We start from the raw sequence: 144,179 nt of genomic DNA on the forward strand, positions 1-144,179 counted from the left end.
TCTTCTCCAGTGCTGAAATGGATCTCAGGGTTCCCATGGAGTTTCAACAGGGGAATCAGTCTTTGACATGTTCAGAGAGATGGAAAGCCGCTTGCCTCTTGACCTGTCAAAATAGTATCAGGCTTCCTGTCGAGTTAACATATGGATCTGTGGCTTTCTCTCAAACTGCCACAGGGCTGTCACAACTCCCATCGTGTTTTGAGTTGATATTCGGGGTGACAGTGGAGTCAGCGCAGGGGAATCAGGTTTATCTGGAGTGGATTGGGACATCTGTGTCTTTTTGAATTGTGGCACCATCCCTGGAGTTCCTCTCGAGTTTCAAGTTGAGACCGCCTCCTCTTGAGGTGCGACGGGAACGCTGGGATTCATTTCCTGAGGAAGCAGGGAAATGGGCCCTCATTTTGAGATGAGGAGGGAAAAATGGGGCTCTTCTTGGGTTGTGGCTGGACCCTTGGTGTTCCTCTCTCATGGGAACGTGTATATCGGGGAATTTCTTGAGTTGCTTCATGGGTGTCAAGGACCATTTCAAGGCTCAAGTGGGAATGTGGGATTTCTCTAGAAACACTTCAGCAGAAAAGAGCCTCATCTCGTGTTGAGTGCAGAATCTCCTGGTTTTTCTCGAGTTGTGGCAGGAAACTTGGGATTCCTCTCGAGTTCTAAAGGGGACCTCAGGGACACGCTTGTGTTGCCTCAAGAAATTCAAGTCTCCATGAGATTTGCGAGGGGCCTCTCGAGATACCTCTCCAGGCGATGCAGGGGCCTATGTCCTCATCTCAAGTTGAGGCTGGAACCTCAGGGTTCCTCTCCAGGGCTGACATGGATCTCGGGCTTCCTATGGAGTTTCAACATGGGTGTCAGGCCTTGTCTCTTTCAGAGTCATGGAAGTCCGCTCTCCTTTCAAGCTTTAAAATTAGTGTCAGGCTTCCTGTCGAGTTGACATAGGGATCTGTGGCTTCATATCGAGGTGCCACAGGGCTGTCACAACTCCCATCTTGTTTTGAGTCGATACTTTGGGTTACAGTGGAGATAGTGAAGAGGAATCATTTTGATCTGGAGTAGATTGGGACATTTGGGTCTTTTTGAATTGTGGCAGACTCCTGGAGTCCCTCTCGAGTTTCAATTTGAGACAGCCTCCTCTTGAGGGGCGATGGGAATGCTGGGATACATTTCCAAACCAAGAAGGGAAATTGACCTTCATCTCGAGATGAGGAGGGAAAACGGGGCTCTTCTTTAGTTGTGGCGGGATACTCAGTTTTCCTCTCTAGTGGAGACGGGTTTGTTGTGGAACTTCTTGAGTTGCATCAAGGGTGTCAAGCATCCTTTCGAGGCTCAAGAGGGAGGGTGGGATTTCTCTAGAGACACTGCATTGAAAAAGGGCCTCATCTCGTGTTGAGGGGAGAATTTCCTGTTTTTTCTCGAGTTGAAGCAGGAAACTGGGGGTTCCTCTCGAGTTACAATGGTTCACTGAGGAGTGAACCGCTCATTTGCCTCAGGAAAGTTTGGTCTCCATGCGAGCTCGAGAGGTCTCTCGGGATTCCTCTGCAGTTGGTGCAGGGGCCTAGGTCCTCATCTCGAGTTGAGGCGGGAACTTCAGTGTTCCTAACCAGCACTGCAATGGATCTTGTGGTTCCTATGGATTTTCAACAGGAAAGTCATGCCTCGTGTCTCATGGAGAGAAGGAAGCTGGCTTTCCTCTGGAGCTGCAAAAGTAGTCTCAGACTTCCTGACAATTTCCGTGACATTTTCCTAGGTCCCAGATCCCATCCAGGCCTGTTTCTGCCCCATTCTGTGCTAGGTCAGCCATGTATTGAATCTTGCCTTTGGGAAGTCCCAGGGAACAGGCTCCTTGTGATACCAGCCCCAGGTTGAAAGGCATGTAGGTGCTGTAGGCTGACAGACCAAGGCATTAGATGAGAGGTTGAACCCACTCTGCAGATGGAGAGACTATGGAAACCCTGAGGGGCATATGGCTTGTCAAGGGCCACATCACAGATGAGAAGAAGGAGCCTGCTGAAAGAGCTGTGTTCTCAGAGCTCATGCCCTGGTTGCACCCAGGCCTTCCAAAGCTGTGGGGTGAGCGGTGTGCATGTCACTGTGCCTGCACATGGCCTAAGGGGGTGGGTGAACAGATAGAAACCCAGAGGTTTGCTTGGGGAGCTTTGTGTAAGGGACCTCAGCAAAGAACTTAGGAAATGATGTCACTTCCTGGCAACAGAACCCAACAGAACACGGAAACCGGATTTCCAGGCCTTACAGAGGAGAAGAGTCCTCAGCAAGTTCGCAGGCAGCCAGGATGTTTTGCTGTTTGCCCCTTCCTAGAGGCTGGGGACTCGGGAGAGCTCACCGGCTGGGTGTGTGGGAACAGTCAGTGTTGCCTCAGGAACCCCCCGAGAGGCCTCTGGCCCTTTCCCAAAGGAACCGAAATGTAACAGGGGAGCTCCATCCTGGGCCAGGTCCCCTCTCCGATCCCACTCGGGTAACCCTGAGTCCTTTCCTTCTGTGTGTGCATGGGGATTTCCTGGTTTATCTCTGCCTCAAGCAAGCCCCTGCGGATGTGGCTCACAAATCTGTGGGCTCGGTGTGTCCACACCCCAGGGGAGACAAGGCTGGGCAGGATGGGGAGAATCAAGGCAGCACCGGCTGCCCAGTAAGACCCCACTCCCTCAGGGGTGTCTCCTTTGTCCAGGGTAGGTACCTAAGCTGACACATGTTTCTGCTGGCAGCAGAAATTCAGTAGACTCCAGGCAGGGCGAGCTGATGGTCAGAGTCATTTCAGAGCTTCCCAGTCAATGTGGCCAAGGAGGGGGGCACCCCGTTCACCTCCCCGAGGGAGGCGTTGGATCACCACCCCACTGCTCGTGAGGCCCAGTGAAGGCTCCAGGTGAGCATGCCCACGGAGGGATCAGCCCATCTGGGAATGAAGAGGAAGAAGGGAAGGCCTGCTCCACACACATCACCCAGGACACAACCCAAGGCCCAGTCTCAGGCTGCCATGGAGCTCAGCACACCCGGCTCTAACCCTGGGCCCCAAGAAACCCTGCCTCTGAGGCAGCAGGAGGACCTGGAGCCCAGCATGGCAAAGCACAGAGGGGAGGAGGCTGGAGCTGTGCATGTGAGTGTGTGTGGAGGGGGTGTTGAGCTACACAGGGAGAAGTCCCCCAGAGCTGGGTCTGGACCTGGAACAAAGGCTGGCCTCACACCACCCATCTTTCACAATGCAGTCAGAGTGCATCCTATGCTGGGTATTCTTTGCGATTCTCTGGGAAGCTTTCTGTCCCCGTATACACACATCAAAATGCTAGCGATGGGTAAGCTCTTCTCTCACAGCTCTAGAACTGGCCTCTCATTACAACCAGACTCCACTTCCAAGTCCTGTCCCTACAGCTGTGGGTTCTACAGGTGCAGGACCCAGGGATCCACTGAGGGGACATCGAGACCTGAGACTTCCCTTCCCAGACACCGGGCCAGCTGGGTACTGGCCACACACTGGGAATATCGGACTTCTGTGCCTGCAGGACCCCCAGCCACAGGCACTGATGTCCCACCCCCTCAATGAGAACATCCACCTCCACCTGCAACTGTACCTCCTCGGGCTTTGGCAGGGGAACCCGAGTCAGGGCATGAGTTACCACCTCTGCAGGGAGAGCCTGCCCTGGCTCCTGCCCAAGACCCAGATGCCCACGATGACTGATGCACCCCTGCAGGGAGCCGGGCCCCCACTCTGGACAGAGACCTGGAGCCCTTTCTGGAAACATCTTGTCCAGGGGAGTGCTTGGCTCTGCAGCCTCCTTCCCTGCCTGGTTTCTGTGGATGCCATCGACTCACGCTCCACCTAGGGCAGCTTGAGTGCCCATCCCCTGAGCTTATTTGCATCTGGTGTGTGTGTAGCTTTCTTGTGATGTTTTATTTCTTTTGGCTTTATGTATTTTTTCCTGTTAAGATTCTCTTAGTAAGTTTTACTTTAATTGATGCTATTTGGGCATATTAAGGCCTTCACAGTGCTGTGTAACCATCACCAATGTCTACATTCGCACCTTCTCATTCTATCCCTCCACTTCCCAGCGAATTCATGTCAAGCACTCCCCATTCATGTCAAGCACTCCCCATTCCTCCTTCCCCCAACTGACATTTAGTCTTCTTCTTTCTCCACTTCTTCCCATTCTTTGGGTGTCCACAATCAATGCCAATCACTGAAATGATAGAAAAATAGATTTTTTTTTTCTGACAGAGAGGGAAATTTATAGGTGCTTAGTCTTATTAGACTCTTTGCAGTCCAATGGTTCTTACAGTCCATGGAGTTATCTAGGCCAGAAAACTGGAATGGGTAACTTTCCCATTCTTCATGGGATTTTTCTGACTCTCTACATATTGTAAAATTAAACTTGAGAATTCTCTTTTTTATTTCATTTGAAGTAGCCTTTGGGTAACTGAAAGGACAGTGTAGGTACTTTCAGGATGTCATCTGCAAAACCAAGCCCTTTCGGCAAATCTGGTCAGAACGTTCCAGGCAGGCATTGCTGTTGTAAATGTGACATCTCAGCCAGAAGGGAGATTCGGAGCTCTTTCTGTTCCACAAACAAATTCACAGAAGAAGCCAAAAGAGAGAGCTGGAAAATGAACAACACCAAGACCAAAAAGCTTTCCTCATTGGAAAAAGCTAGAGAAAACCCAACATCCTATGGCCCAAAAGCCCTCTTGGAAATGAATGTTCAGTAAGGAAGAGAAGAAACATGTGAAGTTGGACAGGCCATACCCATGGCCAGTGTAGTTTCGAGATGGCCTGACCTCTCAGATGAAGACACATGCCAGTGTAAACCCTTTGCAGACAGCAGTGATGGTCGTCACCATGTAAGAGTTTAGTCTGGTGTCAACATGCCCCGGGTACCACACAAGGGAGGAGACCTGGGTCCCTTCCTCTGCCCCACATCCTACCCTCAGGAAGGCAGCTGGCTCAGCCATGAGCTGTGACCACTTCCAGGTTAGACTCCACCTTGTTTCCTCTATGCATCATGAGCCTGCACAGAGTGGTCCTTCAGAACCTCAATAAACGCACCCCATCCCCTCTAGAGCCAGAAGCCTCCCCTGGTGTCCAAACGCCTGCTGAGTCACTTTGGCCTAAGCCCTAGTTCTGGACCACTGAAGCCTACTTCAGCCTTTCAGTTCAGTTCAGTTCAGTTCAGTCGCTCAGTTGTGTTCGACTCTTTGCGACCCCATGAATCGCAGCACACCAGGCCTCCCTGTCCATCACTAACTCCCAGAGTTCACTCAGACTTGCATCCATCTAGTCAGTGATGCCATCCAGCCATCTCATCCTCATTCGTCGCCTTCTTCTTCTGCCCCCAATCCCTCCCAGCATCAAAGTATTTTCCAATGAGTCAACTCTTTTCATGAGGTGGCCAAAGTACTGAAGTTTCAGCTTTGGCATCATTCCTTCCAAAGCAATCAAAGGGTTGATCTCCTTCAGAATGGACTGGTTGGATCTCCTTGCATTCCAAGGGACTCCCAAGAGTCTTCTCCATCACCACAGTTCAAGAGCATCAATTCTTCGGCGCTCAGCCTTCTTCACTGTCCAACTCTCACATCCATACATGACTACTGGAAAAACCATAGCCTTGACTAGACGGACCTTAGTCGGCAAAGTAATGTCTCTGCTTTTGAATATGCTATCTTGGTTGGTCATAACTTTTCTTCCAAGGAGGAAGCATCTTTTAATTTCATGGCTGCAATCACTTTCTGCAGAGATTTTGGAACCCCAAAAGTAAAGTCTGGCACTGTTTCCACTGTTTCTCCATCTATTTCCCATGGAGTGATGGGACCAGATGCCATGATCTTCGTTTTCTGAATGTTGAGCTTTAAGCCAACTTTTCACTCTCCTCTTTCACTTTCATCAAGAGGCTTTTTAGTTCCTCTTCCCTTTCTGCCATAAAGGTGGTGTCATCTGCATATCTGAGTTTATTGATATTTCTCCTGGCAATCTTGATTCCAGCTTGTGTTTCTTCCAGTCCAGCGTTTCTCATGATGTACTCTGCAGTGTGAATAATCAGGTCATTTATACACAGATACTCAGCTGTCATATCTGAGATTTTGATTCACAGTCATGTCTGTCCTTCACATGGCAGCCAGGTGGGCCACCATACAGGCAAGGGAGCACATGAACTGAGTTTTAAGGAAGGCAGTGAAAGGACAGCAGTGGATACAACTTGTTGCAAACTGAAGGAGGGTCCCTGCACGTCTCAAAAAAATGGCTCTCGAGTGCAATTTTGGAGAAGGGCCTCGATGGTGCAAAAGAAAGAGAGATACTCAGGGCCAAAGAGTCTTGGCCTCTCGTTTAGCAGCTCCAGTGGTAGCCTGTGAGCACAGGACAGCCAATGTGGACAGGACAGCCACATGAGCATTACTCTAATTTCCTCAGAAAACAGGAGGAAGGGAGCAGGGTGTGGGGGGACCCGCAGGTTGTGGTGAGGTGGATAAGGGAGCTTCCATTCCTTTCTTCAGTGCAAACTGATTTTGAGAGTCTCTGAGCTGCCAGACGGCAGTTAGCAAGTCAGGTCCCCGCAGCATGCAGTGTGGGCTGGGTACATTAGCCCCTGTAACATGGACAAGCTTCACCATGTGGCTTCCCTGAGTTCTAACAGCAGGAACTTCGGGGTTTGTCTGAGTACACACTTCCTTGCTATAGCTGAGTTACCCCCTTCTTAGAGCCCCAGTTTTGTCCTCTAGAATAAAGACATTGATTGCTACATTAGCAGGTTGCTACCTTAAACCTGTGATGACTCTGTAGGGTAATTCTACAATTAGTAGCTGGTCTTAAGAGATACTGGGCTTCCCTGATACCTCAGCTGGTGAAGTATCCTTCTGCACTGCAGGAGAGCCCAGTTTGATTCCTGGGTCAGGAAATTCTGATCAGCTGCAGAAAAGCCAGGCTACCCAGTCCAATAGATTTTGGCCTCTCTTTGGCTCAGCTGGTAAAGAATCTGCCTGCATGCAGAGACCTGGGTTTGACCCCTGGGTTTGGAAGATTCCTTGGAGAAGCGAAAGGCTGCCCACTTCAGTATTCTTGCCTGCAGAATTCCATGGATCCTATAGTCTATGGGTTTACAAGCACTTGGAAATGACAGAAGGACTTGTCCCTTCACTTTCATGAGATATCCCCTGAATCCAGATTAGACTGGAGTCTCCCAGTGCTATCTGGTGTTTCTTTCCTGAAGCCAGCCAAAACCCACACACTTGCTTTTGCAGGGTCTCCACTTATCCTGCTGGACAGAAAAACCAGCATTTTTACACAAGCTCACAGATAAGCAGGAGGACTCCCAGGCAGATGGCTTTCCTCCGGTTTCACGTGGAGCTTCAGGACCAGAGCAGGTGTCAGCACTCTCAACACCTAAGCTCAGCAGGGCCCTCATTCTCAGAGGCCCGCCAGAGCCTCTGCCCTGATGGGAGCAGAAAGGTCACCAATTGCCCCAGGCTGAACTCCTGCTCCTCCCACTGCTGTAGACTGACCTCAGAAGCCCTGACTCTCGCAGCAGAACCAGAGCTCCTCTTCCCCTTGATTGTTGCCTGAGTCCCAGCCCTGGGCCCCGATTGGTCACTGCCCAAATCCTGAGCCCATCACGGTAGCCAGGGAGGATGGAACACACAGATTGGACAGATTCAGGTCGTGTGCCCATACTCTCCAGAACACCTGTGAAGGCCTCACCATATGTCAGGGGTGGAGACAGTTCGATGCCCCAAGAGCTGGGCTGAGAATCAGGTCACTGTGTCCTTGTGCTCCGTATCCTGGGATGAGCTTGTGCAACGTCTCTACACAGCACTTTGTTCTCTGCAGACAAAATATTCATGACACACCTCTTCTCTTCCCAAGTGTAGTTTCACCCAACACTATTCAAGGGAGAAAGGCCTCCTGTTTGAAGATAAGTTTAGAGATCCCCCTCCTAGCATCTAGGCTTCTTCTGTGTATCATAGTAGAATAATTGATTCAGTGAAAAAAATACCCACCAGCAGCACCACATGCTGCTCTGTGTTTTCAGGATTCTTGCCTGTTTTGAGTAGAGGACATGGTCCAGGGCCCCTCAAATGGAGTGAATTTTGTCCAAGGAAGCCCCTGAGACACAGAATCCCTCAATCACGTTGCTGTCCCCCTTAAACTAGCAAATTTTTTAAAATGCATGATGCTTCAATTATAAAGTAAGATATTCACTCATCAGAAATTGTTATAAAATTTGTCAAGTTTTCCTTTCAATTGTTAGTTCTTAGTATGTGTCTTAATTGCTATGGTGGTGTTTTGTGAGGCAGGGATCCAACTTACTTTCCCAGTGGGTGCAAAATAGCCCCAAGGGGCCGCCTCTCTTCCTTTACATATTCAGTTCAGTTCAGTTCAGTCGCTCAGTTGTGTCCAACTCTCTGCGACCCCATGAATAGCAGCACACCAGGCCTCCCAGTCCATCACCATCTCCCGAAGTCCACTTAGACTCATGTCCATTGAGTCAGTGATGCCATCCAGCCATCTCATCCTCTGTCGTCCCCTTCTCCTCCTGCCCCCAATCCCTCTCAGCATCAGAGTCTTTTCCAACGAGTTAACTCTTCGCATGAGGTGACCAAAGTACAGGAGTTTCAGCTTTAGCATCATTCCTTCCAAAATAACCCCAGGGCTGCCCTCCTTCAGAATGGACTGGTTGGATCTCCTTGCAGTCCAAGGGACTCTCAAGAGTTTTCTCCAACACCACAATTTCTGACACTGTTTCCACAATTCCCCATCTATTTGCTATGACGTGATGGGATAGAGACCATGATCTTCGTTTTCTGAATGTTGAGCTTGAAGCCAACGTTTTCACTCTCCTCTTTCACTTTCATCAAGAGGCGCTTTAATTCCTCTTCACTTTCTGCCAGAAGGGTGTTGTCATCTGCATATATGAGGTTATTGATAGTTCTCCCGGCAATCTTGATTCCAGCTTGTGCTTCTTCCAGCCCAGCCTTTCTCATGATGTTCTCTGCATATAAGTTATAGAAGCAGGGGGACAATATACAGCCTTGACGTACTCCTTTCCCTAGTTGTTACCAATCTGTTGTTCCATGTCAAGTTCTAACATTTGGTTTGTGACCTGTATATAGGTTTCTCAAGAGGCAGGTCAGGTGGTCTGGTATTCCCACCTCTTGAAAATTTTCCAACACTTTATTGTGATCCACATAGTCAAAGGCTTTGGCATAGTCAATAAAGCAGAAATAGATGTTTTTCTAGAACTCTCTTGCTTTTTCGAGGATGCAGCAGATGTTGGCAATTTGATCTCTGGTTCCTCTGCCTTTTCTAAAACTAGCTTGAATATCTGGAAGTTCACGGTTCATGTATTGCTGAAGACTCACTTGGAGAATTTTGAGAGTTACTTTACTAGCGTGTGAGATGAGTGCAACTGTGAGGTAATTTGAATATTCTTTGGCCTTGGAATGAAAACTGACCTTTTCCAGTCCTTTGGCCACTGCTGAGTTTTCCAAATTTGCTGTCATATCGAGTGCAGCACTTTCACAGCATCATCTTTCAGGATTTGAAAGAGCTCAACTTGAAATCCATCACCTCACTAGTTTCTTCATAGTGATGCTTAGGCCCACTTAACTTCATATTCCAGGATGTCTGATACTAGGTGAGTGATCACACCATCGTGATTATCTGGGTCAGGAAGATCTTTCTGGTACAGTTCTTCTGCAAATTCTTGCCACATCTTCTTAATATCCTCTGCTTCTTTTAGGTCCATACCATTTCTATCTTTATCGAGCCCATCTTTGCATGAAATGATCCCTCGTCATTTTCTTGATGGGATCTCTAGTCTTTTCCACTCTGTTGTTTTCCTCCATTTCTTTGCATTGTTCGCTCCTGAAGGCTTTCTTATCTCTCCTTGCTATTCTTTGGAATGATGCATTCAGAGGCTAACATCTTTCCTTTTCTCCTTTGCTTTTCTCTCCTCTTCACAGCTATTTGTAAGGCCTCCTCAGACAGCTATTTTGCTCTTTCGCCTTTCTTTTTCTTGTTGACTCTCTTGATCCCTGTTCCTGTACAATGTCACGAACCTCTGTCCATAGTTCATCAGGCACTCTATCAGATCTGATTCATTAAATCTATTTATCACAATCATTAGGGATTTGATTTAGTCATACCTGAATTGTCCAGTGGTTTTTCCTACTTTCTTCAATTTAAGTCTAAATTTAGCAATAAGAACTTCATGGTCTGAGCCGGTCAGCTCCCCGTCTTGTTTCTGCACAATCTATGGATAGTGTGTGGCTGCACCTTTGGCTGCACAGAATGTTATCTGTCTGATTTCAGTGTTGACCATCTGATGATGTCCATGTGTAGAGTCTTCTCTTGTGTTGTGGGAAGAGGCTGTTTGCTATGACCAGTGCATTCTCTTGGCAAATTTCTATTATTTGCCCTGCTTCATTCTGTACTCCAAGGCCAAATTTGCCTATTACTCAAGGTGTTTCTTGACTTCCTACGTTTGCATTCCAGTCCCCTAGAATGAAAAGGACAACGTTATTGGGTGTTAGTTCGTAAAGGTCTTGAAAGTCTTCATAGAACCATTCAACGTCAACTTATTCAGCATTACTGGTTGGGGGCATAGGCTTGGATTACCTGATATTGAGTGGTTTGCCTTGGAAAGGAACAGAGATCATTCTGTCGTTTTTGAGAGGGCATTCAAGTACCGCATTTCAGATTCTTTTGTTGACCATGATGGCTACTCCATTTCTTCTAAGGGATTCCTGCCCACAGTAGGAGATATCATGGTCATCTGAGTTAAGTTTACCCATCTCAGTCCATTTTAGTTCGCTGATTCCTAGAATGTCAATGTTCACTCTTGCTATCCCCTGTTTGACCACTTCCACTTTGCCTTGATTCCTGAACCTAGCATTCCAGATTCCTATGCAGTATTGCTCATTACAGCATTTGACATTGCTTGTCTCACCAGTCACAACCACAGCTGGGTATTGTGTTTGCTTTGGCTCCACCCCTTCAGTCTTTCTGGAGGTATTTCTCCACTGATCTCCAGTAGCATATTGGGCACTTACCGACCTGGCAGTTCCTCTTTCAGTATCCTCTCATTTTGTCTTTTCATACTGTTCATGGGGTTCTCAAGGCAAGTATACTGAAGTGGTTTGCCATTCCCTTCTCCAGTGGACTACATTCTGTCAGCCCTCTCCATCATGACCTAGCCGCCTTGGGTAGCCCCTCACAGCATGGCCTAGTTTCATTGAGTTAGACAAGGCTGTGGTCCATGTGATCAGATTGGCTAGTTGTCTGTGATTATGGTCTCAGTGTGTCTGCCCTCTGATGCCGTCTCACAACACCTACTGTTTTACTTGGGTTTCTCTTTCCTTGGTCATGGGGTATCTATTCACAGCTGCTCCAGGAAAGCGCTGCCACTGCCCCTTACCTTGGACGAGGGGTATCTCATCAGGGCTGCCCCTCCTGACCTTGAACGTGGAGTAGCTCCTCTTGGCCCTCCTGCACCAGCACACAACCTTTAGTGGTGTTGAAACTACAAATCTGTGTGCCAATCACAAGTAAAGTGAAGTGGCTCAGTCATGTCCGACTCTTTGCGACTCCATGGACTGTAGCCCATGAGGCTCCTCCATCTATGCAATTTTCTTAGCAATGGTACTGGAATGATTGGTCATTTCCTTCTCCAGAGGATCTTCCCATCCCAGGGATCAAACCAGGGTCCCACATTGTGGGCAGACGCTTTACCAACTGAGCCACCAGAGAATCAAGCTTTCACAAATCAAGAAGATGGTAAACTGAACATAAGAGACGACTTGCAAGTGATGTATCTGATAAGGGGATCCTATGTAAAATAGACTAAGAACAAACAGCACTCAGGTCTCCAAGAAAAATCAAGCCACCCTTGTCCCATCCCCCAACATCAATTCCAACCTAAACACTTGATCTCACTCTAACCTATCCCTAAAATCTAACCCTAAGCTAACAGTATCCATGTGCATTCAAAGGCATCCATCCATTCACAGGAGAGATAGAAAGAGAAAAAGGAAGACAGAGACAGAATTTCGAAAGGAAAAGAATGATATGTCTAGAGAGAGACACTGAACAAGAGAGAGGAAATGAGTAGATTTTACAGACCTCTTCATAAATCTATCTGGAAGTTTGAAGCAATGACACTGCCCATCCACTACAAAAGTGGGCAAATGACCCAAGCTTAAGAGAGTAAAGGAATAGAGTACAGGGAGCCATTATAGGCTCAGCCACCCACAGAAGCCGAGATGGGGCACTTGAACCAGAATCTCAATGGAAAAAAAGAGGACCAGAAAGTTGGGAACTCTTTCAAATAAGAGAAGGTGATCTTCCTGTCTCCCTTTCAGTTCTCTATTGGGGGGAAGGCGGATTCCCAAAATAGGTAGCAAAGGGAGTGCTGTTGAGTTGCCATAGGGATGTGTAGCTTTCTCTTTAGGTGCCACAGGGCTGTAACACCGGCCATTGTGTTCTGAGTCGATACTCGGCGTGATAGTTGAGTCAGTGCAAGGGAATCAGGTTTATCTGGAGTGTATTGGGATATCTTGATCTCTTGGAATTGTGGCCTGACACCTGGAGTTCCTCACGAGTTTCAGATGAGATTAACTCCTCTTGAGGTCCGACGGGAACACCGGTATTCCTTTCCCGACGAAGCAGGGAAATGGACCCTCATCTCGAGATGAGGAGGGAAAAACGGGGCTCTTTTTGAGTTGTGGCAGGACACTCGGTGTTCCTCTCAAGTAGAGACAGGTATATCGGGGAACTTCTTGAGTTTCATCAAGGGTGTCAAGGACCCTTTCGAGGCTCAAGAAGAAAGGTTCGATTTCCCTCGAGATGCCACAGTGGAAAGGGGCCTTGTCTCACATTGAGGGAGAATCTCCTGGTTTTTCTCGAGTTTCAGCAGGAAACTTGTGGTTCCTCTTGAGTTACAATGGGGACATGAGGGACCCGCTTGTGTTGCCTTAGGAAAGTCAAGCCTCCATGTGAGTTGAGAGGGGCCTCTCGAGATTCCTCTCCAGTCGGTGCAGGGTACTCAGTCCTCATCTCAAGTTAAGGCCGGAAGCTCAGTGTTCACCTCCGGTGCTGACATGGAACTCAGGGTTCCTATGGTGTTTCAGCAGGGGAATCAGGCCTCGTCTCGTGTGGAGACATGCAAGTCCACTTTCCTCTTGAGGTGTCTAAGAAGTGTCAGTCTTCCTGTCGAGTTGACATAGGTATCTGTGGCTTTCAGTCGAGGTGCCACAGGGCTGTTACACCTGCCATCGTGTTTTGACACGATATTCGGGGTGACAGTCGAGTCAGTGAGGGGAATCAGGTTTAACTGGAGTGGAATGAGACATGAGGTCTTTTTGAATTGTGGCACGACCCCTTGAGTTCCTCTGGAGTTTCAAATTGAGACCGCCTCCTCGTGAGGTGCCACTGGAACACCAGGATTCCTTTCCCGATGAAGCAAGGAAAGGGACCCTCATCTTAAGATGAAGTGGGAAAAACGGGGCTCTTCTTGAGTTTTGTCAGGACCCTCGTTGTTTCTCTTGAGTGGAGGCGGGTATGTCGGGCAACTTCTTAAGTGGCATCAAGGGTGTCAAGGACCCTTTCGAGGCTCGCGAGGGACAGTGGGAATTCTTGAGACGCCACAGAGGAAAAGGGCCTCATCTCGCGTTGATGGGAGAATCTCCTGATTTTTCTCGAGTTGCAGCAGGAAACTTGGGGTTCCTCTAGAGTTATGACAGGGTCCTCAGGGACCCAATCGTGTTGCCTCAGGAAAGTCAAGTTTCCATGTGAATTGCGAGGGACCTCTCGAGATTGCTCTCCAGTTTGTACCCAGTTCTATGTCCTCAATTGGTATTGAGGCAGGAACCTCAGGCTTCCACTCCAGTGCTGACATAGATCTCAGGGTTCCTATGGAGTTTTAACAGGGGAATCAGGCCTCGTCTCATGTGGAGTCATGGAAGTCCACTTTCCTCTCGAGCTGTAAAAATAGTGTCAGGCTTCCTATCGAGTTGGCATAGGCATCTGTGGCTTTCTCTCGAGGTGTCACCAGGCTGTCACAGCTGCCATCGTGTTTTGAGTCGATACTTGGGGTGACAGTCGACTCAGTGCAGGGAAATCAAGATTATCTGGAGTGGATTGGTGCATCAGGTTATTTTGGAATTGTGGCACGACCCCTGGAATAACTCCCGAGTTTCAATTTGAGACCGCCTTATCTTGAGTTGCGACGGGAACTCCAGGATTCTTTTCCAGACGAAACAGGGAAATGGACCTTTACCGGAGTCCAGCCCCCATTGGATCCAGGGTGTCTGAAGTGTGGATGGCGAGGTGAGAGAGATATATAGATATAGAGAGAGATATGGAAAGGTTTTGCAGTTAAGAGAATAAAGGAGAGAAAAGAGGCTGATATTGCTTGGATTACACAGAAAGCCAATAAAGTCGCAAGACAAGGGACTTACACCATTCCCGTAGGACACAGGCGCTCGCTTGAATAGCAGAGGGTGTCCTGTGTTAGGCTCCCTCTCACGTGTGTCTCAGAAGCCCTGGCAGGGAAGTGAACACGGAGGATCCCTGCATCCCAAGAGATCAGCCTGAAAAAGAAGTAAAGAGAGAAAGAAAGTACGACAAGGGAGGTCAAGCTTGTGTAAGACCCGTAACTTTATTTTCAAAAGGAGCGTATATACCCTAAGTTTTACATAATGGAAGATGCAGAGTAATTCAGGAGCAGCAGTCCTGACCCATATTGATACCAGGCTTTCTTTCTGTATACTTTTCCGTATTCAAAAGGTCTCAGGTGATTTACATTATCTTCTGGCCAAGAGGTCTGTTAATATTTTATGTCTCTTTTCCTTGATGAATGTCAATCAACCAAAAAATCTCATTTTCCCTTGAAGTATTTTTTTTCTTTAATCTGCATCACCCTCAAAGTACTAAATAAAGTTACATTCCTATAGGACAAAGGTGCAGTGGGTTACAACGAAGTACTTAACTCAAAGATCTAACATTGCTGATGTCAGTGCTACTACCTGTTTTTTCTATATACCAACTATATCAACAAATAAAAGATATGAAAACCTGGAAGTAAGCATTGGCTCAACAATGAAACCCTTAACCAGTTCTATTCTAATGATTTTTAACTCCCCAAAAGGCTCTACACTCCTACAATGTTTTAAGCTTCCTGTGCCTCTTGCAGTTTGGAGGCTGTAAACAATCACATGCTTAGACGAAAAAAAGTATGGATAAACCTGTCAGGCAAGGTAGAAAGCTATCAGAGGGGTTTGAATGAAAACACTTCAATTAAATGCCCAGGAGACTTATAAACTAGAGCTATAACTTAATTTTCTTCAGAGAAAGAAGGTCGGGGTAGCCCCGCGTTTGGTAAGAGAGGAGTTGGTGAAAAATAGCAGGACAAACAGATTCTTGTTTTTGGGTAGAAGCTCAAGCAGGTCTAGAGGATCCCTCAAGCCCTGAATCTTCTTTGCCTGTAAGGCCTCGTCCTCATGACCTTTGTCATGGCCGGGATCTCCCGTGCTGGCTCCGGGTAGACCCACATCTCGGGATGAGGAGGGAAAAAAGGGGTTCTTCCTGAGTTGTGGCGGGACACTCAGTGTTTCTCTCGAGGGGAGATGGGTATGTTGGGGAACTTCTTGAATTGCATCAAGGGTGCCAAAGACCCTTTCAAGGTTCAAGGGGGAAGGTGGGATTTCTTGTGAGATGCTGCAGCATAAAAGGGCCTCATCTCACGTTGAGGGGAGGATCTCCTGGTTTCTCTCAAGTTGTGCCGAGAAACTTGGGGTTCCTCTCGAGTTACGACTGGGATCTCAGGGACCGGATCGTTTTGCCTCACGAAATTTAGGTCTCTATGCGAGTTGCAATGGGCCTCTCAGGATTCCTCTCCAGTCAGTCCCTGAGCCTAGTACCTCATCTGCAGTTGAGGCGGGAACCTCAGTATTCATCACCAGAGCTGACATGGATCTCGGGGTTCCTATGGAGTTTCAACAGGGGAGTCAGTCCTCATTTCGTATTCAGACATGGAAGTCAGCTTTCCTCTCGAGCTGTCAAAGTAGTGTCAGGCTTCCTGTCGAGTTGATATAGGGATCTGCGGCTTTCTCTTAAGGTGCCACAGGGCTTTCATACCTGCCATCGTGTTTTGAGTCAAAACTCGTGGTGACAGTCGAGTCAATTCAGAAGGAATCAGGTATATCTGGAGTGGATTGGGACATGAGAGTCTTTTGGAATTGTGGCACGACTCCTGGAGTTCCTCTCGACTTTCAAGTTGAGACCACCTCCTCTTGAGGTGCGACAGGAACGTCGGGATTCCTTTCCCTACAAAGCAGGGAAATGGACCGTCATCTCGAGATTAGGGGCAAAAACTCGACTCTTCTTGAGTTGTGGCCAGATGCTTGGTGTTTCTCTCTAGTGAAGACGGGCATGACGGGGAAATTCTTGAGTTGCATCAAGGGTGTCAAGGACCCTTTCAAGGCTCAAGAGGGAAGGTGCGATTTCTCTCGAGATGCTGCAGTGGAAAAGGGCCTCATCTCGCCTTGAGGGGAGAATTTCCTGATTTTTCTCGAGTTGCAGCAGAAATCTTGGGGTTCCTCTAAAGTTACGACTGGGACCTCAGGGACCCGATTATGTGGCTTCAGGAAAGTCCAGTCTCCATGCGAGTTGCGAGGGGCCCCTCAGGATTCCTCTCCAGTTGGTGCTGTGGGCTAGGTCCTCATCTGGAGTTGGGACTGGAACCTCAAGTTTCCCCTCCAGGGCTGACATGGATCTCGGGGTTCCTATGGAGTTTCAACAGGAGAGTCAAGCCTCATATCGTGTGGAGACATACAAGTCCGCTTTCCTCTCGAGTTGTCAAAGTAGTGTCAGGCTTCCTTTCGAGTTGACATAGGGATATGTGGCTTTCTCTCGAGGTGCCACAGCACTGTCACACCTTCCATTGTGTTTTGAGTTGATCCTCAGGGTGACAGTCGAGTCAGTGGAGGGGAATACGGTGTATCTGGAGTAGATTGGGACATCGGGGTCTTTGTGAATGGTAGCACGACACCTGGAGTTCCTCTCGACTATCAAGTTGAGACCGCCTCCTTTTGAAGTGCGACGGGAATGCCGGGATTCCTTTCCAAGTGAAGCAGGGAAAGGGACCGTCATCTCGAGATGAGGAAGGAAAAACGAGGCTCTTCTTGAGTTTTGGTGGGACTCTCAATGTTCCTCTCGAGTGGAGACGGGCATGTCAGGGAACTTCTTGAGTTGCATAAAGGGTGTCAAGGACCCTTTCAAGGCTCAAGAGGGAAGGTGCGATTTCTCTAGAGACGCCACAATGGAAAAGGGCCTCATCTCGCGTTGAGGGGAGTATTTCCTGGTTTTTCTCGAGTTGCGGCAGGAATCTTGGGGTTCCTCTAGAATTACGACTGGGACCTCAGGGACCTGCTCGTGTGGCTTCAGGAAAGTCCAGTCTCCATGCGAGTTGCGAGGGGCCTCTCGGTATTCCTCTCCAGTCTTTGCCAAGGCCTATGTCCTCAATGGAGATGAGGCTGGAACGTCAGGGCTCCTCTCAAAGGCTGACACGTATTTCAGGGTACCTATGGAGTTTCAACAGGGTATTCAGGCATCGTCTCGTGTGGAGACATGCTAGTCCGCTTTCCTATCAAGTTGTCAAAATAGTGTCAGGCTTCCTATCGAGTTGACATAGGTATCTGTGTCTTTCTCTCGAAGTGCCACAGGTCTGTCACACCGGCCATGGTGTTTTGAATCTATCCTCCGGGTGACAGTTGAGTCAGTGCAGTGGAATCAGTTTTAACAGGGGTGGACTGGGACATGGGGTTCTTTTGGAATGGTGAAACGACCCTTGGAGTTCCTCTCGACTTTCAAGTGGAGACTGCTTCCTCTTGAGTTGCCACAAAAACGTCGGGATTCTTTTCCCAACGCAGCAGGGAATAGGACCCTCATTGCGAGATGAGGAGGGTGAAATTGGGCTCTTTTTGAGTTGTGGCGGGACCCTCAGTGTTCCCCTCGAGTGGAGATGGGTATGTCGGGGAACTTCTTGAGTTGCCTCAAGTGTGTCAAGGACCCTTTCGAGGTTCAAGAGTAAGATGGGATTTCTCTCTAGATGCTGCAGCAGAAAAGGGACTCATCTCACATTGAGGGGAGAATCTCCTGGTTTTTCACAAGTTGTGGCAGGAAATATTGGGTTCCTATCGAGTTACTTTGGGGATCTAAGGGACCTGCTCGTGTAGCCTCAGGAGAGTCCAGTCTCCATGATATTTGTGAGGGGCCTCTCAGGATTCCTCTCCAGTCGGTGCTGGGTCCTATGTCCTCATCTGGGCTGAGGTCAGAACCTGAGAGTTCCTATCCAGTGCTAGCATGGATCTCAGGGTTCCTATGGAGTTTCAACAGGGGAGTCAAGCCTCGTCTCATGTGGAGACATGCAAGGCCGCTTTCATCTCGAGCTGTAACACTAGTGTCAGGCATCCTGTTGAGTTGACATAGGGATCTGTGGCTTTCTCTCGAGGTGCCACTGGGATATCACATGTGCCATCGTGTTGTGAGTTGATACACGGGGTGACTGTTCCGTCATTGCAGGGGAATCAGGTGTACCTGAAGTGGATTGGGACATCGGGGACTTTTGGAATGGTGGCACGACCCCTGGATTTCCTCTCAAGATTGAAGTTGAGATGGCCTTCTCTTGAGGTGCGACGGGAACGCCTAGAATCCTTTCCCGACTAATCAGGGAAAAGGACCCTAATTTCGAAATGAGGAGGAAAAAGCGAGTTCTTCTTGAGTTGCTGTGGGACACTCCGTGTTCCTCTTGAGTGTAGACGAGTATGTAGGGGACCTTCTTGAGGTGCTTCAAGGGTGTCAAGGACACTTTCGAGGCTCAAGAGGGAATGTGGGATTTTTCTCGAGACCCCGAAGCAGAAAAGAGCCTCATCTCGCATTGAAGGGAGAATCTCCTAGTTTTTCTCAAGTTGCATCAGGAAAGTTGGGCTCCTCTCGAGTTATGATAGTGAACTCAGGGAACCACTCGTTTTGCCTCAGGAAAGTCAAGTTTCCATGCGAGTTGCGAGGGGCCTCTCGGGATTCCTCTCCAGTCGGTGCCGGGCCCTAAGTCCTCATCTGCAGCTGAGGAAGCAAACCTCAGGGTTCCTCTCCATGCTAGCATGGATCTTGGGTTCCTATGAAGTTTCAGGAGGGGAGTTAGCCTTCATCTCGTGTGGAGACATGCAAATCCTCTTTCCTCTCGAGCTCTAACAGTAGTGTCAGGCTTCTTGTCGAGTTGACATAGGGATCTGTGGTTTTCTCTCGAGGTGCCACAAGGCTGTCCCAAGTGCCATCTTGTTTTGTGTTGATATGCTGACAGTCGAGTCAGTGCTAGGGAATCAGATTTATCTGGAGTGGATTTGGACATTGGGGTAGATTTTGTCCCAGTTTGGGTGGTGGCAGGACCCCTGGTGTTCGTCTCAACTTTCCAGTTGAGACCGCCTCCTCTTGAGGTGCAACAGGAACGCTGGTATTTGCTGGGAGCCAGCATGGGAATACCATCCGTGGCAAAGGTCTTGAGGATATGGGGCCCCACAGGCAAATGTGAGTCGGGCCTTAAGGGAGCCTCGCTGAATTTCCTTGAACATCTACCCCAAAACCAGTGTCTGCCTGCCTTACTTCATTATGCTTTCCACCTATTCTTCTGACATTACAGGGTGGCTATCCCCGACCACCTTTCTCTGGAAAAAGTTAACTTAGAGCTCTAGTTAACAGTCTCCTGCATATAAAAGGTGTGTTTCAGCTCAAACTCTCTGATGGCTCTCTAACTTGCCTTACCCAGACATTTACAACTATGCATGTGATTGTTTACAGCCCCGTCTATGAGAGGCACAGGAAGCCTAAAACATAGAGCCTTTCAAAGAGTTAAAAGTTATTAGAGTAGTGCAAGTGTAGGATTTCATTATTGGGCCAATGATTGTTGCTAAGTTCCCATATATCTTAGACACTGCACACCTAGAAGTACATTTGCTAACATAGTTAGAATGTAAGAAAAAACAAATGTAGCCTTGAAACTAACCACATCAGACCTTTGAGCTAATTGGTTCTTTCTTTGTTGTAACTCGCTGGATCATTGCTTTGTGAAAATGGAACTTTGTTTGATACTTTCTGAGGCTGACATAGATTAGAAATATAAAGAAAAAACACTTCAAGGGAAAATAAGTTTTCTCGTTGAGCAGTCTTTATCAAAAGAGGGTCTTAAAATGTTCACAGGCCCCCAAGGCCAGAAGATAATGTGCACAACATCATTTGTGGAAAACGTATAAAAGTCCTTTTGAAAATAAAGTTATTGGGCCTCGCTCACCAAAACAGCTTGGTCTCCCAGTGTCAATCATTCTCTCTTTCTCCCTCCCACTCTCTTTTTCAGGCTGATACCTTGGAGCATAGGGGCTCCCTGCGTTCACTTACCTGCCCGGGTTTCTAAGAACTGAATGGGAAGACGTTCTGTATCTTCACTACCTGGGGAGACTGGGAAGGCATCTGTGGCTTCTGTGGACAGGGGAAATTTCTAGTCTCAAGTTTTTATTGGTTCTCTATGTAAATCAAGGAATATCAGCCTCTTTCGCGTCTCTATTTTCTTATCTACAACATTCTTTCCTTATCTCTGTCTAAATAAATCGCCTAATCCATCCCCACTTCGAATTACCCTGGGTGGACCCAGGCAGGGATTCCTTTCCCGAGGGTGCAGGGAAAGGACCCTCAGCTCGAGATGAGGAGGCAAAAATGGGGCTCTTTTTGAGTTGTGGTGGGACCCTCGGTGTTCCTCTCGAGTGCAGACGGGGATGTCAGGGAACTTCTTGAGTTGCATCAAGGGTGTCAAGGACCATATCGAGGCTCAAAAGGGAAGGTGGGATTTCTCTCGAGATGCCACAGCGGAAAAGGGCCTCATCTCGCATTGAGTGGAGAATCTCATGGTTTTTCTCGAGTTGCGGCAGGGAACTTGAGGTTCCTCTCGAGTTACGACGGGGGCCTAAGGGACCCACTCGTGTGGCCTCAGGAAAGTCCAGTCTCCATGCGAGTTGCGAGGGCCCTCTCAGGATTCCTTTCCAGTTGGTGCCGGGTCCTAGGTCCTCATCTGGAGCTGAGTCTGGATCCTCAGGGTTTCTCTTTAGTGCTGACATGGCTTTCGGGGTTCCTATGGAGTTTCCACAGGAGACTCAGACCTCATCTCGTGTGGAGACATGCAAGTCTGCTTTCCTCTTGAACTGTAACAGTAGTGCCGGGCTTCCTGTCGAGTTGATATAGGTATCTGTGGCTTTCTCTCAAGGGGCCACAGAGCTGTCACACGTGCCATCGTGTTCTGAGTCGATACTAAGGGTGACAATCGAGTCAGTACAGGGGAATCTGGTGTTTCTGGAGAGGACTGGGACATTTTGGTCTTTTGGAATGGTGGCACGACCCCTGGAGTTCCTCTCGTCATTCAAGTTGAGACCCCCCCTTACTGAGGTGCAACGGGAATTCCGGGATTCCTTTCCCAACGAAGCAGAAAAATAGACCTTCACCTCGAGATGAGGAGGCAAAAACGGGACTCTTCTTGAGTTGTGTCGAGACCCTCAGCTTTCCTCTCGAGTGGAGACGGGTATGTTGAGGAACTTCTTGAGTTGCCTCAAGGGTGTCAAGGACCCTTTTGAGGCTCAGGAGGGAAGGTGGTATTTCTCTCGTGACGCCGCAGTGGAAAAATGCCTCATCTCGCATTGAGGGGAGAATCTCCTGGTTTTTCTCGAGTTGCAACAGGAATATTGGGGTCCTCTCAAGTTATGATGTGGACTTCAGGGAGCCACTTGTGTTGCCTAGGGAAATTCCAGTCTCCATGCAAATTGTGAGGTGCTTCTCGGGACTCCACTCCATTTGGTGCTGGGTCCTAGGTCCTCATCTGGAGGTGAGACCAGAACACAGGGTTCCTCTCCAGTGCTTTCATGGATCTTGGGGTTCCTATGGAGTTTCCACAAGGGAGTCAGGCCATGTCTCGTGTGGAGACATGAGAGTCCGCTTTCCTCTTTAGCTGTAATAGTAGTGTCAGGCTTTCTGTCGAGTTGACATAGGGATCTGTGGCTTTCTCATGAGGTGCCACAGGGTTTGTGGCCGGGGTCCAGTGCCAGTGGATCCAGGGACTTCAAAGCGGGGATGGAGTTGATGTCTGGGAAAGGACTATTTAATCAGAAATATAAGAGAGATTAGAAAAAATAGTGTAGTAGGAAAATTTAATGGAGAAATGAGACTGAATAATTTGGTTTGTGCAGAAAACTAATAAAACCTCGAGACAAGAGGTTTCCACCATTTTTTTTGGCCACCAGTGCCTGCTTGAATAGCAGAGGGTTCCCTGCCTTGGGCTCCCTCTCACGTGGGTCTTAGAAGACACTGAAAATAAGTAGACGTGATGAGCCACCATGCTCCAGATGGGAATTGAGCCTGAGAAGGACAGTGAGGGAGAGGGAGAAAGAGAGAGAGAGGAAGTCGATACGGGGGGAGCCAGATTTCCAAGAAGCCAGTTTGAGAAGCCGCTCTGAGAAACTGGTCCATCCATTATTTTCTGGAGAATCTTTTTAAACCTTTGTTTGTACATAGAGATCAATGGATATTACAAAATTATGCAGCGTCAGCAGCCCTGACTCTTATCGAGACCAGGCTTTCTGTCTGCATACTTAGCTGTATGCACAAGTCTTAGGTGATTTACATCATCTTTTGGCAAGAGGGCCAATTGAAATTTTATGGCCATTTTCTGATAAGGGTCTGTCAACAAGAAAACCTTATAAGTGTTGTTCTTCCCACAGCCTGGTGCCACTCTCAGAAAGCACTAAATAAAGTTACATTCTTACAGAGAAAGGACACAACAATTTATAACAAAGAAAGAAGAGTACAATGATTTATAGCAAAGAGATAATTAATTAACTCAAAACTCTAGTATTGCTAACATCAAAACTACTATATTCCTTTTTCTATATCCCAATTACATTGATTAATACACTTCAGGTGCCTAAAAGATAAAAAATATGGATGCCTGGCAGCAGTCATGGACTCAAGAGTGAAACCCATCACCAATATAATTTTTAGCTTTTTGGAAAAGGCTCTGTATCTTTAAGATGCTTAAGGTTCGTGCCTCTCGCGGTTGGACGTCTGTAAACAATCACAAGTTGTAAAAGTCCGGTGGAACCTGTCAATCAAGTTAGAGAACGATCAGAGGGATTTGAACTGAAACATTCCTTTCATATGCAGGAGACCGGTTGGAGCTCTAAGTTAACATTTTCCAGAGAAAGGTGGTGGGGGGACAGCCCCTGTTAATATCAGAAGAGCGTAAAGCAGAGTACAATAAGGCAGGCATACTATGGTTTTTGGAGGTAGATGCTCAGGAAAATCCAAGGGGAACCCCTGAAGCCAGATCACGTCTTTAGGTATGTCAGACTTCCTTTCTCATGACCTTTGTCACAGGCGGAATTCCTCACGCTGGCTCCTGGAAGGCTTTCACACGTGCAGTCGTGTTGTGAGTCGATTCTCAGGCTGACCATTGAGTCAGTGCAGAGGAATCAGGTGTATCTCAGTGGACTGGGACATCGGGGTCTTTTGCAATGGTGGCAGGACCCCTGGAGTTCCTCTCAACTTTCAAGTTGAGACCATCTGCTCTTGAGATGTGATGGGAAAGCCATCATTCCTTTCCCAACGAAGCAGGGAAATGGACCCTCAACTCAAGATGAGAAGGCAAAAACAGGACTCTTCTTGAATTGTGGCAGGACCCTCGATGTTCCTCTCGAGTAGAGACGTTAATGTCGGGGAACTTCTTGAGTTGCATCAAGGATGTCAAGGACCCTTTCAAGCCGCAAGAGGGAAGGTGGGATTTCTCTTGAGACGCTGCAGCAGAAAAGGGCCTCATCTTGCGTTGAGGGGAGAATCTCCTGGTTTTTCTCGAGTTGCCACAGGAAACTCAGGGTTACACTTGAGTTAAGATGGGGACCTCAGGGACCCGCTTGTGTTGCCTAAGGAAAGTCCACTCTCCATGCCAATTCTGCGGGGCCTATCGGGGCACCTCTCCAGTCGGTGCCAGGTCCTAGGTCCTCATCTGGATCTCAGGCCGTAACATAAGTGTTCCTCTCCAGTGCTGACATGGATCTCATGGTTCTTAGAGAGTTTCCACAGGGGAGTCAGGCCTGGTCTTCTGTGGAGACATGCAAGTCCTCTTTCCTCTCAAGCTATAACAGTAGTGTCAGGCTTCCTGTCGAGTTGACATAGAAGTCTGTGGCTGTCTCTCAAGGGGCCACAGGGCTGTCACACGTGCCATCGTGTTTTGAGTCATATCTCGGGGTGAAAGTCGAGTCTGTGCAGGGGAATCAGGTATATCTGGAGTGGACTGGGACATCGGGGTCTTTTGGAATTGTGGCACAACCCTTGGTGTTCTGCTCGACTTTCTATTGGAGATCGCCTAATCTTGAGGTGGGACGGGAATGCCGGGATTCCTTTCCCAATGAAGCAGGGAAATGGACCCTCCTCTCGAGATGAGGAGGGAAAACCGGGGCTCTTCTTGAGTTGTGGTGGGACCCTCGGTGTTCCTCTCGAGTGCAGACTGTTATGTTGGAGACTTCTTGACTTACATCAAGGGTTTCAAGGACCCTTTCAAGGCTTAAGAGAGAAGGTGGATTTCTCTCGAGATGCTGCAGCCGAAAAGGGCCTCATCTCGCATTGAGGGAACAATCGCCTCGTTTTTCTCGAGTTGTGGCAGGAAACTTAGGGTTTTTCTCGAGTTACAACAGGGACTTCAGGGACCCACTCATGTTGCTTCAGAAAAGTCCAGTTTCCGTGTGAGTTGCGAGGGGCCTCTCTGGATTCCTCTCCAGTCAGTATGGGTTCTAGGTCCTCACCTGGAGTTGAGGCCAGAACCTCAGGATTCCTGTCCTGTACTGACAGGGATCTTGGTGTTCCTATGGAGTTTCAACAAGGGACTCAGTCCTCGTATTGTGTGGAGACATGCAAGTCCGCTTTCCTCTCGAGTTGTAATAGTAGTGTCAGGCTTCTTGACGAGTTGATATATGGATCTGTGGCATTCTTTCTAGGTGCCACAGGGTGGTCACACCTGCCATCGTGTTCTGAGTCAATCCTCGGGATGACCGTTGAGTCAGTGCAGGGGAGTCAGGTGTATCTGGAGTGGATTGGGACATCGGGGTCTTTTGGAATTGTGGCACGACCCCTGGATGCCTCACAAGGTTCAAGTTGAGACCGCCTCCTCTTGAGTTGCAACAGGAACGCCGGGATTCCTTTTCCGACGAAGCAGGGAAATGGACCAGCATCTCAAGATGAGGAGGGAAAACCGGAGCTCTTCTTGAGTTGTGGCGGGACCTTTGGTGTTCCTCTCGAGTGGAGACGGGTATGTTGGGGAACTTCTTGTGTTGCCTCAAGGGTGTCAAGAACCCTTTCAAGGCTCAAGAGGGAAGGTGGGATTTCTCTCAAGACACCGCAGGGGAAAGAGGCCTCCTCTCGCATTGAGGGGAGAATCTCCTGGTTTTACTCAAGTTGGGGCAAGGAAATAGGGGTCCCACTCGAGTTACAACGGGGACCTCTTGGGACCCGCTCGTGTTGCCTCAGAAAGGCCAGTCTCCATGTGAACTGTGAGGGTCTTCATACCGAGCTCTCTGGAATCAACGTACAGTAAAGGCACGGCCCCTCTGCAGAAGCCACTGCTCCGGCCCCGCAGCCATCCAAGCTCGACGAGCCTCCTAGATGAGCTCTTGGTGGCCACGGGCCGATGCCAGGGGCCAATGCCGTCCAAGGGGTGGACCCTGCCCTCCCAGGCACACCCAGCCTCCTAGACGAGCTCTTGGCTGCTTCAGGCATCCCGGACATGAAGGTGCCTTCCCCGGGAGCCGCTGCCAACCAAGGGGTGAACCCTACCTTCCCAAGCACACCCAGCCTCCCAGAAGAGCTCTTGGCAGCCACGGGTGTCCCAGACACGAGGCGCTTTCCCAGGAGCCGCTGCCATCCAAGGCGTGGACCCTGCCCTCCCAGGTGCACCCAGCCTCCTAGACGAGCTCATGGCTGACACGGGCATCACGGACATGAAGGTGCCTTCCCCGGGAGCCGCTGCCGACCAAGGGGTGGACCCTGCCCTCCCAAGCACATCCAGCCTCCTACATGAACTCTTGGCAGCCATGGGCATGCCAGCCTCTCCAGAGCTTTCCCTGGGGGCCTCAGCAGTTGCAGCGCAACAACCAGCTCTCGCTAGCACACCCAGACTCTTAGAGGAAATCTTGGCTGCCACTGGCATCCGCGCCACCCTGGGGCCTTCCCTGGGGCCCTGTGCTGATGAATGGGCACACCTCACCCTCCCAGGCTCACCAAGACTCCAAGACGAGCTCCTGGCTGCCCCGGGCATCCCGGGCTCACCAGATCCTTTTCCGGGGTCCTCTCCTGTCGTCACAGGGGCCCACCCAGCCTCCTAGAGGAAATCCCGGACACGCCCTGGTCTTCTCTGTTGGCCCCTGAGGGGGACGAGGGAGTTGAGGCCATCCTGGAAGCACCTCTCAGTGAGGAGGACTACTAGGCCCTCCTCGACATGCTGCCAGGCTCCCCAGGTCCTTGGGCTTAGAGGGAGAGGAAGGGAGGGGCACCTTCTCCCCCATCCACGTTCAGGTCTCCTTGCCTGGGATGCTCGGGGAAGGGGAGGGGGGCGGTTTTGTGTGTGGGAAGAAGAGAGAATACCGACGGGATGTCTACCAACAACTCTGGGGACAAACCCGAGAGCTGGACCTTTGGGAAGCTGGGCCCCACCCCCAAACAGGAACACCCTACTTGAAGCCTCAAGTAATTCCTGCATGGCAGTGACCAAGAGGTTGCCTCAGAGGGAACATTCCATGGACACAAGAGAGAAACCTCATGCCCCACACAGGTGCTTTGGGTCTGGCTCTTCTGTCTTCTGGTCCCATCCTTCCAGCAGTCCACCCAGGAGAACTCTTCCCTATGCCAGGGGCAGCAGAGGGAGGGGAAGTGGGAGAGAGGGGAGTGAAAAGGTGGAAAGGTTGGAAGATGCAAGGTGGGAGTGGGTGGGGGCGAAGGGAGAGAGTGGGGGTGAAGGGAGAGAGGGAGAGAGAGGGTGGGAGGCAGGGAGAGTTGGGTACAGTGGCGGGGGGAGGGGAAGGGGGCGGAGCCCACGCCTGGGACTCAGTGTCAAGCACCAGGCAAACCCTGCAGGTATCCCTAAAATGCTGTGTCAGAGACACGTTGTCCTCGGTTTCAAGGTGCCTGCTCTGGCCTGGTGTTTGGAAGTCAGAGCCTCTGAGCCACCAGTAGGGACCTACTACCCACACAACTGCTGTCTCGACCAGACTCAACCATGTCCATGTGTACACCGATGCCTGGTATATCAGGAATGGCCAGTCATCTCCGTGTCTCTCTCTGACCCTCCCAGTATGGGGTGACTGAGGAGTCCTGCCACCAGCATCCTCCCGTCACCCGCAGACATACAGACGGTCTTTACTTGCAAACCAGTTCCTGAATTCATGGACCCAATGGTTTTGAAGTCTGTACGAACCCCTGCCTGTTCCCATGTGAACCCCCATGGTAGGTTTAGAAACCTGGGTGTCCAAAGAATACACTGCTCAAGACGGTTGGGGTGTGTGCTGTTGTGTTTGTCCATTTCTCTTCAACTCACTCTTTTCACCTTGTTCACAGCGAAAAGAGAAGTGCCTCTCATCGTCCATCCCCCATGTTGTTTCACCCAGCCTTCTTCCTTCTTTGTCTGCTCTGGCCTCTTGATTCCTTCCTCATCCTCCTCCTTGTCCTCCTCCTCCTGCTCGCTGTGCTCTATCTCTCTGAGAAAGCACACTCTCTTTCACGTCCCATTGTTGGCACAGGTCAGGGCTTTGCTCTGTCCAGAATGTCCATGCTTCCTTCCTTGGCTTAGGGGAACATCCCTCGAAACAGTAGGGGGTACACTGTCCCCTTTGGCAGGGATCTCCAGGGTACTTATGCTGGGGGGTTGCCTGGGGAGGCGTGGGCCTCAGGCTCCACATGAAAAAAGCCCCAAATGGCGACAGCTGCCGTTCCAGACGCTGGCCCTTCAGGTCTCTGGCCAGGGCCTTGAGTTCCAGGCAACTCAAAGCCTTCGGGGGTGGTGGTCTGGGACTGCTGTAGGGAAAGGACACCAAGAGGGCAAGGAGAAGTTTGGGAGGGGCATGGGAAACAGAGGCAAGGACAGCGAGGGATCTAGGTGGAGGCGCTGGAGAGAGCGTCCAGTGTCCCAGAATGCCTCCGAGGAGCCGGCGGGGGGCAATTGAGGCCAAGGGACTTGTGGAATGTGAAAAGGCGGGAAACCCCAGAGCAGTTCGGAAGGCAAGGCAGGCTGGGAAAGGGGGCGTGGGCTGCCACTTCACAGGGACCTAGGGGCGTTCCCGGGCAGTTAGCTCTCTTGGCACTGTTGAGGGTCCCTGAGACCGGGGTTGATCCCACTCCCTGCTGCACGGGAGGGCCACAAACCAAAACCCCCGAACTGCCCGCCCACCCCAACGGGGACCTTGGCGGTCTGGGGCACGGATCGTGCCCGCCCAGGAAAGCCCACTCTCTCCACCAGACTCGGTCCAGGGTCTCTGCTTGGAAAGAGGCCAGGGGCGTCCCCTTCATTTATGCACCGGAACCCTATTTACGTAAATGGGGGCGGAGCCTCCTCCCGCTCTCCAAAGTCCTGAGCTGCTGGGTCCTGGCCCACTAGGCCAGCAGTCTTCAGCGTCTGTGTGGCTCTCCCACCATGGCTTCCTGCAGGTCCTCCATCACCTCAAGCGGTACGTTTGCCCTCGGTCCCTGGGGTAGGATCACATCTCAAGGGACTTGCGGATCGCCTGGCCAAGGGTTCTTGGCAAACTTGTCCACCCACCACCAAGAATGGCGGGGACCGATCGGCCGGGCCCATGTTTCCCAGGGGTCAGGTGTGCCCAAAGAGGGCATTGTTCGTTCATCTTACTGCTTTGGCACACATATGGCTTTTCCGTTCTCTTTTCTGGGAGGATGGTGTTGTGTCAGTGGGTGGGGTGCAGGGTGCAGGATGTGGGGCCTGGAGGGGTTCGGGAGGGGATGCTGTGCTGGGATGAGGCCCTTTATCCTCACATCCTCCATTGGGAATGGGTTTCCTGGAGCTCTGTGGCTTTGTTGCCTTCAGTGGCTTCCTTTCCCCAGTGGCCTAGTGCCTTCTGCCTTCCCTCAGGCATTGGGCTTTGCTTCAGCTTCCTTCCCTTTCCTTTTCCACTAGTGACGGCAAACATGGCCCTTGCTCATGTCAGCCCCGGAAGGCCAGGTTCCCTCCCACTAGCAACGTGATGGAGGGAAATCTGGGAGCAGCCCCATTGAGACATCTCCCCGGCATCTCCCCCAGTCACGTGGAAACATGCGGCGGAATACTGTGGTGGTCTTCGGTGAGTGGGATTTCTTGCTGCCTTTGTTTTGGGGCTGGGTTTGGTTTCCTTCCTGCCTGCTGGTGTTTCTTGCATTCTGGCATGGGGTGGGGGTGGGGAATGTCCCCACCGTCCTTGCCTCTCAGCCTGGCATAGGGGTGTAGCCAAGTGACTTCCAAATGCACACCCGTCCGCAGGCTCCCAGCTTTGCTCAGGCACAGGGGCAAGTCCCCTGGGCGGGGAGCACGCTTGGGCTCCTCCGTCCAGTCCTCCCCCATGTGCTCTGAGACTTTGCCCTTTCTGCTCTTCTTCCACTGGGCCCATCACCACAGGATCTCCAAGGAGGAGGCTCGTTCTGAAGCTGAGCCAGAAGGACACCCTGCAAGCGCTCTTTCAAGAGAAACCCTACCCTGGGATAGCGACCAGAGAACGGCTGGCCCAGGAGCTTGGCATTGCCCAAAGCAGAGTTCAGGTAGGCCCCCGTCACTGCCCCCGTTCTCCCTTTCAGGCTCTCCATGCTGATCCGAGTCAGCTGAAAGCACCTGGCAGCCTTTCTCCTGAGAAGGAATTCTCTCTGTTTGCCCCTAGGTCTGGTTTCAAAACCAACGTACAAGACAGTTAAAGCAGAGCCGATCGCCATCTGAATATGTGCACCAAGAAGGGGAAGCGGGGCCAACGTCCACGCCCACGCCACTGACACCCTCTCCTCGACCTCAGTCTTCCCCTCCAGGTAACTTAGCTAGAGTTCTCCAAAAGCAAGTCCCCTAGAGGGGGTCCCGAACAATCCCCATCTTGCCAGAGAGTTCTCTCTGCTGATGGATGGCCATGGGAGGCCCAGGAAAACCAAGGGGGTGGGGGGTGGCGGGGGGTGTCATGGGTAAGAGGAGGAAACAGGGCTATCTGGTTGCTGCCGCCCCCATCACTGTCCCAGATAGGGGGCACAATGCCCCCAGTTGGCGAGGGCGGGCAGCACTGTGTCCCCCTTTGCACACCCTCCTCAGCCCCCGTCGGGAACTTTAGGCTCCCGCTGCCCAAGCAACCTTGGCCGAGGGGCATGCTTCAGGGCACTCGGCAGCAAGGGCGGAGGAGGAAAGAGACACACAGGGACACGCACGTGTGTGGAGTGTGTGTGCGCGCACACACACACACGCACGCACGCATCCACGATGGATGCAGGCACCCGATCCATCTGTGGCTGTATTCCTTAGAGACCTGCCCTGGCTGCAGAGCCACCTGTGGTGACTCAGGTGTGCGGGACTCTCCCTCCCCTGCACACTGTCTAGGGTGTCTGTGCTGTGACCGTTCCATCGGCCGTAACGTCCTCTCCTCTCGGTGTGTTCTTTCTTTGGTACGAGACTCGGCCAGAGAGGCCCGGAGAAAGAGGGCAGTAATCTCTCTTTCTCAAACAAGGATCCATGTGCAAGCCTTCACAAGAGATCGCTTCCCGGGGATTGCCGCCAGGGAAGAACTGGCTCGTCAGACGGGAATCCCAGAACCTCGAATCCAGGTAAGTTCTCCAGCCAGCGCATGGGCCCAGGAGTCAGGAGTGTTCAGCCCGGCCGAGCGTTTGGAGCTGGATACAAGTAGGCTTGGGCTGGGGATGGGGCTGGGGTTTGAGGGGAGGGGGCTGAAAGTCGGTGGGCTGAGTGAAGGGTTTGGGGACACTTGTGACCGTGCAGGCACCCCCTCGTTTCCCAGGGCCAAGGGATTCTTTTGCAGAAAACGGCCCTGCAGGAGCTGCCCTGGGCCTGACAGACAAGAGACCGGGCGGCCAGGCGGGCTTTCAAATGGGCGCCGCAGAGGCGCCAGCACGGTGATCTGGCCAGTCACGACTTCTGATGTGCCTGTCTGCCTTTTGCTCCCCTAGATATGGTTTCAAAACCGAAGAGCTCAACACCACCAGCAGGGCCCAGCAGGGGCCAGGCAGCGCAGCAGCCACAACTACTTCTGCTCCAGAGGACCGAAGGGCCCCACCCACTGCCCAGAGCACCTCTCCTCCCTTTCGCCCCTACCCGCCACAGGAGAGCATGCCACCCTCGGCGGCTGCAGCTGCTCCTTTTGGGGCCCCCACATTCTGTGTGTCCGGGACTGCCTCTGGGGTCTGTGTGGGCCAGCTGTTGATGATCTTCATGGTCCAGCCCAGCCCGGTGGCTCTCCCGCCATATGAGAAGCCACCACCTCTTCACCAGGTAGCAGTTCCCTGGGCTGCAGGCTTCCCTGCCATCTTGGCCTCCCGGCAGCCTGGGCAAGGGGCCATCCTGCCGCCTGGACAGCCAGAGGCACACATCCCGCGATGGCCGGAATCATCCTACGGTAAAGGCACGGCCCCTCCGCTAGAGCCACAGACCCAGCCCCGCAGCCTTCCAAGCCCGACAAGCCTCCTAGATGAGCTCATGGCCGACATGAGCGTTCTGTCTTTGCCAGGGCCTTTCCCGAGGGCCGCTGCCGACCAAGGGGTGGACCCTGCCCTCCCAGGCGCACCCAGCCTCCTAGACAAGCTCTTGGGGGCAACGAGCATCCCCGAATCACTGGGGCCTTCCCCGGGGGCTTCTGCAGTCGCAGGGCAACAACCAGCTTTTGCTGGTGCACCCAGCCTCTTAGAGGAAATCTTGGCTGCCACCAGAATCCGCGCCACCCCGGGGCCTTCTCTCGGGCCCTGTGCTGATAAATGGGCACACCTCGCCCTCCAAGGCTCACCGAGACTTCAAGACGAGTTCCTGGCTTCCCTGGGCATCCCGGGCTCCCTGGGTGCTGTTCTGGGGTCCTCTTCTGTCATCGCAGGGGCCCAACCAGCCTTCCCCGGATCACCCAGCTTCCTAGAGGAAATCTTGGCTGCCACAGCCACGTGGGACACTCCCTGGTCTCCTCCGGGGGCCCCTGCGGGGGACGAGGGAGTTGAGGCCATCCTAGAAGCATGCCTTAGTCACGAGGATTACCGGGCCCTCCTCGACATTCTGTCAGGCTCCCCAGGTCCTCGGGCTTAGAGGGAGAGGAAGGGAGGGGCACCTTCTCCCCATATCCACGTTCAGGTCTCCTTGCCTGGGATGCTCGGGGAAGGGGAGGGGGGCAGTTTTGTGTGTGGGAAGAGGAGAGAATACCGACAGGATGTCTACCAAAAACTCGGGACAAACCCAAGAGCTGGATCTTTGGGAAGCTGGGCCCCACCCCCAAACAGGAGCACCCTACTTGAAGCCTCAAGTAATTCCTGCATGGCAGTGACTGAGAGGCTGCCTCAGAGGGAACATTCCGTGGACACAAGAGAGAAACCCCATGCCCGCACAGGTGCTTTGGGTCTGGCTCTTCTGTCTTCTGGCCCCGTCCTTCCAGCAGTCCACTCAGGAGAACTCCTTCCCTATGCCAGGAGCAGCAGAGGGAGGGAGAGCGGGAAAGAGGGGAGTGAAAAGGTGGAAAGGTTGGGAGATGCAAGGTAGGAGGGGCCGAGTGGGTGGCGGGAGTGGGTGGGGGTGAAGGGAGAGAGTGGGGGTGAAGGGAGAGAGGGAGAGAGAGGGAGGGTAGGAGGCAGGGAGAGTTGGGTACAGTGGGAGGGAGAGGGGGTCGGGGGAGGGGAGGGGGGCAGAGCCCGCACCTGGGACTCAGCGTCAAGCCCCCAGGAAACCCTGCAGGTATCCTTAAAATGCTGGATCAGAGACACGTTGCCCTCGGTTTCAAGGTGCCTGCTCTGGGCGGGTGTCCGGAGGTCAGAGCCTCTGAGCCAGCAAGAGGGACCTAGCCACACAACCGCTTTCTTGACCAGACTCGACCATGTCCACGTGTACATACATGCCCGGCATACCAGCAAAGGCCAGTCCCCTCCATGTCTCTCTCTGACCCCTCCTCCCAGTATGGGGTGACTGAGCTCGCCCTGCCACCAGCATCCTCCCGTCACCCGCAGACATACAGACGTTGTTTACCTGCAAACCCGTTCCTGAATTCACCGACCCAATGGTTTTGAAGTCCATACGAACCCCTGCCTGTTCCCATGTGAACCCCCGTGGTGGGTTTAGAAACCTGAGTGTCCAAAGAATACACTGCCCAAGACGGTTGGGGTGTGTGCTGTTGCAGTTTGTCCATTTCTCTTCAACTCACTCTTTTCACCTTGTTCACAGCGAAAAGAGTAGTGTCTCTCATGGTCCATCCCCCATGTTGCTTCCTTGGATTAGTGGAACCTACTTCCCAACAGTAGGGGGTACACTGTCCCTTTTGGCAGGTATCTCCAGGACACTTGGGCTGGGGGATTGCCTGGGGAGGTGCGGGCCTCAGGCTCCACATGAGAAAAGCCCCAAATGTCGTGAACTGCCAGTCCAGACATTGGCCCTTCAGGTCTCTGGTCGGAGCCTTGGGCTCCAAGTAACTCAAAGCCCTCGGGGGTGGTGCTCTGGGATTGATGTAGGGAAAGGACACCAAGAGGGCATAGAGGAGTTGGGGAGGGGCGGTGGGAAATGGAGGTGAGGACAGGGAGGCATCTAGGTGGAGGCACTGGAGAGAGCTTCCAGTGTCCCGGAATGCCTCAGAGGAGCCAGCGGGGGGCAATTGAGGCCCAGGGACCTGTGGAATGTGAAAAGGTGGGAAACCCCAGAGCGGTTTGGAAGGCAAGGCAGGCTAGGAAAGGGGGCGTGGGCGGCCACTTCGCAGGGACCTAGGGCCGTTCCCGGGCCGTGAGCTCCCTTGGCACTGCTGAGGGCCCCTGATTGATCCACCCGGGGTTGATCCCACCCCCCGCTGCCTGGGAGGGCCACAAACCAAAGCCCCCGAACTGCCTGTTCACCCCGACGGGGACCTTGGTGGTCTGGGGCACGGAAGCCCACTCGCTCCACAGGACTCTGTCCAGGGTATCTGCTTGCAAAGAGGCCAGGGGCATCTCCTCCGTCTGTGCACCCAAACCCTATTTACTTAAATAGGGGCAGAGCCGCCTACTGCTCTCCAAAGTCCTGAGCTGCTGTGTCCCGGCCCAGTAGGCCAGCAGTCTGCAGCGTCCATGTGGCTCTCCCACCATGGCTTCGTGCGGCTCCTCCAGCACCTCAAGCGGTACGTTTGTGCTCAGCCCCTGGGATCGGATCACATCTCTGGGGATTTGCAGATGACACAGCCAAGGGTGCTCGGAAAACGTGTCCACCCACCACCAAGAATGGCGGGGACCAATCGGCCGGGCCCACGGTTCCCAGGCGTCAGGTGTGCCCACAGCGGGGGGGGGTGGGGGGGGTGGGGGGGAGGCATCGTTCGTTTGTCTTGCTCCTTTGGCACACACATGGCTTCTCCATTCTCTTTTCTGGGAAGATGGTATTGTGTCAGTGGGCAGGGTGCTGGGTGCGGGGGGCTGGGGTAGGGGGTCGGGAGTGGGTGCTGTGCTGGGATGAGGCCCTTTATCCTCACATCTTCCATTGGGAATGGAAGTCAGGGAGTGCTGTGGCTTTGCCGCCTTCAGTGGCTTCCTCTCCCCAATGGCCTAGTGCTTTCTGCCTTCCATCAGGCATTGCGGGTTTAGGCTTCACTGTGGCTTCCTTCCCTTTCGTTTCCTTTTCCACTAGTGACGGCAAACATGGCCCTTGCTCATGTCAACCCCGGAAGGCCAGGTTCCCTCCCACTGGCATCATCATGGAGGGAAATCTGGGAGCAGCCCCATTGAGATGTCTCCCCGGCATCTCCCCCAGATGGGTGGAAACATGTGGTGGGATAGTGTTGTCGTCTTCGGTCGGTGGGATTTCTTGTTGCCTTTGTTTTGAGGCTGGGTTTGGTTTCCTTTCTGCCTGCTGGTGTTTCTTGCATTCCGGCATGGGGTGGGGGTGGGGAATGTCCCCACCGCCCTTGCCTGTCAGCCTGGCTGTAGGGGTGTAGCCAAGTGACTTCCAAATGCACACCCATCCCCAGGCTCCCAGTTTTGCTCAAGCACAGTGGCAAGTCCCCTGGGCGGGGAGCACGCTTGGGCTCCTCCATCCAGTCCTCCACGATATGCTCTGAGAATTTTCCCTTCCTGTTCTTCTTCCACAGGCCCTGTCACCACAGGATCTCCAAGGAGGAGGCTCGTTCTGAAGCTGAGCCAGAAGGACACCCTGCAAGCGATCTTTCAACAGAACCTCTACTCTGGGATAGCGACCAGAGAATGGGTGGCCTGAGACCTTGGAATTGCCAAAAGCAGAATTCAGGTAGGCCCCCATCTCTACCTCCATTCTCCCTTTCAGGCTCTCCATGCTGATCCGAGTAAGCTGAAAGCACCTGGTGGCCTTTCTCCTGAGAAGGAATTCTCTCTGTTTGCCTCAGGTCTGGTTTCAAAACCAACGTAGAAGACAGTTAAAGAAGAGCCGATCGCCGTTTGAATATGTGAACCAAGAAGGGGAAGGGGGGCCAACGTCCACAACCATGCCACCGACGGCCCCTCCTCGACCTCAGTCTTCCTCTCCAGGTAACTTAGCCAGCGTTCTCGAAAGCAAGTCCGCCAGAGGGGGTGCCAAACACTCCCACTCTTACCAGAGAATTATCTCTGCTGGTGGATGGCCACAGGAAGCCCAGAAAAATCAAAGGGTTAGGGGGGGTTGGGGGTGGTCGGTGTGGGGAAGAGGAGGAAACAGGGCTAACTGGTGCTGCCTCCCCCATCAGTGTCCCAGTCGGGGCATGACGACCCCAGTTGGCATAGGCGGGCAGCACTGGGTCCCCCTTTGCAGACCCTCCCCAGCCCCCATCAGGAGCTTTAGGCTCCGGCTGCCCAGGAAACCTTGGCCGAGGGGCATGCTTCAGGGCACTTGGGGGCAAGACTGGAGGAGGAAAGAGACACACAGGGACATGCACGTGTGCGGAGTGTGTGCGTTTGCTTGCACACGCAAGCATTGATGATGGATCCAGGGACCCAATCCCTCTGTGGCTATATTCCTTAGAGCCCTGCCCTGGCTGCAGAGCCACCTGTGGTGTTTCAGTTGTGTGGGACTCTCCCTTCCCTCCACACCATCTAGGGTATCTGTGTTGTGACTGTTCCAAGGGCCATAACGTCCTCTCCTCTCGGTGTGTTCTTTCTTCTTTAGGAAACTCGGCCAGAGATGCCCGGAGAAAGAGGACAGTCATACTCTCCTTCTAAAACAAGGCACCTTGTGCAAACCTTCACGAGGGATCCCTTCCAGGGGATTACCACCAGGAAAGAACTGGCTCGTCATATGGGAATCCCAGAAACTCGAATCCAGGTAAGTTCTCCAGTCAGCCCATGGGCACAGGACGTGGCCCAGGAGTCAGGAGGGTTCAGCCCAGCCGAGTGTTTGGAGCTGGATACACGTAGGCTTGGGCTCAGGCTGGAGATGGCGCTTGGGGTGAGGGGCCGAAAGTCGCTGGGCTGAGTGGAGCGTTTGAGGCCGCTTGTGGCCATGCAGGCACCCCTCTTTTCCCAGGGTCAAGGGATTCATTTGCAGAAAACAGCCCTGCAGGAGCCACACTGGGCCTGACAGACGAGAGGCTGGGTGGCCAGGCGGACTTTCGAATGGGCACCACAGAGGTGCCAGCACAGTGAACTGGACAATCACGACTTTTAATGTGCCTGTCTGCCTTTTGCTCCCCAGATATTGTTTCAAAACTGAAGAGCTCGGAACCCACACCAGAGACAAAGAGAGCCCTGCAATGGCTGGGCCCAAGAGCCAGGCGGCACAGCAGCCACGACTACTCCTACTCCAGAGGACCGAAGGGCCCCTCCCGCTGTTCAGAGCTCCTCTCCCCGCTATTAACCCTCCCCGCCACAGGAGAGCATTCGACAATTGGACGAGGCCAAATTGAGACCCAGGGACCCAGGGGTGAGGTATTAAATAACTTGGTCATGGTGGGAGGGAGATGCAGTGAGCGGTGGGCGGGGATTGAGAGGCAAAAGAGGTGGCGCCTAGGCCCATGCCTCCGCCCAAGCCTGAACCAATGCACTCTTCCGGCCACTGACCAATGGAGAAGGCACAAATTGTCCGCCGCCGGATGCAGGGGAATTCCAGAAAACCAGGATGGTTAATAGCCTAGGATGCCTGCAATGACCTTTTCCCCAGTGCGTGTGGGCAGGAGCAGTCCTCCAAGAGAAAGGCTACTCCAGTTTGCCTGAGGATATATAGCAAGCACTTCCTTCAAACTTCAACCGAACCATGCCCTACCAAGCCCCCCTCCTCATCCTGCTTACTAAGCAGGGTAAAAGCGCCTTAGGGCCAAGGGCATCGTTTTTGAAAAGGAAAACCTCGTCTCCCCTTCTCACCCCTCCCCACCACACCCCACCATGCACCCAGGAGGTGCAGCGTTTTGGGTCAGGAGGGCTGGGTTGAGGAGGGCGGCTGGAGCCAAGGAGAGCCTGGCTGTGAGTGGTGGTCCTGCCAGGCGCAGTTGGTGATGCCGCCCTGGACCTGCAGCTGCAGCAGTGTAGTGGAAGGCCCTGCCAGGGGATCAAGCAGCTCGGGTCAGGCTCAATGCACTTCCCCTCCCGCCCTAAGCGAGAAGAAGTGAAATGAGGTAAGGCCCCTGGCAGAGATGGGAGCTGCGCCCTGGTCATCGGCACCAGGCTTCCTCAGCATGAAGACATTTGTCAAGCACCCAAACTGTCCAGTGAAAAAGAAAGGTGTGTGGACTGGCAACGAGCTGCTGTGTCCGCCCCAAGGCGTTCTCTCCTCACATCCCCCCTCTCGAGTAGAAGACACTTTCCAACACGGGGCAAACCAGTCGGCTGATCCTGGAGGACAGTGAGGCCAGGGGAAAGAAGCCAGTCCCCGGAGGACTGTGCCTACCTTGGGGCTCTTTCCACTGATGTATGCCTCCTCATTCAGGCTGGGACGGGCAATTTGCTGGGACGTGGGACAGGGGAGAGGGGGCGGCTGGCGGGTGGCAGAAGGATGAGGCTGAGTCCAGCCAGCCTGGCGTCTCCTGGGGGCATGGCCTTGCACTTGGTCTGGCGGTGCTCGGGGCTTCCCTGATAGCTCAGTTGGTAAAGGATCCGCCTGCAATTCAGGAGACCACGGTTCGATGCCTGCATTGGGAAGATCCACTGACCAAGGGAGTAAGCTATGATCTGGCCTGCAGAACTGGTCCACGGGGTCACAAAAGGTCGGACAGCACTGTGTGTGTATGTGTGCATGCCTGCATGCGTGCCTGGCCAGGCGTGTGCGAAGCGGAGCAGGGAATAGAACTTTTGCCCTGGCAGGATCAGTGGGGCGGGATGCAGTGTCACGAGGGCGGGTGGCTCGAATGCTGCCTTTCCTCCATTTGGGATCAGCTACCAGCCCAATGGAGGGGCAGGGGCGGCAGGCGGGGAGGGGGTGGAAAAGAATCCCGTGGAGTGAGGGGGCTTTCACGGGCACAGCATGTGCCACAGAACCCTGAGGTCCAAGTTGGGCTGGGTGGGCCGCTCGCGGCTTTGGTTTGAGGCCCTGCCACACAGCAGAGAGGATCAGCCCCGGGCTCCGGGCCATCAGCCATGCACAGAGGCCTCACTGACGGGAATTCCCCTAGGCCCCTTTGAAGTAGCCGCCCACACCCCCTTTCCCAGCCTGCCTTGCCTCCAGAAACTCTCTGGGCTTTCCCGCCTTTCCACATTCCACACATACCTTGGCCTCACTTGCCTCTGCCAGCTCCTCCCAGGCATTCCCGGGCACTGGAGGCTCTCTCTAGTGCCTCTGGCTGGATCCCTCGCTTCCCTCGCCTGCGTTTCCCACGTCCCTCCTCAACTCCTCTGGGCCCTCGTGGCGTCCTTTCCCTACAGCAGTCCCAGTCCACCACCCCCAGGCCTTTGAGTTGCTGGGAGCGCAAGTCTACTGCCAGAGACCTGACGGGCCAGCGTCTCCAATGGCAGCTCACACCATTTAGGGCTTTTCCAGGTGGGGCCAGATGCCCACACGGCCCCAGCCCAGCCCGCACCCCAAGTGCCCTGGAGAGCCCCGGGAAAGGAGACAGTGTACGCCCTCCTCTCAGGAAGGAGGGTCCATTAAACCAAGGAAGGCAGCAAGCACGTTCTGGACAGAACGAAGCCCTGACCTGTGCCAGCAACGGGACATGGAAAGAGTGTGTGCTTTCCTAAAGAGACGGAGGGCAGAGAGGAGAAGGTGGAGGAAATCAGGAGGCAGGAGCAGACAAAGAAGGAAGAGGCTGTGCGAAGCAATGTGGGGGACGGACGATGAGAGGCACTTGTCCTTTCACTCTGAACAGGTCCCAGGGAATGGCAAAGAAACCAAGGATCCACAGCGCCACCCACACAGCCATCGGTAGCAATGGATTCTTTGGCCAGCCAGGTTTCTAACCCCAACCACGGGGTTTCACGGGAGAACAGTCAGGGGTCTGTATGTACTTCAAAACTGCCGGGTCGACGAATTCCGGATTGGGTTTGCAAGTCGATAATGTCTATATTCTTAGCTCTTGGTGGACGCCTAGATGTCTCCCGGTTGGTTGGTGTCCCCGCGCCACCCACCAGGAGCACCGTGGTCATTCTGCGGCGCCCCAAGGGTCGGTGAGTGAGTGGGTGCCCCCGCTAGGCTGTACCCATGCGCCCTCCTTCTCTTTCTGTTAAGACACATGGTTCCTTTGAGCTCGACCAGGCTAGCTTGAGATGCTGACAGGCGACGTGAGTGAGGAAGGGCCGGACTGCTGGCTGAGGGCTTCAGCGGGGAGGGGGTGCTGGCAACAAAGAGCCCTCCTCTCCCTGCCCCCGCTGGAGGTGCGCGAGAATCTAGGGGGCTGACCCGAGGCCAGCAGCGATGTGGAGCCCGTGCGCCTGGAGCTGGGAGGCGGCAGGCAGCGGGAGGGGGCCGGGGAGGTCGGCATCCTCTGCAGCGGTGCCGGCGAGCCCGCCCGGGGCTCCTTCTTCCTGGGGCCCGGGTGCGCGAGGACCCCTTGGTCTGGCAGAATGGCGCAGGGCTGCTGAGATCCGGTGAGACAGGGTTCCCCTCCTGTGCGCCAGGGCGCGACAGTAGCAAGCGGAAGGGCAAGGGTGTGAGCGGCCAGGCCGCATCGCGGGAGGGCCGCTGTGGCCGGGAGGTGTTCCACACTGACCGGCACCCTGGCGAGACTGGCAAGACCCAGGCTCCGGTGGGCCGGACCCTTTGCCAGGGCGTGGCGGGAAGAAACCTTCAGCGGGAGGGGCGGGCAAACCCTGGCTACATCCCAGTGGGAAGTTAAATGAGCATGGCAGCACGGGACAAGAGGCCAGAGTCCTTGCTGGGGAAAGAGCAAAGGGAAGGGAGTCAAGCCATGAGGTCTGTGCCAGAACGGGCCTTTCCAGCCTGGACCCGGGCCACTGTGGTGGATGTGTGGGGGTGGTGGGAGACGAGCCGGGAGCCATGACGGGAGAGCCCCAGCCCGCTGCTGCAGGAGAGCCCAGAGGAGACTCCCCGCAAGAGGCGCGGGAGGTCCGCCAGGGCCCGGGTGGCGGGCAGGGCTCTGCCTCCAGCTGGCGCCACGGAGGAGTGCAGGGGGCCCCGTGGGTCTCCCAGGTGCCTGCGCCCCAGCTCTGGGGAGACCCTGCCAAAGAGATGGAGAAGGTCTGCCAGAGCCCCAGCAAAATCGACGGAGGTTTTGGAGGTGGCGGCTTGACCCCTCCTCCCACCCGCCTTTCGGAGGGGGGCAGTTAGGCCAGGAGCTGGTGGGTCGCAAGGTTCACGGCCCCAGTCCAGGGAACATTCTGACAAATAGACGGAGTATGTCTCCCAGGGCCACGGAGCACCGGGCCTTCTGCCCTCTGTGTCCCGCCCTCCCCTCGTAGGGCTGGGTGGCAACCAGAAGTTGGCGGTCTTGGGGGGCTCCACAGGGTCAGGGCCCCAGCTCAAAGGAGATTCCGCTGACGAGATGGGGGTGGTCTTCCAAGGATCCGGGAGCTGCCATCTGTGACCCGCCATGGTCTCTGCTGGATGCACGGCGGCCAGGAGCCTGGGCCCTCGGTGGGCTCACTAGGTTCAGGGCCCCAGTCCAGGAAACATTGTGCCGAAGAGAGGAGGTTTCTGAGGTCTTGCTCACCCAGTTGGCTGCCCTCTGCTCCCCAGCTCAGGGGAGACCCAAGGAAGACATGGGAGATGTCTCCCTGGTCCCCATTGGGCCCGGTCGTCTTCCCTCTGCATTGGTATTGCCTTTCTGAATAATGCAGGGCTGCTGGGAGCTGGCGGCCTACAGGGTCTCACCTGGTTTGAGGCCCCATCTCAAGGGAGACCCCCATCAAAGAGACCGGTGTTGTCTGCTAGTAACCCGTGGAGCTGCTGTCTGAAAACTGTCAACAGCTTGATGGGCTGCTGGCTAGCAGGACATGGAGGCATTGGTGGACTCTCCAGAATCTGTGTCCCAGCCCATGGAAAACTCCACTGAAGAATCCAGGGACATCTGCCAGGGACCTGACAGGCTAGACCCTGCCTCCCCCCGGCACCTCTGGCGGCTTTGGGGTTCCCCAAGAGGCTCCCAGAGCTCTGCACCCCTGCTCAGGGGGGACTCTGCCAAGGACACGGGGGAGGTCTGCCAGAGCCCCTCAGTGTCAAAGGGGCTGGCCTCTGCCTCCCGCTGGCTTTTCGGTGTGGTGCAGGGTGGCCAGGATTCGAGGGCCACAAGTGAACCCAGGGAAGACCCTGGACCAATACTATGGCAGGCTTGGTTCTCGGGCAAGCACCGAGAGACCCACAAGTCTGGGAACATTGGGAGAATAGCAGGGGTCCTTGGGAAAGTCTGAGGGGGCTACCGCTGATGCCAGGGACAACCCTGTGCAAGACATGCGTGAACTCTGCCAGGGACTGCTGGTGTCCCAAGGACTGGGTTCTAATTCCCACTGGGTTCTGGGAGTTGTGCTTGGCGACAAGAAGATGGGGCTCAAGGACGACCCAATGAGGGGAGGATTTGAAGGAATAGGCTAAGATAAGATGAACAAATGTTACTTCACACAGAGGCCTAACTGCCCAGGAATTCCCCTAGGTCCCTTTGAAGTGGCCACCCAGGCCACCTTTCCCAGCCTGCCTTGCCTTCTGAAAAGGTCTGAGTTTTCCTGTCTTTTCATATTCCACACGTCCATTGGCCTCAATTGCCTTCTTTAGCCCCTCCTAGGCATTCCTGAACACCAGAGGCTCTTCAGTGCCTCCACCTAGTTCCCTTGCTTTCCTTGCCTCCGTTTCCCATGTTCCTCCCCAACTCTTCCATGTCCTCCTGACACACTTTCCCTATTGTGATCCCAGACCATTGCCCCCAAGCCTTTAAGTTGCCTGGAGCTCAAGTATACTGCCAGAGCCCTGATGGGCCAGTGACTCGAATGACAGTTCACGCCATTTGGTGCTTTTTCAGGTGGAGCCTGAGGTCTGCATGTCCCCAGCCCATCCCTCAGCCCAAATGACCTAGAGATATCTGTGAAATGGTACAGTATACCCCCTACTTTTAGGAAGGAGGTTCCACTAAGCCAAGGAAGAAAGCATGGACCTTCTGGACAGAATGAAGCCCTGGCCTGTGCCTACAAATGGGACATGGAAAGCGTGTGTGCTTTCTTAAAGAGATGGAGGGTGGTGAGGAGAAGGAGGAAGAAATCAGGAGGCAAGAGCAAAGAAGGAAGTAGGCTGCATGAAGCCACGTGTGGAATGCATGATGAGAGGCACTTCTATTTTTGCTGTGAATATGCCCCAATGAACTGAAAAGAAATCAACGAACCACAATACCACACTACAACTGTCTTTAACAATTTATTATTTGGCCACCCACGTTTCTAAACCCAACCATGGCTCTTCACATGAAAACAGTCAGGGGTTCATATGTACTTCGAAACCATTGGGTCTATGAATTAAGGAGTGGGTTTGCAAGTAAATAATGTCTGTATGTCTGTGGGTGACAGGAAGATGCTGGTGGCAGGGCGAGCTCAGTCACTACATTTTGAGGGTTGAAAGAGACACAGAGATGATTGGCCTTTGCAGATATACCAGGTATGTGTGTTCACATGGAGTCTGGTTATGAAAGCGGTTGTGTGGGTAGGTCCCTACTACTTGCTCAAAGGATCTGATCTCGGGAAAACCTCCCAGAGCAGGCATCTCCATATTGAGGGAAGCGTGTCCTGGATGCTACATTTTAGGGAATACCTGCAGGGTTTGCTGGGGGCTTGAAGCCGAGTCCCAGAGGTGGGCTCCACACCCCTCCTGTGACACCCCTCTCCCTCCATTTGTCCCCAGATCTCCCTGTCTCCCTTCCCTCTCTCCCTCCCTCCCTCTCAAACTCAGCCTTAGCCAGCTCTCTTCCTTCACACGCACTCTCTCCCTTTGCCCCCACCCTCTCCCTCCACCCACTCACCCCTTCCAACCTTGCATCTCCCAACCTTCCACCTTCCCACTCCCCTCTCTCCCACTGCTCCTTCCTCTGCTGCCCCTGGAATAGGGAAGTTCTCCTGTGTGGAATGCTGGAAAAAACGGAACCAGAACACAGAAGAGCCAGATCAAAAGAACCTGTGTGGGGCACGGGGTTTCTTTATTGGTTTCATGGCATGTCCCCTTTTAGGCACCCTCTTAGTCACTGTGATACTGGAATTCCTTGATGCTTCAGCTGGTGTGTCCCTCTTGGGGGGAAGGGCTTGCTTCCCAAAGGTCCAGCTCTCAGGTTTGTCCCTAATGTTGTTGGTAGACATCCCGTCTGTATTCTCTCCTCCCCTCACCTGAAACCACCCCACTCCCTGAGCTCCATAGCTCCACATCCCAGGCAAGGAGACCTGAAAGAGGCTCGGGGGAGAAGGTGCTCTTTCTTTCCTCTCCCTCTAAACCTGAGTGCCTGGGAAACCTGGCAGCATGTCGAGGAGGCCCTCATAATTGTCCTCACTGAGGGGTGTTCCAGGATTACCTCAACTACTTCCTCCACCACAGCCCCCGGGGAAGACCAAGGCATGTCCTGGATGGCCGTGGAGGCTAAAATTTCCTCTAGGAGGCTAGGTGACCCGGGGAGGGCTGGGTGGTCCCCTGCGAGAACAGTAGAGGATCCCGGGGAAGGATCCAGTGAGCCCAGGATGCACATGGCAGCCAGGAGCTTATCTTGGAGGCTGCGTGTGCCTGGGAGTGCAGGGTGCACTCCTGCATTGGCAGCAGCCCCCAAGGAAGGCGCCTGCCAGTCCAGGACTCCTGTGGCCACCAAGAGCTCATCTAAGAGGCTTTTCAAGCTTGGAAGGCTGGGGGGCTGTGGCTGTGGCTCTAGCAGAGTGGCCATGTGTTCACCATTGGGTGACTCTGGGCACCGTGGTGTGTGTGTCTCAGGCTGTACAGGTGGCAGGATTGCCCCTTGCCCACGCTGCCAAGGGGCAAAGACCACAGGGGAGCATGCAGCAGAGGGGACTGCCACCTGGGGAGGAGATGGTGGCTTCCCACTTGGCTGGAGAGCCACTGGGCTGGGCTGGACAATGAAGATCATCAACAGCTGGCCCTCACAGACTCCAGAGGCAGTCCCAGGCATCCAGAAAGTGGAGGCCCAAAATGGAGTGGCTGCTTCAAGGATGATATGCTCTCCTGTGGCTGAGATGGGGGAAGGGGAGGAGTGGTTCTCTGGACAGTAGCTGGGCCCTTCGGTCCTCTGGAACAGGAGTAGTCATGACCTATGCACCTCCTGCCCCATGGGCTCGGCCATTGCTGGGCCTTCTTGAGCTCTACTGGGGGTGCTAAGCTCTTTGATTTTGAAACCATATCTAGGGGAGCAGAATGCAGACAGGCACATCAGAAGTTGTGACCATCCAGATCACTGTACTGGCGCCTCCGCAGTGCAAATTCAACAGCCCGCCTTCCTGCCTGTCCTCTGGTCTGTCAGGCCCAGGGCAACTTCTGTGGGGCCATTTTCTACAAATGAATCCCTTGGCCCTGGGAAATGAGGGGTGCCTGCACGGCCACAAGCAGCCCAAAACCCACCACTGAGCCCACCAACTTTTGGCCCCCTCCTCCCAAGCCCAAGCCAAAGCCCAAGCCCCAAACGAAGCCTATGTGTATCCAGCTCCAACGCTTCGAAGGCTGAATGCTCCTTTCTCCTGGGTCACGTCCTGGGCCCATGCACTGGGTGGAGAACTTACCTGCATTCAAAGATCTGGGATTCCTGTCTCATGAGCCAGTTCTTCCCCAGCAGGCTATCCCTCGTGAAGGGTTGTGCAAAGATCCTTGTTTGAGAATGAGACATAACTGTCTTTCTCCAGGCCCCTCTGGCCGAATGTTCTACCAAAGAAAGAACACACCAAGAGGAGAGAACGTTAAGGCCCATAGAACGTTCACAGCACAGATAACCTAGACGGTGTGGAGAGGATGGAGAGTCCCGCACACTTGAATCACTTCAGGTGGCTCTGCAGCTGGGGCAGAGGTCTAAGGAATCCACACACAGATAGATCCTGTGCCTGGATCCATTGTGGATGTATGCATGCACACAGGAACACACACACACTCCACACACGTGCATGTCCATGTATGTCTCTTTCCTCCTCCAGTCTTGCCACAGAGTGCCCTGAAGCATGCTCCTTGGCCAAGTTTGCCTGGGCAGCCGGAGGCTAAAGTTCTCGACGGGTGCTGGGGAGGGAGTGCAAAGGGGGAACAGTGCTGCCCACCCATGCCTACTGGGGGGCGTGTTGCCATGATCTGGGACACTGATGGGGAGAGCAACCTGAAGGATCTGTTTCCTCTACCCTTGGTATTTCTGGGCCTCCTGTGATCCATCTGCCAGCAGAGAGAATTCTCTGGAAAGAAGGGGAGGGTACGGGACCACCTCTGCAGGACTTGCTTTTGGAGAAGGCTGGATAAATGACCTTGAGAGGAAGACTGAGGTCAAGGAGGTGGCGACGGTGGCATGGGTGTGGACCTTGGCCCCCCTTCCCTGTCTTGGTGCAAATATTAAGATGGCAATTGGCTCTGCTTTAACCATCTTCTTCGTTGCTTTTGAAACCAGACCTAGGGGCAAACAGAAAGAATTCCTTCTCAGGAGAAAGGCCGCCAGGTGCTTTCAGCTGACTTGAATTGGCATGGAGAGCCTGAAAGAGAGAATGGATGGAGAGACGGGGGCCTACCTGAACTCTGCTTTCGGCAATGCCAAGCTCCTGGGCCAGCCGTTCTCTGGTCGCTATCCCAGGGTAGGGGTTCTGTTGAAAGAGTGCTTGCAGGGCACCCTTCTGGGTCAGCTTCAGAAAGAGCCTCCTCCTTTGAGATCCTGTGGCCATGGGGCCTGTGGAAGAAGAGCAGGAAGGGAAAAGTCTCAGAGCACATGGGGGAGGACTGGACGGAGGAGCCCAAGCATGCTTCCCGCCCAGGGGATTTGCCCCTGTGCCTGAGCAAAGTCGGGAGCTTGGGGACAGGTGTGCATTTGGAAGTCACTTGGCTACACCCTGACAGCCAGGCTGAGAGGCAAGGGCGGTGGGGAAATCCCCTACCCCCACCCCCACCCACGCCAGAATCCAAGAAACAGAGCAAGCATAAAGGAAACCAAACCCAGCCCCTAAACAAAGGCAGTAAGAAATCCCACCCACCAAAGACCACAACACTATCCCACCACATTTTTCCACCCATCTGAGGAGGTGCCTGGGTAATGTCTTGATGGAATTTCTCCCAGATTTCTCTCCATCACGATGCCAACAGGAAGGAACCTGGCTTCTTGGGGCTAACAACAGCACAGGCCATATTAGCAGTCACTAGTGGAAAAGGGAAGGAAGCCGAAATGAAGCTCAACTTGCAACGCATGATGGAAGATAGAAGGCATTAGGCCATTGTGAAGAGAAAGTCACTGAAGGAGGCAAAGCCACAGAGGTCCCTGACTTCCATTTCCACAGGAAGATGAGGAAAAAGGGCCCCATCACAGTTCCCCCTCTCCCCGCCCCCTCAACCAACACCATCATCCCAGGAAAGAGAAAGTAGAAGCCATGTGTGTGCCAAGGGAGCAAAACTACCAAGCAGTGCCTCTTGGGCACACCTGATGCCTGGGAAACATGGGTCCAGCCTATCGGTCCCTGCCATTCTTGGTGGGCAGTCGACACGTTTGCCTTGAGCCCTTGGCCTGGTGATCCACAAACCCCCTGAGATGTGATCCAACTCCAGGGAGTGAGGGCAAACATACCGCTTGAGGTACTGGAGGAGCTGGACCAAGCAATGGTGGGAGAGCCACACTGATGCTGCAGATTGGTGGCCTAGTGGCACCGGACCCAGAAGCTCAGGACTTTGGATAGGGTGAGGCAGGTCCACCCCTATTTATGTAAGTAGTGGTGGGTACTTAGATGGAGGGGACACCCCTGGCTTCTTCCCAAGCAGAGAACCTGGACATAATCCTGAGGAGCGAGTGGGCTTTCATAGGCATGGCCCGTGCCACAGACCCTCAATGTCCTTGTTGGGCTGGGCAGGCCATTCAGAACTTTGGTTTTTGGCCCTGGCACACAGCAGGTGTGATCAATCCCAGGCTCGGGGGCCATCAGCAGTGCACAGAGTCCTAACTTCCCAGGAATTTCCCTAGGTCCCTTTCAAGTTGCCCCCCATGGCCCCTTTCCCAGCCTGCCTTGCCTTCCAATATGCTCTGGGTCTTCCTGTCTTTTCACATTCCACACGTTTGTTGGCCTCAATTTCCTCCACTGGCTCCTCTGAGGCATTCCCGGACACTGAACTCTTTCTCCAGTGCCTCCAACTAGATCCCTCGCTTTCCTTGCCTCCATTTCCCACATCCCTCCCCAGCTCCTCCATGCCCGCTGGAGTCCTTTCCCTACAGCAGTCCCTGTCCAGCACCCTCCCCACACCCACCTACCCTCTCATGTCTTTGGGTGGTCAGAAACTCAAGTCTACTGCCAGAGACGTGATGGGCCAACATCTCAAATGGCAGCTCAAACCATTTGGGGCTGTTTCAGGTGGAGACTGATGCCCGCCCATCCCCAGCCCACCTGCCAGCCCAAGCGCCCTGGAGAGACCCGTGTAAGGGGACAGTGTACCCCCGGCTCTTAGGAAGGAGGCTCCACTAAGCCAAGGAAGGAAGCATGGAGGTTCTGGACAGAACGAAGCCCTGACCTGTGCCAAAAATGGGACATGGAAAAGCTGTGTGCTTTCTTAAAGAAACGGAGGGCACAGAGGAGCAGGAGGAGGCAATCAGGAGGCAGGAGCAGACAAAGAAGGAAGAAGGCCGAAGGCAAAGAAGGAAGCAGTCCCTGTCCACTGCCCTGCCCTCCCCAGCACAACCCCCACTCCCACTCCTGAAGCTTTGATTTGTTGGGAACTCAAGTCTACTGCCAGAGTCGTGATGGGCCAATGTCTCACATGGCGGCTCATGCTATTCTGGTCTTTTTCAGCTGCAGGCTGAAAGTTGTACCAAACACCCTCACCCACCCCTCATCCACCCCAAGTGCCCTGGAGAGACCTGAGAAAGGGGACAGTGTACCCCCTACTGTTATGAAGGAGGTTCCTCTAAGCCAAGGAAGGAAGCAAGGGTTTACTTGGCTTCTTGACTACAGGACCGAAAATAAGGATACTAGACCATTCTCAATTATAAAAGGTTAGATTGTGCCTTAGTGCAACCCAGGTACAGCCCCCTAGGTGGCATAAAAAGAGGACTAAAGCACCAGATTATTATACCAATACCAGCTTCCTCTCATTCTCACCTAGTTAGTGTTATAGATTAGTATGGCCACTGTGGCTGTTCAAAACCAGTAACTACAGCCAAACTCACACTGACACTCAAGTTTGCCTTACAAGAGTGGGGCAAGGCAGAGTAGGAAATCGACCCTCATGTGCTGCCAACACTCTATAAATAGCAAAAGGACACTGAAGCCAAGATGATTTTGGGGAGTGAGATGTATCAGGGCATAGCACTGGGATCAGCAACCAGAATGGACAGGCACAAACGTGACTAAGTCTAGTATATAGACTAGGCACTGGAAAAGGAGTCAGTGTGGGGGCATCTACTCTGTCACATCGGGGCCTGAAGATATCAGAAATAATCCAGATGCTAATCAGCTGCCAAAGAAAGACACCTGGTCTTACTGCCCAATACCTCCGGCAGAAAAATTGTGCTTTTTCCCTCAAGGGACTTTGAGTGGCACCTTTGCTTGTCTCATAGGTGTTGAGATCATCATCAACAGCAGGGAATAACAAATAGTCTATGAAACTTCCTCCAACACACACCCAACAAACTCTTTTCCCCCATCACTATATACCAGCCCCCATGGGGTCCAGGTGCACTTCATCTGAGAAGACTTCCAGCCAAGTAAGCCAGGGATGACACTCACAAGCAGCCATCTGAGCAAGAAGACTGACAGCAATAATGATAGGCAGCATACATGCAAGTTGAAAGCCACGGTGCAGGGGCACAGGAATTGTCCAGGTAAGGAAGAGCTCAGATAAGATTGGGCCCCTAGGAAATCAACCAGGGCAGCACCTCCACAGACCCAAGGGTGGCCCTATACCTTGGAGGTCAGGCAGCCTTAGCCATATCTACATTTTCTGACTCAACCCCACCACTAAGCCCACTTGAGGATCCATTCCCATGGAAAAGCTGCCCACATGCTCATCATCCCATCTGTATCTACCCTAATCTTCTTCACCATGGGTTCCACATCCAAAGGAAATGTTTTCAGAGAGCAACCACATCCATGCCTGTGTACTACCACAGGCTTTGACACAGGATGGGAGCAAGCAAGGCAGCTCCTCATAGTGAGACAACAGATAAGTTGAAAATGAGCATTCCCCCTTAGCACACAACCTGGAAACCACACATATATCCATACCCGTGCCAGACATCAGGCTGGGGGGGGGGGACCCACATTGACTCAGAGTAGGAAAGCACAGACTGTAGTAATCAAAGGGAAGTGGTGGTCAGCTGCACCATGTTGTCACCACAGGGGAAGTTAGCAAGCTTCGCTCATTGGCAGTGGCACCTCACCAATGGGTACTACACATTTTGAAAGTGCAGCACCTTAAGGCTTCAGTACTTGCCCAACTAGCTCTCAGGTCACTAGAGAGGGCTTTTTCCACCAAAGCACACACTCTCCAATTATTACCATTTCCCAGTGAGACCCTCAGAGGCACTTCAACAAGTTCCAGGGCTTAGTTGGGTCTGGAGTAATTCATAGCAGAAGTAATCAATGGACCAACCTGAGACCTCACAGTAAAGGCTAGGAAGCACTGCCTCTGACTCATCTGGGTCTCACTTGAAGTCTTAGCCCTCTTTGCATTTCCTTCCCTGCACCATTGTTCACGTGTCCATATATAACCCTGGCAAAGGGGGACTCACAGCACCCATCCAGCCAAGTCCATTGCCCTTGCCGCACAGTAGGGATGACCATAATGAAGCACCTGCCCCACAAGTGGGGAAGGTGTGTCCCCATTATCTTGGTCTTTAAGAAAAAAACTCAAAGAATGCCCCACTATAGTCCAAACAAGAGAGGTTCAATGAGAAGAGAAAATTATACCACCATCCAGTCTCAAGCATCTGAGGGAAAACCTGGAACCCTTCAGGAAAATCACAAGCAAGTCAATAAAACACACTTGTGGACTGATGGGGAACACAACAATGGGGCCCAGCCCTCTTCATGATAGGAAGAACCACTCAAGAAACACAAACCAAGAAAGTGAAGGGTGAGGCATCAGAGGACCTCAGCCTTGTTAATGCCATTAGACAGATATTGGAAGGCTGAAATCGCACCACATTCCACACTCTTGCTTTCTACACACCAGGAGGTAAAAAGACAAGGTGAGAAACCATGGATAAGAAGAAGAAGAAGAAGAAAAAAAAAAAAACCTTGCTAACATAAGTTCATCCATCATCTAGAATGGCTTAGACACATCCTCAGAGAGCCCATCATCAGTATAGCACATAATCATGGTATATAAAACCTCCCATAAGGAGGTCTAATGAGAACAAACAATGACAGAGTCTGTTTCAGCCTTACCAGCCACCTTTTCTCAGGTGAGCATGCCCAACAACCCCAGGAAGATTACATCTAATGCATGGCATGGAATCTCTGTGATAGAGCTGTCTCTATCACTACCAGGTGCCTCTGGTAGGGAGCAAACAGGATAGAAAACCCACCATGCATGGCTTTACTTCTCTTGCATTGCCACCAACTTCACTGCAAGTTGTCAGATACACCCTCAAGAACCAGCACTCAGCTCAGGGGGAGTCAAGAAAGTGAAAATAGAGTTGGTATAAACTGATAGTTAAGTCTAGAGCCCAGTGCATGCCCAGAAATCAAAGTTGCTTGCCAACAGACACCAAAAAACACCAAGCCAACACCTACCTGGCAGCAAAAAATGCTCACTTTGGGTGAAAAAATTACTGTGCGCAGAAATCCAGACTATCTACAAATTGCAAGGGGCCCCTCAGACCTCACTCTGGCAACAGGTTCCAAGTACTACCCCCTTACCACCAGCCCCAGAGCTCTCAGGGCCATATGGTGGACCCAGGTATTGTGGTGGTGAGAGGGTAACAGGCAGGAAGGCCAGGGATCTCCGAAGGGAGGAAATAGGCTGCAAGTGTCAGACATTTTTTAATCTCTCCCTTAAGTGGCAGGAGGAAACAAATGCTCTATGGAAATGTTTTTCTTAAGCTATGTTAATAAAACTTATGTATTTCCTTTGGAATTTCCTTTCTTCAAAATGGTTCCACCTAAGACTAACGTTTTTTCTTTTTGCAAACCCTGGGCTGATAATAGCTCAACAAACCAGAATTCATATCAATTGTTTCATGGCTGAGGGATGACACACCTTGTGCCAACCTATGTAAAAAATGCATATTGTGGGATAAGGGACTGGTGAAACTCCATCAGCCTTGAGATGTTTCTCTTATCTGATTAATAGCTTTCTAACAGACATAAAACAGCTTGCTAACACTAGCAAGGGGGGTACTTTCTGTCCCCTTCTGATGTTTATGTCAGAAGTTTTGTCTGTCCCTTTTCATTTTAATAAAACTCTGCTATACAAAAGCTCTTGAGTTATCAAGCCTGGTCCCCAGTCCTAAAGTTAAATCTTCTTCAGAGATCACAAATCTGACATTGTTCACCATAAGCTATCAGTGGCTAAGCACTAAGAACATAGGGTGAGTGAACCAGGCAAATCCCCTCTCAGTTCATCCAAAGAAGAACTGTTCTATCCAAGTCTCTGAATGGGGACTTGGTGAAAAACACAGGGAGCTCTGAGGCTGGGCCCCACAAGAGACTGGGCCCATGCCATGCTATCCATTTCACTTTTCACAGCCCATGCTGGTCCGCACCTCCAGAGTGGAAGTTTGAAAACTCAAAGTCAATGACCAGGACTCAAGCCCACATGCCACTCATGCCCTCCACAGGCCTGACCTCACACCTGTCCTTATCTCTGGAATGGGAAGCAGAGAGGAAATGGGGAAATTAATAAGGTACAAAATGATCAAGTCATGTGCATGGAAGCGGGGACACTCTTTCCCTTTCCCCTTTCAGCAGCCTGACCAGAATCAGGTCAGGTCACAGCTGGAGGAGTACTGTGAATTCTGGTTAGACCAGGCCAGGCAACCTCACCCCTGGGCTCTGGAGCATAGTGCTGATCACCCTCCCAATGCTCCCCCCAACCCCGAAAAAAAAAAAAACCTACATCCCCCATCTTCAGCGAGAGCATGAGATGCCCATGCTCCCCATACAACCACAATAGTCGCCAGTGGAGCCACTGGTCTCTCCAAACTGCCTCAGGCCCAGAGATGAAGTCCCATCCCTTGAGAAAGTTGCCAGTCGCCAGAGGAAGAGATAGCATAAAAGCGGCCGCCAGATGGCGCCAGACAACAGGCGCCAACGTCCGCGGGTTTTCTACAGATCGCTTATTCTTGTCTGAGGACAGAGGATCCTGGCGGGTTACAGTACATTGGATTGCAGAGTGGTGCGGGGGGCGCTCCGCAGAAAGAGAGAGGCAGTGAAACTTCCCTCAGCAGAGCTCAGGGGTCCCGAGGAAAAGCAAGCCTGCTGACCGCCAACCCAGCCCCTCGGCGAGAGAGACAATCAGATGCGACAGGGGTTCTGTCTAAGCAGTTAAGCTTTATTGTCGTAAGCTCCTGGTTTATATAGGCAAGCAGGGGGGTTTTGCGAGGGACTTTCCATAGTTCTACCAATCAAGTTAAAGGTCAGATTACCACGTGCTTACATCATGACAGGGGTCTATGGTGATCACGTGTTGTCCACGTGCACGGAAATCAAGAGAGCCAATCAAAAATTTTGACAAACAACTTAAGCCACGGCCTCATCTCTTCCGCCAGGCTCCATCTTAGCTCTAAACCGCAAAGCTAGCCCTTCTTTTTAAGGTTTCCCAATTAGGGCCCCACAGAGTGGGACCCAACAGAGCACGCCTGCATGCAGCCTGAGGGCGTGTACTTGCTGCACAGAGGCAGGAACTCTTCCTGGACAGCTGAAGGCTCCAGTTTCAGACTAGAAGCATGCCCTTGGAGCTGGCTCCTGGCTAGGCACCACTTGACTCTGGATGAATCCATTTCATTCCCCAGATTGGGGGTGTAGAGAGAACTAGGAAAATACTGGCAGGAGGATTCCTAAAGAAGAAACAATCCCCAAGCGATCCCTGGGTGGAGAAAAGTCTGGGGAGACTCCGGGGAATGGGACAGCAGGCACCGGCTGCCCAGGGCTGCATGAGCAAGACCCTGGGTTTCTCTTGGGATCTTGAGAGGGAGGTAGCAAGGAAGTGAGGCAGGGAAGTGGGGAGCGAGGAGGGGAGGCAGAGAGGGAGCGATGGAAGATGGGAGGCTGAAGGCAGTGAGGGAAGGAGAGAAGGAAGATCTGCTGCTGCTCAGACACTCAGTAGTGTCCCACTCTTTGCTGTCCCTTGGGCTGTAGCCCACCAGGCTCCGCTGTCCATGGAATTCTTCTAGCAAGAATACTGGAGTAGGGTCAAATTTCCTCTGCCAGGAGATATTCCCGATCCAGGGATCAAACCTGTGTCTTTTGGATTTGCAGGCAAATTCTCTACTACTGGCTGCTGCTGCTGCTGCCCACCAGGCTCCCCCGTCCCTGGGATTCTCCAGGCAAGAACAGTGGAGTAGGTTGCCATTTCCTTCTCCATTGTTACTGGCACCACCTGGCAACCCAGGAAGGAAGATGAGGTCTGACAAATGAAAATCAGGCAAGCGCTCAGAGAACAATGCAGGGACTGCTGTTATTGAATGGAGGTCTTTTGAAAGCAGACTGGAAAAGTCCATAAGTTAGAAAAGATGATACACTTGAACCTATACAAGTGGAAACAAGAATCCATCTCTTCATAAATCACGACAAAATCTAAAGACAACAAGTGAGTGTGTGCGGGACACTGGGGAAAATGTGTTTGTGGTCAAGAGAACATGGATTTCAGCATGACTTCTGACAATAACAGGAAAAAAGTTTCCTGTGAAAGTCAATAGCTAGCCATTAAATAAATCAAGTTCTGAGGCAATCTATGTAATGCTACACTATAAATGTGCTTTTGAAATATGTTAAATGTTGATCCATTGTAGTCCATTTAAAATAGAAAAACAAAAACACCACCAAAACTCAGTTTGTAGAACTTCCTCCTTCTGATTTTGTTTAAAAATAAATAAGAAAAGAGAACAAAACACTCGTCTGATAAGGGATTCTATCCAAGAAAACCAAGAACATACTGAAATCAACCTCTGAAAAACAAGCAGTCTACTGAAAACACTGGGCAGAAGACTTGAACAGACTTACACCTCACAGTGCAAACAGGAACCCCAGATGAATCACACATTCCACTTCATGATGATTCCTCATTCATCACGCCATCCATAAAAATAAACTCAACAGGGATCAAAGACTTCAACCTGATACTGCAACTGTAAATCTCGTGGAAGAAAACACAAGCAGTATGTGCACTCTTTGACATCAATCTTAGCAAGATTTTCTTTGGATCTTCAAAAAAATAAAAAAGGAACAACCTGGAAAAAATGGGCAGGAGATCCAAATGGATTTTTTTTTTTTTCACAAAAAAAAAATATACAGATGGCAAACAGGCACATGGAAAGATGTTCAACATCACTCCTTACTGGGGAGATGTGCATCAAAACTACACTGAGATATCACCTCACATCTGACAGAATGACTATCCTACAAAGTACTATAGACAGCAGGTGAAGATGTGGAGAAAAGGGAACATCCATTGGTACAACTGCTATGGAAAATGATACAGAGGTCCTCAAACAAAATACTATCTATACCTCAAAAGAAAAAAAAAATACTACAAAACAAAATACTATCCTATGATCCACTGCTGAACATTTTTTCCAAGGAAAACAAAAACATGAAAAAGATATATGCACCCCTGTGTTCATGTTACTCTTATTGACAAGAGCAAAGATACAGAGACCACCTAAATGCCCATGAATAGATGAATGGATTAGAAAGAAAGAAAAGCTAATCTTTATAGAGGCTCTGCCTGTAAGCAGAACCTTCACCCTAAAACCCAGTTATGCCTCACACTCTAAGCCTTTACACAAGACAAAACACACTAGTTTAGTCACTAAACAGAGCCAAGGACCTTTAGTTACTCCTCAGGAATCATAGATAATATTCTGAGCCATATCCTGTGAGCTGATTTTCAGATACTGAAGTCCCCTTACCAGGCAGAAGAAGCTGACTATGTGATGAGAGGATGACTGCATGATGACCAGACAGACGCTATGAATGTGGAGGGGCTTCCATGGTGGTCCAGTGGTTAAGAATCTGCCTTGCTAAGCAAGGGTCATAGGTTCAATCCCTGTTTCAGGAAGTTCCCACCCGCCTTGAAACAACTAAGCCTGTGTGCCACAACTACTGAGCCTATGAGCTGCGACTACTGAATCCACGTTCTGCAACAAGAGAAGCCCAAGTGCTGCAACAAAGAGTAGACATCACTTGGCAGAACTAGAAAAGTGCAAGTACAGCAACGAAGACCCATCACAGCCAGAATATAAATTAATATTTTTATTTCACAAAATGTAGAATTTTTTCTTTGAAAATGTATTTGACACAATGATCTATATGCTAAGTCTTCCAATGTCATGACAGTGTAGTATGTAAACAATAAAGTTGTGAATATCATGATATAATCATGCCCCAACTTTCTAAGTCAGCACAATTTTACTTTGACCTAATTTCACACAGTCCTCACCTTGCAGGGTAGTTCAAGGATCATAAAATGATCATGAAAGCTGAACCTGAATAAAGAATAGATACATGTCTTTGTACAACTGAGTCATTTTGTTCTACAACTGAAACTAACACAACATTGTGAATCAATTATACTCTAATTGAAAATAAAAAGTAAAACAATAATTGCCATCTTGCTAATCAATGGGGAAAATACAATTGTTCAAGGACATTAAAAATTTTTGTCAAAGCATTCAAAACTATCTTATTAACAATTTTAAAAATATATAACATAAGAAGGCTGCCCTAAGATGGCAGAGGAATAGAACAGGGAGACAACTTTCTCCTCCACAAATTCATCAAAAGAACATTTGAACGCTAAGTAATATCCACAAAACAACTTCTGAATGCCATGAGAGGACATCAGACACCCAGAAAAGCAGCCCACTGTCTTCGAAAGGAGGTAGGAAAAAATACAAAAGATAAAAAGAGAGACAAAAGATGTAGGGATGGAGATCCATCCTAGGAAGGGAGTCTTAAAAGAGAGAAGTTTCCAAACACCAGGAAACACTCACTTTTGAGTCTGTGGTGAGTCTTGGGACCTCAGAGGGCAACATAAGCAGGAGGAAAAATAAATATTTAAACCCCAAAGATTATGTGTCCAACGGTAATTCCCAATGGAGAAGCAGTGCAGACACATGCACCCACCACTAGCAAGGAGGGGCTAGGCAGGGAGATGCGGACTGCATTGCTTAGAGTAAAGATGGGGCCTGAATGCCCCGAGGCCAATCTGAGGGAACTAAATTGAGATAGCAAACCAGACTATGGGATAGCTACCCTGTGAAAAGCCCTAACCTAAGACACTGCCAGGTCCGCTCACAGAACAAAGGACTGACTAGAGCTAGCCAGCTGCAGACCAGCCCATCCCGTGCTGGAGACAGGCAGGCTAGGGCAGCCAGAGCCAGAAGGAGGTAATCGTGGCCCCAGAGCAGCAGCATCTACCAAACTGCAAGCAGGCTTCGTTGCTAACCAAGACTTCTTGGGATTCTGGATGATGGACATTTGCCTGAGAAGGTACACCAGTTGTACACCCAGAAAACTGAGTGGCAGGGATGGAAGAAGCAATAAGTCACAGTGACTGCATTCACCAAACACCTGGTCACCTGAGCTGCTCGGACCTGGGAAGGGCACAAAATGCAGGCCTAACCGGGTCTGCACCATTGAGGAATACCCAAGTACCTGAACCTGAGCGGCTTAGACCTGGGAAGTGCATACAACCCAGGGCTGGCCTCAGACAGTTCCTGGCAGAACAACCTAGAGCCTGAGCAGTGTGGGCAGGGAGGGCACATTCGCCCTGAGTGGGGGCAACCCCAGTGTGGCCGAATCACTGCAAGCAGTCCCCACACACGCCAGAGTTATTTGTTTGCAGTGTTCCTCCCTCCCCACTGCATGACTGAACAAGTGAGCCTTAAAAAGCGTCCACAACAGCCCCCTTATGTCAGGGAGGAAATTAGACACTGAAGAGACCAGTAAACAGAAGAAGCTAAAACATAGGGAACCGCCTTGGAAGTGACAGGTGCAATAGATTAAAACCCTGTAGTTAGCACTGACTACATAGGGAAACAGTGGAAACAGTGCCAAACTTTATTTTGCGGGGGCTCCAAAATGGCAGATGGTGACTGCAGCCATGAAATTAAAAGACACTTACTCCTTTGAAGAAAAGTAATGACCAACCTAAAGAGCCTATTGAAGAGCATAGACATTACTTTGCCAACAAAGGTCCGTCTAGTCAAGGCTATGATTTTTCTAGTAGTCATGTATGGATGTGAGAGATGGACTGTGAAGAAAGCTGAGCGCCAAAGAATTGATGCTTTTGAACTGTGGTGTTGGAGAAGACTGTTGAAAGTCCCTTGGACTGCAAGGAGATCCAACCAGTCCATTCTGAAGGAGATCATCCCTGGGATTTCTTTGGAAGGAATGATACTAAAGCTGAAACTCCAGTACTTTGGCCACCTCATGCAAAGAGTTGACTCATTGGAAAAGACTCTGATGCTGGGAGGGGTTGGGGGCAGGAGGAGAAGGGGACGACTGAGGATGAGATGGCTGGATGGCATCACGGACTCAATGGACGTGAGTCTGAGTGAACTCCAGGAGTTGATGATGAACAGGGAGGCCTGGCATGTTGCGATTCATGGGGTCACAAAGAGTCGGACACGACTGAACGACTGAACTGAACTGAACTGAACTGAATTGAACATAGGATGGGGCCTTTAGATCTTGAGAAGTATAAGCTGGATAAAGGAACTATCTGAAAATGAACTGATCCTACACTGTCCACAACAACACCAGAGAAAGTCCTAGATATATTTTTACTATTGTCATCCTTTAATTTTTTTTTAATTTAAGTCCTTTATTACTTCTTTAATTTTCATTTTTATAACCTACTATTACTTTGCAAAAAAAAGACCCTTTTTTAAAGCAAACGTCATATATACATATTTTATAATTTTTGTGACTTTTTTTCCCCTTTAATATTGTATTTTTGAGAATCCAACGTCTACTCTAGATTTTTCAGCTCTGCTTTTTGGTATTTGTTATCAATTATGTACCTTTAAGAACTGAATCTTCAGTACCCATTTTGACATGGGAGAGAGATTACTGGCTTGACTGCTCTCTCCCCCCTTTGGACTTTCCTTTTCCTCCACCGGGTCGCCTCTATTTCCTCCCTCCCCCTTCTCTTCTCTACCTAACTCTGTGAATCTCTTTGTGTATTCTGGGATATGGAGAGCACTTAAGGAACTGATTACTGGCTAGATCTGTCTCGCTCCTTTTGATTCCCCCCTTTATCCTCCGGGCCACCTCTGTCTCCTTCCTCCCTCTTTTCTTCTCTTCTCTGTGTAACTCCATGAACATCTGAGGGATCCAGACTATGGAGAGCACATATGGAAGTGATTACTGGCTAGGTTTCTCTCTCCTCTTTTGATCCCCCCCTCTTCTCCTCCTGGTCACCTCTATCTCCCTCCTCCTTCTTCTCTTCTCCATATAACTCTGTGAACCTCTCTGGGTTTCCCTCACTGTGGAGAAACTTTTCATCTTTAACCTAAAGGTTTTATCATTGATGCTGTGTAAATGGGGAAGTCTTGAGCCTACTGTAAGAATAAGACTGAAAACCAGAGGCAGGAGGCTTAAATCCAAATCCTGAGAACAACAGAGAACTCCTGACTCCATGGAACATTAATCGATAGGAGCTCATCAAACACCTCCATACCTACACTGAAACCAAGCACCACCCATGGGCCAACAAGGGCCAGAGGAAGACATACCACACAATTTCTCTGGCAACACAGGAACATAGCCCTGAGCTTCAATATACAGGCTGCCCAAAGTGACTCCAAACCCATTGACATCTCATAACTCATTACTGGACACTTTACTGCACTCACAACAGAAGAAATCTGCTCCACCCACCAGAATAATGACCCAAGCTTCCCTAACCAGGAAACCTTGACAAGGCACCCATTCAACCCCACCCACAGTGAGAAAACTCCACAATAAAGAGAACTCCACAAACTGCCAGAATATGGAAAGGCCACTCCAAACACGGCAATATAAAAAAGATGAAGAGGCAGAGAAATACCCAGCAGGTAAAAGAACAGGATAAAAGAACCCCAAGCCAAACAAAAGAGGAGGAGATAGGGAATCTACCTGATAAAGAATTCCAAATAATGATAGTGAAAATAATCCAAAATCTTGAAAACAAAATAGATAAATAGCCTGGAGACAAGGATTGAGAAGATGCAAGAAAGGTTTAACAAGGACCTAGGGGAAAAAAAAAAGAGTCAATATATAATGAATAATGCAATAAATGAAATCAAAAACACTCTGGAGGGAAACAACAGTAGAATAATGGAGGCAGAAGATAGGATAAGTGAAGTAGAAGATAGAATAATAGAAATAAATGAAATAGAGAGGAAAAAAGAAAAATGAATTAAAAGAAATAAGGACAATCTCAGAGACCTCTGGGAAAATGTTAAACACCTCAATATTCAAATCATAGGAGTCCCAGAAGAAGAAGACAAAAAGGAAGACCATGAGAAAACACTTGAGGAGATAATAGTTGAAAACTCCCTAAAATGGAGAAGGAAATAATCACCTAAGTCCAAGAAACCCAGAGAGTCAAAAACAGGAAAAACCCAAGGCAAAACACCCAAAGACACATATTAATCAAATTAACAAAGATCAAGCACAAAGAACAAATATCAAAAGCAGCAAGGGAAAAGCAACAAATAACACACAAGGGGATTTCCATAAGGATAACAGCTGATCTTTCCATAGAAACTCTTCAAGCCAGGAGGGAATGGCAGGACATACTTAAAGTGATTCAAGAAAATAACCTACAGCCCAGATTACTGTACCCAGCAAGGGTCTCATTCAAATATGAAGGAGAAATCAAAAGCTTTACAGACAAGCAAAAGCTGAGAGAATTCAGCACCACCAAGCCAACTCTCCAACAAATGTGAAAGGATCTTCTCTAGACAGGAAACACAGAATAAACTCGAACCCAAAACAATGAAGTAAATGGCAATGGGATAATACTTATCAATAATTACCTTAAATGTAAATGGGTGGAATGCACCAACCAAAAGACAAAGATTGGCTGAAAGGATTAAAAAAAAAAAAAACCTGTAACAGGAGACCCACCTTGAAACAAGGGACAGATACAGACTGAAAGTGAAGGGTTGGAAAAAGATATTCCACACAAATAGAGACCAAAGGAAAGCAGGAGTAGCAATACTCGTATCATATAAAATAGGCTTTAAAACAAAGGCTGTGAAAAGAGACAAAGAAGGACACTACATAATGATCAAAGGAACAATCCAAGAAGAAGATATAACAATTATAAATACATATGCAGCCAATATAGGAGCACTGCAATATGTAAGACAAATGCTAACAAGTATGAAAGGGGAAATTAACAATAAGACAATAATAGTGGGAAACCTTAATACTGCACTCACACCTATGGATAGACCAACTAAACAGAAAATTAACAAGGAAACACAAACTTTAAATGATACAATAGACCAGTTAGATCTAATTGATATCTACAGGACATTTCATCCCAAAACAATGAAATTTCACCTTTTTCTCAAATGCACACGGAACCTTCTCCAGGATAGATCACATCCTGGGTCATAAATCTAGCCTTGGCAAATTCAATAAAACTGAAATCATTCCAACCATCTTTTCTGACCATAATACAGTAAGATTAGATCTCAGTTACAGGAGCAAAACTTAAAAATTCCAACTTATGGAGGCTGAACAACACCTTGCTGATTAACTAACAAGTCACAGAAAAAAAAACAAATAAAAATATGCATAGAAACTAATGAAAATGAAAACACAACAACTGAAAACCTGTGGGACACTGTAAAAGCAGTGCTAAGAGGAAGGTTCATAGCAATACAGGCATACCTCAAGAAACAAGAAAAAAGTTAAATAAACAACCTAACTCTACACCTAAAGTACCTAGAAAAGGAAGAAATTAAGAACCCCAGGCTCAGTAGAATGAAATACATCTTTAAAATTAGGGCAGAAATAATTGCAAAAGAAACAAAAGAGACCATTGAAAAAATCAACAAAGCTAAAAGCTGGTTTATTGAGATGATAAATAAAATTGACAAACCACTAGCCAGATTCATCAAAAAACAAAGGGAGAAAAATCAAATCAATAAAATTAGAAATGAAATTGGAGAGATCACAACAGACAACACAGAAATACAAAGGATCATAAGAGACTACTATCAGCAATTATATGCCAATAAAATGGACAACGTGGAAGAAATGGACAAATTCTTAGAAAAGTACAATTTTCCCAAACTGAACCAGGAAGAAATAGAAAATCTTAACAGACCCATCACAAGCATGGAAATTGAAACTGTAATCAGAAATTTTCCAGCAAACAAAAGCCCAGGTCCAGACAGCTTCACAGCTGAATTCTACCAAAAATTTAGAGAAGAGCTAACACCTATCTTACTCAAACTCTTCCAGAAAATTGCAGAGGAAGGTAAACTTCCAAACTCATTCTATGAGTCCACCATCACCTTAATACCAAAACCTGAAAATGATGCCACAACAAAAGAAAACTACAGGCCAATATCACTGATGAACATAGATGCAAAAATCCATAACAAAATTCTAGCAAACAGAATCCAACAACACATTAAAAAGATTATACATCATGACCAAGTTGGCATTATCCCAGGGATGCCAGGATTCTTCAATAACCACAAATCAATCAATGCAATACACCACATTAACAAATTGAAAAATAAAAGCGATATGATTATCTCAATAGATGCAGAGAAAGTCTTTGACAAAATTCAACATCCATTTATGATGAAAAAAACCTCCAGAAAGCAGAAATAGAAGGAATATACCTCAACATAATAGAAGCTATATATGACAAACCCATAGAAACACAGCAAATATTATCTTCAATGGTGAAAACTGAAAGCATTTCCCCTAAAGTCAGGAATAAGACAAGGGTGCCCACTCTCATCACTACTATTCAAGATAGTCTTGGAAGTTTTGACCACAGCAATCAGAGCAGAAAAAGAAATAAAAGGAATCCAAATTGCAAAAGAAGTAAAACACTCAGTGTTTGCAGATGACATGATTCTCTACATCAGTTCAGTTCAGTTCAGTCACTCAGTTGCATCCAACTCTTTGCGATCCCATGAATCACAGCACACCAGGCCTCCTTGTCCATCACCAACTCCCGGAGTTCACTCAAACTCACGTTCATCGAGTCGATGATGCCATCCAGACATCTCATCCTCTGTCATCCCCTTTTCTTCCTTCCCCCAATCCCTCCCAGCATCAGTCTTATCCAATGAGTCAACTCTTTGCATGAGGTGGCCAAACTACTAGAGTTTCAGCTTTAGCATCATCCCTTCCAAAGAACACTCAGGGCTGATCTTCTTTAGAATGGACTTGTTGGATCCCCTTGCAGTCCAAGGGACTCTCAAGAGTCTTCTCCAACACCACATTTCAAAAGCATAAATTCTTCGGTGCTCAGCCTTCTTCACAGTCCAACTCTCACATCCATACATGACCACTGGAAAAACCATAGCCTTGACTAGATGGACCTTTGTTGGCAAAGTAATGTCTCTGCTTTTCAATATGCTATCTACGTAGAAAACCCTGAAGACTCCACCAGAAAATTATTAGAGCCAATCAATGCATATAGTAAAGTTGCAGGATATAAAATCAACACACAGAAATCCTTTTCATCCCTATACACTAATAACGGGAAAATAGAAAGAGAAATTAAGGAAACAATTCTGTTCACCATTGCAATGAAAAGAGTAAAATGCTTAGGGATATATTTACCTAAGGAAACAAAAGGCATATATATAGAAAACTATAAAACACTGGTAAAAGAAATCAAAGAGGACACTAACAGATGGAGAAATATACCATGCTCATGGATCAGAAGAATCAATATACTGAAACTGAGTATACTACCCAAAGCAATCTATAGATTCAATGCAATCCCTATCAAACTACCAACGGTATTTTTCATAGAGCTAGAACTAATAATTTCACAATTTGTATGGAAATACAAAAAAAACCTCAAACAGCCAAAACAGTCTTGAGAAAGGAGAATGGAACTGGAGGAATCAACCTGCCTGACTTCAGGCTCTGCTACAAAGCCACAGTCATCAACACAATATGGTACTGGCACAAAGACAGAAATATAGATCAATAGAACAAAATAGAAAACCGAGAGATAAATTCGTGCACCTATGGACACCTTATCTTTAACAAAAGAGGCAAGAATATACAATGGAGAAAAGACAATCTCTTTATCAAGTGGTGCTGGGAAAACTGGTCAACCACTTGTAAAAGAATGAAACCAGAACACTTTCTAACACCATACACAAAAATAAACTCAAAATGTATTAAAGATCTAAATGTAAGGCCAGAAACTATAAAACTCCTAAAGGAGAACGTAGGCAAAACACTCTCTGACATAAATCACAGCAGGATCCCCTATGGCCCACCTCCCAGAATATTGGACATTAAAGCAAAAGTAAACAAATGGGACCTAATTAAAATTAAAAGCTTCTGCACAACGAAGGAAACTCTAAGCAAGATGAAAAGACAGCCTTCAGAATGGGAGAAAATAATAGCAATCAAAGCAACTGACAAAGAATCTCAAAAATATACAAGCAAATCCTGCAGCTCAATCCCAGAAAATTAAACTACCCGATCAAAAAAAAAAAAGGGCCAAAGAACTAAACAGACATTTCTCCAAAGAAGACATATAGATGGCTAACAAACACATGAAAAGATGCTCAACATCATGCATTATCAGAGAAACACAAATCAAAACCATAATGAGGTACCATTTCATGCCAGTCAGAATGTCTTCTATCCAAAGTCTACAAGCAATAAATGCAGGAGAGGGTGTGGAGTAAAGGGAACTGTTTTACACTGTTTATGGGAATGCAAACTAGTACAGTCACTATGGAGAACTGTGTAGAGATTCCTTAAAAAACTGGAAATAGAACTGCCATACAGCCGAGCAATCCCACTTCTGGGCATACACACTGAGGAAACCATAACTGAAAGAGACATGTGTACCCCAATGTTCAACGCAGCACTGTCTATAATAGCCAGGACATGGAAGCAACCTAGATGTACATCAGGAGACTAATGGATAAGAAAGCTGTGGTACATATACACAATGGATATTACTCAGCCATTAAAAAGAATACATTTGAATCAGTTCTAATGAGGTGGATGAAACTGGAGCCTTTTATACAGAATGAAGTAATCCAGAAAGAAAAACACCAATACAGTATACTAATGCATATGTATGGAATTTAGAAAGATGGGTAATAATAACCCTATATGCTAGACAGCAAAAGAGACAGAGATGTATAGAACAATCTTGAGAGGGTAACAGGCAAGAATGCCAGGGGTCTGCAAAAGGAGGAAATAGCAGCAGAAGCAGCCTGCAAGTGTCAGACATTTTTCTCTCTCTTAAGCGGCAGGAGAAAACAAACTAGCGATATTTTTTTTTTCCTTCTCTACAAATTTAAAAGGAGGTTTCTCTTAAAATACTGTGTTGCCATAATGACACCTGGTTTCATCTGAAGTTACTATTCTCAAACCTTGAGATAACCAATACATTTTTTCATGGAAATGTTTGTCTCAAGCTATACTAATGTTCTATGCATTTACCCCAAACTTTGTCTTCAAGTCAGTCCTGCCTAATGGCTCAGAACCTACTTGAAAAACCAGTATATTATACTCAGACACCGTTGCCTTAATCTATGTAAATGAAACCATTTGTATGGTAGTCTGTCCTACAAGCTTCAAGTTAATCATTTTATGGCCCAGGACGAACCATTTGGTGCCAAGATTATCCCAAAATGCATCTTATGGGTGAGGGGCCTGGTGCCATTCTGAGTTTTATGACATTCCTTTCTTTTATTAACAGACTGCTGCTGCTGCTGCTGCTGCTGCTGCTAAGTCGCTTCAGTCGTGTCCAACTCTGTGTGACCCCATAGACAGAAGCCCACCAGGCTCCCCCGTCCCTGGAATTCTCCAGGCAAGAATACTGGAGTGGGTTGCCATTTCCCTCTCCAATGCATGAAAGTGACAATTGAAAGTGAAGTCACTCAGTTGTGTCCGACTCTTAGTGACCCCATGGACTGCGGCCTACCGGGCTCCTCCATCCATGGGATTTTCCAGGCAAGACTACTGGAGTGGGGTGCCATTGCCTTTTCCGTGACTATATAACGTCCAGCTGAAGACTAGCAGGGGGGTACTCTTCCTGTCTCTTCTGATGCCTATGTCAGAAGCTTTCCCTATCTCCTTTATACTTTAATAAAACTTTATTACAGGAAAGCTCTGAGCAATCAAGCCTCATCTCTGGCCTTGGATAAAATTCTTCTCCTCCAGGGGCCAAGAATCCCAGCTTCTTTGTGTGATTCAGCAAACCCTTTCAGTCTTTTGGACTCTGTGGGAGAGGGCGAGGGTGGGATGATTAGTGAAAATGGCATTGAAACATGTATATTATCATATGTGAAACGAATCACTAGTCCAGGCTCAATGTATGATACAGGATGCTCGGGGATGGTGCACTGGGATGACCCAGAGGGATGGTATGGGGAGGGAGGTGGGAAGGCGGTTCAGGATGGGGAACATATGTACACCCATGGTGGATTCATGTCAATGTATAGCAAAACCAATATAATATGGTAAAGTAATTAGCCTCCAATTAAAGTAAATAAATTATATTTTAAAATAATATATATATATATATAACATAAAACATCAGAGCTATTATTTATTTATTATTCTATAATTGAAAACATTAAAATTAATTTATTAAGTATTATATTAATGGTCATTTGAATGGTGTTTGCCTCCTTTGCATGTTATCTTTTCTGTAACTTGATGAAGTCATATTGCTTTCTAAGTTAAGATCATCTTCCAACATTTTACCCTTAGTGCTTTAAATAACCTGCAATATGTCTCAGAGTCCCTTGAATGGAAAAGTTCTCACCAACATCACTTCCCTGAAACATCTTCATCTTGTCCTTCTTTACAGTGTGGAACTCTCTTGCATTCAGTCCTTTTGCTGGCACATCCACAGCCTCACATATAATGGCACTGTTGTCATATGCATGTTCAGCTGTCTCCTAAACACATCCAGTGTCACAATTTTGTTTGTTTGTTTCTTTGTCGTGCTTTCATCTTTCTTGGATGATTCTTCTTATTTTCCACTTATGGGGGGACAAGGTGGCAACACAATTATCCCTGGAAAACAGATGCACATCTAGCAATCACCAACAGGCTCTGAAGGAGAACTGGTTGCAGATCATGATGCACTGGTGTTATTTATATATTGATTGCAGACTTAAGAGGCAGCAACAAACTCTGTACTTCATACAGTTACAGTTGAAAATTTGTGGAAACTGAAATTTGAATCACATTGTTAGGGTATCGGTGTTACTTAACTAAACCATAGTCATTGAAATTTGTGCATACTGGGACTATACAAGGTGAGATCTCTCGCTCCTTGCAGTCCAAAGGGCTCTTTTCCAGCATCACAGTTTGAAAACATCAGTTCTTCAGTGCTCAGCCTTCTTAAGAAGGCAGAGGTGGGTGGCTCACAGCAGGAGAAAGAACACTGACACCTGCAACCCACGAAAAACATTTATTATTATTTTTTTATTTTGATTCATTCTATAGTTGCTTCTGGATTTATTAAATCTTCTTTTTCCCCCTCTGTTGCTGTTTTTGTTGCTTTTATTATTATTATTATCTGTGTTTAAGCTTTTAAGAACTTTTTTAAAGGTAACTTTTTTTAAACACACTTTTTTCCCTTTATATACTTTCACCTCTATGTTGGCTTTTTACAATTCTGTGGATTTTCCCCCTTATTTTCCCCTTTATTTTTGTTTTTCTCTTGTAATTTTTCTTTAATATACATTTTGCCTATTTTTTCTTTTTCTTTTTCTCCAAGTGTGTTAATCTGTTTTGTTTTCTTTGCTTTCTTTATTATGTTATTATTTGCCATTCTGCTTTGGTCTTGTCTTTTGTGTTTTAGTTAGCTTTGTTTATTTAATTATTTTATTTTTGAAATTATGAAAATATGATAACATTTACAAGAGACTTGGGAAATACAGAATAAAATTATGTATAGTTCTATTATTAAAAAAAAGTGAAGTGTTAGTTGCTCAGTCATGTCTGACTCTTTGCAACCTCATGGACTGTAGGCCACCAGGCTCCTACAATTCCTTCCATGGAATTCTCCAGGCAAGAATACTGGAGTGGGTAGCCATTCCCTTCTCCTGGGGATCTTCCCAACCCAGGGATAGAACATGGGTTTCCTGCATTGCAGATTCTTTTCCATCTAAGCCACCAGGGAAGCCCCATGGGTATTTTTTTAAGTAGATAAATTAAGATTTTTAGTTGGAGTTTCAATATCAAACTCTCAAAAATTATTAGACATAAAAGTATAAGTATAAAGTATACCTGACAACCACTATGAACCAATTCAACATAATTAAGATTTATACAATTTTCACACAATATAGGCACACAGATTCTATTCAAGTTCCCATAGACTATAAACTAGAAGACACTGGAACATATCCAGGACATAAAACAAGGTAAAAAATATTTCGTAGTCTTAAACTATTGAAATTATGCAGAGCCTGTTCTCTTACCAGTGTGAAATTATGTTAGAAATAAATATCAAAAATAATTGAAAATAACTCACATGGTTTCAAGTGCAAATAACATTTATGAAGAGCAAAAAGGTTATATACATAACCTTTATAAACAGGCACATATAATAGATATGTACACAAAACTTTTCTACTACACTTGATAAAGGCTTGAGAAAGAACAACAAAAAGAGAGAGAAACTGGAAAACATACACTAAATGAAATGAGACTACTGAATATGAAGCAAAAAAGGTGAAAGAAGATAAATAAAGATAAAAGGTCATCATTTAGTCCAGTTGTTTTTAAATAGAGCTACTCATTAGAATCACTTCTGGAGCACTGAAGGAAAAAAAATACTTGGGCATTTGTATTAACAATTTTTTTTTTCAAGAAAATTCCAAATGTGCATCTATATTTTAAAAAGAGATAACAAGCTTTTCTTTAAATGGTAGTTTTAGTGATATAGAATTCTATTGTTTTCTGTAGGCCAGTCATGATACGGTTTTATTAAAACAAATACTAGTTACATAATCACAACAATAAAAGATGTTTTATCAGTTTACACAATTAATGTCCAGACAAAAAATAAAAGATAACTACAATTGCAAGCCATGATGTAAACATGATTATACTAACAGTATAAAATAATTACATACAAATTTGGGGAGTTAGATAGAGTGATGTGGTAAGTGTAATGCATACATGTATATGTTTTCATCCACTCAGCCAGTGGATGGAATGTAATTACCAGACAGCGGATGTAATTACCTCATATTTAAGATAATTATTGATATGTATGATCATATTACCCCTTTCTTAATTGTTTTGGGTTTATTCTTTGTAGGTATCTTTCTTCTCTGTGTTTCCTGCCTAAAGAAGTTTCTTTAGTGTTTGTTGTAAAGCTGGTTTGATGATGCTGAATTCTCTTAATTTTTGCTTGTCTGTAAGGCTTTTGATTTCTCTGTAATACTTGAAAAAGCATCTTGATGGTTAGAGTACTCTTGGTTGTAGGATATTCCTCTTCATCAGTTTAAATATATCACACAATTTCTCTTCTGGCTTGCAGAATTTTTATTTAGAAATCAACTGATAAACTTATGGGAGTTCCCATTTATGTTATTTGTCATTTTTTCCTTGTTGCTCTCAATATTTTACCTTTGTTTTTATTTTTTGTCAGTTTGATTACTATGTGCCTTGGTGTGTTCCTCCTTGGGTTTATCCTGCCTAGGACTCTCTGCAGTTACGTGGCATGGTTGATTATTTCTTTTCCCATTTTGGGGAAGTTTTAAGTTATTATCTCTTCAAATATTTTCTCGGGTCCTTTCTCTCTTCTCTATAATGCAAACGTTGATATGTTTAATATTGTCATAGAGGACCCTTACACTGTCTTCATTTTTTTTTATTCTTTTGTCTATATTAGGTTCTGTGGCAGTGATTTCCATCATTCTGTCTTCCATTCTTCTGTCTATTATTTTGCTATTGATTCTTTCTAATGTATTGTTGGAGAAGACTCTTGACTACAAGGAGATCCAACCAAACCATCCTAAAGATCAGTCCTGATCAGTGTTCATTGGGAAGACTGATGCTGAAGCTGAAACTCCAATACTTTGTCCACCTCATATGAAGTTGACTCATTGGAAAAGACCCTGATGCTGGTAGGGATTGGAGGCAGGAGGAGAAGGGGGCGACAAAGTTTGAGATGGCTGGATGGCATCACTGACTCGAGGGACATGAGCTTGAGTAAACTCTGGGAGTTGGTGATGGACAGGGAGGCCTGGCGTGCTATGATTCATGGGGTCACAAAGAGTCGGACATGACTGAGTGACTGAACTGAATGTATTGTTCATCTCTGTTTGTTCCTTTGTTATTCTAGGTCTTTGGTAAACATTTCTTGCATCTTCCCTGTTCTTTTTTTTTAAGATCCAAGATCATCTGCACTATCACTGTTTTAAATTCTTTTTCTGGAAGGCTGACAATCTCCACTTCATTTAGTTGTTTTTCTGGGGTATAATCTTGTTCTTTCATCTGGGAGATAATCCTGTTTGTTTGTTTGTTTCAATTAACTTTCTGTGGCTGTGTTGTTGTTGTTGTTGTTGTTGTTGTTGTTGTTGTTGTTCTGTAGGCTGCAGGACTGTAGTTCTTGCTTTTCTGTCTGCCCTATGGTGCACGATGCTTATGGGAGGAACTGGCAATGGGAAAAACTGGTTCTTGTTCTGGTGGGCAGGGTCATGCTCAGTAAAACTTTAATCTAATTATATGCTGATAATTAAAGGTGGGGCTTCACTCCCTCCCTGTTAGTTTTTTGACTGGAGGTGACCCAACCCTGCCATCTACAGGCTGTACGATAGAGTTAATGGTGACTTCCAAGAGGGCCAAGGGGCATTTCCCAGGACTGATCCTGCCAGTGCCCCGATCCTTGTGGTGAGCCAGTGCTGACCCATGCCTCCACAGGAAACCCTCCGACACTAACAAGTAGGTGTGGTTCATTCTCCTATAGGGTCACTGCTCCTTTCTCCTGGGTCTTGGTGCATCCTAGCTTTATTTGCACTCTCCAAAAGTGTAGTCTCTGTTTCTCCTAATCTTCTGGAAGTCCTGTAATCAAATCCTCCTGGACTTCAAACTCAGATTCCCTGGGAATTTCTAGTTCCATTGCTGGATCTCCAGACTAGGAAGGGTGATTTAGGGCTCTGAAACTTCACAAGAGTGAAAGAACTTCTTGGGCATTACTGTTCTCCAGTTTGTGGGCCACTCACCCAGTGGGTATGGGATTTGATTTTATTGTGATTGTGCCTTTCCTACCATCTTGTTTTGGCTTCTCCTTTGTCTTTTGATGTGGAGTATCATTTTTTGGTGAGCTCCAGTGCCCTCCTGTCAAACGTTGTTCAACAGCTAGTTGCCATTTTGGTGCTCTTGCAGGAGGAGATGAGTGCACATCTAATTAGCTTTGTTTTTAATTGGTTAATATCATTTTTGGCTTCCTTTACTCACTGGGTCACTCTCGTACTTTCTTTCCTTTGAACTCTGTTGGTTTTGTTTGTGTGTGTGTATATCTCGGTGTGTGTATATGCTTCTTTGTCTTTTTACTTGTCTGATTTTGCATTTACCATTTGTTTGTGGTTCGTTTTCATTTCTTTCTGTTTGCTTATTTTTTTTTAATCATTTTATTGCCATACAAGGAGTTTGCAGTATCTAAGTTCCTCAATCAGAGATTGGGCTTGAGCCCCTGGGGTGTGAGTGCTGAACCCAGGACACCAGATTGCCAGAAAACTCCTGACCCTAGGGAGTATTAATTAATTGAGAACTCCCATGAAAGCCTCCACGTGTGTCCAAGACCTGGCACCACCCAGCTGTAAGCAATACCCACTGCAGGGCACCTCACCCAAACAACAAACAAGACAAGAACACAAATCCAATAATCATCAGAGAGACTTCCGACAGATACCCCAAAGCACATCAACTTGCATACCCCTGCCCATCAGACAAAAAAAAAAAAATTCACCTCCTCCCACCAGAATGTAGACACAAATTCTTCCCAACCTAAAGCCTACACAAACCACTGGACCAATCACACCCACTAAAGGCAGAGGCCAAAAGCAACAGGAAAAGAGGAAAGCCTATTCCTCAGGAATAGCCTGAGGAAAAGAGTCCTCAAACCATAAGTAAGATAAAATGAAAGGCAGAGAAAATTGTGCAAATGAAAGAACAAGGTAAAAACCCACAAAATCAAATAAACAAAGAAGAAATAGGTAAACTCCCTGAAAATGAATTCTGAATAATGATAGTGAAGATGACTCCAAATCTCTAAAATAGAATGGAGAAAATGTAAGAATAATTTAACACATTTAATAAGGACCTAGAAGAAATAAATCATAAATAAACAGTGATGAACAACACAACTACTGAAATAAAAATACTCTGTGCTAAATTGTTTCAAAGGAGTGCATATTTCTGGTGTCTGGTTTGGGGCGTGACTACTGGGATTTTATATGCTCTCCATAAGATCAACTTAGGCATCAAAGTGTGAGAATCACTGCAGGTGGACTGTCAAAATATCATCTCAGTCACACGTTACCTCCTTTCTCTAATTTAGAACATAGGATGATTAGAACCAAGGAAAAGTATATGACTTTATAGAAGGAGAGTCCTAAGAGGGGAAAAAAAAAAAAGGCTGCTCCCTGCATCCTAGAGAATGTTTGTTTGAGAAGTGCATCTTTATTCTGCAGAACTCTGGAGCTCCAGGGCAGAAGAACCACTGGCTGGATGAAGCCAACAGGCTTCAAGTAGGGAGGAAGAAGAGGTGCCCCACTAGGGGCTACACCTAGACTCTGCTATAACTTTGGATCTGACCTTGTCTCCTGTGTCCTACTTCACAGTTTATGTTTTTTACTCCCTTGTTTTCTAGGAGTAAAGTCAGCACTGGGACTCACAAATGGCAAATAAAATACTGTGAAGCATAGCTGGAGTGATTTTCTCTACACAACTAAGTGTTTGTTCATTCCAATCCTGCCCTTTTACTCAGTGACAGAATCTTACAAAACCGAAATAACTTTCATCTTCCTTTCTGGCATTGTATACGGTCTGAATCAGTTCAGTTGCTTAGTCATGTCCGACTCTTTGTGATCCCATGGACTGCAGCAAAGCAAGCTTCCCTGTCCTTCACCAACTCCCAGAGCCTATTCAAATTCATGTCCATTGAGTTGGTGATGCCATCCAACCATCTCATCCTTGGTCATCCTCTTCTCCTCCTGCCTTCAGTCTTTCCAAGCATCAGGTGGCCAAAGCATTGGAGTTTCAACTTCAGCATCAGTCCTTCCAATTAATATTCAGGACTGATTTCCTTTAGGATGGACTGGTTGGATCTCCTTGAAGTCTAAGGGACTCTCCAAAGTCTTCTACAACACTACAGTCAAAAGCATCAATTCTTTGGCAGTCAGCTTTCTTTATGGTCCAACTCTCACACCCATACATGACCACTAGAGAAGCCAGAGCATTGACTGGCAGACTTTTGTTGGAAAAGTAATGTCTCTGCTTTTTAATATGCTGTCTACGTTAGTCATAACTTTTCTTCCAAGGAGCAAATTTCTTTTAATTTCATGGCTTCAGTCACCATCTGCAGTGATTTTTTAATCATCTGCAGGGTCTGAATAGATACTGATAAAAGTTCGCCTATCTGGAATCATTTGAGCCTTACTGAAGTGAAGAATAGGCTTTACAAGAGCAGTTTGAAACTAGAATTAAGAAATGGGCTCAAGAGGCATTGGCCTGCAAACATAGGCAGCAGGATTAGATGACCCATGAACATTTTAGTGATACAGTGACCCTGATGTGAGGGTCACTGAAAACAAGTGCTATCAATTCCAGTTCAGTTCAGTCACTCAGTCGTGTCCGACTCTTTGCAACCCCACGAAGTGCAGCATGCCAGGCCTCCCTGTCCATCACCAACTCCTGGAGTCCATCCAAACCCATGTCCACTGAGTCGGTGATGCCATCCAGCCATCTCATCTTCTGCCATCCCCTTCTCCTCCTGGCCTCAATCTTTTCGAGCATCAGGGCCATTTCCAATGAGTCAGGTCTTCGTATCAAATGGTCAAAGTATTGGAGTTTCAGTTTCAACATCAGTCCTTCAAATGAACACCCAGGACTGATCTCCTTTAGGATGGACTGGTTGGATCTCCTCGCAGGCCAAGGGACTCTCAAGAGTCTTCTCCAACATCACAGTTCAAAAGCATCAATTCTTCAGTGCTCAGCTTTCTTTATAGTCCAAATTTCACACTGACACATGACCACTAGAAAAACTATAGCCTTGACTAGATGGACCTTTGTTGACAAAGTATTGCCTCTGCTTTTTAATATGCTGTCTAGGTTGGTTGTAACTTTCCTTCCAAGGAGCAAGCATCTTTTAATTTCATGGCTGCAGTCACCATCTGCAGTGATTTTGAAGCCCAGAAAAATAAAATCAGCCACTGTTTCCACTGTTTCCCCATTTATTTCCCTTGAAGTGATGGGACCAGATGCCATGATCTTCGTTTTCTGAATGTTAAGCTTAAAGCCAACTTTTTCACTCTCCTCATTCACTTTCATCAAGAGGCTCTTTCGTTCTTCTTTACTTTCTGCCATAAGGGTGGTATCATGTGCATATCTGAGGTTAATGGTATTTCTCTGAGCAATCTTGATTCTAGCTTGTACTTCTTCCAGCCCAGCATTTCTCATGTTGCACTCTGCATATAAGTTAAATAAGCAGGGTGACAATATACACCTTGATGTACTCCTTTTCCTATTGGAACCAGTGTGTTGCTCCATATTCAGTTCTAACTGTTGCTTCCTGACCTGCATACAGGTTTCTCAAGAGGCAGGCCAGGTGGTCTGGTATTCCCCTCTCTTTCAGAATTTTCCAAAATTTATTGTGATCCACAAAAAGGCTTTGGGATAGTCAGTAAAACAGAAATAGATGTTTTTCTGGAATTCTCTTGCTTTTTCTATGATCCAGAGGATGTTGTCAATTTAATCTCTGGTTCCTCTGCCTTTTCTAAAACCAACTTGAACATCAGGCAGTTCACATATTGCTGAAGCCTGACTTGGAGAATTTTGAGCATTTCTTTACTAGCATGTGAGATGAGTGCAATTGTGCAGTTGTTTGAGCATTCTTTGGCATTGCCTTTCTTTGGAATTGGAATGAAGATTGACCTTTTCCAGTCCTGTGGCCACTGCTGAGTTTCCCAAATTTGCTGGCATATTGAGTGTAGCACTTTCACAGCATCCTCTTTCAGGATTTGAAATAGCTCAACTGGAATTCCATCACCTTCACTAGCTTTCTTTGTAGCGATATTTTCTAAGGACCACTTTACTTCACATTCCAAGATGTCTGACTCTAGGTGAGTGATCACGCTATTGTGATTATCTGGGTCATGAAGATCTTTTTTGTGCAGGTCTTCTGTGTATTCTTCTTGGCCACTGCCCTTCGGGCATGGGGTCCTCCCGGCTTCTGCCCCTGACCTTGGACGTGGGGTAGCTCCTCTTGGCTGCACTTAGTGTGCTGTCCACAGCCACCTGTGCTTAGTGCACTGGCCAGGCTGCGACAGAACAGGAACCCCCGAGAGGAGCTACCCCGCGTCTGAGGTCAGGGGTGGCGGCTGAGAGGAGCCACCCTGCGTCCGAGACCAGGGGTGGTGCCTGAGGCCAGGAGCAGTGACCGGGAAGAGAAACCCCACACCTGAGGCCAGGGGCAGTGGCTGAGAGGAGCAACCCGACGTCCAAGGAGTGATGGCTGCATGGGCGCAGGAGGGTCTGGAGGAGCCATCCCACGTTGAACGTCAGGAAGGGCGGCAGTGAGGAGATACCCCTCATCCAAGGTAAGGAGCAATGGCTGTGCTTTGCTGGAGCAGCTGTGAAGAGATACCCCATGCCCAAGGTAAGAAAAAACCCAAATAAGATGGTAGGTGTTGCAAGAGGGCATCAGAGGGCAGACACATTGAAACCATACTCAGAAAACTAGACAATCCAATCACACTAGGACCACAGTCTTTTCTAACTCAATGAAACTTAGCCATGCCCACGGGGCACACCAGGGCTGGCAGGTCATTGTGGAGAGGTCTGACAGAATGTGGTCCACTGGAGAAGGGAATGACAAACCACTTCAGTATTCTTGCCTTGGGAACACCATGAACAGCATGAAAAGGCAAAATGATAGGATACTGAAAGAGGAACTCCCCAGGTCAGTAGGTGCCCAATATGCTACTGGAGATCAGTGGAGAAATAACTCCAGAGAGAATGAAGGGATGGAGCCAAAGCAAAAACAATACCCAGCTGTGGATGTGGCTGGTGATAGAAGCAAGGTCTGATGCTGTAAAGAGCAATATTGCATAGGAACCTGGAATCTCAGGTCCATGAATCAAGGCAAATTGAAGTGGTCAAACAAGAGATGGCAAGAATGAACGTCGACATTCTAGGAATCAGTGAACTAAAATGGACTGGAATGGGTGAATTTAACTCAGATGACCATTATATCTACTACTGTGGGCAGGAATCCCTCAGAAGAAATGGAGTAGCCATCATGGTCAACAAAAGAGTCTGAAATGCAGTACTTGGATGCAATCTCAAAAATAACAGAATGATCTCTGTTAGTCTCCAAGGCAAACCATTCAATATCACAGTAATCCAAGTCTATGCCACAACTAGTAATGCTGAAGAAGCTGAAGTTGAATGGTTCTATGAAGACCTACGAGACCTTTTAGAACTAACACCTAAAAAAGATGTCCTTTTCATTATAGGGGACTGGAATGCAAAAGTAGGAAGTCAAGAAACACCTGGAGTAACAGGCAAATTTGGCCTTGGAATGCAGAATGAAGCAGGGCAAAGGCTAATAGAGTTTTTCCAAGAGAACACACTGGTCATAGCAAACACCCTTTTCCAACAATACAAGAGAAGACTCTACACATGGACATCACCAGATGGTCAACACTGAAATAAGATTGATTATATTATTTGCAGCCAAATATGGAGAAGCTCTATACAGTCAACAAAAACAAGACCAGGAGCTGACTGTGGCTCAGATCATGAACTCCTTATTACCAAATTCAGACTTAAATTGAAGAAAGTAGGGAAAACCGCTAGACCATTCAGGTATGACCTAAATCAAATCCCTTATGATTATACAGAGAAAGTGAGAAATAGATTTAAGGGCCTAGATCTGATAGATAGAGTACCTGATGAACTATGGAATGAGGTTCGTGACATTGTACAGGAGACAGGGATCAAGACCATCCCCATGGAAAAGAAATGCAAAAAAGCAAAATGGCTGTCTGGGGAGGCCTTACAAATAGTTGTGAAAAGAAGAGAAGCAAAAAGCAAAGGAGAAAAGGAAAGATATAAGCATCTGAATGCAGAGTTCCAAAGAATAGCTGAAAAGATAAGAAGAGGTAAGAAAGCCTTCTTCAGTGATCGGTGTATAAGAAATAGAGGAAAAGAACAGAATGGGAAAGACTAGAGATCTCTTCAAGAAAATTAGAGATACCAAGGGAACATGTCATGCAAAGATGGGCTCGATAAAGGACAGAAGTGGTATGGACCTAATAGAAGCAGAAGATGTTAAGAAGAGGTGGCAAGAATACATGGAAGAACTGTACAAAAAAGATCTTCACTACCCGGATGATCACGATGGTGTGATCACGCATCTAGAGCCAGACATCATGGAATGTGAAGTCAAGTGGGCCTTAGAAAGCATCACTACGAACAAAGCTAGTGGAGGTGATGGAATTCCAGTTGAACTATTTCAAATCCTGAAAGAGGATGCTGTGAAAGTGCTGCACTCAATCTGCCAGCACATTTGGAAAACTCAGTAGTGGCCACAGGACTGGAAAAGGTCAGTTTTCATTCCAATCCCAAAGAAAGGCAATGCCAAAGAATGCTCAAACTACTGCACAATTGCATTCATCTCACATGCTAGTGAAGTAATGCTCAAAATTCTCCAAGTCAGGCTTCAGCAATATGTGAATCATGAACTGCCTGATGTTCAAGCTGGTTTTAGAAACAGCAGAGGAACCAGAGATCAAATTGCCAACATCCACTGGATCATTGAAAAAGCAAGAAAATTCCGGAAAAACATCTATTTCTGTTTTATTGACTATGCCAAAGCCTTTGACTGTGTTGGACCACAATAAACTATACAAAATTCTGAGAGAGATGGTTATACCAGACCACCTGACCTGCCTCTTGAGAAATCTGTATGCAGGTCAGGAAGCAACAGTTAGAACTGGACATGGAACAACAGACTGGTTTCAAATAGGAAAAGGAGTATTCAAGGCTGTATATTGTCACCCTGCTTATTTAACTTCTATGGAGAATACATCATGAGAAACGCTGGACTGGAAGAAACATAAGCTGGAATCAAGATTGCTGGGAGATATCTCAATAACCTCAGATATGCAGATGACACCACCCTTATGGCAGAAAGTGAAGAGGAACTAAAAAGTCTCTTGATGAAAGTAAAAGAGGAAAGTGAAAAAGTTGGCTTCAAGCTCAACATTCAGGAAACGAAGATCATAGCATCCGGTCATATCACTCCATGGGAAATAAATGGGGAAACAATGGAAACAGTGTCAGACTTTATTTTTTTGGGCTCCAAAATCACTGCAGATGGTGATTGCAGCCATGAAATGAAAAGGCACTTCCTCCTTGGAGGAAAAGTTATGAGCAACCTAGATAGCATATTCAAAAACAGAGACATTATTTTGCCAACTAAGGTCCGTCTAGTCAAGGCTGTTGTCATCTATGGATGTGAGAGTTGGACTGTGAAGAAGGCTGAGCACAGAAGAATTGATGCTTTTGAACTGTGGTGTTGGAGAAGACTCTTGAGAGTCCCTTAGACCGCAAGGAGATCCAACCTGTCCATTCTAAAGCAGATCAGCCCTGGGATTTCTTTGGAAGGAATGATGCTAAAGCTGAAGCTGCAGTACTTTGGCCACCTCATTCGAAGAACTGACTCATTGGAGAAAACTTTGATGCTGGAAGAGGTTGTGGGCAGGAGGAGAAGGGGACGACCAAGGATGAGATGGCTGGATGGCATCACTGACTCGATGGGCGCGACTCTGAGTGAACTCTGGGAGTTGGTGATCGACAGGGAGGCCTGGCTTGCTGTGATTCATGGGGTCGCAAAGAGTCGGACACGACTGAGCGACTGAACTGAACTGAACTGAACTGAACATCATGAGAAAGGCTGGAGTGGAAAAAACACAAGCTGGAATCAAGATTGACAGGAGAAATATCAATAACCTCAGATATGCAGATGACACCACCCTCATGACAGAAAGTGAAGAGGAACTAAAAAGCCTCTTGATGAAAGTGAAAGAGGAGAGAGAAAAAGTTGGCTTCAAGCTCAACATTCAGAAAACAAAGATCATGGCATCTGGTCCCATCACTTCATGGGAAATAGATGGGGAAACAGTGGAAACAGTATCAGACTTTATTTTGGGGGGCTCCAAAATCACTGCAGATGGTGACTGCAGCCAAGAAATTAAAAGACGCTTACTCCTTGGAAGAAAAGTTATGACCAACCTAGATAGCATATTCAAAAGCAGAGACATTACTTTGCCGACTAAGGTCCGTATAGTCAAGGCTATAGTTTTTCCTGTGGTCATGTATGGATGTCAGAGTTGGACTGTGAAGAAAGCTGAGCGCTGAAGAATTGATGCGTTTGAACTGTGGTGTTGGAGAAGACTCTTGAGAGTCCCTTGGACTGCAAGGAGATCCAACCAGACCCTTCTGAAGGAGATCAGCCCTGGGATTTCTTTGGAAGGATACTAAAGCTGAAACTCCAGTACTTTGGCCACCTCATGTGAAGAGTTCACTCATTGGAAAAGTCTCTGAATATGGGAGGGATTGGGGGCAGGAGGGGAAGGGGACGACAGAGGATGAGATAGCTGGATGGCATCACTGCCTCGATGAACATGAATCTGAGTGAAATCCGGGAGTTGGTGACGGACAGGGAGGTCTGACGTGCTGCCATTCATGGGGTCTCAAAGAGTCGGACACGACTGAGCCAGTGAACTCAACTGACTCTGTGTATTCTTGCTACCTCTTCTTAATATTTTCTGCTTCTGTTAGGTCCATAACATATCTGAGTTTGATTGAGCCCATCTTTGCATGAAATGTTCCCTTGGTATCTCTAATTTTCTTGAAGAGATCTCTAGTCTTTCCCATTCTATTATTTTCCTCTATTCTTTACATTGATTGCTGAAGAAGGCTTTCTTATCTCTCCTTGCTATTCTTTGAAACTCTGTATTCAAATGTGTATATCTTTCCTTTTCTCCTTTGCTTTTTGCTTCTCTTCTTTTTACAGCTATTTGTAAGGCCTCCTAAGACAGCCCTTTTGCTTTTTTGCATTTCTTTTTCTTGAGGATGGTCTTGATTCCTGTCTCCTGTACAATGTCATGAACCTCCATCCATAGTTCATCAGGCACTCTGTCTATCAGATCTAGTCCCTTGAATCTATTTCTCACTTCCACTGTATATTCATAAGGCATTTGATTTAGGTCATACCTGAATAGTATAGTGCTTTTCCCCACTTTCTTCAACTTCAGTCCGAATTTGGCAATAAGGAGTTCATGATCTGAGCCACTCCCAGCCACTCCCAGTCAGCTGACTCCCACTGAGTCAGCTCCCAGTTTGTTTTTTTTTTTTTTTCTGACGGTATAGAGTTTCTCCATCTTTAGCTGCAGAGAATATAATCAATCTGATTTTGGTGTAGACCATTTGGTGATGTCCTTGTGTAAAGTCTTCTGTTGTGTTGTTGGAAGGGAGTGTTTGCTATGACCAGTGTGTTCTCAGGTGAAATTTCAATATATGTAGAAAGTATGAAAAAACACTGGATATCATTTGAACTAATCTCAAATTTATTTGAACTTATCAAGTCATCTAAAGGGAAGTGAATTAAATCCATGATTTGCAGGGAAGGAGAAAAAAATCAGGGAGATCAAGTGATGAACATACAGAAACAAAGATAGATAGACAATCATACATACATGTGTATACGTATAAAGATGACGGATATTAGATGGATACTCTAAAATTGTTTCTTTTAAAATAGTTTCTGAAACACCCCTACATCTTCACATTTCAAAGTCATGGTCCTATTATATGTAATGCAGTTAGCTCAAAGACGAGCCTCTGGCTCCTGAAGGATGGGCCTTCAAAGGGAAAAAGAACATTTTATGTCTTAAGGGTAACAATGCACATTCTGTGTAGGTATTATCCATCTTCACTGCCCATTGATTCATGGATTGGGAATGACATAAAGCGTTGTTGTGGTTTAGTTACTAAGTCATGCCCAACTCTTTTGTGACCCCATGGACTGTAGCCTGCCAGGCTCCTCTGTCCATAGGATTTCCCAGGCAAGAATACTGGAGTATGTTACCATTTCCTTCTCCAGGGGATCTTCCTGGCCCAGGGATCAAATCTATGTCTTCTGCATTACAGGCAGATTCATTACCACTGAACCCCCAGGGAAGCCACATAAAGCATTGTAAATTGTGTCTATTTCTCCAGAAAGAGTACAATTTTGATTCTGTAATCCAGTTATTGAGTTTCTTGAGTTGAGTTTGTGTTATCATGCAAGATTCTGATTCACATTCTTCATATATTATAAGTAATTCTGACACAAAGACTGATAAGATATATTATTTTTCCTACTATACAGTTCATGAAGATGTCCATTCATCCACATGGAAATCATCACTGGGATTCACAAATGACAATGAAAATGCTGTGAAGCACAGGTGTAGTTACTTTCTCTACAGGCCTTGCAAGGCTAACTAAGTATATTTCCATTTATACTTGAAACCACTTCATTTGACCATATCATAAAAGAAATAAAATTGCATACCAAGATGAGATGTGAAATAAAAGTGTACCAGTACCAAGCTGTAAAGCTACTGGTCTACTGGAGGAGAAAAGTTTGCCTCAGGAAACCTGTAGATAAGTTCAGTATTCAGTAATTTTTTTACAGTTTTCAGTAATCTTTCCCAGCATCAGGGTCTTTTCCAGTGACTCAGTTCTTCGCATCACGTGGCCAAAGTATTGGAGTTTCAGCTTCAGCATCAGTCTTTCCAATGAATATTCAGGACTGATTTCCTTTAGGATGATCCTAGTTGGGTCTCCTTGCAGTCCAAAGGACTCTCAAGAGTCTTCAACACCACAGTTAGAAAGCATCAATTCTTTAGCACTCAGCTTTCCCTATGATTCAAATCTCACATCCATACATAACTACTGGAAAAACAACAGCTTTGACTAGACGGACCTTTGTCAGCAAAGTAATATCTGTGCTTTTTAATATGCTGTATATGTTGGTCATAGCTTTGAAGTCACCGTCTGCAGTGATTTAGGAGCCCAAGAAAATAAAATCTGTCACTGTTTCCTTTGTTTCCCCGTCTCTTTGCCATGAATTGATGAGACCAGTTGCCATGATCTTAGCTTTTTGAATGTTTTTTTTTTTGAGTTTCAAGCCAGCTTTTTCACTCTCTTCTTTCACTTTCATCAAGAGGCTCTTTAGTTTCTCTTTGCTTTCTGCCATAATATTGTTGTTATGTGCATATCTGAAGTTATTGATATTTCTCCTGGCAATCTTGATTCCAGCTTGGGCTTCATTTAGCCCAGTATTTTGCATGATGTACTCTGAATATAAGTTAAATATGTTCCCAATTTGGAACAAGTCTGTTGTTCCATATCCGGTTCTAACTTGCTTCTTGACCTGCATACAGATTTCTTAGGAGGCAGGTAAGGTGGTCTGGTATTCCCATCACTTGAGGAGTTTCCCCCAGATTGTTGTGGTCTACACAGTCAAAGGCTTTGGTGTAATCAATAAAGCAGAAGTAGTTATACCTAAGCTGTATTTGGAAATATGTAAATTATGTTACATAAAGCAGTCCACAGGGAAAAAAAATGCAATGCGATACATAAATAGATAGTAGAATGTTATATCTATTTGACCACAAAAACATCATGGAATGCAAAAAAAAGAAAGACATAGGTAAATAGTATTTTCTGTCTCTTTTGAAAATTAGTATAATGGTAAAGATACAGACCATTCAGGGTAAGCCCTAAAGAAATGAAAACGCAATAACACCAACTGCAGGTGCCTCCTTTGATGTGAGGTGGAAGAGAGGTGAGAGATTAGGATTCTATGGTAGTAAACACTCCAGGAGGTCATGTGACCTTAAAGCCCTATATAAGTTGGCTGGTCAGAAAATTTCCTCATACATTTTCATGGCTGCATTTCATGCTGCACCTTCTCCAGCAGTGTTAACCAGCACGCACGTTTCATAAACCTAGTGATAGACAGGTGAACCAGAGCTCAAGCTCAGGTTGACATTCTGTCAATTTGATATTCAGCATATTTATCTTTGGCTAATTAGACAAGTGCTCAAATATTTTCCTGATTGCATTTAGGAAATGAAGGACCTTTTTTGTCTGTTTGCCTTATTTCTTTTTTTGCTTGTTTTTCCCTCTGTATTTGCACATTTATATAGCCTTAGATGAGCTTCCCAGGTGGCACTAGTGGTAAAGAACATGCCTGAAATGCAGGAGACATAAGAGAATCTGTTTGATCCCTGGGTCAGGAAGATCCCCTGGAGGAAGGCATGGAAAGCCACTCCAGTATTCTTGCTTGGAGAATCCTATGGACAGAGGAACCTGGTAGGCCACAGTCTATCGGGTCACAAATAATTGGACATGACTAAAGTGACTTAGCACATAGTCTTAGACAGGCACCATTGGTAGTATACAAGTAGGGTTTTAGTACAAAGCAAGATATCAGAATCTCTCACTCCATACACTTGTTCCAAACATGATTACTATATTCTATGGGACACCATACTCTGAAATGCCTTTTCCCACTATGTCCATCTTCCTAAGCTCCTTTTTTTACAAACATGTTCTACTCTCTGCTATGTATCTTTAATTTTTTCTAACTTTGTTTTTCTAGTAAACTTTTATTAATTGTTTTTCTTGCTGTTTATGTTTCTCACAAAAATGAATTCAAACATATTTCTCTTCTTTTTCTGACCTTTTACTCAGATGGGTTCATTCAAGGTTCCCGCTCTGTCTGAAATGAAATTAGATTCCACCCTGGTTTTGGTTCAGTAGGCTGAACACAGCTACTTTATTACTAACTCTTTATTATTCACATTTATGATTCCTTTATGCATGACTGTGCAACCTTAGGAAGGTTTGTATATCCTATAATTTCTGAGAAATTGTACATGTTCCTCTTTTATAATGATGTATCCTAAGAATTTATTTAATGTGTTTTCTGTATATGCAAGAAAGTCATTGAAATTCCTTCCATGGATAGGTAATTGGGAAACCCAACTTCAAAAAAATATTTTGTTCTTAAAAAAATAAATTTATTCTTAATATACCATATTTCATGAAAATGGCAAGGAAACAACAGTAAAGTCAGCATTGTCACCCCTATATAGCCCTGAAAGAGCGATAAACACTGCTGGAATCATTTTTCTATAAGCTTTGAAAATGCAAATAATTTTGGCTTATTTATACCTCTTCAATGATCATATGATACAGTGAGTAAATACATAAATAATAACAAAAATTGCACATTAGGATAGAAATAGAGATTAAAGAGTTTGAAACAGGAATTATTTGAAACAGGGTTTACTATCCTTTGCTTGCCAATTAAAACTGAGCTGTAATCAAACTGTAACACTGGTCCACCATTTCAAGTCTTTGCTGTGGTGAGATATAACTGAGGAAATTACACACTCCCCCAACATCTCTGGTGCCATGACTCGAATTTAACCTAGCTGAAACAACCTTGGCTTGACCTCCGTGAAGTGGAGGCCAAGCACAGCAGAAGCTCAGCTTGGCAAAAGTTCCTGCAGTGGAAGCTGAACATGAAGAAAACCCAGCACAGTGGAAATGACAAGAAGCCCTCCGTGCTGGAAACCAGAACAGCAAGAACAAACTTGGCAGAAAGCTCACACGGCTCAGTTTCCAATTCCAGAAGACCTCCGGTTAAGGTAGGAGGCCCTTGCCCCTATGGCTGGAAGGGCATATGGCTAATAAAATCTTAATTCCTTTTCAATCTCTCATTTCTTGTTTCCTCTAACGCCCTGCAGACAGGTGAGCGGCAGTGGGTACAGTGAGGGCCTCTGGCATTGTGAAGGAACTAGTTGAGGGGAAAATATATGGCCTAAGAAAACTTGTGGATGACAACTGATTAATCTTCAGTAACATGGGAAGCCCTTGTATTCATAAATCAACATACTCAGTTTCATATTAAGAGGGTTAACAGGTAGGAAGGCCATAGGTCCCCAAGTGGCTGGAGGAAATAAACTGCAAGTGGCAGACTTTTGTCCCTTCTCTATACAAAATTAAAAGACTTCTTTTAATTCTGTGTTGTTGACACCTGATTCTGCCTAAACATAACTTTTCTCAAACATTGAGCTAACCAATGTGTTTTTCTTATGGAAATGTTTTACTTAAGCTATGTTAATAATCTGCCTTTCTTCAATTCTGTCTAATTTCTCCAAGTCCACCTAAAACTAACTTTTTTCTTTTCTCAAACCTTGAGCTGATAAAGGCTTAATAAACCAGTATTCTTGTCAATCGTTTTATGGTTGGGGGAGGGGGTGACACACTTTGTACCATCCTATCTCAAAAATGCATATTGTGAGAGGGGCCTGGTGAAACTCCCTCAGCCTTGAGATGCCTCTCATCTGATTAGAAGCTTGCTAACAGACATAAAACACTTTGCTAAAACCTAGCAAGGAGGCACTCTTTCTGCTCCCTTCTGATGTATCTGTCAGAAGCTTTCTCTATCTCTATTATACTGTAATGAAACTTCGCTACACAAAAAGCTCCAAACGGTCAAGCCTCACCTCTGGCCCCAGATCAAACTCTTCTCCTCTTAAGGTCACGAATCCTAGCATAGCACATGACTTGAAAGCTGCAATCTTTCAATATATAGATGTCTGTGTCAAAGCACTAAGAAAAGCTTCCCGTGTTCCTAGAAAAGCAGTATTTGGAGACATGTAAATTATCTTACATAAGGAAGTCTACAGAAAAAAAAAACCCTCCAACTGATATGTAAATAGTATATTAAATATATTTTATCATGAAAAATGTGTGAAATTCAGAAAAAAATAAGCATCTGTAAATAATATTTCCATCTCTTCTGGAGATGAATATAATTGTAAAGAAACACATTAATTGAGATAAGCCAAAAACTAGTGAAAACACTATAAAACTGCAAGTGCCACCTTTGATGTAAGGTATGAAAAGAGGTGAAAGATTAGGACCCTCTGGTGTAGGTGCTCCAGGAGGTCTTGTTACCTTAAAATGCTATATAAGTCCACCTGTTATTAAGGAAGGTCCCTCATACACTTTACCAGCTGCACTGGAAGCTGTATTTCTCCAGCGGAGTTTTACAATACCCACATTTCACAGAGCTAGTGACAGAGGTGAACTGGAGCTCACCCTCAGGTTGGTTTTCTGTAAATTTGATGTTCAGCCTATTTCTCAGGGAAATAGACCAGTTTTCAAACCTTTCTCTTTGGGTTTAAGAAATGGAGGACCATTTTTTGGTGTTCCCCCCCCCCCGTATGTAGACTTTTATATAACCTTAGATAGGCACCATTGCTAGTATACAAGGATAGTTTTAATACAAAGCAAGATATCAGAATCTCTCTTTCCATACCCACATTCTACCTACAGTTATTGTACCTTTATATAGGCGTGTATTTTTTTTTTCTGTATATCTTTAAATATTTTGTTCCTCAGGAACCTTATTTCATGAGAATGGCCATGAAATTACATTAAAATCAGCATTGCAATTCAAAAGTTGCCCTGAGAGAGCCAAGAAACAGTACTGAAGTCATTTTTCCATAAGGTTAAATGTGCAAATGATTTTGGTTTATTTTTTCCTAAAACATCTTCTATGATAATATGATAAAACAGTATTTTACAAAGCTGGGTTTCTGAATTACCTATCAATGGAATGAATTTCAATCACTTTCTTGCTTATATATCCAACTCAAATCAGGGAAACTCATAGGATGCAATCATTATGAAACAGGAACATGTACAATTTCTTATAAATGATACAATATACAATATTTCCTATGGTTGCACATCCATGCATAGACAGATAATGAACATGCTTGTGAAAGGTTGTTGTTGAATCACGACGCCGGGATTCTTGGCCCCTGGAGGAGAAGAATTCAATCCAGGGCCAGAGACGAGGCTTGATCGCTCAGAGCTTTTGTGTAATAAAGTTTTATTAAAGTATAAAGGAGATAGAGAAAGCTTCTGACATAGGCATCAGAAGGGGGTAGAAAGAGTACCCCCTTGCTAGTGTTAACAATGGAGTTATATACTCTCCAGTAAATCAAAAGAATGTCTGGAGATTGTAAAGACCTCATCAGACCTACTCCCATAATTTACATTTAGCCAGAAGGTTTAATCCAGAGACTGTCCTCAGGCAGAATACATAGTACATTGTTGTTATATAATCCTTGTAAAGAGCAGGTCTACTTCCATAATTTACAGAATTAGCCAGAAGGTTTAATCCAGAGACTGTCCTCAGGCAGAATACATTGTTGTTATATAATCCTAAGTAGAGAAGGAAAAAAAAAAAGTTTGTCCTTTCTTCCTCCTTGAGAATTCCAGACCCCTCTCTCCTTGGGGACCCCTAGACTTCTTATCAACCTGCCTAGGAAATGACTCTCTCATTTGCATATTGAAGAATTAGTAATGAAGTAACTGTGCTCAGCCGAGTGAATGAAAACCATGGTGAAATCTAGTCTTATTTCAGAAAGAGGAGGAAACTTGACTTGCCCATGAGAAGTGTTCAAAAAACAAGATAACTATATTTTAATTCATTTTTGTGAGATATATAAATGATAAGGAGGAAACAAAAGTGATAGGTGTTAGAGGAACCAAGTCTCAGAAAACTGAGATTCACAGAAGAGAAAAGACATGCCTGTTAAGAGGTGTTTGGGAAGTGGATGCAGTGAAAAAAGACATTTAAGAGTATGGTGTCCCATAGCATGTAGTAACTGTGGGTATGGAAAGAGAGATTCTGATATCTTGCTTTTTTTAAAAACTATAGGTGTATATTACTAATAGTTCCTATCTAAGACTATATAAAAGTGTACATACAGGGAAAAAACACACAAAAGTTAACAAACAAAAAATGATTATCCATTTCTTAAACCCCATCAGGAAAGAATTTTATTATAGTACCAATGCAAACACAACTATTTCATTACTAATTATTCATGTTCATTATTGATTTATGCATGGATTTTCAACTTCAGGAAGTATTGTGTAGCCTATCATTTCTAGGGAATTGTATGGGTTTTTGTTCTGCATTGACTGCATCCTGTACGTTTCTCTGCTGTGAGTTCACTTGTATGTGCAAGAAGGTGATTCAAATGATTTCCATGGATAGGAAAATCCACCTTCAAAAAGTATTTCATTCTTCACATACCTTATTTCATGAGAATGGCCATGAAACATTGTTAAAGTCAGCATTGTGGTTCATAAGTAGCCCTAAAAGAGACCATAAACACTGCTGGAGTCATTTTTGTTTTTCTATAAGGTTTGGATATGCAAATAATCTTGGTTTATTTTTATATGAAACCTGTTCTATGATCATATGATAAAATGAATATATACATAAGAATGCATAAGAATAAAAAAAAATGGCACAGCAACAGACAAAACAAGATTGAAAAATTCAAACAAGGAGTTATAAAGGAACTAGTCAGGTGGAGGAAAATAATGTGCCTAGGCAAATCTGTGGATGACAGAGGACTTCTTCTGTTGAGTGGGAAACTCTAGTATTCAGCATGTCAGCATACCCAGTCTCATATATAGATGCCTCTCTTTCCATACACAGGTTTCACCCCTAATTACTACATTTTTGTGGAAACCAAACTCTTAGTTGCCCCTTATCACTGTGTCCACTTCTGTACACAGCTTTTTATAGGTATGTACAATTCTCTTCTATATATCTTTAATTTGTTTTCTGAGGCTTATTTCCTTTAATATACTTTCAATTACTGTTACTTTCTTGCAGCTTATGTTTCTCAAAAAGTGAATTCATGTGTATTCATCTTCTTTTTCTGACCTTTTCCTTGGAATGTCTATTCAATGTTCCTCCTATTTCTGAAATAAAACTTGATCCTACGCTGGTTTTTGTTCAATACAATGAACATAGCCCCTTCATTACTAGTTTTTCATTATTCATGTTCACCATCCATTTAGGTATGCATACACAGCCTCTGACCATTCAGGGACTTCCCTGGTGGCTTAGATGGTAAAGCGTCTGTCTACAATGCAGGAGACCTGGGATCGATCCCTGGGTTGGGAAGATCCCCTGGAGAAGGAAATGGCAATCCACTAGAGTACTATTGCCTGGAAAATCCCATGGACAGAGGAGCCTGGTAGGCTACAATCCATGGGGTCGCAAAGAGTCGGACATGACTGAGCGACTTCACTTCACTCACACAACGTTAGGTAAGACTGTATAGCCTATCATTTACAATAAATTGTACACTTTTCTGTTCCATAATGAGTAAATCCTAAGAATTTTTCTGATGTGAGTTCACTGTATAGGGAAGAAAGTGATCCAGATTCTTTCCATTGATAGGTAATTCAAAATCCCAGCCTAATAAAATATTTTGTTTTCCTTGTACTTTGTTTCATGAGAACAGCCATGAAGTGACATTTAAATCAATATTGCAATTCACAAGTACCCCTGAAAGAGCCCAGACACAACGCTAGAGTCATTTTTCTCTAAGCTTTGAGTGTGCAAATAATTTCTGATTTATTTTTACTTGAAATTTCTTCTATGATCATGTGATAGAATGAATGAATAAATAAATATAAAGAAAGTAGTACAACAAGACAGAAGGTGTTAGTCAAGCAGTCATGTCCAACTCTTTATGATCCCATGAATTGTAGTCCGTCAGTCTCTTCTGTCTGTAGAATTCTCCAAGCAAAAACACTGAACTGGGTAGCCATTCTCTTCTCCAACCCAGGGACCTTCCCAACCCAGGGATCAAACTCAGGTCTCCTGCATCGCAGGCAGATTCTTTACCATATGAGCCACCAAAGAAGCCCTGAAATTAAAGAGTTCGAATACACAGTTATAAAGGAGCTAATCCAGGGGAGGAAAAAAGTTTTCCTAGGTAAATCTGCAGATAAGATTTATCCACAGATAAATCTCCTGTGGATCTGCTGTCCCACGGAAAAGCCTCGGTTTCAGAAAGACAGCATACAAATGCCTTTGCCAAAATATCAAGAAAGGCTGCCCATGTTTCTAGGAAAACATTATTTTGAAATATGTAAGTTATGTTATATAACAGTCCAGATGGGGAAAAAACTCCAAGAGATGTGTAAGTAGTATGTTATGTATATTTTTCCAAGAGAAACGTCCTGGAATTCAGAGAAAATAGACATATGTAAACAATATTCTCCCCTTCTTTCATAAATAATTAGAATGCTAAAGATACACACTATTGCTGTTAAGCCCAAAACAAGTGAAAACATTATCACACAAACTGCAAGTTCCTTTATTGACTTAAGGTTTGAAAAGACTGAGGGATAAGGATCCTCTGACGGTAAACACTCCAGAAGTTCACTTGACCTTAAAGTCCTATATAGCCAGCTAGTCAGGATACTTCCTCATACAGTGCCCCTTCACCTCGGAATCTGTATCTACTCCAGGGGTGTCTTTCAGTACCCGCATTTCTTAGACCTAGTGAAAGATTGGCGAATCAGAGCTCAAGGTCAGGTTTTCTGAAATGTGCTGTTCACCTATCCCTCGGCATAATAGATCAATACTCAAATTCTTTCCCAATTGAATTCAGGAAATGCATGACCATTTTACTTGTTTCTTTATTTTTTTTCCCATGAATGTACTTTTTTCATGAATTTACATTTTGATGCAGTCTTACATAGGCACCATTGGTAGTATAATTTTAATACAAAGTAAGATATCTGAGTCTCTCTTTCCATACACATATTCTACCCATAATTACCACATTCTATCAAACACTAATGCTCTTTTTTATTGTTTCCACTTCTCTAAACACCTCTTTACAGGCATCTCCTATTCTCTACTGTGTATCTTTAATTTGTTCTTTGAGGTTGGCTCCTCTAATACTTTCCATTTCTGTTTCTTTCTTGTAGTTTACTTCTCCCAAAATGAATGGCCACATATTTATCTTCTTTTTCTGATCCCTTCCATGGGCAAGTCCACTCAGGGTTCTTTCTTCTTCTGAAATGAGACTAGATTTCACCATGGTTTTGATTTGGTAGGCTGACCACAGTTACTTCATTATTAATTGCTCATTATGCAGGTTCATAATCCATTTATATATGGCAGTGCAACTTTAGGAAGGATTGTGTATCTTATCATTTCTAGGAAATTTTACAGGCTTCTGTTCCATGAAGATTTCATCCTATGAGTTTTTCTGATGTGAGTTCACTGTATATGCAAGAAATTGATCGAAATTATTTTCAACAATAGGTATTTGGGAACTCGGCCTGTAAAATATTTCATTTCATGAGAATGGTATATAGTGACATTGTTACCAGCATCGTGATTCACAAGTAGCCCCGAAAAAGCCCAGACACTATGCTGGAGTCATTTTTCTATAAGCATTGAATATGCAGATAGTTTTTGATATATTTTTACCTGATTCCTCTTCTGTGATCATATGATAAAATGAATAAATAAATAATAAAGAAAATGGCACAGCAAAACCCCCACAAAATTAGAAAATTCAATCATGCAGTTATGAAGGAACTTGTCAAGTGAATGAACAAAGTTTGCCTAGTAAACCTGTGAATGACAGCAGTCTTATCCGGTGTCCCAAGAGAAAGCTTATTTCTCAGGTAGTCAGCATATCCAGGTTGAAATATAAATGTTTCAAGATATCAGGAAAGGCTTCCCATATTCCTAAGAAAGCTGCATTTGGAAATATGTAAATTATGTTAAATAATGAAGTCCATACGATAAAACTTCCAATTGATATGCAAATAGTAAATAGAACATTGTGTATATTTTACCAGGAAAAGTGACCTGGAATGCAGAAAAAATAGGATTATATAAATAATGTTTTCTGCTCTTTTGGAAATGATTATAAATTGTAATGTACTCACTATTGAGCATAAACCCAAAACTAGTGAAAACACAACCACACCAACTGCAGGTGCCTTCTTTGGTGTAAGGTGTGAAAAGAGGTGAGAGATTAGGATCCTCTGCTGGTAAACACTCCAGGAGGCCACGTGACCTTAAAGCCCTGTGTAAGTCAGCTAGTTGTGAAAGTTCCTCTTACACTTTATCAGATGCCTTGGAAGTTGCATCTTCTCCAGGGGAGTTTTTCAGCATCCATGTTCCTTAGACCTATCAAAAGACAGGCAAACCAGAGCTCAGGTTCAGGTTGGTTTTCTGTAAGTTTGGTGTTCAACTTATCCCTCAGTGAAACAGAGTAGTAATTACATTCATTCTTGATAGGGTTTACAAAATGGACCACTGCTTTTGGTTATTAGTGGGGTTTGTTGTTGTTGTTGTTTGCTTCATTGTCTGTTTCTTTTACCTGAATTTGTACTTTTATATAATCTTAGATAGGAATCACTGGTATTATACAAGTATAGTTTTAATATAAAGTAAGATATGGGAATCTTTTTCCATACACACATTCCACTCAGATTGCTACATTCTTTGGGACACCATAATCTTAAATTCTTTTTTTTTTTTTTTCACTGCTTCCTCCTCCCTAAACAGCTTTTTTACACTCTTGCTCTACTCTCTTCTATGGCCATAAAACAACATTGAAATCAGTAATGTGATTTATAAATACCCCTTAAAGAGTCCAGATACAATTCTGGAGTCGCTTTTCTATAAGCATTGAGTACAAATAATTTGGGGTTTATTTTTACCTGAAACCTCCTCTATGATCATAAGATAAAGACTAAATAAATAATTAAGAAACTTGCAAAGGAAAATAGAATACAAGATTAAAGATTTCAAACAGACAATTATGAAAGAACTAGCTGAGTAGAGGAGAGAATTTTGCCTAGGCAAACTGTGCTTAAGAGTAGACTTATCTGGTGTCCCATGGAAAAACCTATGTTTCAGGAAGTCAGCATACCCAAAGTGATATATATATATATATATATATATATATAGATAGATATATATAGATATATATAGATATATATATATATATATGACTGTGCAAAATATCAAGAAAGGCTTCCCATATTCCTAGGAAAGCTGTATTTGAAATATATAAATTATGTAAAATCATGTTACATAAACAAGTCCAATAGGAAGAAACCACCAAGTAATGTGTAAGTATTAGTTTATTATGTATGTGGAATCCAGAAAAAAATAGTCATCAGTTCAGTTTAGTTGCTCAGTCACGTCCGACTCTTTCTGACCCCATGAATTGCAGCACTCCAGGCCTCCCTGTCCATCGCCAACTCCTGGAGTTCACTCAGACATCATAGTGTCAGTGATGCCATCCAGCTATCTCATCCTCTGTCATCCCCTTCTCTTCCTGCCCCCAATCCCTCCCAGCATCACAGTATTTTCCAATGAGTCAGGTCTTCGAATAAGGTAGCCAAAGTACTGGAGCTTCAGCTTTAGCATCATTCCTTCCAAAGGAATCCCAGGGCTGATCTCCTTCAGAATGGACCGGTTGTATCTCCTTGCAGTCCAAGGGACCCTCAAGACTCTTCTCCAACACCACAGTTCAAACGCATCAATTTTTTTTTGCCATCAGCTTTCTTCACAGTCCAACTCTTACATCCATACCTGATCACTGGAAAAATCATAGCATTGACTAGATGGACCTTTGTTGGAAAAGTAATGTCTCTGCTTTTCAATATGCCATCTAAGTTGGTTATAACTTTCCTTCCAAGGAGTAAGTGTCTTTTAATTTCATGGCTGCAGTCACCATCTGCAGTGAACCTACTAAATGCATAGAAAGAAAAACAGAAAATTAGGCAAAATGAGGGTACAGAGGAACATGCTCCCAGTGAAGAAATTATATTAAACCCCCAAAGAAGAATTAAATGAAGTTGAGAGAATTAATCTACCCAGTAGAGTTCAGGCAATGTTTGATGATGGTCAAAGAAGTCCAGAAAGAATTGGACAAACAGAGTGAGAAATCAGAATTTTTAACAGAGCTGGAAAATATAAAGAAGAACAAAATACAGATGAATAATACAATAACAGACAAGAAAAAAAAACTAAAAAGAATCAATGGTAGATTGGATGGTACAGAGACACAGATCAGCAAGCTGGAAGGCAGAGTAGTGGAAATCACTGAAGCTGGAGAGAAAAAGGAAAGAGTGAGGATAGTTTGAAAGACATGTGAGATAACATCAACCACATTAATATTTACATTATTGAGTACAGAGTTGCCAGAAGAAGATAAAGAAAAAGGCAGAGAACATATTTGAAAAAGTCCCCAAACCTGGGAAAGGAAATAGGTATTCAGGTTCAGGAAGCACATAGAGTCCCAGAGAGGACTGTGACTTACAAGACACACTGTAATTAAAATGGCAAAAAGTAAAGATAAAGATAAAGAAAGAATATTAAAAGCAAGAAAAAGAAAAAGCAGGAAGTTACATACAAGGGAACTCTCATAAGATCATTAGCTGGCTTTTTAGCAGAAACTGCAGGCCAGAAGGGAGTGGCATTATATAGTTACAGTGATGAAAGGGAAAACTTACAACCAAGAATATTCTGGCAAAATTCTCATTCAGATTTGGTGGAAATAAATAGTTTTAGAGACAAGCAAAACCTCAGAGTTCAGCACCACGAAAGCAGCTTCACAAGAAATGTTAAAGGAACTTCTCCAAATAAAAGAAAAAAGGCCAAAACTAAAAAAGGAAAAGGCCCACTGGTAAAAACAAATAAATAGTAAAGGTAGTAAACTAACCATGAACAAAGATAGTAGCACGATTAAGAACTAAAGTAGGATGATTAAGAACCAAAGAGCCTCTTGAAGAAAGTCAAAGAGGAGAGTGAAAAAGTTTACTTAAAACTCAACATTTAGAAAACTAAGATCATGGCAACTGGTCCCATCACTTCATGGCAAATAAATGGGGACTCAGTGGAAACCGTGACAAACTTTATTTTCTTGGGCTCCAAAATCACTGCAGATGGTGACTGAAGCTATGAAATTAAAAGATGCTTACACCTTGGAAGAAAAGCTATGAACAACCTAGACAGCATATTAAAAAGCAGAGACATTACTTTTTCAACAAAGGTCCATCTAGTCAAGGCTATGGTGTTTCCAGTACTCATGTATGGATGTGAGAGTTGGACTATAAAGAAAGCTGAGTGCAGTAGAATTGATGCTTTTGAACTGTAGTGTTGGAGAAGACCCTTGAGAGTCCCTTGGACTGCAAGGAGATCGAACCAGTCCATCCTAAAGGAGATCAGTCCTGGGTGTTCATTGGAAGGACTGGTGTTGAAGCTGAAACTCTAATACTTTGGCCACCTGATGCAAAGAACTGACTCATTTGAAAAGAGCCTGATTCTGCAAAAGATTGAAAGCAGGAGGAGAAGGGGATGACAGAGGATAAGATGCTTGGATGTCATCACTGACTCAATGGACATGAGTTTGAGTTAAACTCCAGGAGTTGGTGATGGATAGGGAGACCTGGCATGTTGCAATCCATGGGGTCACAAAGAGTCGGACACGAATGAGCAACTGAACTGAACTGAACAGATCTATCAATAATTACTTTAAATATACATGGACTAAATGCTCTTATCAGAAGATATAGAGTGGCTGAATGGATGAAAAAGCAAAATCTACATATATGTTACTTACAAGATACTCACTCTGCTGTCTACAAGACACTAACTGTGCTGCCTATGGGACACTCACTTCAAGTCTAAAGATACACAAAGACAAAGTGAGCTGATAGAAAAGTTATTCCATGAAAAATGGAAGTGAAAAGAAAGCTGGAGTAGCAATACTTATATTAGACAAAATAGAATTTAAAACAAAGACTATAAAGAGACAAAGAAGGGTTTGAGGTCAATAAGAAGATATAATAACTGTAAATATGTATATATCAACATAAACACCTAAATACACAAAGCAAATATTAACAACATAACTAGAGAAATTGATAATAAAACAATAATAATGGGTGATTTTAACACTATACTTACATCAATGGAGAGATCATCCAGACAGAAAGCCAATAAGGAAACATTGGCTTAAGTGACACAATAGACCATACAGACTTAATAGATATACACAAAACACTCTACCCAAAAGCAGAAAACTACAAAAAAAAATCAAATAGAAAATTTTAAAAAATACATATTTGTAGACAAATGAAAATGAAACAAAATTCAAAATCTATGGGATACAAGAAAAGTACTTTGAAAGTTGAAGTTTATAGTAATATAAGTCTACCAGATGGTGACTACAGCCATGAAATTAAAAGATGTTTGCTCCTTGGAAGGAAAGCTATGATCAACATAGACAGCATATTAAAAAGCAGAGACATAATTTGCTGACAAAGGTCCATCTAGTCAAAGTTATGGTTTTTCCAGTAGTCATGTATGGATGTGAGAGTTGGACTATAAAGAAAACTGAGCACCAAAGAATTGATGCTTTTGAACTGCGGTATTGAAGAAGACTCTTGAGAGTCCCTTGGACTGCAACTAGTCCATCCTAAAGGAAATCAGTCCTGAATATTCATAGGAAGGACTTATACTGAAGCTGAAGCTCCAATACTTTGGCCACCTGATGAAAAGAATTGACTCATTGGAAAAGACCCTGGTGCTGGGAAAGATTGAAGGAGGAAGGAGAAGGGGACAACAGAGCATGAGATGGTTGGATGGCATCATGGACTCAATGGAAATGAGTTTGAGTAAGCTCCTGGAGTTGGTGATGGACAAGGAAGTCTACAGTACTGCAGTCCATGGGGTCGCAAAGAGTCAGACATGACTGAGCAACTAAACTGAAGCCTAACTTAGGAAACAAAAATAAAATCTCAAAAAAAGAGAAAAATGCAACAAATTTAATCCTACACCTAGAGGAATTTGAAAAATAAAAATGAAGAAAAAATTTAGTAGAAGGAAAAAACATAAAGATCAAAGCAGAAATAAATGAAATAGAGACCAAAAAAAAAAGAAAAGAAAAAAGAAAAAAAAAACACTTTAAAAAGTCAGTCTATTTCACTTCCAGTGATTGGTCTGTTCAAATTATCCATTTCTTCTTAAATCAGTTTTGACAGGCTGTATATTTCTAAAAACTTATCCATCTTATCCATTTCTTCTGGATTATCCAATTTGTTGGCATATAATTGTTCATCACATTGTCTCTTTCTGTCTATTTTTTTCTGTATTTTTGTGGAATTGGTTGTTATTTCTTTACTTTCATTTCTTTCTTTCTTTCTTTCTTTTTTTTTTTTTTTTTTTTGAGGGGGGATGGTCCACTGTCTTTTCTTCTTGGTGAGTTCTTCAGTTTGTTAATGTGGTTTTCCACAGTGATTAATTTGTGGATATTGGACAATTTCTGCATTCTGGAGATGAATCCCACTTGATGAAGATATATGATAATTTTAATGCATTGTCGAATATGACTTGCTAATACTTTGTTGAGGATTTTAACATTTATATTCATAAATGATATTGGTAAGTAATCTTTTTAATTATATCTTTGTCTGACTTTGGTATTAGTGTGATACTGGCCTTATAGAATGTGTTTAGAAGCATTTCTTCCTCTGGAATTTTTTTGAATAGTTTGTCAAAGATAGATGCTAACTTAAAAAAAATAATAATTGGTAGAGTTCACCTGTGAAGCATCTGGACCTGGACTTTTTGCTTGTTGGATTTTTTATTACTATTTTAATTTCACTGCTGGTAATTGGTCTATTAATATTTCTGCTTTTTCCTGATTCAGTCTTGGGAGTTTCTGCATTCCTTGGAATTTGTCCATTTTTCCCTCATTGTCCATTATATTGGCTTATAGTTGTTTATAGAAATCTCTTATGATTGTATTTCTGTGGTGTTTGTAACCTTTCCTTTTTCATTTCTGATTTTACTGATTTTAGCACTTTGCCCATGCTCTGCAATAAGAGAAGCTGACACAATGAGATATCCATGCACTGCAACTATAAGTAAACCCTGCTTGCTACAACTAGAGAAAGCCCCTGTGCAGCAACAAAGAGCCTATACACTGCAAAAAAGGCTCAGTGCAGCCAAAAAGAAATAAGTAAAAATTTTTAAAAGATTGAAAAGAAGAGAACACTCAAAGGTTACTCTATGAAGTCACTTTAACACTGACACTAAAAACAGACACTTCCAAAAAAAGAAAATTACAGGCCAATATCTTGATTAATATAAATGTAAAAATCCTCAACAAAATATTAGCAAAGCAAATACAACAACACAGAATAATCCCTTTTCATATACCATGATCAAGCTGGATTCATCCCAGGGTCTCAAAGATGGCTCCACATATGCAAATCATCAATGTGGTACACCATATCAACAAAAGAAAATTGAAAAAAAAAAAACCATGATTTTTTCAATGTGCATGCATGTTAAGTTGTTTAGCCATGTCCAACTCTTTGTGATACTATGGACTGTAGCCTGCCTGGATCCTATGTCCATGGGATTTCCCAGGCAAGAATACTGGAGTGGGTTGCCATGTCCTCCGCTAGGGGATCTTCCTGACCCAGGGATCAAACCCATGTCTCTTGTGTCTCCTGCATTGGTAGCAGGTTCTTTACCACTAGTGCCACCTGGGAAGCCTTTGATAAACCCTTGATAAACATCACTTATTATCACAGAAATACAAATCAAAACCATAATGAGGTATCATCTCACGCCAGTCAGAATGGCTGCTATCAAAAAGTCTACAAACAATAAATGCTGGAGAGGGTGTGGAGAAAAGGAACCCTCTTACACTGTTGGTTGGAATGCAAACTATTACAGCCACTTTGGAGAAGAGTGTGGAGATTCCTTAAAAAGCTGGAAATAGAATTTCCATGTGGCCCAGCAATCCCACTGCTGGGCATACATACCAAGGAAACCAGAATTGAAAGAGACACGTGTACCCCAATGTTCACCACAGCACTGTTTACAATACCCAGGAAATGGAAGCAACCTAGATGTCCATCAGGAGACTAATGGATAAGAAAGCTGTGGTACATATACACAATGGAACATTACTAAGCCATTAAAAAGAATGCATTTGAATCAGTTCTAAAGAGGTGGATGAAACTGGAGCCTATTATACAGAGTGGAGTAAGTCAGAAAGAAAAACACCAATACAGTATATTAACACATATATGTGGAAGTTAGAAAGATGATAATGATGACCCTATATGCTAGACAGCAAAAGAGACATAGATGTATAGAAGCGTCTTTTGGACTCTGTAGGAGAAGGCAAGGGTGGGATGATTTGAGAGAATAGCATTGAAACATGTATATTATCATATGTGAAACAAATCGCCAGTTCAGGTTAGATGCATGAGACAGAGTGCTCAAGGCTGGTGCACTGGGGTGACCCTAAGGATTGGGATGGGGAGGGAGGTGGAAGGGGGTTCAGGATGGGGAACACATGTACACCCATGGCTGATTCATGTTCATGTATGGCAAAAACCACTACAATATTGCAACATAGCCTCTAATTAAAATAAATAAACCAATGTTTTAAAACAAACAAAAATAGTTGATAAAATTCAACATCCATTCATGAGAAATAGTCTGACTAAAGTGTATATAGAGGTAAAATCAGTTCCATTCAGTCACTAAGTCATATCCGACTCTTTGCAACCCATGGGCTGCAGCACGCCAGGCTTCCCTGTCCATCACCAACCCCCAGAGCTTTCTCAAACTCATGTCTTGACTCTATAGAGGCAACATAATTCAGCATAATAAAAGCTATTTATGACAAACTTACAGTCAACATGGTATTCAAAGGTGAATAGTTGAAAGCCTTTCCACTCAATTCAGGGAACAAGGAGACCACTCTCATGACTTCTATTCAACATATGAAATGCAACAGCAGTCAGACAAGACAAAGAAATTAAAAGCATCAAAATTGGAAGGAAAGAAGTAAAACTGTCATTATATGCAGATAATATGATGCTATCTATACAAAACCCAAAAATATCCACACAAAAATTCCTAGAACTGATAAGAAAATTCAGCAAGTTATTAAGGTACAAGTTTAACATACAGAAATTGGTCACATTTCTTTTAACTAACAATAAAATATCAGAAGAAGGCAGTCTTTTTTTTTTAATCTCTTTTTAAATTGTGCCAAAAAAAAAAAAAAAAAACCTTAGGGATAAACCTGACCAAGCAGGATTATATACTGAAAAATTATACACTGAAAACTATAAAACATTGGTAAAGGAAATTGAAGATGATTCAAAGAAATGGAAACACATTGCATGATCTGGGATTATAAGAATTAATATTGTTAAGATGGCCATATTACCCAAAGCAATCTACAAATTTCATGCAATCTCTATCAAGTTACCCATGACATTTTTCCCAGAACTAAAACAAATAATCTTAAAAATTATGTGGAACCACAAAAAGACCCAGAATTGCAAAGTAATCTTGAGTTAAAAAGAAGAAAGCTTGAGACATAACATCCCAGCCTACAGAAAATACTACAAAGTTACAGCAAACAAAACAGTATGGTAAAGACAAAAAATCAATGGAATAAAAGTGAACCCAGAAATAAACCCACATATTTATGGCCAATTAATCTTTAACAAAGGAGGCAAGAAAATAAAACAGAGAAAAGAAAGTTGTGTTGGGAAAGCTGAATAGCTACATGTAACTAAATGAACTTAGAACACACTCTCAAACAGCAAACAGTAATAAACTCAAAATGGCCTAAAGACTTAATTATAAGACACAATACCATAAAACCCCTAGAAGATAACACAGCATAACACTATGACATAAATTGTACCATTTTTTTTTTTTGATATGTCTCTTAAGGCAAAAGAAATAAAAGCAAAAATATACAAATGGGACCTATTTAAACATAATCTTTTACATCAAAAGAAACAAAAGGACAACTTTTGACTGAGAGAAAATATTTGCAAATGATGTAACAGACAAGGAAATAATTTCCAAAATATACAAACAGGTCACATAGATCAATAACCAACCAGACAAACAACCCAATCAAAAATGGACAGACCTAAATTGACATTTCTCCAAAAAGGACATACAGATGGCCAAAAGACACATGAAATGATCCTCAATATTGCTTACTGTTTGAAAAATGCAAATCAAAACTACAATGAAGTATCACTTTACATCAATCAGAATGGCCATCTTCAAAAGTCTGTAAATAATAAGTGCCCCCCAAAATAAAGTCTGATACTGTTTCCACTGTTTCCCCATCTATTTCCCATGAAGTAATGGGACTGGATGCCATGATCTTCGTTTTCTGAATGTTGAGCTTTAAGCCATCTCTTTCACTCTCCACTTTCACTTTCATCAAGAGGCTTTTTAGTTCCTCTTCACTTTCTGCCATAAGGGTGGTGTCATCTATATATCTGAGGTTATTGATATTTCTCCCAGCAATCTTGATTTCAGCTTGTGTTTCTTCCAGTCCAGGGTTTCTCATGATGCACTCTACATATAAGTTAATAAGCAGGGTGACAATATACAGCCATGACATACTCCTTTTCATATTTGGAACCAGTGTGTTTTTCCATGTCCAGTTCTAACTGTTGCTTCCTGACCTGCATACAGATTTCTCATGCGGAAACAGTGGAAACAGTGTCAGACTTTATTTTGGGGGGCTCCAAAATCACTGCAGATGGTGACTGCATCCATGAAATTAAAAGACGCTTATTCCTTGAAAGAAAAATTATGATCAACCTAGATAGCATATTCAAAAGCAGAGACATTACTTTTCCATCTAGTCAAGGCTATGGTTTTTCCAGTAGTCATGTTTGGATGTGAGAGTTGGACTGTGAAGAAAGCTGACGGCAAAAAAATTGATGCGTTTGAACTGTGGTGTTGGAGAAGACTCTTGAGAGTCCCTTGGACTGCAAAGAGATCCAACCAGTCCATTCTGAAGGAGATCCGCCCTTGGTGTTCTTTGGGAGGAATGATGCTAAAGCTGAAACTCCAGTAGTTTGGCCACCTCATGAGAAGAGTTGACTCATTGGAAAAGTCTCTGAATATGGGAGGGATTGGGGGCAGGAGGACAAGGGGACAACAGAGGATGAGATTGCTGGATGGCATCACCAACTTGGTGGACGTGAGTTTGAGTGACCTCTGGGAGTTGGTGATGGACAGAGAGGCCTGGCATACTGCAATTCATGGGGTCGCAAAGATTTGGACACGACTGAGTGACTGAACTGAACGGAACTGAACTTCATTGCTATGAACCTTCACCTTAGCACTGCTTTTACAGTGTCCTACAGGGTTTGGGTTGTGTTGTTTTCATTTTAATTTGTTTCTATGCATATATTGATTTTTTTAAATTTCTTCTGTGATTTGTTGGCTTTTCAGCAGCTTGTTGTTCATCCTTCATATGTTGGATTTTTTAATATTTTTTTCTCCTGTAATTCACATCTAATCTTACTACATTTTGGTCAGAAAAGATGCTTGGAATGATTTCAATTTTTTTTTTAATTTACCAAGGCTAGATTTATGCCCCAGGATGTGATCTATCCTGGAGAAAGTTCCATGTGTGCATGAGAAAAAGGTGAACTTTATTGTTTTAGGGTGAAATATCCTATAGATATCAATTGGGTCTATCTGGTCTATTGTGTCATTTAAAGTTTGTGTTTCCTCGTTAATTTTCTGTTTAGTTGATCTATCAATAGGTGGGAGTGGGGTATTAAAATCCCCCACTATTATTGTGTTATTTTTAATTTCCCCTTTCATACTTGTTAGCATTTGTATTACATATTGTGGTGCTCCTATATTGGGTGCATATATATTTATAATTGTTATATTCTCTTTTTGGATTGATCCTTTGATCATTATGTAGTGTCTTTCTTTGTTTCTTTTCACAGTCTTTGTTTTAAAGTCTATTTTATCTGATATGAGTATTGCTACTCCTGCTTTTTTTGATCTCTGTTTGCATGGAATGACTTGTTCCAGCCCTTCCCTCTCAGTCTGTATGTGTCACTTGTTTCAAGGCGGGTCTCTTGTAGACAACACATATAGGTTTCTTGTTTTTGTATCCATTCAGCCAGTCTTTTGGTTGGGGCATTCAACCCGTTTACATTTAAGGTAATTATTGATAAGTATGATAACATTGCCATTTACTTTATTGCTTTGTGTTCGAGTTTATACACCTTTTCTGTGTTTCCTGGTGGCTCAGATGGTAAAGAATCTGCCTACAATGTGGGAGACCCAGGTTTGATCCCTGGGTTGGGAAGATCCTCTGCAGAAGGAAATGGCAATCCACTCCAGTATTCTTGCCTGGAAAAATCTCATGGACGGAGGAGCATTGTAGGCTACAGTCCATGGGGTCGCAAAGAGTCAGACACGACTGAGTGACTTCAATTTCACTGTGTTTCCTGTCTAGAGAAGATCCTTTAGCATTTGTTGGAGAGCTGGTTTGGTCGTGCTGAATTCTCTCAGCTTTTGATTGTCTGTAAAGCTTTTGATTTCTCTTTCATATTTGAATGAGATCCTTGTTGGGTACAGTAATCTGGACTGTAGGTTATTTTCTTTCATCACTTTCAGTATATCTTCCCATTCCCTCCTGGCCTGAAGAGTTTCTATTGAACGATCAGCTGTTATCCTTATAAGAATCCCCTTGTGTGTTATTTGTTGTTTTTCCCTTGCTGCTTTTAATATTTGTTCTTTGTGTTTGATGTTTGTTGATTTAATTATTATGTGTCGTGGGGTGTTTTGCCTTGGGTTTATCATCTTTGGGACTCCCTGAGTTTCTTTAACTTGGGTGATTATTTCCTTCCCCATTTTAGGGAAGTATTCAACTATTATCTCCTCAAGTATTTTCTCATGGCCTTTCTTTTTGTCTTCTTCTTCTGGGACTCCTATGATTTGAATGTTGGTGTATTTAACATTGTCCCAGAGGTCTCTGAGTTTGTCATAATTTCTTTTAATTTGTTTTCCTTTTTTCTCTCTGTTTCGTTTATTTCTACCATTCTATCTTCTACCTCACTTATCCTATCTTCTGCCTCCGTTATTCCACTGTTGGTTCACACTAGAGTGTTTTTTAATCTCATTTATTGCATTATTCATTATATATTGACTCTTTTTTTATTTCTTCTAGGTCCTTGTCAAACCTTCCTTGCATCTTTTCAATCCTTGTCTCCAGGCTATTTATTTGTAACTCCATTTTGTTTTCAAGATTTTGGATCATTTTCACTATCATCATTTGGAATTCCTTATCAGGTAGATTCTCTATCTCTTTCTCTTTTGTTTGGTTTGGTGGGGATTTATCCTGTTCATTTACCTGCTGGGTATTTCTCTGCCTTTTCTTGTTTATATTACTGTGTTTGGGATGGCCTTTCCGTATTCTGGCAGTTTGTGGTTCCTCTTTATTGTGGAGGTTCTTCACTGTGGGTGTGGTTGGGTGAGAGGTTTGTCAAGGTTTCCTGGTTAGGGAAGCTTATATCGGTGTTCTGGTGGGTGAAGCTTGATTTCTTCTCTCTGGAGTGCAAGGGAGTGTCCAGTAATTAGTTTTGAGATGTCAATGGGTTCAGTGTGACTTTGGGTAGCCTGTATATTTAAGCTCAAGGCTATGTTCCTGTGTTGCTGGAGAATTTCCATGGTATGTCTTGCTCTGGAACTTGTTGGCTCTTGGTGGTGCTTGGTTTCAGTGTAGGTATGGAGGCATTTGATGAGCTCTTATTGATTAATGTTCCCTGGAGTCAGGAGTTCTCTGGTGTTCTCATGATTTGGACTTAAGCCTCCTGTCTCTGGTTTTCAGTCTTATTCTTACAGTAGCCTCAAGATTTCTGCATCTATACAGCACTGATGATAAAATATCTAGGTTATAGATGAAAAGTTTCTCCAAACCGAGGGACACCCAGAAAGGTACACAGAGTTACATGTGGAAGAGAAGAGGGAGGAGGGAGGTAGAAGTGACCAGGAGGAGAAGAGGGGGAATCAAAAGAGGAAAAAGCAAGCTAGCCAGTAATCACATCCCTATGTGCTCTCCACAGTCTGGATCCCTCAGAGATGTTTATGGTATTACACAGAGGATAGCAGAGGGAGAAAGGATACAGAGGTGGCCAAGAAGATAAAAGGGAGAATCAAAAGGAGAGAGATCTAGCCAGTAATCAGTTACCTAAGTGTTCTCCACATCCAAGAACACACAAAGAGATTCACAGAGTTGAGTAGAGAAGAGAAGGGGGAGGGAGGAAATGGAGGCAACCTGGTGGAGAAAAGGGAGAGTCCAAAGGGGGAGAGAGCAATCAAGCCAGTAATCTCACTCCCAAGTCAAAATGGGTACTGAAGATTGGTTTCTTAAAGGTGCAAAATTGATAAGAAATAGCAAAAAAGCAAAGATTAAAAATCTAGAGTAGAGGTTGGATTCTCAGAAATACAATATTAAAGAAAAAAATAAAGTCACAAAAATAATATATATGCCTATATATATGAAGTTTGCTTTAAACAGTAGGGTCTTTTTTTGTGCAAAGTAATAGTAGGTTATAAAAATGAAAACTAAAGGAGTAATCGAGGGCTTAATTTTTTTTTTTTAATTTAGAAAAAGATAATGGTAAAAATATATCTAGGACTTTCTCTGGTGTTGTTGTGGGCAGTGTGGGGTCAGTTCATTTTCAGATAGTTCCTTAATCCGGCTTATACTTCTCAGGATCTATAGCCCCTTTCCTATGTATTTGGTGCTAACTACAGGGTTTTAATCTATTGCACCTGTCACTTCCAAAGTGATTCCCTTTGTTTGTTTTAGCTTTTTCTGTTTGCTGGTCTCTTCAGTGTCTAATTTCCGCCCTGACCCAAGGGGGCGGTGGTGGTCACATTTTTAGGCTCACTTGTTCAGTCCTGCTGTGGAGAGGGAGGAACACTGCAAACAAACATCACTGGCATGTGTGGGTAGTGGCCACACTGGGTTTGCCCCCGCTCATGGCATGTGTGCTTTCCCAATCTACTGTTTAGGCTCTAGGTTGCTTTGCCAGGAACTATCTGAGTTGGGTCCTGAGTTGTATGCACTTCCCAGGTCTAAGCCACTCAGGTTCAAATTCTCAGGTGCTTAGGCTCTAGGTTGCTCTGCCAGGAACTGTCTGAGGCGGGCCCGGAGTTGTATGTACTTCCCAGGTCTAAGCCACTCAGGTTCAGGTTCTCAGTTACCCCAGAGGCACAGACTCGGTTGGGCCAGCATTTTGTGCTCTTCCCAGTTCCAAGCAGCTCTGGTGAGCAGATGCTTGGTGAGCACGGTCGCCCCCAGGTGGGGACTGGGACTTCTTGCCTCCCCTGTCCCTGCTGCTCCGTTTTCTGGGTGTACAACTAGCACACTTTCTCAGGTGTGCCATATGTCACTTCTGGGGAGCTGATCTCTGGTTGTGACCCTCCCGGCAGATTTGACCATCCAGAATCCCAAGAAGTCTTGGTTGGTAATGAAGCCTGATTGCAGTTTGGTAGAGGATGCCTCTCTGGGGCCACAATTGTCCCCCTTCCAGCTCTGGCTGCCCTCTCCTGCCTGTCTCCGGCGGGGGATGGGCTGGTCTGCAGCCGGCCAGCTCTGCTCAGTCCTTTGTTCTGTGAGTGGGCCTGGTGGTGTCTTAGGTTAGGGTTTTTCACTGGATAGCTATCCCACACTCTGATTTGCTATCTCAAGTTAGTTCCCTCAGATTGCCCTTGGGGCATTCAGGCCTGGTCCTTACCCTAAGCAATGCTGCCTGTGCCTCCCTGTCTGGCCCCTGCTTGCTTGTGGTGGATGCAAGCATCTGCACTGCTTCTCTGCTGGGAGTTGCCATTAGGCACATAATCTGTGGGTTTTAATTATTTATTCATTTTTCTTCCTGATTATGTTGCCCTCTGAAGTTCCAAGGCTCACCACATACTCGCCAGTGAGAGTGTTCCCTGGTGTTTGGAAACTTCTCTCCTTTTTAGGACTCCCTTCTGAGACAGATCTGTCCCTACCTCTTTTGTCTCTATTTTTATCTTTTATATTTTTTCCTACCTCCTTTCGAAGACAATGGGCTGCCTTTCTGGGTGCCTGATGTCCTCTGTCAGCATTCAGAAGTTGTTTTCTGGAATTTACTCAGTGTTCAAATGTTATTTTGATGAATTTGTGGGGGAGAAAGTAGTCTCCCCGTTCTATTTCTCTGACATCTTAGGACCGCCCCCCTCAATAAAATTTTTAAAATAAAAAGATGTAAGATACACACACACACACACACACAATGGAATTCTACTCAGCCACTTAAAAAGAATACAATTCTGTCATTTGCAGCAACATGCTTGAACCTAGAGATTATTATACTCAGTGAGATAAGTCAGACAGAGAAAGACATGTACTATATAACATCACTTATATGTAGAATCTAAACAATAATACAAGCAAATGTATATGTGAAACAGAAACAGATGCAACAGACACAGAAAACAAACTTACAGTTACCAAAGGGGAGTGGAAGTGATGAGGGACAAATCTGAATTATTGGATTAACAGATGCACGCTACTATATGTGAAATAGATAAGCAACAGGATATACAATGTAACAGGGAATTATAGCAATGATTTTGTAATATTGTTCAATGGATTATAATCTGCAAAAATAGAATCACTTTGCTATACACCTGAAGGTAACACAATATTGAAAATCAATTATACTTCAATTAAAAAACTATTAGTGCTTTAAAGCATGATAAAAATGCACATGGATTTTTAATCACATTAGACACAGAATGTGGTATATGTGTGGGTGTATATATATTATATATATATACATAAAGTATAAAATATATATATATATATAAATATTTTAATGTGTATACACGCACAATAGAATATTTTTAGCATTAAAAGGAAGAAAATCTCATTTACAATGACATAGATGAACCAGAAAGACATTACTCTAGTTGAAATAAGCCAGGGAAATTTAAAAAGAAGATGATTCTATAGAAATAGAGAGTAGAATGTGGTTGCCATGGGCTGGGCAGGGGTGAGAGGGGAGAAAAGGAATGATACAGGTAAAAGGGAACAGATTTTCAGTTTTGAGAAGAGGAAATTCTGAGCATCTAATAGTGACTACAGTTAATAACATGTTATTGTGTACTTAAAAGTCCTAGAGAGTAGATATTAGCATTCTTAGAACAACAAAGGGTTAATTATGTGAGGTGACAATTTTTAAATTATATTGATCTTGATAATCATTTCACAAATGTATATCAAATCATGCTATATATTTTAAACATATACAATTATATTTGTTAAATTTTCCCAATTACTCTTCCATAAAGTTTAAAAAAAAACGTTTAAAGACAAAGTCAGAATGACTTAATAATTACTGAGGAAAACAATAACAACTATTATTATTAATTCAGCATATTTATTAGGATTCTGTAAGTCTGTTCCTAAAGGAGCAGGGGAACAATGGTGAACAAAACAGCCTAAAGTTTTACTGTTGGGAAGTTTGTATTTTAGTGGGAGACACATGATACACTAATTAAAATACAACATAATGACAGAGAAAGCCAAGCACTATGAAGAGATTAAAGGGATAGAGTCTGAAAGTGGCTGCTACTTGGGGTGGGTGATCAGGATAACCTCTCTATAGAAAGGACATTTAAGAGAGAGCAGAAGGAAGAAAGCCAGTGAGCAGTTGCTCTACCAAGAGGACAGATAAACTTTGGAAATCTAAAGTACAGCTAAGGGGGAGGGTTTTGGGATGGGGTGGTTTGTTACAGTGGGAGGGAGAAATTTCCTTTATTATATTGGGTTAGTCAAAAATGTTCATTTGGGTTTTTCCATAAGAGCCCATGGAAAAATCCAAACGAACTTTTTGACCAATCCAATTGCATCTTGGGAAAAACTATGACAAACGTAGGCAGCATATTAAAAAGGTGAGACGTCATTTTGCTGACAAAGGTTCATATAGTCAAAGCTGTGGTTTTTCCAGTAGTTATGTATAGATGTGAGAGTTGGATCATAAGGAAGGCTGAGCACTGAAGAATTTATGATTTCAAACTGTGGTGTTGGAGAAGACTCTTGAGTCCCTTGGACTGCAAGGAGATCAAACCAGTCAATCCTAAAGGAAATCACCGCTTAATATTCATTGGAAGGACTGGTGCTGAAGCTGAAGCTCCAATACTTTGGCCACCTGATGTGAACAGCTGACTCATTGGAAAATACCTTGATGTAAGGAAAGATTGAGATCAGAAGAAGAAGGCAACAGAGGATGAGATGGTTGCATTGCATCATCAACTCAATGGACATGAGCTTGAGCAAACTCTGGGAGATATTGAAGGACAGGGAATCCTGGCGTGTTGCAGTCCAATGGGTTGCAAAGAGTCAGACACAACTGAGAGACTGAATAACAACGTTATCTCCATTGTTTCAGGTTCTGGTCATAATCATACAAGTAGTGGATCACTCATTAGTATATGTTTCTTGTGATGCTATAAAGCACACTCTGGGCTCAGTGCTGGGGATGGTGGCCTATGACAAAATAAATATAAAAGTTCACCTTGTGAAGGATGAGTGCATGGTGTGTGTAGGCCAGGGACATCCTGTCCTGTTTGGGGGAGTTTGCCTGAGGAGGCTGTGTTCTGGCTGAGAGGTAAAGGGTAAGAAGAGCTTGCTGCTGCTGCTGCTAAGTCGCTTCAGTCAATCCGACTCTGTGCAACCCCATAGATGGCAGCCCACCATGATCCCTCATCCCTGGGATTCTCCAGGCAAGAACACTGGAGTGGGTTGCCATTTCCTTCTCCAATAAGTGAAAAGTGAAAGTGAAGTCGCTCAGTCGTGTCTGACTCTTCGCGACCCCATGGACTGCAGCCTACTAGGCTCCTCCATCCATGGGTTTCTCAAGGCAAGAGTACTGGAGTGGGGTGCCATCGCCTTACCAGCTGACAAATGGGAAAGGCAGTATCCCAGGCAGAGGGAGCACCACATGTGAAAGCCCTGTGGTCACAGGGAACACACAGGGTGCAGCTAAGAGCAGTGAAGTCTGGCTGGAGGGACAGCAGGATGCTGTGGCAAAGGCAGGGAGCAGGGCTGTCCACCGGCAGCCTGATTGAGGACTCGGACTGGGTTATATTTTAAATGGGGCAAGTGAGGCAAGCATCTTTTGTGGCTTCATTAATATCACCCCACCAATATTGATTCCTGTAGCCTGTCATTTTTGTCAATAGACCAATGGTTTAATACAGGCACAGTGGTAAGAAGTGAGAATTTTAGAATCTTTAGTAGGACTGGGTTATTTGGTTCAAACCAGAGCTTCCTCTTTTATCAAAACTTTGAAGCTACCAAAGTATTTTAGGCCAGTTAGGAGTCTCAGAGATCAGAGATTCCTTAAGACCCTGGGAAGAACAGTCAGTAGCTAGGCAGATTTCAACGTGTCTCTACTTGTTCAGGTTTTCCTACAGATTTATTTTGATCCGTCCAATGAAAAATTGGCCAGCTTTTAATTATTTAATGTAATAACATGAATGGGATTACACTAAGCAATAAAGTCTAAAATAATCCCCATTCCAAGATTAGTCCAAGTTATCTGTTTTTATGAGATCATACTTGTTTATTATCCAGAAATTCCAAATATATATTCTATGAAGAACTAGCCAGTGGTGCTAGTGGTAAAGAACCTGCCTGCCAATGTAGGAAAAGTAAGAGACACAGGATTGATCCCTTGGTTGGGACTATCCCTGCAGGAGGGCATGGCAACCCATTCCCTTATTCTTACTTAGAGAATCTCGTTGACAGAGGAGCCTGGCAGGCTACAGTCCATAAGGTTGCAAAGAGTCAGAGACGACTGAAGCAGTTTAGCATACTTGCACACATGAAGTAGCCTAAAATGTTTCTCAGAGTTTCAAACTCAACACGTGTACACCCGTGGTGGATTCATGTCGATGTATGAAAAACAATACAATATTGTAAAGTAATTGGCCTTCCAATTAAAATAAATAAATTTATATTAAAAAATAAAATCTGCTCTGAAAATGAAGTTGAAGGAATTATACAGTTTTAGACTCTGGAATTGGAGTAAAACAGATTAGAAAAAGGAACCAAAGATTATATTTGGAGAGTATTTTCCATGAAAAAGATAATAAAGAACTGCCTAATAATGAATCCAATCATATAAAGAAATTTTATGAAAATTCTGTTCCATCACAGTCAATCCAGTGCCCACAACCACTTATCTAGCAGCTGAGATTCAGAATAAAGAATGCTCTGAGGCACTTTCTGTAAACATTGAGAAAGAACTTTCTTCTATTAAATAAATTAATACCTGAGCAAACAAAAGCAAAAAGCAACAGCAAACTGATATGGGAAGATCAAGCTCATTAAACTCAGGGAAGCTTGCATGAGGCATTCCAGGTCAAATTAATTAGCTCAGAGGAGCTAATAAAAATTACACAGAGATTACAGACTATCAACCACTTCAGATATGTAAATGGCACCACTCTAATGGCAGAAGGTGAAGTGGAACTAAAGAACCTCTTGATGAGGGTGAAGGAGGACAGTGGGAAAAAACCTGCTTAAAACTAAATATTCAAAAAACAAAGTGGCATCCAGTCCCATCACTTCATGGAAAATAGAAGGAGAGAAGATGTAAGCTGTGACATATTTCCTCTTTTGGGGCTCTAAAATCACTGCAGATGGTGACTGCAGCCATGGAATTAGAAGATGGCTGCTTCTTGTCAGGAAAGCCTAGACAAACCTACACAGCACCGGTGGTCTTCCCAGTAGTGACATACAGTTTTGAGAGCTGGACCATAAAGAAGCCAGAGCAACAAAGAATTTATTATTTTGCACTGTGGTGCAGGAGAAGACTCCTGAGAGTCCCTTGGGGAGTAATGACATCAAACCAGTCAGTCTTAAAGGAAATCAACCTTGACTGCTCATTGGGTCACCACAAACTGTAGAAAATTCTTCAAGAGATGTGAATACCAGACCACCTGACCTGTCTCTTGAGAAATCTGTATGCAGGTCAGGAAGCAACAGTTAGAACTGGACATGGAAAAACACACTGGTTCCAAATAGGAAGAGTACAAAAGGCTGCATATTGTCACCCTGCTTATTTAACTTCTATGCAGAGTACATCATGAGAAATGCTGGGCTGGATGAAGCACAAGCTGAAGTCAAGATTTCTGGGAGAAATATCAATAATCTCAGATATGCAAATGACACCATCCTTATGGCAGAAAGCAAAGAAGAACTGAAGGGTCTCTTGATGAAAGTGAAGAAGGACAGTAAAAAAGTTGACCTAAAGCTCAAAAAACCAAGATCATGGCATCCAGTCTCATCACTTTATGGCAAATAGATGGGGAAACAGTGACAGACTTTATTTAGGGGGGGGGCTCAAAAATCACTGTGGATGGAGACTGAAGCCATGAAATCAAAATATGCTTCCTCCTTGGAAGAAAATTTATGATCAACCTAGAGAACATATTAAAAAGCAGAGACATTTCTTTGCCAACAAAAGTGCATCTAGTCAAGACTATGGTATTTCCAGTAGTCATGTATGGATGTGAGCATTGGACTATAAAGAAAGCTGAGCACCAAAGAATTGATGCTTTTGAATTGTGGTGTTGCAGAAAACTCTTGAGAGTCCCTTGGACTGCAGGGAGAGACAACCTGTCCATCCTAAAGAAAATCAGTCCTGAATGTTCTTTGGAAGGACTGATGTTGAAGCTGAAACTCCAATACTTTGGCCACCTGATGTGAAGAATTGACTGCAAAAGCCCCTGATGATGGGAAAGATTGAAGGCGGGAAGAGAAGGGGATGACAGAGGATGAGATGAAGCCCTGCTTCATTCTGTACTCCACTGCCAAATTTGCCTGTTACTCCAGGTGTTTCTTCACTTCCTACTTTTGCTTTGCTATTGCTGAAAGAGCCCTCATCGGGAGTCACAAATGTGTTTTCTCCTGGCATGCCCAAAATGTGGTGACAGGGATAGGAACGATGGTGAGTTATTTCTCCAGGCGGGTGCTCACACCACCTGACGTTGGCCTGCAGTCCCCCTCAAATGCATTCCCCTGCTCCGTGGGTCGGGAGTCAAGAATCCTTCCCTTCCCCTCCTGTCCCTCCGTCTGTTGTACCTCAGCTAGGGACGTTCTCGAGAAGTGTTGGCCGGTCCTGTTCTCCTGTCCGCGTTGGTGACTGAGCAGAGAAACTGTGCCCTAGGATGGGGTCTGTCTAGCAACGAGTCCGTGCGGGTCTCCCTGGGAGCTCCTATGCTGCGGCCGGCTCTCTGGACAGCGGATTGGTCCTCAGTCGCCACCTGCCTGTTCGCTTTTTAAGATGATCCTGCGGGGGAGTGGGGGTCCACAGATGGAGCAGGCCGGGCCGGCCAACTCTTGAATTCCCCAGCACTGTGGAAGGAGGCTGTGTGGGAGGGGCACCTTGGGCCAGAGGTCAGTTGGGCGGGGATGGGTAGCCACTGTGCTTTTTGGTTTGGATTGGAAATCTCTCATCTTGGAAACCTGATTGATTTGGAGAACAGCTATTTGAACCCAGGGGAGTTGATTTCCTTCCTTTTGGCCTTGTCCCTTGACATGGAGGAATCTTCCTTCTCCCGCCAAGGATTTCAAACAAACCCATGACAGATCACGCAGATCGACTTGCTCCAGTCAGGTTCAGGGGCAGAACAGGATCAAAGCTGGCCTGGTGACAGCAAGTCGCGCCCCCTCCCCCTCCCCAACTCGGAACACACCCCTGTCTGCCTGCCCAAAGACAAGTGCTAGCTGATGACTGAGGTGAGTGTGGCAGACTCACATTTCATGGGAGTCGTCTTGATCATGGAGGTGATGAATGAGCTCAGAAAACAAAAGTAAATTATGCAGAATATCCATCCATGCACTTTGTCCTTTGCCTGACTGTGTCTCTTTGTCTCTGCCCGCACCCCACCCTCCCACACACCCATACACCCCACACACTGCACACATGCCCACACATGCCCACACACACCACACGCATACTACACACACACTGCCTTGTCCTTTGCCTAGCTGTGTCTCTCTGCCTCTGTTTCTGCCCGCACCACCCACAGGCACACCCCACACACACCATGCATAACCACACACACACCCCGCCTGCACACACTACACACACACCCTGACCCGACCCCATACACACACACACACACAGCCCATATGCACCCTGCCCCCACACACCACACACCCCGCCCACACCACACACATCCCCTCACACACACCACACACATCCCCTCACACACATGGCCCTACACACCAGCCATACATACACACACACATGGCATTGTCCTTTGCCTGGCTGTGTCTCTCTGCCTCTGTCTCTGCCCACACACCACATGCATACCCACACACACTCTGCCCCCACAAGCCACACACTGGCCACACACCACCCACCCTGTGTGCACATGTGTACACACATGCACACACACACACACACACACACACTGCATTGTCCTTTGCCTGGCTGTGTCTCTCAGCCTGTGTCACTGCCCGCCCCCCCTCATACCCACACCCACAGGCACAACCCACATACACACACCCATGCCGCCCACACAATACACACACGGCCCCACGTGGCACCTGAACAAGCTACACCCACACCACACTCATATCCACACACACCACATACACACCCCCCACACACACGGCCCCACACACCACCCACGCAGCACCTGCGCATGCCACAGACACGCCACAGACACACCACCCACTACCCCCCCTCCACACACACACACTGTGTATGTTCCTGTCCCTCTTTCCCCTTCCCTTTCTCATCGTCCCTCTACCCCTTCCCTTCCCTCCTTCCACCTTCAGAGGACAGATTGCCTTTAAGATGAGTCTGCCTGTTGTTAATACACCCTTGACATGAAGATTGCTACAGTCTGACCTGTCACGCCTGTAACCTGGGGCAACGAGGTGGTCAAACATCCTTGGTACGCTAGGTATAGCTTTGTCTGTGGAAGGTAGAAGCCTTCCTTCCATCCCTCACTGCAGACAAGCAAACTGACCACAACTAAAAACAACGGTGTTTGCCACTTGAGGCATACCTTACACAGTCTCTACTGACTGACATGCCACCCACTTCACTGAGCAAATCCTAGGAGCCTTCACCCAAAGCTCTTGCAAAATTCTTCAGAACTGTCAGTCTACCAGTCACCCACCGTCATCAGGTGAGGTGTAGAGAACTGATGGAAAAAGTGGAGGAATGACTTCTTCCATGGGGTTGATGAACTGAGGAATAGGATGCTAAATTGGATGCCTGACTTCTTGAGGGAAAGAGGATTTAGGGAGGGGGCAGGACTGTCAACTTAGAAGGTTGAGTTGAACATGTACACATAAACTGTATGTCAAAACAACCAAAAAGCACCTACTATGCCAGCACAGGAAAGTAGACTTATGACTTTGCATTAACCCCTAAGGGAAAATAATCTGAAAACCTGAAATGAACGCGACTTTGTAAATCCACCCTATACTTCATTTCTTCCATAAGGATGGTGTCATGTGCATATCTGAGGTGATTGATATTTCTCCCAGCAATCTTAATTCCAGCTTGTGCTTCATCCAGCCCAGCGTGTCTCATGATGCGTACTCAGAATATAAGTTGAATAAGCAGAGTAATGATATACAGCCTTCATGGATTCCTTTCCCTATTTGGAACCAGCCTGTTGTGTTCCATGTCTAGTTCTAACTGTTGCTTCCTGACCTGTAGAAATGCAGATTTCTCATTTTTTTATTATTTTTTTAAAATTTCCTAACCTGAGTGAAAAGCGAGAGAGACAGAGAGAAAACAGACAGAGGGACAGGCGGACAGGCAGGCAGGAAAAATAAATAAATAAATAAAATAATAAAAGGACCTATGGTTCAATCTGTTGCTTTCCAGATACAAAGAGAAAACAAAGGACTGAAAGGACACAATGTTTAAAATGTGAATTTTGAAAGATGGACATCCACTTGGTCACTTCATACAACACCCCTGTCAGCAGAATGGAATCGTTTCTTTTTCTCTCAACCTGGTCCTTCCAGACTTCAGAAACTCTCAGTGAGGATTCTTATCTTCTTGGCGATAGTGATTTCCACACATTCCTTAGGGGCCCAGAGGATGTTTCTGTGAAACGGGGATACACACTTCTGGATAGGAGAGTCCTGTGCTACGTGTGTTTGTTCCTTTGCGTGCGGTTCTTCACCCGAAAGGGGGACTGGATCATGAAGTTTTCCGAGTTGCCTCCACTATCTGAGGACAACCCTCTCTAGGGGGGAACATTTCCCATGTTCTCTTGCCCTTCTGATGGAGGATTTAAAGGGGGACCCCTTGTACCTGAAGCCCTGCGGATGGAGGCTAGAGGATTTGGTGAATCTTTCTGACAGAGCTTCCCTGGTGGCTCATGCTGGGAGCCAGCATGGGGAATCCTGCCCATGGCAAAGGTCATGAGGAAGGGGCCTGATATGCAAAGGCAGGATCAGGCCTCATGGGGCCCCCTGGGACTTCTCAAGCATCCACTCCAAAACCAGAATCTGTCTGTCTTATTATTTTATGACTACCACCAACTCCTATGATATTAACAGGGGGCTATCCCCGACCAGCTTTAGCTGGAAAAAGTTAACTTAGAGCTCCAGTTAACAGTCTCCTGCATATAAAAGGAGTGTCTCGGCTCAAACCCCTCTGATGGCTCTCTAACTTGCCTGACAGGTTTACCCAGACTTTTACAACTACACATGTGATTGTTTATAGCCCCTCAACTGCGAGAGGCATGAAGCTTAAAACATCTTAAAGATATAGAGCCCTTTTTAAAGAACTAAGAATTATACTGATGAAGGGTTTCATTGTTGAGTTAATGATTGCAGCCAGGCCTCCATATCCTTTATCTTTTAGGCACCTGGAGGATATTAATCAATATAATTGGGATGTAGAAAAAAGAATATAGTAGTTTTGATGTCAGCAATACTAGACTTTTGAGTTAATGAATGTTCTCTTTGTTATAAATCACTGTACTCCTCTTTCCTTGTTATAAATTGTTGTGTCCTTGCTATGTAAGAATGTAACCTTAATTAGTGCTTTCTGAGAGTGGCACCAGACTTTAGTAAGAACAACACTTTTAGGGCAAATTAGTTTTCTGGTTGACAGACCCTTATCAGAAAAGGGCCATAAAATGCTAATAGGCCTCCTGGCCAGAAGATGATGTAAATCACCTAAGACCTGTGTATACAGCTAAGTATGCAGAGAGAAAGCCTGGTCTCGATAAGGGTCAGGGCTGCTGACCCAGCATGACTTTGTATTATCCATTGATCTCTATGTACAACTTAAAGTATAGAAGCTTTCTTGGAAAATAAAGAGATGGACCAGTTTCCTGGAAAGACTGGTTTCCGTCTTTTCCTCTTCTCCTTTTTCAGGCTGAATTCCCATCTGGAACACAAAGCCTCGCCTTGTCTACGAATTTTGCCTGGGCTTCTAAGACCCAAACAGGGAGGTGCTTTGCGTCTCCTTTCCTTTGGGAGACTGGGAGGGCGCCTGTGGCCTAACGTAGATGGTGCAAGTCCCTTGTTGCAGGACTTTATTGGCTTCTTGTGTAAACCAAGGAACCTCAGCCCCTTTTTCTCTACTACATTATTCTCTTCTAATCTCTCTTTATATCTCTAAATAAATAATTCTTTCCTGATCGCTGATTCCATCTCCCCTTGGAATTACCCTGGATCCACCAGGGCTGGACCCCGGCAGGCTCACATGGTCAAGAGTCTTCCTGCGATGCAGGAGACCCAAGTTCCAGGAAGGCCCGCTCCAGGACCCAACCCGACCCTGATGCTTAGAAATCAATCTCCTTGACTGACTCCCCCTCCACCGACTGGTTTCAAATCCACTTCAGGAAACCTGTGTGTTTCCTTGGTTTCCCTAAAAGTGCCTCTGAGGAAGAAATAGCTAATTGCTTGCACCGCAGGCCTGCTTTCCCGAACCTGTCCATCGACATCACAAAGATATGATAACTGATTCACTGAACGGAGGATCTGTGCTCAGACAATCTTTCCACGACATGGAGGCCCAAACTAACTAACCTATTTGGTCCCTCCCTCCTCCTTCCTTCCTTCCTTTGGGATTTTTTTTTCTTTCCTTTCTGTCCTTTTTTCTTTGTGTCTCACGTCCATGCACACACACATGCACATGCACCGTTTCTCACATACACACGTACATGCACACACGTACATGCACACACAGTCACCAGCTCAGCTTTTCATGGGTTCCAGGCAAGTGTCAGAGGAGGGAATTGCTGGGGTCTGGAGTAGGCCACCATCCCCACCCCACCCAAGCCCACCCCAAGCATGTGAACCTCCGTGCCCTATAGAGTGTTTTGGATTCAGGTGACTTAAGAACCGGCCAGCGCCAGAGGAAAGCTCTCCCCCTCCCTCCTTTTCTGTCTCTCTGAAGGCAGGCAGGAATGAAAATCTCCTCCTACGGAGGGGAAGATGTCATGTGATGATGGCTGCTTAGACACATGTCCATGATCTTCACAAGTTTGAGAAGGTTTTCCTGAGTTACAAAAAGGAGGAGACTCCTTTGGCCTGACACGAGGTGAGTTTGTCCCTCAGCCTCCCTCCCCACCCCCAGTCCCTTTCCTCTGTGGGGTGCCAAAGGGGCAGTCTCAAGGTGGAGAAATGGGATGGGGGGATGGGGGGATGGGGATGGGGATGGAGTGGGTGGGGCAGATCACCATTCAATACAGAGAAACTCCAGGCAAGTCAAAGGCTCTGACTTGACTGGAAAGCTTTCTGCATTTGAATGAAGCTATCCGAGGAGGCCCTGCAGGGGGAGAGTGAGGGTGGGACCCACAGACAATAGCCCCTGCCAGCCTGACTGCAGGCCAACCTGCTGGGCTGAAGAGGCCCTCTGGCGGCGGCGGGGGCACACCCGACTCCTGCAACTCGATCCTTTCAAGGAAACTTCTGGGGTGACTCCCGTCCAGGGAATCATCAAAATTGGCTTGTTTCTGAAAAAGGCCCGAGTCACAGCTGTGACAGATTCTCTGGATCTCTTGACACATGGATTGACCTTCACCCTCCCATCCTGTCATATCCTTTGGACACGCTGGAAGAGGTCTTTGGCCTCGGCCAGGAAACAGCCAAGATAAACAAATACTTTTTTCTTTTTTCTTTTTTTTTGAACAGGGTGAAAACAATGCATGGCTGTGGATTGGAGAGAAACCTGCTCCTCTCACATGCCTGAAGGCAGGAAGTTATCAGCCGGACAGAACCTGCTTTCATGTCTCAGCCTCAAGTGCCCCCAACCCCTAGCCCAGTTCCCCACCGCATCCCCCATCTCCCCAACCTCACCCCTTCACCAGGCTCTAGGCTGAGATGCCAGATTGCTGCCCTGCTGCTTGGTGCCCATCTCCATTAGCCATGCCTGAAAGGCATGTGAAATGATGGACAGCAAATAGTGCACCCAGAAAACACAAAATGATTCTCTTGAACACAAAACGGCCATTTTTATGGATCCAAGTATAGGTCGTTGATATCCTCATTTCATGCATGAATAGGATTCACACAGACTCGATTTATTTTAGCTTTGATTGGTGCCCTATCCAGAGAAATCATGTGGGTCAGAAAGCAAAAACAGAACAGAACAAAATCAAAACCACAGCCAAGTCGAGGGAGTGCTGAACCAGAGGGACTCACCAATCCTCTGGCATCATTTGCCATACACATCCTTTCTCTATGGCAAAGAGAGATTTTGAATTTATCCCCATATTGGTTTTTAGTGCCTGAAACCACACAACAGATATTGATCATGTCTAATTCTGATAATCTCTAAAAATGTAAACCAGATCTCTTTATAAAATTACTTAATGATATCTTTAAATGCAAAAAGGTATGAGACGTGAAAGAAAAATCAAAGTGCAATGAGCATTGTTAAGAGAGCTCGTGAAAATAGAGACAGGAGGCCATTGAGGAAGAGGTCTGTGTCTCAATCTGGGTGGAATGTAAACTTTGAGCACTTACTGTGTAACAGAGAACTCCAGATCATCTAAACAGTGTTCCTGAAATTCAAAATACCTGTCATACCCTCCCCTTTCCCTAAATAACTTGTTACAGTCTACCCTTTAAGAAGAAATATTTCCTGTTTTGCATGACAGCAAATCATAATTGCTCTCAGATGGCTTTACAAGCTCATGAGTTTCAGCTTTCTAAGCCCCTGACTCTTTCCTGTGGAGCATTCCCTTGGTTTTATTGAAATCTGTGCCCCTGAATGGCAATATCTAAGACCCCCCAAATAAAGGTGTTTTTTTTTTTTTTGCAGCTAATACTGACTATTAATTGAAAGATAATAAAACTAGGTGATTTTATTTCATTTTTTAAGTTCCAGGCATATTGAAATATAGTCCTTAGTTAAGGACATATAACATCCTTAGTTCTAACATGAACAGAATGTTGACTTGATGCCCTTGTATGTTGCAAAATAATTACCACCAAAGTGGTAGCTAATAGTTTTATCACAACCCATAAATATTATTGCTGTATGTGAAAGAAACTGAAGTCACTCAGTCATGTTCGACTCTTTGCAACCTCATAGACTGTTGCCTACCAGGCTCCTCCAACTATGGAATTTTCCAGGCAAGAATACTAGAGTCGGTTGCCATTTCCTTCTTCAATTGTATGGGAAGAGAATTATTCATGTCAACTGTCATGGAAACTTTCTAATATTATAATGCTATAATAATAATACTATTCATTATAATCACAATGCTATTTGTTACTTATACAGTATATATTTACCTTATACATGACACTTTCTTCCCCTTACATCAACATCTTCCCATTTCTCCCTCCCCCAGCAGCTCTGTTATTGTAGTTTTCATTTCTTTAAATTGCTATGACATGTAAGTGACATTAGAAACTATTTTTCTTTCTCTACCTGACTTATTCATGTGGCATCACTCACTAAGTAACATTCATGCTATCACAATATAATGATTTTTTCACTCCTGTTGCTTAATTTTACATCTGTATCTACCTATCAAACTATCTCTATCTGGATCATGTATCTTCTTTATCTATTCTTCTGTTGATGGACACTTAGGCTGTTCCCATATCTTGACTATTGTGAATGATGCTGCAATGGACATGGGAGTATAGATATCTCTCTGAGATTCTGTTTTTATTTTCTTTAGATGTACACCCAGAAGTGAGATTGTTGGAAGGATCAATAATTTTTTAACCACTACTATTTTCTAAGTCCTTCTGAGGTTATACAATTAATTATTCATTATTTTCAAATATACACCATTTGAATCAAAGCTATGGCATATGTATTAGGGAATACAGCTAAAACGACAACTAAACACTCCCATGAACACTACGGTAGCAGAGGGTGTGTCCACAGTGCCAGCTTTCCATGGCACATAAACTTCCACAAGCCCCCTGCAGTCGGCAAGTCATTCAGGAAACACTAAACGACTGTTTTCATGGACCAGGGTTGCCTAGGTGCCAGTCAATCCCCAGACAAATGGAGTGATTACAGACTACTTAAGGAACAAAGTGGAGAAACATATATTATTTCAACAAGATGAGCACTATGAGAAGAGAAGAAAGATGTTAAGTTGTGCCTGGGGAGCTAGAATTATTCAAACAGAAAAGAAAACATGTCAGACAAGGGGTGAGAATGGTTCAAAGTTAATGGAGCAAAATGGTGGAGACAGGCCTAGAAGATGCTAGCAGATGCTGGGGGCACAGCACACCTGGACCGGTGAGCATGCAGTGAGCTGAGAGCGATGGACATACATCATCTGCAGGTCTGCATGGGCCGATCTCCAGAGCCCAAAATGTGAAGGACTTAATGATAACAGGCATGCTCATGGTCCCCACTGGTACGTTTCAACTGTGCTCTCAGCACTGTACAGAGAGCTTCCCACACTTCTGATGGCACAGTGAGCTATGATTTCTTTATTTTGTCTACAGAAGATTCAGTAAGTTTCCCAAGTGATAGTACTAGGTATTGGCCAATTGCATTCAATCTTCGACTGTATTGCTTTAAAATGATTTTGTTTGTTTATTTTGGGGTGTGCTGTGTCTTCATTGCTCTGCAAGCTGTTCTCTGTGGAAAGAGGAGGCCGCTTCATGATTGTGTGTCTGGGCTTCTCATTGCTGTGGTTCCTCTTGGGAGTATGGGCACTGGGGCACGTGGGCTTCAGTTGCTGCTGGGTGTGGGCTCAAAACTTGCAGTGGCCAGAATCTAGAGCACAGACTCAATAACTGAGGCATACAGGCTTAGTTGCTCTGTAACATGTGGGATCTTCCTGGACCAGGGATGAAACCCATGTCTCCTGCATGGGCATGGGATTGTTTACCACGGAGCTACCAGGGAAGCCCCAGTCCCAAACTCAAGACTGATGTGTTTACATCACCACTTTTTATTGGAGAGTTTTTAAATGATCAGGTCAGGCCTGGAAAAAGAACACAACATGTATGTACTTTCAATGTGATCATTGAGGCCAGGAGGAGTCATGCAGATGCCGATAAGGGAGTAAGGTTTTTTTCCTTACTTAATTTTTCCTTATTTGCCTTTTTGTAAGGTGATGATTTGACTCACAGTCCACACTCCTGCTCCCAGTGTTCCCCTCTGTGAACCGGAGTTTGAACCTAGGTGGGCCTCTGAGCACACACACCGCTGGGTTCTGTCATGCTGGTTTGACCTTTGGTTCTCGCAATCTGGCACTCTTGCTGCTTCTTGAAGTGACCTAGAGAAGAAGACATCGAATTCCATATTAGATCAGCTTCTTTGACTAACGATGGTGGCACAACAGCCACAACAAGTAGGATGGATAAACACAAAAGCTGGTTTCTTTTGGACTATGAGCCCACCTCTGTTCTTGTATGTGTGTGTATGTGTGTGTGTGAGAGAGAGGCCTTTGTGGTTCTAAAGCAAGAAGCACTGAGAAGATAAGACTTTCTTTAACTGACATATTTTCCTTCATTTCAGTCTTGATGGTGCAATGATTTGGGGGACGACATTCAATGTTTCAGGGTAGATGATTTTAGAAAGCTGTGAAGGGACTGCCCTGCCTGGTTGTCTAGTGGTTCATAATCCACCTGCTGAGGAGGCAGGGGACAGGGTGTTTTCGATCAATCCCTGATCTGGGAAGATGCCACTGGGCTCCGGGTAGGTTCTATATAAACCTACAGAACGGACAGTGCCAGGCGTGAAGGTGAGGGCACACAGATGGGGGACTATGAATGAGGGTGACTGATACTGACTGACACTGACATCTCCATGTAGGTGGGTTGTGGCCAGCACACTCCTCTGGGGCAGGATGTTCCTAGGGCTGCTGGGGAGCACATGCTAGCCAGAGGAGCAGGGAACCTAAGGGAACTCTCTGTCCTCTCTGCTCGATTTTGCCCCCGGAACCCTAATCTGCTCAAAGAGAGGATTCATCCTATGGAAAGACAAACCCACAAGTGGGTGAACCTCATTTCTGGTTCACTTTGATTCTAAACGTGCAATGGTCAGATTCACTCAACTCTCTGGATTTCTGTTCTCCCTGAGATCCTGGCCTACTCACTGGAAGAACACATGGAGCTGGATGAGATCTCCCTCTGCACGGCAGCTCCAGTGTGTACACATTTCAATGGCTATGGCTTGTGGACGTCGCACTGAAAGCCTGAAGCCGCCAGTGTTTCAGACACCTGTTTCCACAATGAGTGAACAGTCCTAGCTGTGGGAAGCCCCAAACTCGCCACGAACTGCTCCTCTTCCTCCTCCTCCTCTCTGTCCCTATCCTTCCCCCTACATGCAGGCTCCCCCAACTCGCCTGGCCCCAGACCGTCCGGGTCTCAGCCACCAGTGGAAAAGGCCAGGAAAAAATGGTCCCATAACGATGCAGCCAAGAAACAGTGGAAGTCCACTTGGATGCAGTTAGGAGACACCTGAGCATACCTAGGCCAACATTGCCACCGTGTGGGGTGAAAGGCCAGTGTGAGGAGAGCTCAAGACTTCAGAGGAGGAGGAAGAGGAGCAGGAGGGAGGGAGGGAGGGAGGGAGGGAGGCAGGGAGGCAGGGAGGCAGGGGGTGGGGTGGGGTGGGAGGGAGGGGTGGGTTGGGAGGGAGGGGTGGGGAGGGACAGGCTGAAGCTGTCTCAGGGCGATGATGTGGGTGAAAATGTTCCCGTTCAGAAGGGTGCTTGAAGAGATAGTTCCGGGACCATGAGAGCACAAAGTGCTTCGTTTTGCAGGCTGATCTTAAAGCTGGGAGTGGGGGATGGGGGAGGGAGTCATCCAGACATAGGAGAGACACCAGGCTGAGAAGACAAGACAGAGTCTTTACAAAAGTGAATCGGATGCTTTTCTGTCAATGGTTTCCATAATCAGAACATCATGGAAATCCATCCATCCATTCATCCACCATCATTTTGCTCCTTTTCTGTTCTCTACATTTTTAATGGCGAGTGAGTGAGAGAGTCTTTCAATGCTTTGATAGGATTTTTGAATGTCGTGGGACCATGGTACTTTTCAGCCATGGATGAACGTGACAGCATCTTTTGTCCACTTCAGCTTTCAGTGTTATCCTGAACTCCCTGCCAAGTGAGGCCTGTGTGTTGCTGTGTGCTGGAGGACACCGTGCTACCCACATCTTGATCTTAGACTGAACAAAACCACCATTGGGAGTGTGTTCATTGGCTTCATTTCCTTTCCCTATGGCACTCACCTGACTGTCCTGTCCACTCTTTGGATCCCTTCTCTCCCCCTCCCCCTCAAGGTAATTGGTTCTTTTCTTTCTCCTCCTGCTCCTCTTCCTTCTCACCCTAGTTTCTCTCCCCACCTCTTCCCCTCCAAATCCCACTCTTTTCAAATTGACATCTAACTGACTGACAACGTTTTCTTTTGCCTTATTTTCTTCCTTCATTTCTTCTTTTGTTCCATTTCTTTGTTTGTTTTGTCTTTTTTTTTTGGTTCCCCCATTAATTTTAAGCTGTATAGAAGAGATTTTTTACTGTAGTGTGTGACACAGCGATCACCAGGATACATCTAGTTAGTGACTGTCTGTCACCACTTGGTGTCATGGCAAATGATATTTGGTGTCATGACTTACCCGTGACTCATTTATTTCATAAGTGGAAGGTTGCACCACTTTGTCCGTCTCCCTCATTAGTGGCACTCACTCATTCTCTCCCCTACCCCATCCCCACCACCAGTTCCCCCCTCCCTCCTCTGGCCACCACCCATGTGTTCCTTTGTGGTAGCTATGAGCCTGCTTCTGTTTTGTTCTGTTCTGTTAACTGTGTATCATTTGGTAGGTTCTGCATGGAAGGAAGTGATCTGAGGTATTTCATTTAGCATAATACCCTCTAAAGGTCTCTCCAAGTTCCTGCAGACTGTGAGATTTCATTCCCTTCTGGTGGTTGAGTCCCATTCCTCTGTGTGTGTGTGTGTGTGTGTGTGTGTGTGTGTGTGTGTGTGTCTGCATGAGCATGTGCATGTGTGCATGACATGAATAGGACAGATATAGGCGTAGGCACACAGACAGAGATTTCTCTCATTATGTTCGTACCGATGTCTACCTCGGTATAGGTGTCGATCCCACACATACATACGTCCATTTTTTCTTTGTCCCCTCTGTGGGCACTCCGTACAGTTGCTGGGTTGGGTCGCATGGGCAATCTTTGGTGGACTGTTCTGAGGGATCACAAGACTCTTTTTCCCTAGTGATATGGTTTCTCTCTGTGTGAGGTTCCAGGTGCCTGCACACACACACACCCCTCCTCAGCCCGCCCCCGCCCCCGCCCCCGCCCCCGCCCCCGCAGCTCTGCCACCCCAGACCGCCGGGCCGCCTGCCATTCCGGTGTTTGTAGCCAGTTATTTTGAAATCCATGTTCTACTGACCTCAAGTGCACTTTCCCCACCCACCCTCGCATGCTTGGGTTTGTTGTCTTTGGACTTTGTCACGGTCTCTACCTAGGTTGAGTTTCACTTTCTCTTGTTGGGGGTCCAAGTGTCTCCTTTTCCTTTCTTGCTCCTGGGCTTGCGTGTCTGTGTCTGCTTTCGAAAGTCCTGCTTCGTTCTCCGAGCAGTGCTTGCCTGGTTTCGCTTTGCCGGTCCCTCCCTCCCTCTTTCGGGGGAGGGGGACCGGGGGAGCTGGAATGTCACTGGTGCCCCTCTCTCCGGTGACATCGCCCCGTGCAAGCCCCGCCGCCGGCGTCTCTGTGGAATGTCCTGCCACCACCTTAGAGTCACGTGGGGGAGCACGTCTCTTTCATGTAAGCCTCCTGAGGAGATATTTCCCAGCTCGTCTCCCTTCTTGTGTGGCTGGGATCGCGTCGCATCGCATCCCGTCGCTCGGCAGCGGCGGCTCCGGGCTGCGCTTGGGCGTTTGGGCTGCCGGCACTGTGGCACCCTCGGCGGCCGGAGAATGAGAACAGTCCTCGGGACGTTCGAGCCGGTTGTCGGGAGCCACCTGGCGGCCGCTTTTATATTGTTCCTCCCATCTGGAGCTTCGGCGAGACCTTCAGGAGGGTTGTGACTCAGCCGCCGGGCAAAAGGCAGAGCTCCCAGACACCGGCTACACTGGCGGAGACAGTCCCGCTGGAGCCGAGACGTAGGAAAGTCCTGCTGTCACCAGAGATTGGTTCTTTAGGTTTCCGAGGAGAGTAACGGTCGCGGCACTCCAGATGCACCCTTTGGGGTGGCCTGACGAGATCGAACAGCATCTCCCCGTGCCCTTGCAGCCACGGAGACAGAACGGCTGGACCCTACCTGGGTCGGGCTGCGTGTGGGCAGGGAGAAGGCCTTCTTTGCATGGAATGCCTGGACTCAAACTAGGAAGTCCGGTCTCTTCCTGGGACGCCCTCAGGAGCGTTTGCTTCAGCCTTGGCCCTCGCCGGAAGTGGGACTAGCCTGGAGTGTGGTGTGGGGGTCGCTGGAGAGTGTGCCTGGTTCCGTGCATTGGGGTTCTTTCTGACCCAGGTGTTATTGGTGTTGCACTCCGGATGTAGGGACCCGGCCAATGGAGTTGTGAGGGTTGATCAGGAGAGGCTGGGCAGCAAGGGAGCGTGTGCGGTCCCTGTGGGGTCTGATCGCGCGAGGTGTCACCTCATACATGCTTTTTGTCTTTCAAAGTCCCGATAGGCACGAAAATGTGGATAGACCAGACCCTGCTTCCTCCAGTGGTCAGGGAGAGTGCACTCAACCTTTCAGTGTGTCCTTGTGGGTCTCGGTCATTGGATGTGACTTTTTCTCACACCTCTCCAACTACCTGAATACCACTCAGGAGGTGTGGACCGGCTTAGGCTGTCCACCTAAAATAGTCTGTGACCTGGTGCAGTCCCTTGCAGGGGCCCACTCTTGTTGGAGGCGCCTTGCTGATTCTTTTTGCACATTGAAACCAAAACCTGTTCTAAGACTTGTAGTAACTGGTACATATACACGTGTGAGCGAAGAAGGGAGGGCGTCTCTGGCCAGGTTTGTCTCCCTTGGTGTACGTGTCAACACTTTTGCCAACATGCACACCGTTCCCCTTCTCACATTTGCCCCACCCTGGGTGAGTAGATGAACCACCAAGAGCTCCAGCCATAGTGTTTATGGGTATTGCTTGGAGAGAGGTGGGTGAGCCATGGTTCTGGGTTCCCTCCCTGTGAGTAATAGATGGGCCGTGCTATCAGCTAGTGTCATTTTGTTGCCTTTCATGGGCCTTTTTAACCACCAGGTAAGTGTCACCGTGGTGTGCTTTAGTGTTGGTTGATAGAGACCTTGGATCTCTGGAGGCAGATGCGGTTTAAGGCTTTTGGGCCATCAGCTGGTGCCTGATTTGGCTTTTCCTAATGAAGACATGGGGTTTATGTATGTGCTCATGTGGGTGTTGATGTGACACAACCTGTGGTGCTATACCAGGATGAGCTTGGAAAGCTGTAGGGATGTGGCTGTGGATCTAAGAAAAGGGATGTGCCTACACCATAAGGTGATATGGGAAGGCGTGGGAACCAGCAGCAAATGACTCTGGAGAGCGGGAGGCGGCTCCGCCCACGGTGACGTCAATAGGGTTTGGGCGCATAGATGGAGGGGGCCGCCCCTGGCCCCTTTCCAAGCAGAGACCCTGGGCGGAGTCCCGTGGAGCAAGCGGGCTTTTCCCGGGCACGGCCCGTGCCCCAGACCGCCAAGGTCCCCGTCGGGGTGGGCGGGCAGTCCGGGGGCTTTGGTTTGTGGCCCTCCCTCGCAGCGGGGGGGTGGGATCAACCGCGGGTGGATCAATCAGGGGCCCGCAGCAGTGCCAAGGGAGCTCACTGCCCGGGAATGCCCCTAGGTCCCTGTGAAGTGGCCGCCCACGCCCCCCTTTCCCCAGCCTGCCTTGCCTTCCAAACCGCTCTGGGGTTTCCCGCCTTTTCACATTCCACAGGTCCCTGGGCCTCGACTGTCCCCTGCCGGCTCCTCCGAGCCATTCCGGGACACCGGACGCTCTCTCCAGCGCCTCCACCTAGATTCCCTCGCTGTCCTCGCCTCCGTTTCGCCCCTGCCCCCTCCCCAACTCCTCCGTGCGCTCTTGGCGTCCTTTCCCTACAGCGGTCCCAGAGCGCCACCCCCGAGGGCTTTGAGTTGCCTGGAGCCCAAGGCTCCGGCCAGAGACCTGAGGGGCCAGCGTCTGGACCGGCAGCACACGCCATTTGGGGCTTTTCTCATGTGGAGCCTGAGGCCCCGCACCTCCCCAGGCAACCCCCCAGCGTGAGTGCCCTGGAGATACCCGGCCAAGGGGACAGTGTACCCCCTACTGTGGGGAAGGAAGCAACACGGGGGATGGACGGTGAGAGGCACTTCTCCTTTCGCTGAGAACAGGGCGGACAGAGTGACTTGAAGAGAAACGGACGAACCAGGGCAGCACGCCCCCAACCATCTCTCTACGCCGCAGTGTAGTCTTCGGCCACCCAGGTTTCTCAACCCACCACGGGGGTTCACAAGGGAACAGGCAGGGGTCCGTGTGGACCTCGAAACCACTGGGTCCATGCCTTCGTTCGGGGACGGGTTTGCAAGGAAAGAACGTCTGCATGTCTGCGGGTGACGGGAGGACGCTGGTGGCAGGGCGAGCTCAGTCACCCCATACTGGGAGGAGGGGTCAGAGAGAGACACGGAGGGGACTGGCCTCCGCTGGTGTACCGGGCGTGTGTGTCCACGTGGACATGGTCGAGAAAGCGGTTGTGCGGGTAGGTCCCTCCTGCTGGCTCAGAGGCTCTGACCTCCGGACGCCCGCCCACAGCAGGCACCTTGAAACCGAGGGCAACGTGTCCGTGACGCAGCATTTTAGGGCTACCTGCAGGGGTCTCCCGGGGGCTGGACGCTGAGTCCCAGGCGCGGGCTCCGCCCCCCCTCCCCTCCCCCGACCCCACCCCCTCCCTCCCACTGTACCCCCAACTCTCCCTGCCTCCCGCCCTCCCTCTCTCTCCCTCTCTCCCTTCACCCCCACTCTCTGCCTTCGCCCCCACCCACTCCCGCCACCCACTCGCCCCCTCCCACCTTGCATCTCCCAACCTTTCCACCTTTCCACTCCCCCTGTCTCCCGCTCCCCCTCCCTCTGCTGCTCCTGGCCGAGGGAAGGAGTTCTCCTGGGTGGACTGCTGCAAGGACGGGAGCAGAAGACAGAAGAGCCAGACCCAAAGCACCCGTGCAGGGCACGGGGGTTTCCCTCTTGGGTCCACGGAGCGTTCCCTCTGAGGCAGCCTCTCCGGTCCCTGCGCACGCAGGGATTACTTGAGGCTTCAGATAAGGGTGTCCCCCTGCTTGGGGGTGGGGCACAGCTTCCCGAAGGTCCAGCTCTCGGGTTTGTCCCCAGAGTTGTTGGCAGACATCCCGGCGGGATGCTCTCCTCTTCCCACACACCAAACCTCCCGCTGCCCCCCGCTTCCCCCGAGCATCCCAGGCAAGGAGACCTGAACGTGGATGCGGGGGGAAGGTGCCCCTCCCCTCCTCTCCCTCTAAGCCCCAGGGCCTGGGGAGCCTGGCAGCATGTCGAGGAGGGCCTGGTAATCCTCCTCACTGAGGGGTGCCTCCAGGGTGGCCTCAACTCCCTCGTCCCCCGCAGGGGCCCCCGGAGGAGACCAGGGCGTGTCCTGGGTGGCCGTGGCAGCCAGGATTTCCTCTAGGAGGCTGGGTGACCCGGGGGAGGCTGGGTGGGCCCCTGCGACGACAGGAGAGGACCCCGGGAAAGGACCCGGCGAGCCCGGGATGCCCGGGGCAGCCAGGAGCGCCCCCGGGAGGGCGAGGTGTGCCCGATCACCTGCGCAGGGCCCCAGGGAAGGCCCCGGCGTGGCGCGGATGCCGGTGGCAGCCAAGATTTCCTCTAAGAGGCTGGGTGTGCCAGCGAGAGCTGGTTGTTGCGCTGCGATGGCAGAGGACCACGGGGAAGGCCCCGGCGAGGCGGGGGCGCCCGTGGCCGCCAAGAGCTCGTCGAGGAGGCTGGGTGCGCCTGGGAGGGCAGGGTCCACCCCGTGCTGGTCGGCAGCAGCCCCCGGGGACGGCCCCGGCGAGGCGGGGGCGCCCGTGGCCGCCAAGAGCTCGTCGAGGAGGCTGGGTGCGCCTGGGAGGGCAGGGTCCACCCCGTGCTGGTCGGCAGCGGCCCCCGGGGACGGCCCCGGCGAGGCGGGGGCGCCCGTGGCCGCCAAGAGCTCGTCGAGGAGGCTGGGTGCGCCTGGGAGGGCAGGGTCCACCCCGTGCTGGTCGGCAGCGGCCCCCGGGGACGGCCCTGGCGAGGCCGGGACGCCCGCGGACGCCAAGAGCTCGTCGAGGAGGCTCGTCGAGCTTGGAAGGCTGCGGGGCTGGGGCTGTGGCTCTAGCGGAGGGGCCGTGCCTTCACCGTAGGGTGACCCCTGCCAGCGGGCGATGCCCGCCCCCGGCTGTCCAGGCGGCAGGATGGCCCCTTGCCCAGGCTGCCCGGGGGCCGTGACGGCAGGGGAGCACGTGGCCCAGGGAACTGCTACCTGGGCAGGAGGCGGTGGCTTCCCACTTGGCTGGAGAGCCACAGGGCTGGGCTGGACCATGAAGATCATCAACGGCTGGCCCACACAGACCCCAGAGGCAGGCCCGGGCACCCAGAAGGTGGGGGCCCCAAACGGAGCAGCTGCGGCCGCCGAGGGTGGCATGCTCTCCTGTGGCGGGGAGGGGCCAAGGGGAGGAGAGGTGCTCTGGACAGCGGGTGGGGCCCTTCGGTCCTCTGGAGCAGGAGTCGTCGTGGCTGCTGCGCCGCTGGGCCCGCTCGCGCTCTGCTGGGGGTGCCGAGCTCTTCGGTTTTGAAACCATATCTAGGGGAGCAAAAGGCAGACAGGCACATCAGAAGTCGTGACCGTCCAGATCACCGTGCTGGTGCCTCCGCGGGGCCCATTCGACAGCCCGCCTGGCCGCCCGGCCTCTGGTCTGTCAGGCGCAGGGGCGGCTCTGGCAGGGCCGTTTTCTGCAAAGGAATCCCTTGGCCCCGGGAGAAGGATGAGGGGGTGCCCGCACGGCCACAAGCGGCCCCAAACCCTCCACTCAGCCCGCCGACTTTTGGCTCCCTCCCCCCCATGCCGCAGCCCCAGCCCCAGCCCCTGCCCCCGTGCATCCAGCTCCAAAGGCTGGGCAGGGCTCAACCCTCCTGACTCCTGGGCCCTTGCGCTGGCGGGAGGACTTACCTGGATTCGAGGTTCTGGGATTCCCGTCTGACGAGCCAGTTCTTCCCTGGCGGCAATCCCCGGGAAGCGATCCCTCGTGAAGGCTTGCACAAGGATCCTTGTTTGGGAAGGGGAGATGACTGTCCTCTTTCTCCGGGCCTCTCGGGCCGAGTCTCCTACCAAAGAGAGAACACACCGAGAGGAGAGGACGTTACGGCCCGTGGAACGGTCTCAGCACAGATACCCTAGACGGTGGGCAGGGGAGGGAGAGTCCCACACACCTGAATCACCACACGTGGCTCTGCAGCCAGGGCAGGGCTCTAAGGAATACAGCCACAGGGGTTCGGGACCCCTCCTGGGGGACTTGCTTTCGGGAGAACGCTGGCTAAATTACCTGGAGAGGAAGACCGAGGTCGAGGCGGGCGCGACGGTGGCGTGGGCGTGGGCGTGGGCGTGGGCGTGGGCGTGGACGTGGACGTTGGCCCCGCTTCCCCTTCTCGGTGCACATATTCAGACGGCGATCGGCTCTGCTTTAACCGTCTTCTGCGTTGGTTTTGGAACCAGACCTAGGGGCAAACAGAGAGAATTCCTTCTGAGGAGGAAGGCCGCCAGGTGCTTTCAGCCGACTCGGATCGGCATGGAGAGCCTGAGAGGGAGAACGGGGGCAGAGACGGGGGCCTACCTGAACTCTGCTTTCGGCGATGCCAAGCTCCCGGGCCAGCCGTTCTCTGGTGGCTATCCCAGGGTAGGGGTTCTGTTGAAAGAGCGCTTGCAGGGCGTCCTTCTGGCTCGGCCTCAGAACGAGCCGCCTCCTTCGAGATCCTGTGGCGACGGGCCCTGTGCAAGAAGAGCAGGGAGGGCAAAGTCTCAGAGCACACGGGGGAGGACTGGACGGCGGAGCCCGAGCCTGCTCCCCTGTGCCTGAGCAAAGCCGGGAGCCCGGGGACGGGTGTGCATGGTGGGAGTCACTTGGCGACACCCCGACAGCCAGGCTGAGAGGCAAGGGCGGTGGGGACCTCCTCCACCCCCACCCCACGCCGGCATGCAAGGAACACCAGCGAGCAGAAAGGAAACCAGGCCCGGCCCCAAAACAAAGGCAGCAAGAAATCCCCCCACCCGACCGACCGACCGACCGAAGACCACAGCACCGCCGTGGTCCACGGCCCTCCGCACGTTTCCACCCGTCTGGGGGGGGAGGGGGATGCCCGGGAGATGTCTCAATGGGGCTGCTCCCAGATTTCCCGCCATGACGATGCCAGTGGGAGGGAGCCTGGCTTCCCGGGGCTGACACGAGCAGAGGCCGTGCTTGCCGTCACTAGGGGGAAAGGAGGGGAAAGGGAAGGGAAGGAAGCCGAAGCGAAGCCCAAACCCCGTAACGCCTGACGCAAGGCAGAAGGCACTAGGCCCCTGTGCAGAGGAAGCCGCTGAAGGCGGCAAAGCCACAGAACTCCCCGACTCCCGTTCCCACAGGAAGATGTGAGGATAAAGGGCCTCATCCCAGCACAGCACCCGCTCCCACCCCGGCCCCCGCCCCCCGCAGCGCGCGCCCTGACACAACACCGTCTTCCCAGAAAAGAGAACGGAGAAGCCGTGTGTGTGCCAAAGGAGCAAGACGATCGAACGATGCCCGCCTGCCCCCCACCCCCCACCCCGCCTTTGGGCACACCTGACGCCTGGGAACCCCGGGCCCGGCCGATGGGTCCCCGCCGTTCTCGGGCGGGGGTGGGGGTGTCGACACGTTGGCCGAGAGCCCTTGCCCGGGCCACCCGCGAATCCCCTGAGACGTGACCCGACCCCAGGGACCGAGGGCAAACGTACCGCTTGAGGTGCTGGAGGAGCCGGACGAAGCCATGGTGGGAGAGGCACACGGGCGCGCTGCAGACTGCTGGCCGAGTGGGCGGGGACCCAGCAGCTCAGGACTCTGGAGAGCGGGAGGCGGCTCCGCCCCCGGTGACGTCAATAGGGTTTGGGCGCGTAGATGGAGGGGGCCGCCCCTGGCCCCTTTCCAAGCAGAGACCCTGGACGGAGTCCCGTGGAGCGAGCGGGCTTTTCCCGGGCACGGCCCGTGCCCCAGACCGCCAAGGTCCCCGTCGGGGTGGGCGGGCAGTCCGGGGGCTTTGGTTTGTGGCCCTCCCTCGCAGCGGGGGGGTGGGATCAACCCCGGGTGGATCAATCAGGGGCCCTCAGCAGTGCCAAGGGAGCTCACTGCCCGGGAACGCCCCTAGGTCCCTGTGAAGTGGCCGCCCACGCCCCCCTTTCCCCAGCCTGCCTTGCCTTCCAAACCGCTCTGGGGTTTCCCGCCTTTTCACATTCCACAGGTCCCTGGGCCTCGACTGTCCCCTGCCGGCTCCTCCTCCGAGCCATTGCGGGACACCGGACGCTCTCTCCAGCGCCTCCACCTAGATTCCCTCGCTGTCCTCGCCTCCGTTTCGCCCCTGCCCCCTCCCCAACTCCTCCGTGCGCTCTTGGCGTCCTTTCCCTACAGCGGCCCCAGAGCGCCACCCCCGAGGGCTTTGAGTTGCCTGGAGCCCAAGGCTCCGGCCAGAGACCTGAGGGGCCAGCGTCTGGACCGGCAGCTCACGCCATTTGGGGCTTTTCTCATGTGGAGCCTGAGGCCCCGCACCTCCCCAGGCAACCCCCCAGCGCGAGTGCCCTGGAGATACCCGCCCAAGGGGACAGTGTACCCCCTACTGTGGGGAAGGAAGCAACACGGGGGATGGACGGTGAGAGGCACTTCTCCTTTCGCTGAGAACAGGGCGGACAGAGTGACTTGAAGAGAAACGGACGAACCAGGGCAGCACGCCCCCAACCGTCTCTCTACGCCGCAGTGTAGTCTTCGGCCACCCAGGTTTCTCAACCCACCACGGGGGTTCACAAGGGAACAGGCAGGGGTCCGTGTGGACCTCGAAACCACTGGGTCCATGCCTTCGTTCGGGGACGGGTTTGCAAGGAAAGAACGTCTGCATGTCTGCGGGTGACGGGAGGACGCTGGTGGCAGGGCGAGCTCAGTCACCCCATACTGGGAGGAGGGGTCAGAGAGAGACACGGAGGGGACTGGCCTCCGCTGGTGTACCGGGCGTGTGTGTCCACGTGGACATGGTCGAGAAAGCGGTTGTGCGGGTAGGTCCCTCCTGCTGGCTCAGAGGCTCTGACCTCCGGACGCCCGCCCACAGCAGGCACCTTGAAACCGAGGGCAACGTGTCCGTGACGCAGCATTTTAGGGCTACCTGCAGGGGTCTCCCGGGGGCTGGACGCTGAGTCCCAGGCGCGGGCTCCGCCCCCCCTCCCCTCCCCTCCCCCGACCCCACCCCACCCCCTCCCCCCCACTGTACCCCCAACTCTCCCTGCCTCCCGCCCTCCCTCTCTCTCCCTCTCTCCCTTCACCCCCACTCTCTGCCTTCGCCCCCACCCACTCCCGCCACCCACTCGCCCCCTCCCACCTTGCATCTCCCAACCTTTCCACCTTTCCACTCCCCCTGTCTCCCGCTCCCCCTCCCTCTGCTGCTCCTGGCCGAGGGAAGGAGTTCTCCTGGGTGGACTGCTGCAAGGACGGGAGCAGAAGACAGAAGAGCCAGACCCAAAGCACCCGTGCAGGGCACGGGGGTTTCCCTCTTGGGTCCACGGAGCGTTCCCTCTGAGGCAGCCTCTCCGGTCCCTGCGCACGCAGGGATTACTTGAGGCTTCAGATAAGGGTGTCCCCCTGCTTGGGGGTGGGGCCCAGCTTCCCGAAGGTCCAGCTCTCGGGTTTGTCCCCAGAGTTGTTGGCAGACATCCCGGCGGGATGCTCTCCTCTTCCCACACACCAAACCTCCCGCCGCCCCCCCGCTTCCCCCGAGCATCCCAGGCAAGGAGACCTGAACGTGGATGCGGGGGGAAGGTGCCCCTCCCCTCCTCTCCCTCTAAGCCCCAGGGCCTGGGGAGCCTGGCAGCATGTCGAGGAGGGCCTGGTAATCCTCCTCACTGAGGGGTGCCTCCAGGGTGGCCTCAACTCCCTCGTCCCCCGCAGGGGCCCCCGGAGGAGACCAGGGCGTGTCCTGGGTGGCCGTGGCAGCCAGGATTTCCTCTAGGAGGCTGGGTGACCCGGGGGAGGCTGGGTGGGCCCCTGCGACGACAGGAGAGGACCCCGGGAAAGGACCCGGCGAGCCCGGGATGCCCGGGGCAGCCAGGAGCGCCCCCGGGAGGGCGAGGTGTGCCCGATCACCTGCGCAGGGCCCCAGGGAAGGCCCCGGCGTGGCGCGGATGCCGGTGGCAGCCAAGATTTCCTCTAAGAGGCTGGGTGTGCCAGCGAGAGCTGGTTGTTGCGCTGCGATGGCAGAGGACCACGGGGAAGGCCCCGGCGAGGCGGGGGCGCCCGTGGCCGCCAAGAGCTCGTCGAGGAGGCTGGGTGCGCCTGGGAGGGCAGGGTCCACCCCGTGCTGGTCGGCAGCGGCCCCCGGGGACGGCCCCGGCGAGGCGGGGGCGCCCGTGGCCGCCAAGAGCTCGTCGAGGAGGCTGGGTGCGCCTGGGAGGGCAGGGTCCACCCCGTGCTGGTCGGCAGCGGCCCCCGGGGACGGCCCTGGCGAGGCCGGGACGCCCGCGGACGCCAAGAGCTCGTCGAGGAGGCTCGTCGAGCTTGGAAGGCTGCGGGGCTGGGGCTGTGGCTCTAGCGGAGGGGCCGTGCCTTCACCGTAGGGTGACCCCTGCCAGCGGGCGATGCCCGCCCCCGGCTGTCCAGGCGGCAGGATGGCCCCTTGCCCAGGCTGCCCGGGGGCCGTGACGGCAGGGGAGCACGTGGCCCAGGGAACTGCTACCTGGGCAGGAGGCGGTGGCTTCCCACTTGGCTGGAGAGCCACAGGGCTGGGCTGGACCATGAAGATCATCAACGGCTGGCCCACACAGACCCCAGAGGCAGGCCCGGGCACCCAGAAGGTGGGGGCCCCAAACGGAGCAGCTGCGGCCGCCGAGGGTGGCTTGCTCTCCTGTGGCGGGGAGGGGCCAAGGGGAGGAGAGGTGCTCTGGACAGCGGGTGGGGCCCTTCGGTCCTCTGGAGCAGGAGTCGTCGTGGCTGCTGCGCCGCTGGGCCCGCTCGCGCTCTGCTGGGGGTGCCGAGCTCTTCGGTTTTGAAACCATATCTAGGGGAGCAAAAGGCAGACAGGCACATCAGAAGTCGTGACCGTCCAGATCACCGTGCTGGTGCCTCCGCGGGGCCCATTCGACAGCCCGCCTGGCCGCCCGGCCTCTGGTCTGTCAGGCGCAGGGGCGGCTCTGGCAGGGCCGTTTTCTGCAAAGGAATCCCTTGGCCCCGGGAGAAGGATGAGGGGGTGCCCGCACGGCCACAAGCGGCCCCAAACCCTCCACTCAGCCCGCCGACTTTCGGCTCCCTCCCCCCCATGCCGCAGCCCCAGCCCCAGCCCCCGCCCCCGTGCATCCAGCTCCAAAGGCTGGGCAGGGCTCAACCCTCCTGACTCCTGGGCCCTTGCGCTGGCGGGAGGACTTACCTGGATTCGAGGTTCTGGGATTCCCGTCTGACGAGCCAGTTCTTCCCTGGCGGCAATCCCCGGGAAGCGATCCCTCGTGAAGGCTTGCACAAGGATCCTTGTTTGGGAAGGGGAGATGACTGTCCTCTTTCTCCGGGCCTCTCGGGCCGAGTCTCCTACCAAAGAGAGAACACACCGAGAGGAGAGGACGTTACGGCCCGTGGAACGGTCTCAGCACAGATACCCTAGACGGTGGGCAGGGGAGGGAGAGTCCCACACACCTGAATCACCACACGTGGCTCTGCAGCCAGGGCAGGGCTCTAAGGAATACAGCCACAGGGGTTCGGGACCCCTCCTGGGGGACTTGCTTTCGGGAGAACGCTGGCTAAATTACCTGGAGAGGAAGACCGAGGTCGAGGCGGGCGCGACGGTGGCGTGGGCGTGGGCGTGGGCGTGGGCGTGGACGTGGACGTTGGCCCCGCTTCCCCTTCTCGGTGCACATATTCAGACGGCGATCGGCTCTGCTTTAACCGTCTTCTGCGTTGGTTTTGGAACCAGACCTAGGGGCAAACAGAGAGAATTCCTTCTGAGGAGGAAGGCCGCCAGGTGCTTTCAGCCGACTCGGATCGGCATGGAGAGCCTGAGAGGGAGAACGGGGGCAGAGACGGGGGCCTACCTGAACTCTGCTTTCGGCGATGCCAAGCTCCCGGGCCAGCCGTTCTCTGGTGGCTATCCCAGGGTAGGGGTTCTGTTGAAAGAGCGCTTGCAGGGCGTCCTTCTGGCTCGGCCTCAGAACGAGCCGCCTCCTTCGAGATCCTGTGGCGACGGGCCCTGTGCAAGAAGAGCAGGGAGGGCAAAGTCTCAGAGCACACGGGGGAGGACTGGACGGCGGAGCCCGAGCCTGCTCCCCTGTGCCTGAGCAAAGCCGGGAGCCCGGGGACGGGTGTGCATGGTGGGAGTCACTTGGCGACACCCCGACAGCCAGGCTGAGAGGCAAGGGCGGTGGGGACCTCCTCCACCCCCACCCCACGCCGGCATGCAAGGAACACCAGCGAGCAGAAAGGAAACCAGGCCCGGCCCCAAAACAAAGGCAGCAAGAAATCCCCCCACCCGACCGACCGACCGACCGAAGACCACAGCACCGCCGTGGTCCACGGCCCTCCGCACGTTTCCACCCGTCTGGGGGGGGAGGGGGATGCCCGGGAGATGTCTCAATGGGGCTGCTCCCAGATTTCCCGCCATGACGATGCCAGTGGGAGGGAGCCTGGCTTCCCGGGGCTGACACGAGCAGAGGCCGTGCTTGCCGTCACTAGGGGGAAAGGAGGGGAAAGGGAAGGGAAGGAAGCCGAAGCGAAGCCCAAACCCCGTAACGCCTGACGCAAGGCAGAAGGCACTAGGCCCCTGTGCAGAGGAAGCCGCTGAAGGCGGCAAAGCCACAGAACTCCCCGACTCCCGTTCCCACAGGAAGATGTGAGGATAAAGGGCCTCATCCCAGCACAGCACCCGCTCCCACCCCGGCCCCCGCCCCCCGCAGCGCGCGCCCTGACACAACACCGTCTTCCCAGAAAAGAGAACGGAGAAGCCGTGTGTGTGCCAAAGGAGCAAGACGATCGAACGATGCCCGCCTGCCCCCCACCCCCCACCCCGCCTTTGGGCACACCTGACGCCTGGGAACCCCGGGCCCGGCCGATGGGTCCCCGCCGTTCTCGGGCGGGGGTGGGGGTGTCGACACGTTGGCCGAGAGCCCTTGCCCGGGCCACCCGCGAATCCCCTGAGACGTGACCCGACCCCAGGGACCGAGGGCAAACGTACCGCTTGAGGTGCTGGAGGAGCCGGACGAAGCCATGGTGGGAGAGGCACACGGGCGCGCTGCAGACTGCTGGCCGAGTGGGCGGGGACCCAGCAGCTCAGGACTCTGGAGAGCGGGAGGCGGCTCCGCCCCCGGTGACGTCAATAGGGTTTGGGCGCGTAGATGGAGGGGGCCGCCCCTGGCCCCTTTCCAAGCAGAGACCCTGGACGGAGTCCCGTGGAGCGAGCGGGCTTTTCCCGGGCACGGCCCGTGCCCCAGACCGCCAAGGTCCCCGTCGGGGTGGGCGGGCAGTCCGGGGGCTTTGGTTTGTGGCCCTCCCTCGCAGCGGGGGGGTGGGATCAACCCCGGGTGGATCAATCAGGGGCCCTCAGCAGTGCCAAGGGAGCTCACTGCCCGGGAACGCCCCTAGGTCCCTGTGAAGTGGCCGCCCACGCCCCCCTTTCCCCAGCCTGCCTTGCCTTCCAAACCGCTCTGGGGTTTCCCGCCTTTTCACATTCCACAGGTCCCTGGGCCTCGACTGTCCCCTGCCGGCTCCTCCTCCGAGCCATTGCGGGACACCGGACGCTCTCTCCAGCGCCTCCACCTAGATTCCCTCGCTGTCCTCGCCTCCGTTTCGCCCCTGCCCCCTCCCCAACTCCTCCGTGCGCTCTTGGCGTCCTTTCCCTACAGCGGCCCCAGAGCGCCACCCCCGAGGGCTTTGAGTTGCCTGGAGCCCAAGGCTCCGGCCAGAGACCTGAGGGGCCAGCGTCTGGACCGGCAGCTCACGCCATTTGGGGCTTTTCTCATGTGGAGCCTGAGGCCCCGCACCTCCCCAGGCAACCCCCCAGCGCGAGTGCCCTGGAGATACCCGCCCAAGGGGACAGTGTACCCCCTACTGTGGGGAAGGAAGCAACACGGGGGATGGACGGTGAGAGGCACTTCTCCTTTCGCTGAGAACAGGGCGGACAGAGTGACTTGAAGAGAAACGGACGAACCAGGGCAGCACGCCCCCAACCGTCTCTCTACGCCGCAGTGTAGTCTTCGGCCACCCAGGTTTCTCAACCCACCACGGGGGTTCACAAGGGAACAGGCAGGGGTCCGTGTGGACCTCGAAACCACTGGGTCCATGCCTTCGTTCGGGGACGGGTTTGCAAGGAAAGAACGTCTGCATGTCTGCGGGTGACGGGAGGACGCTGGTGGCAGGGCGAGCTCAGTCACCCCATACTGGGAGGAGGGGTCAGAGAGAGACACGGAGGGGACTGGCCTCCGCTGGTGTACCGGGCGTGTGTGTCCACGTGGACATGGTCGAGAAAGCGGTTGTGCGGGTAGGTCCCTCCTGCTGGCTCAGAGGCTCTGACCTCCGGACGCCCGCCCACAGCAGGCACCTTGAAACCGAGGGCAACGTGTCCGTGACGCAGCATTTTAGGGCTACCTGCAGGGGTCTCCCGGGGGCTGGACGCTGAGTCCCAGGCGCGGGCTCCGCCCCCCCTCCCCTCCCCTCCCCCGACCCCACCCCACCCCCTCCCCCCCACTGTACCCCCAACTCTCCCTGCCTCCCGCCCTCCCTCTCTCTCCCTCTCTCCCTTCACCCCCACTCTCTGCCTTCACCCCCACCCACTCCCGCCACCCACTCGCCCCCTCCCACCTTGCATCTCCCAACCTTTCCACCTTTCCACTCCCCCTGTCTCCCGCTCCCCCTCCCTCTGCTGCTCCTGGCCGAGGGAAGGAGTTCTCCTGGGTGGACTGCTGCAAGGACGGGAGCAGAAGACAGAAGAGCCAGACCCAAAGCACCCGTGCAGGGCACGGGGGTTTCCCTCTTGGGTCCACGGAGCGTTCCCTCTGAGGCAGCCTCTCCGGTCCCTGCGCACGCAGGGATTACTTGAGGCTTCAGATAAGGGTGTCCCCCTGCTTGGGGGTGGGGCCCAGCTTCCCGAAGGTCCAGCTCTCGGGTTTGTCCCCAGAGTTGTTGGCAGACATCCCGGCGGGATGCTCTCCTCTTCCCACACACCAAACCTCCCGCCGCCCCCCCGCTTCCCCCGAGCATCCCAGGCAAGGAGACCTGAACGTGGATGCGGGGGGAAGGTGCCCCTCCCCTCCTCTCCCTCTAAGCCCCAGGGCCTGGGGAGCCTGGCAGCATGTCGAGGAGGGCCTGGTAATCCTCCTCACTGAGGGGTGCCTCCAGGGTGGCCTCAACTCCCTCGTCCCCCGCAGGGGCCCCCGGAGGAGACCAGGGCGTGTCCTGGGTGGCCGTGGCAGCCAGGATTTCCTCTAGGAGGCTGGGTGACCCGGGGGAGGCTGGGTGGGCCCCTGCGACGACAGGAGAGGACCCCGGGAAAGGACCCGGCGAGCCCGGGATGCCCGGGGCAGCCAGGAGCGCCCCCGGGAGGGCGAGGTGTGCCCGATCACCTGCGCAGGGCCCCAGGGAAGGCCCCGGCGTGGCGCGGATGCCGGTGGCAGCCAAGATTTCCTCTAAGAGGCTGGGTGTGCCAGCGAGAGCTGGTTGTTGCGCTGCGATGGCAGAGGACCACGGGGAAGGCCCCGGCGAGGCGGGGGCGCCCGTGGCCGCCAAGAGCTCGTCGAGGAGGCTGGGTGCGCCTGGGAGGGCAGGGTCCACCCCGTGCTGGTCGGCAGCGGCCCCCGGGGACGGCCCCGGCGAGGCGGGGGCGCCCGTGGCCGCCAAGAGCTCGTCGAGGAGGCTGGGTGCGCCTGGGAGGGCAGGGTCCACCCCGTGCTGGTCGGCAGCGGCCCCCGGGGACGGCCCCGGCGAGGCGGGGGCGCCCGTGGCCGCCAAGAGCTCGTCGAGGAGGCTGGGTGCGCCTGGGAGGGCAGGGTCCACCCCGTGCTGGTCGGCAGCGGCCCCCGGGGACGGCCCTGGCGAGGCCGGGACGCCCGCGGACGCCAAGAGCTCGTCGAGGAGGCTCGTCGAGCTTGGAAGGCTGCGGGGCTGGGGCTGTGGCTCTAGCGGAGGGGCCGTGCCTTCACCGTAGGGTGACCCCTGCCAGCGGGCGATGCCCGCCCCCGGCTGTCCAGGCGGCAGGATGGCCCCTTGCCCAGGCTGCCCGGGGGCCGTGACGGCAGGGGAGCACGTGGCCCAGGGAACTGCTACCTGGGCAGGAGGCGGTGGCTTCCCACTTGGCTGGAGAGCCACAGGGCTGGGCTGGACCATGAAGATCATCAACGGCTGGCCCACACAGACCCCAGAGGCAGGCCCGGGCACCCAGAAGGTGGGGGCCCCAAACGGAGCAGCTGCGGCCGCCGAGGGTGGCATGCTCTCCTGTGGCGGGGAGGGGCCAAGGGGAGGAGAGGTGCTCTGGACAGCGGGTGGGGCCCTTCGGTCCTCTGGAGCAGGAGTCGTCGTGGCTGCTGCGCCGCTGGGCCCGCTCGCGCTCTGCTGGGGGTGCCGAGCTCTTCGGTTTTGAAACCATATCTAGGGGAGCAAAAGGCAGACAGGCACATCAGAAGTCGTGACCGTCCAGATCACCGTGCTGGTGCCTCCGCGGGGCCCATTCGACAGCCCGCCTGGCCGCCCGGCCTCTGGTCTGTCAGGCGCAGGGGCGGCTCTGGCAGGGCCGTTTTCTGCAAAGGAATCCCTTGGCCCCGGGAGAAGGATGAGGGGGTGCCCGCACGGCCACAAGCGGCCCCAAACCCTCCACTCAGCCCGCCGACTTTCGGCTCCCTCCCCCCCATGCCGCAGCCCCAGCCCCAGCCCCCGCCCCCGTGCATCCAGCTCCAAAGGCTGGGCAGGGCTCAACCCTCCTGACTCCTGGGCCCTTGCGCTGGCGGGAGGACTTACCTGGATTCGAGGTTCTGGGATTCCCGTCTGACGAGCCAGTTCTTCCCTGGTGGCAATCCCCGGGAAGCGATCCCTCGTGAAGGCTTGCACAAGGATCCTTGTTTGGGAAGGGGAGATGACTGTCCTCTTTCTCCGGGCCTCTCGGGCCGAGTCTCCTACCAAAGAGAGAACACACCGAGAGGAGAGGACGTTACGGCCCGTGGAACGGTCTCAGCACAGATACCCTAGACGGTGGGCAGGGGAGGGAGAGTCCCACACACCTGAATCACCACACGTGGCTCTGCAGCCAGGGCAGGGCTCTAAGGAATACAGCCACAGGGGTTCGGGACCCCTCCTGGGGGACTTGCTTTCGGGAGAACGCTGGCTAAATTACCTGGAGAGGAAGACCGAGGTCGAGGCGGGCGCGACGGTGGCGTGGGCGTGGGCGTGGGCGTGGGCGTGGACGTGGACGTTGGCCCCGCTTCCCCTTCTCGGTGCACATATTCAGACGGCGATCGGCTCTGCTTTAACCGTCTTCTGCGTTGGTTTTGGAACCAGACCTAGGGGCAAACAGAGAGAATTCCTTCTGAGGAGGAAGGCCGCCAGGTGCTTTCAGCCGACTCGGATCGGCATGGAGAGCCTGAGAGGGAGAACGGGGGCAGAGACGGGGGCCTACCTGAACTCTGCTTTCGGCGATGCCAAGCTCCCGGGCCAGCCGTTCTCTGGTGGCTATCCCAGGGTAGGGGTTCTGTTGAAAGAGCGCTTGCAGGGCGTCCTTCTGGCTCGGCCTCAGAACGAGCCGCCTCCTTCGAGATCCTGTGGCGACGGGCCCTGTGCAAGAAGAGCAGGGAGGGCAAAGTCTCAGAGCACACGGGGGAGGACTGGACGGCGGAGCCCGAGCCTGCTCCCCTGTGCCTGAGCAAAGCCGGGAGCCCGGGGACGGGTGTGCATGGTGGGAGTCACTTGGCGACACCCCGACAGCCAGGCTGAGAGGCAAGGGCGGTGGGGACCTCCTCCACCCCCACCCCACGCCGGCATGCAAGGAACACCAGCGAGCAGAAAGGAAACCAGGCCCGGCCCCAAAACAAAGGCAGCAAGAAATCCCCCCACCCGACCGACCGACCGACCGAAGACCACAGCACCGCCGTGGTCCACGGCCCTCCGCACGTTTCCACCCGTCTGGGGGGGGAGGGGGATGCCCGGGAGATGTCTCAATGGGGCTGCTCCCAGATTTCCCGCCATGACGATGCCAGTGGGAGGGAGCC

The 144,179-nt window shown here is 48.3% G+C and overlaps 1 protein-coding gene across 1 annotated transcript; it reads left to right on the top strand.

Annotated features, from left to right (window-relative positions):
* The first annotated feature begins 29,390 nt into the window (after positions 1 to 29,390).
* Positions 29,391 to 32,381, top strand: LOC138090672 (double homeobox protein 4C-like). The gene is made up of 5 exons (XM_068986365.1): positions 29,391 to 29,418; positions 29,730 to 29,869; positions 29,986 to 30,127; positions 30,808 to 30,904; positions 31,265 to 32,381. Exons 1-5 carry the CDS (start codon positions 29,391 to 29,393, stop codon positions 32,379 to 32,381), a joined length of 1,524 nt encoding a protein of 507 aa, XP_068842466.1.
* Positions 32,382 to 144,179: the final 111,798 nt, after the last annotated feature.

This window comes from Capricornis sumatraensis, chromosome 14 (genome assembly GCF_032405125.1).
Source record: "Capricornis sumatraensis isolate serow.1 chromosome 14, serow.2, whole genome shotgun sequence".
Classification (NCBI taxonomy): domain Eukaryota; kingdom Metazoa; phylum Chordata; class Mammalia; order Artiodactyla; family Bovidae; genus Capricornis; species Capricornis sumatraensis.

Coding starts and splice junctions, on each gene's coding strand:
- LOC138090672 (XM_068986365.1), top strand. CDS start 29,391: ATGCGGCGGAATACTGTGGTGGTCTTCG. Junction 29,870..29,985: donor TTGCCCAAAGCAGAGTTCAG/GTAGGCCCCCGT, acceptor GTTTGCCCCTAG/GTCTGGTTTCAAAACCAACG. Junction 30,128..30,807: donor ACCTCAGTCTTCCCCTCCAG/GTAACTTAGCTA, acceptor TTCTCAAACAAG/GATCCATGTGCAAGCCTTCA.